Source organism: Oncorhynchus gorbuscha, unplaced genomic scaffold (assembly GCF_021184085.1).
Source record: "Oncorhynchus gorbuscha isolate QuinsamMale2020 ecotype Even-year unplaced genomic scaffold, OgorEven_v1.0 Un_scaffold_295, whole genome shotgun sequence".
Classification (NCBI taxonomy): domain Eukaryota; kingdom Metazoa; phylum Chordata; class Actinopteri; order Salmoniformes; family Salmonidae; genus Oncorhynchus; species Oncorhynchus gorbuscha.
Window position 1 is genome coordinate 1291741 of NW_025745159.1, and position 144179 is coordinate 1435919.

At 48.5% G+C, this 144179-nt stretch overlaps 5 protein-coding genes across 6 annotated transcripts in view; 2 read left to right on the top strand and 3 right to left on the bottom strand.

Moving 5' to 3' along the window:
• The window catches only part of LOC124017627 (vacuolar protein sorting-associated protein 13B-like), a 242195-nt gene extending 223067 nt beyond the window's left edge, over positions 1 to 19128 (top strand). The window contains 5 exon segments of the mRNA XM_046332880.1: positions 521 to 691; positions 2636 to 2812; positions 8303 to 8405; positions 12579 to 12828; positions 18763 to 19128. Of these exon segments, the coding sequence (XP_046188836.1) occupies positions 521 to 691; positions 2636 to 2812; positions 8303 to 8405; positions 12579 to 12828; positions 18763 to 19011 (950 nt within the window). The 3' untranslated portion in view covers positions 19012 to 19128.
• A 5914-nt stretch (positions 19129 to 25042) lies between these two features.
• LOC124017628 (regulator of G-protein signaling 22-like) lies at positions 25043 to 73609 on the bottom strand. The gene is given in 22 exon segments (XM_046332881.1): positions 25043 to 25995; positions 39733 to 39823; positions 40708 to 40953; positions 41675 to 41854; positions 43222 to 43516; positions 43518 to 43588; positions 45092 to 45256; positions 46047 to 46209; positions 49732 to 49904; positions 52026 to 52118; positions 52288 to 52482; positions 60313 to 60414; positions 61047 to 61172; positions 62768 to 62981; positions 64267 to 64428; positions 66514 to 67169; positions 68209 to 68368; positions 72054 to 72139; positions 72480 to 72659; positions 72939 to 73001; positions 73226 to 73254; positions 73588 to 73609. Coding segments are annotated over 22 exon segments (3870 nt in total). The 3' UTR covers positions 25043 to 25597.
• Positions 73610 to 76413: 2804 nt separating this feature from the next.
• Positions 76414 to 82693, bottom strand: LOC124017629 (F-box only protein 43-like). The gene is made up of 5 exons (XM_046332882.1): positions 81742 to 82693; positions 80890 to 81382; positions 79381 to 79483; positions 77555 to 77743; positions 76414 to 76945 (listed from the first exon to the last, which is right to left on the bottom strand). The coding sequence occupies exons 1-5, from the start codon at positions 82691 to 82693 to the stop codon at positions 76697 to 76699; spliced, it is 1986 nt and encodes a 661-aa protein (XP_046188838.1). The 3' UTR covers positions 76414 to 76696.
• Positions 82694 to 84145: 1452 nt separating this feature from the next.
• LOC124017646 (60S ribosomal protein L30-like) lies at positions 84146 to 89696 on the top strand. The gene is made up of 5 exons (XM_046332906.1): positions 84146 to 84327; positions 86012 to 86110; positions 86577 to 86623; positions 89307 to 89437; positions 89583 to 89696. Exons 1-5 carry the CDS (start codon positions 84307 to 84309, stop codon positions 89633 to 89635), a joined length of 351 nt encoding a protein of 116 aa, XP_046188862.1. The 5' UTR covers positions 84146 to 84306; the 3' UTR covers positions 89636 to 89696.
• A 690-nt stretch (positions 89697 to 90386) lies between these two features.
• Positions 90387 to 96292, bottom strand: LOC124017641 (ethylmalonyl-CoA decarboxylase-like). 2 transcript variants are annotated; one of them, XM_046332899.1, is made up of 6 exons: positions 96256 to 96292; positions 95445 to 95817; positions 92339 to 92481; positions 91610 to 91662; positions 91433 to 91513; positions 90387 to 91249 (listed from the first exon to the last, which is right to left on the bottom strand). In XM_046332899.1, exons 2-6 carry the CDS (start codon positions 95755 to 95757, stop codon positions 90835 to 90837), a joined length of 1005 nt encoding a protein of 334 aa, XP_046188855.1. In that variant the 5' UTR covers positions 95758 to 95817; positions 96256 to 96292; the 3' UTR covers positions 90387 to 90834. The 2 variants fall into 2 exon arrangements, with proteins under 2 accessions (XP_046188855.1, XP_046188856.1); XM_046332900.1 differs by lacking the exon at positions 96256 to 96292 and having other exon boundaries at positions 95445 to 95669; positions 95709 to 95812.
• Positions 96293 to 144179: the final 47887 nt, after the last annotated feature.

Here is a 144179-nt window from a genome sequence, read left to right on the forward strand (position 1 = left end):
AATGGTTCCATACCACATCTCTAATGGTACCATACCACATCTCTAATGGTACCATACCACATCTCTAATGGTACCATACCACATTTCTAATGGTACCATACCACATCTCTAATGGTACCATACCACATCTCTAATGGTACCATACCACATCTCTAATGGTACCATACCACATCTCTAATGGTACCATACCACATCTCTAATGGTACCATACCACATCTCTAATGGTACCATACCACATCTCTAATGGTGCCATCCCTAGTGACGAGGCAGCCATTGGTCTGAAATATAAACTCGGGAATGTGCCTTTAAATCCTGTATATTTTAAACAGGTCTGGGAACAGGTTAGTCAGTTAGGTAATTCTCCACAAACAGGTCTGGGAACAGGTTAGTCAGTTAGGTAATTCTCCTGTCAAGAGCACAAACAGGTCTGGGAACAGGTTAGTCAGTTAGGTAATTCTCCTGTCAAGAGCACAAACAGGTCTGGGAACAGGTTAGATAATTCTCCTGTCTCTTCCTGTAGGCACGCTGACTTCCATCACCAACCTGGCGACCAGCCTGGCCAGGAACATGGACCGGCTGTCCCTGGACGAGGAGCACTATACCAGGCAGGAGGAGTGGAGGAGGCAGCTGCCTGAGAGCCTGGGGGACGGACTCAGACAGGGCCTGTCTAGACTGGGCATCAGCCTACTGGGTGGGTAGAGTATACTCAGCCAGACAGTCAGTTAGCCAGTCACTCAGCCAGACAGTCAGTCACTCAGCCAGTCAGTCAGTTAGCCAGTCACTCAGCCAGTCAGTCAGTTAGCCAGTCACTCAGCCAGACAGTCAGTCAGTTAGCCAGCCAGTCAGTCACTCAGCCAGTCAGCCAGCCAGTTAGCCAGCCACTCAGTCAGACAACCAGTCAGTCAGTCAGTTAACCAGTCCGTTAGCCAGTCACTCAGTCAGTCAGTTAGCCAGACAGTCAGTCAGTCAGTCAGTCACTTAGCCAGTCACTCAGCCAGACAGACAGTCAGTTAGCTAGTCACTCAGCCAGTCAGTCAGTTAGCCAGTCACTCAGTCACTCAGCCAGTCAGTCAGTTAGCCAGTCACTCAGTCAGACAGCCAGTCACTCAGTCAGACAGACAGTCAGTTAGCCAGTCAGTCACTCAGCCAGTCACTCAGCCAGTCAGTCAGTGAGTTAGCCAGACAGTCAGTCAGTTAGCCAGTCAGTCACTTAGCTAGTCACTCTTCCAGACAGACAGTCAGTTAGCCAGTCACTCAGTTAGCCAGTCACTCAGCCAGACAGACAGTTGGTACAGTGGAGACAGACAGTCAGTCAGTTAGCCAGTCACTCAGCCAGACAGACAGTAAGTACAGTGGAGACAGACAGTCAGTCAGTTAGCCAGACAGACAGTAGGTACAGTGGAGACAGACAGTCAGTCAGTTAGCCAGACAGACAGTAGGTACAGTGGAGACAGACAGTCAGTCACTCAGCCAGACAGACAGTAGGTACAGTGGAGACAGACAGTCAGTCACTCAGCCAGACAGACAGTAGGTACAGTGGAGACAGACAGTCAGTCACTCAGCCAGACAGACAGTAGGTACAGTGGAGACAGACAGTCAGTCACTCAGCCAGACAGACAGTAGGTACAGTGGAGACAGACAGTCAGTCACTCAGCCAGACAGACAGTAGGTACAGTGGAGACAGACAGTCAGTCACTCAGCCAGACAGACAGTAGGTACAGAGACAGACAGTCAGTCAGTTAGCCAGACAGACAGTAGGTACAGTGGAGACAGACAGTCAGTCACTCAGACAGACAGACAGTCAGCACAGTGGAGACCAGCATGGTCCCAATAAACACCTAGGGGTCTCTCTGTTTCAAAGACAGGAGAGAAACAGCTACTTATGACAGGGGATATCTGACTCCAAGAACCATGCTGTGATTGGTTGGGAGGTTAAATCCCTTAGTGGGACTGCTGTATCCACACTGTCAATCACAAACATTACTGTTATACAATATCCCTTTGATATAGACCAGAACTTCAGGAACCAATAATACTGTAATACATGATACTCTGTTGTACTACATGATACTCTGTTGTAATACATGATACTCTGTTGTACTACATGATACTCTGTTGTACTACATGATACTCTGTTGTACTTCATGATACTCTGTTGTACTACATGATACTCTGTTGTACTACATGATACTCTGTTGTACTACATAATACTCTGTTGTACTACATGATACTCTGTTGTACTACATGACACTCTGTTGTACTACATGATACTTTGTTGTACTACATGATACTCTGTTATGATACGTGATCCTCTGTTCTCTCCAGCAGCGATAGCTGGCATCGTGGACCAGCCCATGTTGTAATACATGCTACTCTGTTCTCTCCAGGAGCGATAGCTGGCATCGTGGACCAGCCCATGTTGTAATACATGCTACTCTGTTCTCTCCAGCAGCGATAACTGGCATCGTGGACCAGCCCATGTTGTAATACATGCTACTCTGTTCTCTCCAGGAGCGATAGCTGGCATCGTGGACCAGCCCATGTTGTAATACATGCTACTCTGTTCTCTCCAGGAGCGATAGCTGGCATCGTGGACCAGCCCATGTTGTAATACATGCTACTCTGTTCTCTCCAGGAGCGATAGCTGGCATCGTGGACCAGCCCATGCAGAACTTCCAGAGGGGTTCAGAGATGCAGAGTTCAGCAGGCAGCAAGGCCAAAGGGGTCATCTCTGGAGTGGGGAAAGGCATCGTGGGGGTCTTTACCAAACCTATAGGGGGCGCAGCAGAGCTGGTCTCGCAGACGGGACACGGTGGGTTCACACACTTCGCCGTGTATGTTATAAAACCATTTTATTTGAGCTTTTATTTTCCCACTGGCAGGTTAACTAAGAATAAATTCTTTATTTTACGTCCCTGAGATCATTTGTTGACACATCACTGTTCAACAGTAGTGGACACACCTCCAGTCCACCCAACACAGTAGTGGACACACCTCCAGTCCACCCAACACAGTAGTGGACACACCTCCAGTCCACCCAACACAGTAGTGGACACACAGTAGTGGACTCCAGTCCACCCAACACAGTAGTGGACACACCTCCAGTCCACCCAACACAGTAGTGGACACACCTCCAGTCCACCCAACACAGTAGTGGACACACCTCCAGTCCACCCAACACAGTAGTGGACACACCTCCAGTCCACCCAACACAGTAGTGGACACACCTCCAGTCCACCCAACACAGTAGTGGACACACCTCCAGTCCACCCAACACAGTAGTGGACACACCTCCAGTCCACCCAACACAGTAGTGGACACACCTCCAGTCCACCCAACACAGTAGTGGACACACCTCCAGTCCACCCAACACAGTTTATTCAGGCCTGACAAAGAGACATTTCTGGTCAAAAACGTAAAAGTTTATTGTATGGGAGCATTTCAACGCTTTTACACTTGACTACAAGTCCCCCCTCCTAGCGGTATTCTAACATACAGATTACTCCCTCCCTGGGGGTCCTAGCGGTATTCTAACATACAGATTACTCCCTCCCTGGGGGTCCTAGCGGTATTCTAACATACAGATTACCCCCTCCCTGGGGGTCCTAGCGGTATTCTAACATACAGATTACTCCCTCCCTGGGGGTCCTAGCGGTATTCTAACATACAGATTACTCCCTCCCTGGGGGTCCTAGCGGTATTCTAACATACAGATTACTTCCTCCCTGGGGGTCCTAGCGGTAATTCTAACATACAGATTACTCCCTTAACAGTACTGTAGGCCTGTTGTAGTGTTCTGTCCTGGGGGTCCTAGCGATATGCTAACATACAGATTACTCCCTCAACAGTACTGTAGGCCTGCTGTAGTGTTCTGTCCTGGGGTCCTAGCGGTATTCTAACATACAGATTACTCCCTTAACAGTACTGTAGGCCTGCTGTAGTGTTCTGTCCTGGGGGTCCTGGCGGTATGCTAACACACAGTAGTAATGCTCCCTCCAAGGAGCCCTAGCGGTCCTACTGTAGCGGTATGCTAACAGGATGTAATACTCAGTCTATGGGGTGGTAGCAGTCCTAGCGTACCGGTATGCTAACAGGATGTAATACTCAGTCTATGGGGTGGTAGCAGTCCTAGCGTACCGGTATGCTAACAGGCTGTAATACCCAGTCTATGGGGTGGTAGCAGTCCTAGCGTACCGGTATGCTAACAGGCTGTAATACCCAGTCTATGGGGTGGTAGCGGTCCTAGCATAGCAGTAGGCTAACAGGATGTAATGCCCAGTCTATGGGGTGGTAGCAGGCCTAGCGGTATGCTAACAGGCTGTAATACCCAGTCTATGGGGTGGTAGCAGGCCTAGCGGTATGCTAACAGGCTGTAATACCCAGTCTGTGGGGTGGTAGCGGTCCTAGCATAGTGGTAGGCTAACAGAATGTAATGCCCAGTCTGTGGGGTGGTAGCGGTCCTAGCATAGTGGTAATGCCCAGTAGGCTAACAGAATGTAATGCCCAGTCTGTGGGGTGGTAGCGGTCCTAGCATAGTGGTAGGCTAACAGAATGTAATGCCCAGTCTGTGGGGTGGTAGCGGTCCTAGCATAGTGGTAGGCTAACAGAATGTAATGCCCAGTCTGTGGGGTGGTAGCGGTCCTAGCATAGTGGTAGGCTAACAGAATGTAATGCCCAGTCTGTGGGGTGGTAGCGGTCCTAGCATAGTGGTAGGCTAACAGAATGTAATGCCCAGTCTGTGGGGTGGTAGCGGTCCTAGCATAGTGGTAGGCTAACAGAATGTAATGCCCAGTCTGTGGGGTGGTAGCGGTCCTAGCATAGTGGTAGGCTAACAGAATGTAATGCCCAGTCTGTGGGGTGGTAGCGGTCCTAGCATAGTGGTAGGCTAACAGAATGTAATGCCCAGTCTGTGGGGTGGTAGCGGTCCTAGCATAGTGGTAGGCTAACAGAATGTAATGCCCAGTCTGTGGGGTGGTAGCGGTCCTAGCATAGTGGTAGGCTAACAGAATGTAATGCCCAGTCTGTGGGGTGGTAGCGGTCCTAGCATAGTGGTAGGCTAACAGAATGTAATGCCCAGTCTGTGGGGTGGTAGCGGTCCTAGCATAGTGGTAGGCTAACAGAATGTAATGCCCAGTCTGTGGGGTGGTAGCGGTCCTAGCATAGTGGTAGGCTAACAGAATGTAATGCCCAGTCTGTGGGTAGGCTAACAGAATGTAATGCCCAGTCTGTCCCTAGCATAGTGGTAGGCTAACAGAATGTAATGCCCAGTCTGTGGGGTGGTAGCGGTCCTAGCATAGTGGTAGGCTAACAGAATGTAATGCCCAGTCTGTGGGGTGGTAGCGGTCCTAGCATAGTGGTAGGCTAACAGAATGTAATGCCCAGTCTGTGGGGTGGTAGCGGTCCTAGCATAGTGGTAGGCTAACAGAATGTAATGCCCAGTCTGTGGGGTGGTAGCGGTCCTAGCATAGTGGTAGGCTAACAGAATGTAATGCCCAGTCTGTGGGATGGTAGCGGTCCTAGCATAGTGGTAGGCTAACAGAATGTAATGCCCAGTCTGTGGGATGGTAGCGGTCCTAGCATAGTGGTAGGCTAACAGAATGTAATGCCCAGTCTGTGGGGTGGTAGCGGTCCTAGCATAGTGGTAGGCTAACAGAATGTAATGCCCAGTCTGTGGGGTGGTAGCGGTCCTAGCATAGTGGTAGGCTAACAGAATGTAATGCCCAGTCTGTGGGGTGGTAGCGGTCCTAGCATAGTGGTAGGCTAACAGAATGTAATGCCCAGTCTGTGGGGTGGTAGCGGTCCTAGCATAGTGGTAGGCTAACAGAATGTAATGCCCAGTCTGTGGGGTGGTAGCGGTCCTAGCATAGTGGTAGGCTAACAGAATGTAATGCCCAGTCTGTGGGGTGGTAGCGGTCCTAGCATAGTGGTAGGCTAACAGAATGTAATGCCCAGTCTGTGGGGTGGTAGCGGTCCTAGCATAGTGGTAGGCTAACAGAATGTAATGCCCAGTCTGTGGGGTGGTAGCGGTCCTAGCATAGTGGTAGGCTAACAGAATGTAATGCCCAGTCTGTGGGATGGTAGCGGTCCTAGCATAGTGGTAGGCTAACAGAATGTAATGCCCAGTCTGTGGGATGGTAGCGGTCTTAGCATAGTGGTAGGCTAACAGAATGTAATGCCCAGTCTGTGGGGTGGTAGCGGTCCTAGCATAGTGGTAGGCTAACAGAATGTAATGCCCAGTCTGTGGGGTGGTAGCGGTCCTAGCATAGTGGTAGGCTAACAGAATGTAATGCCCAGTCTGTGGGGTGGTAGCGGTCCTAGCATAGTGGTAGGCTAACAGAATGTAATGCCCAGTCTGTGGGGTGGTAGCGGTCCTAGCATAGTGGTAGGCTAACAGAATGTAATGCCCAGTCTGTGGGGTGGTAGCGGTCCTAGCATAGTGGTAGGCTAACAGAATGTAATGCCCAGTCTGTGGGGTGGTAGCGGTCCTAGCATAGTGGTAGGCTAACAGAATGTAATGCCCAGTCTGTGGGATGGTAGCGGTCTTAGCTTAAGCATATGCTATCTAGCAGGTGTGGAAGTTCAGTCCTCTTGGCCCTGGAGGGTTTATTAACTGGGCCCTGGAGGGTTTATTAACTGGGCCCTGGAGTGTTTACTAGTTGTGTCCTGGAGGGTTTACTAACTGGGCCCTGGAGGGTTTAATAACTGGGCCCTGGACTTTATTAACTGGGCCCTGGAGGGTTTACTAACTGGGTCCTGGACTTTATTAACTGGGCTGTTTATTAACTGGGCCCTGGAGGGTTAATTAACTGGGCACTGGAGGGATTATTAACTGGGCCCTGGACTTTATTAACTGGGCTGTTTATTAACTGGGCCCTGGACTTTATTAACTGGGCTGCTGCTGAAAGCCCCAATGACTTCACTAAACTTCTGGAGGAGTTTATAGTTTATTAAAGACAGGGGGGGCGAGGGGGAGAGGAAGGGAGGGAAGGAAGGCTGCGAAGAGGAGAGGAGAGGTGAGGGTGAGTTTTTGTGTTAGCCAGTACTAACAACTCAGCGCGACAGAACGTAAATATTAAATTAAGTGAGCAGCTGTGTGTCAGAACCATGGTACCCCGGGGACTGATGCTAATCTAGCTCCCCTAGCTAGCTACACACACACACATAAACACACACACCCACACTCTGTGTGTCAGAACCACGGTACCCCGGGGACTGATGCTAATCTAGCTCCCCTAGCTAGCTACACACACACACATAAACACACACACCCACACTCTGTGTGTCAGAACCATGGTACCCCGGGGACTGATGCTAATCTAGCTCCCCTCGCTAGCTACACACACACACATAAACACACATACCCACGCTCTGTGTGTGTGTGTGTATTTTGGAATATACCCTAGCGCACCACGCATAAACACACAAAAACACAGTGAAAATGTTTTGACACACACACACTGCTAGAGTACACACCCACAACACACAGGGCGGGGGGCATGTTCCACAACACACAGGGGGGGGGGGGGGGGGCAGGTTCCACAACACACAGGGCGTGGGGGGGGGGGGGGGGCAGGTTCCACAACACACAGGGCGAGGGTGGGGGGGGCGGAGGGGTAGGTTCCACAACACACAGGGCGTGGGGGCAGGTTCCACAACACACAGGGCGGGGGGGGGGGTTCCACAACACACAGGGCGTGGGGGGGGTTCCACAACACACAGGGCGAGGGTGGGGGGGCGGAGGGGTAGGTTCCACAACACACAGGGCGTGGGGGGGCAGGTTCCACAACACACAGGGTGGGGGGGGGGCAGGTTCCACAACACACAGGGCGGGGGGGGGGGGTTCCACAACACACAGGGCGTGGGGGGGGCAGGTTCCACAACACACAGGGTGGGGGGGGGGGGGGGGGCAGGTTCCACAACACACAGGGCGTGGGGGGGGGGGCAGGTTCCAGAGCTGTGACATCATCAGCAGTAGAATGTTTTATGTTTTAAAATGCATGATGTCATCAAGTCACTTCACGGCTGACAGGAAGACGAGGCAACAAGCTGCACATGTAGACACACACACACACACGCAGGAACACACACACACAGGAACACACACACAAAGGAACACACACACACACACACAGGAACACACTCATCCTGTGGGTCTTGGAGACTAAGTAGGGGCTAGTCTACTGTACACTGAACCTTTCTGCTTTGATGTGTGTGTGTGGTGTGGTGTGGTGTGGTGTGGTGTGTGTGTGTGGTGTGGTGTGGTGTGGTGTGGTGTGGTGTGTGTGTGTGTTGTCCTGAGCAGGTATCCTTCATGGAGCTGGTCTCTGGCAGCTCCCCAAACAGCTGTACCTCCCAGTAGACCAGAGGTCGGCCCTCGCGCCCAACAGTCACGTCAAATACGTCTGGTAAGAACTGACCTCTATAACACACACACACACACACACACACACACACACACAGCCCCGGTCCCCACCCGCCACTCACACACACACACACACACACACACACACACACACACACACACACACACACACACACACACACACACACACACACACACACACACACACACACACACAGCCCCGGTCCCCGGTCCCCAACAGCCACCCCCACCCCCACACAGCCCCGGTCCCCAACAGCCACTCACCCACACACCCAGCCCCGGTCCCCACCCACACACACACACACACACACACCCACACACACACACACACACACCCCCCCCACACAGCCCCGGTCCCCAACAGCCACCTGTCTGAAAGGAAGGGATCCCTGCTGTTAGTTGGCTTCCCCACCAAGCTGCAGGAACGGAGGAACAAACTGAAGTAGAGAGGAGATTCACAAACTCTTGGAGGAACGTGGATTGGATGTATTAATTATTCATTATTATTAATTAGACAGTTCACATTCATCAACATTACTATTAGTAATGAAACATCCATGTAAATGTCCTGGGAAGGTCAGGGCGAATACACAGCCGCTACGCAAACACAAACACTCACTACAAAACCCCATAGGAATACATTACACCCCATACAATATGATTCTATCAGCAACACCCCATAGGAATACATTACACCCCATAGGAATACATTACACCCCATATAATATGATTCTATCAACAACACCCCATAGGAATACATTACACCCCATAGGAATACATTACACCCAATACAATATGATTCTATCAACAACACCCCATAGGAATACATTACACCCCATAGGAATACATTACACCCCATAGGAATACATTACACCCTATATAATATGATTCTATCAACAACACCCCATAGGAATACATTACACCCAATATAATATGATTCTATCAGCAACACCCCATAGGAATACATTACACCCAATATAATATGATTCTATCAGCAACACCCCATAGGAATACATTACACCCAATATAATATAATTCTATCAACAACACCCCATAGGAATACATTACACCCAATATAATATGATTCTATCAACAACACCCCATAGGAATACATTACACCCCATAGGAATACATTACACCCAATATAATATGATTCTATCAACAACACCCCATAGGAATACATTACACCCCATAGGAATACATTACACCCAATATAATATGATTCTATCAACAACACCCCATAGGAATACATTACACCCCATAGGAATACATTACACCCCATAGGAATACATTACACCCCATAGGAATACATTACACCCCATAGGAATACATTACACCCTATATAATATGATTCTATCAACAACACCCCATAGGAATACATTACACCCCATAGGAATACATTACACCCTATATAATATGATTCTATCAACAACACCCCATAGGAATACATTACACCCAATACAATATGATTCTATCAACAACACCCCATAGGAATACATTACACCCAATATAATATGATTCTATCAACAACACCCCATAGGAATACATTACACCCCATAGGAATACATTACACCCAATACAATATGATTCTATCAACAACACCCCATAGGAATACATTACACCCCATAGGAATACATTACACCCCATAGGAATACATTACACCCAATATAATATGATTCTATCAACAACACCCCATAGGAATACATTACACCCAATACAATATGATTCTATCAACAACACCCCATAGGAATACATTACACCCCATAGGAATACATTACACCCTATATAATATGATTCTATCAACAACACCCCATAGGAATACATTACACCCCATAGGAATACATTACACCCTATATAATATGATTCTATCAACAACACCCCATAGGAATACATTACACCCAATACAATATGATTCTATCAACAACACCCCATAGGAATACATTACACCCAATATAATATGATTCTATCAACAACACCCCATAGGAATACATTACACCCAATACAATATGATTCTATCAACAACACCCCATAGGAATACATTACACCCCATAGGAATACATTACACCCCATAGGAATACATTACACCCCATAGGAATACATTACACCCCATAGGAATACATTACACCCCATAGGAATACATTACACCCCATAGGAATACATTACACCCTATATAATATGATTCTATCAACAACACCCCATAGGAATACATTACACCCCATAGGAATACATTACACCCTATATAATATGATTCTATCAACAACACCCCATAGGAATACATTACACCCAATACAATATGATTCTATCAACAACACCCCATAGGAATACATTACACCCAATATAATATGATTCTATCAACAACACCCCATAGGAATACATTACACCCCATAGGAATACATTACACCCAATACAATATGATTCTATCAACAACACCCCATAGGAATACATTACACCCCATAGGAATACATTACACCCTATATAATATGATTCTATCAACAACACCCCATAGGAATACATTACACCCCATAGGAATACATTACACCCTATATAATATGATTCTATCAACAACACCCCATAGGAATACATTACACCCCATAGGAATACATTACACCCAATACAATATGATTCTATCAACAACACCCCATAGGAATACATTACACCCCATAGGAATACATTACACCCTATATAATATGATTCTATCAACAACACCCCATAGGAATACATTACACCCCATAGGAATACATTACACCCTATATAATATGATTCTATCAACAACACCCCATAGGAATACATTACACCCCATAGGAATACATTACACCCAATATAATATGATTCTATCAACAACACCCCATAGGAATACATTACACCCAATACAATATGATTCTATCAACAACACCCCATAGGAATACATTACACCCAATATAATATGATTCTATCAACAACACCCCATAGGAATACATTACACCCAATATAATATGATTCTATCAACAACACCCCATAGGAATACATTACACCCAATACAATATGATTCTATCAACAACACCCCATAGGAATACATTACACCCTATATAATATGATTCTATCAACAACACCCCATAGGAATAAATTACACCCAATATAATATGATTCTATCAACAACACCCCATAGGAATACATTACACCCAATATAATATGATTCTATCAACAACACCCCATAGGAATACATTACACCCAATATAATATGATTCTATCAACAACACCCCATAGGAATACATTACACCCAATACAATATGATTCTATCAACAACACCCCATAGGAATACATTACACCCCATAGGAATACATTACACCCAATATAATATGATTCTATCAACAACACCCCATAGGAATACATTACACCCAATACAATATGATTCTATCAACAACACCCCATAGGAATACATTACACCCCATAGGAATAAATTACACCCTATATAATATGATTCTATCAACAACACCCCATAGGAATACATTACACCCAATACAATATGATTCTATCAACAACACCCCATAGGAATACATTACACCCAATACAATATGATTCTATCAACAACACCCCATAGGAATACATTACACCCAATATAATATGATTCTATCAACAACACCCCATAGGAATAAATTACACCCCATAGGAATACATTACACCCAATATAATATGATTCTATCAACAACACCCCATAGGAATAAATTACACCCCATAGGAATACATTACACCCCATAGGAATACATTACACCCCATAGGAATACATTACACCCCATAGGAATACATTACACCCCATAGGAATACATTACACCCCATAGGAATACATTACACCCAATATAATATGATTCTATCAACAACACCCCATAGGAATAAATTACACCCCATAGGAATACATTACACCCCATAGGAATACATTACACCCCATAGGAATACATTACACCCCATAGGAATACATTACACCCCATAGGAATACATTACACCCAATATAATATGATTCTATCAACAACACCCCATAGGAATACATTACACCCAATATAATATGATTCTATCAACAACACCCCATAGGAATACATTACACCCCATATAATATGATCTGTTATATCACGCTGGTCACCTATGGTCATGTGGTCTAATGGGATCTTGTATAATTCATCTGTTCGGCTGACCTCTGTCTCCTCTTCCTCCCTCCACTCCCCAGGAAGATGCTCCAGTCCCTGGGTCGTCCAGAGGTTCACATGTCCCTGGAGGTGGTGATCGTGTCCGGGTCGGGTCAGGAGCATGCTGGGTGTCTGCTGCTGACAGGGGAGGTGGTGTTTGTGGTCAGTCTGTCTGAAGACACACAGCAGCAGGCCTTCCCCATCACCGAGGTGGCCTGTCAACAAGACCCCCACCACCTGGGGGCGCTGACCCTCACGCTGCAGCAGCAGAGACTCACCAACGATGTAGAGGTAGGGGGATGGGATGGGAGGGGTGAGGGGGTAGGGGTGAGGGGGGATGAGAGGGGGTAGGAGAGGGTGAGGTAGGGGTGGTGGGATGGTAGGAGTGAAGTGAGGGATGGTAGGGGGAGGTGAGGGATGAGAGGGGGAGGGTGAGGATGGTAGGGGTGAGAGAGGTGAGGGAGGAGAGGGTGAGGGATGGTAGGGGTGAGAGAGGGAGGGTGAGGGATGGTAGGGGTGAGAGAGTTGAGGGAGGGGAGGGTGAGGGATGGTAGGGGTGAGAGAGGTGAGGGAGGGGAGGGTGAGAGAGGGGAGGGTGAGGGAGGGAGGGTTAGGGATGGTAGGGGTGAGGGAGGGGAGGGTGAGGGATGGTAGGGGTGAGGGAGGGGAGGGTGAGGGATGGTAGGGTGAGAGAGGGGAGGGTGAGGGAGGGAGGGTTAGGGATGGTAGGGGTGAGAGAGGTGAGGGAGGGGAGGGTGAGGGATGGTAGGGTGAGGAGGGAGGGTGAGGGATGGTAGGGGTGAGAGAGGGAGGGTGAGGGATGGTAGGGTGAGAGAGGGGAGGGTGAGGGAGGGGAGGGTTAGGGATGGTAGGGGTGAGAGAGGTGAGGGAGGGAGGGTGAGGGATGGTAGGGTGAGAGAGGGGAGGGTGAGGGAGGGGAGGGTTAGGGATGGTAGGGGTGAGAGAGGTGAGGGAGGGGAGGGTGAGGATGGTAGGGTGAGAGAGGGGAGGGTGAGGGAGGGGGGTGAGGATGGTAGGGGTGAGGGAGGGAGGGTGAGGGATGGTAGGGTGAGAGAGGGAGGGTGAGGGAGGGGGAGGGTTAGGGATGGTAGGGGTGAGAGAGGTGAGGGAGGGGAGGGTGAGGGATGGTAGGGTGAGGAGGGAGGGTGAGGGATGGTAGGGTGAGAGAGGGAGGGTGAGGGATGGTAGGGTGAGAGAGGGGAGGGTGAGGGAGGGGAGGGTTAGGGATGGTAGGGGTGAGAGAGGTGAGGGAGGGGAGGGTGAGGGATGGTAGGGTGAGAGAGGGGAGGGTGAGGGAGGGGAGGGTTAGGGATGGTAGGGGTGAGAGAGGTGAGGGAGGGGAGGGTGAGAGAGGGGAGGGTGAGGGAGGGGAGGGTGAGGGATGGTAGGGGTGAGAGAGGGGAGGGTGAGGGAGGGGAGGGTGAGGGATGGTAGGGTGAGAGAGGGAGGGTGAGGAAGGGGAGGTGAGGGATGGTAGGGTGAGAGAGGGGAGGGTGAGGGAGGGGAGGGTGAGGGATGGTAGGGTGAGAGAGGGGAGGGTGAGGAAGGGGAGGGTGAGGGATGGTAGGGTGAGAGAGGGGAGGGTGAGGGAGGGAGGGTGAGGGAGGGGAGGGTGAGGGATGGTAGGGTGAGAGAGGGGAGGGTGAGGAAGGGGAGGGTGAGGGATGGTAGGGTGAGAGAGGGGAGGGTGAGGAAGGGGAGGGTGAGGGATGGTAGGGTGAGAGAGGGGAGGGTGAGGGAGGGGAGGGTGAGGGAGGGGAGGGTGAGGGATGGTAGGGTGAGGGAGGGGAGGGTGAGAGAGGGGAGGGTGAGGGAGGGGAGGGTGAGGGAGGGGAGGGTGAGGGATGGTAGGGGTGAGGGAGGGGAGGGTGAGGGATGGTAGGGTGAGAGAGGGAGGGTGAGGGAGGGGAGGGTTAGGGATGGTAGGGGTGAGAGAGGTGAGGGAGGGGAGGGTGAGGGATGGTAGGGTGAGGGAGGGGAGGGTGAGGGATGGTAGGGGTGAGAGAGGGGAGGGTGAGGGATGGTAGGGTGAGAGAGGGAGGGTGAGGGAGGGGAGGGTTAGGGATGGTAGGGGTGAGAGAGGTGAGGGAGGGAGGGTGAGGGATGGTAGGGTGAGAGAGGGGAGGGTGAGGGAGGGAGGGTTAGGGATGGTAGGGGTGAGAGAGGTGAGGGAGGGGAGGGTGAGAGAGGGAGGGTGAGGGAGGGGGAGGGTTAGGGATGGTAGGGGTGAGGGAGGGAGGGTGAGGGATGGTAGGGGTGAGGAGGGGAGGGTGAGGGATGGTAGGGTGAGAGAGGGAGGGTGAGGGAGGGGAGGGTTAGGGATGGTAGGGGTGAGAGAGGTGAGGGAGGAGAGGGTGAGGGATGGTAGGGGTGAGAGAGGGGAGGGTGAGGGATGGTAGGGGTGAGAGAGTTGAGGGAGGGGAGGGTGAGGGATGGTAGGGGTGAGAGAGGTGAGGGAGGGGAGGGTGAGAGAGGGAGGGTGAGGGAGGGGAGGGTTAGGGATGGTAGGGGTGAGGGAGGGGAGGGTGAGGGATGGTAGGAGTGAAGTGAGGGATGGTAGGGGGAGGTGAGGGATGAGAGGGGAGGGTGAGGGATGGTAGGGGTGAGAGAGGTGAGGGAGGAGAGGGTGAGGGATGGTAGGGGTGAGAGGGGAGGGTGAGGGATGGTAGGGGTGAGAGAGTTGAGGGAGGGGAGGGTGAGGGATGGTAGGGGTGAGAGAGGTGAGGGAGGGGAGGGTGAGAGAGGAGGGTGAGGGAGGGAGGGTTAGGGATGGTAGGGGTGAGGGAGGGGAGGGTGAGGGATGGTAGGGGTGAGGGAGGGGAGGGTGAGGGATGGTAGGGTGAGAGAGGGAGGGTGAGGGAGGGGAGGGTTAGGGATGGTAGGGGTGAGAGAGGTGAGGGAGGGGAGGGTGAGGGATGGTAGGGTGAGGGAGGGGAGGGTGAGGGATGGTAGGGGTGAGAGAGGGAGGGTGAGGGATGGTAGGGTGAGAGAGGGGAGGGTGAGGGAGGGGAGGGTTAGGGATGGTAGGGGTGAGAGAGGTGAGGGAGGGGAGGGTGAGGGATGGTAGGGTGAGAGAGGGAGGGTGAGGGAGGGAGGGTTAGGGATGGTAGGGGTGAGAGAGGTGAGGGAGGGGAGGGTGAGGGATGGTAGGGTGAGAGAGGGGAGGGTGAGGGAGGGGAGGGTGAGGGATGGTAGGGGTGAGGGAGGGGAGGGTGAGGGATGGTAGGGTGAGAGAGGGGAGGGTGAGGGAGGGGAGGGTTAGGGATGGTAGGGGTGAGAGAGGTGAGGGAGGGGAGGGTGAGGGATGGTAGGGTGAGGAGGGAGGGTGAGGGATGGTAGGGGTGAGAGAGGGGAGGGTGAGGGATGGTAGGGTGAGAGAGGGAGGGTGAGGGAGGGGAGGGTTAGGGATGGTAGGGGTGAGAGAGGTGAGGGAGGGAGGGTGAGGGATGGTAGGGTGAGAGAGGGAGGGTGAGGGAGGGGAGGGTTAGGGATGGTAGGGGTGAGAGAGGTGAGGGAGGGGAGGGTGAGAGAGGGGAGGGTGAGGGAGGGGAGGGTGAGGGATGGTAGGGGTGAGAGAGGGGAGGGTGAGGGAGGGAGGGTGAGGGATGGTAGGGTGAGAGAGGGGAGGGTGAGGAAGGGGAGGGTGAGGGATGGTAGGGTGAGAGAGGGGGGTGAGGGAGGGAGGGTGAGGGATGGTAGGGTGAGAGAGGGGAGGGTGAGGAAGGGGAGGGTGAGGGATGGTAGGGTGAGAGAGGGAGGGTGAGGGAGGGGAGGGTGAGGGAGGGGAGGGTGAGGGAGGGGAGGGTGAGGGATGGTAGGGTGAGAGAGGGGAGGGTGAGGAAGGGAGGGTGAGGGATGGTAGGGTGAGAGAGGGGAGGGTGAGGAAGGGGAGGGTGAGGGATGGTAGGGTGAGAGAGGGAGGGTGAGGGAGGGAGGGTGAGGGAGGGGAGGGTGAGGGATGGGAGGGTGAGGGAGGGGAGGGTGAGAGAGGGGAGGGTGAGGGAGGGAGGGTGAGAGAGGGGAGGGTGAGGGAGGGAGGGTGAGGGATGGTAGGGGTGAGGGAGGGGAGGGTGAGGGATGGTAGGGTGAGAGGGGGAGGGTGAGGGAGGGGAGGGTTAGGGATGGTAGGGGTGAGAGAGGTGAGGGAGGGGAGGGTGAGGGATGGTAGGGTGAGGGAGGGAGGGTGAGGGATGGTAGGGGTGAGAGAGGGAGGGTGAGGGATGGTAGGGTGAGAGAGGGAGGGTGAGGGAGGGAGGGTTAGGGATGGTAGGGGTGAGAGAGGTGAGGGAGGGGAGGGTGAGGGATGGTAGGGTGAGAGAGGGGAGGGTGAGGGAGGGGAGGGTTAGGGATGGTAGGGGTGAGAGAGGTGAGGGAGGGAGGGTGAGAGAGGGGAGGGTGAGGGAGGGGAGGGTGAGGGATGGTAGGGGTGAGAGAGGGAGGGTGAGGGAGGGGAGGGTGAGGGATGGTAGGGTGAGAGAGGGGAGGGTGAGGAAGGGGAGGGTGAGGGATGGTAGGGTGAGAGAGGGGAGGGTGAGGGAGGGGAGGGTGAGGGATGGTAGGGTGAGAGAGGGAGGGTGAGGAAGGGGAGGGTGAGGGATGGTAGGGTGAGAGGGGAGGGTGAGGGAGGGGAGGGTGAGGGAGGGGAGGGTGAGGGAGGGGAGGGTGAGGGATGGTAGGGTGAGAGAGGGGGAGGGTGAGGGAGGGGAGGGTGAGGGATGGTAGGGTGAGAGAGGGGAGGGTGAGGAAGGGGAGGGTGAGGGATGGTAGGGTGAGAGAGGGGAGGGTGAGGAAGGGGAGGGTGAGGGATGGTAGGGTGAGAGAGGGGAGGGTGAGGGAGGGGAGGGTGAGGGAGGGGAGGGTGAGGGATGGTAGGGTGAGGGGAGGGAGGGTGAGAGAGGGGAGGGTGAGGGAGGGAGGGTGAGAGAGGGAGGGTGAGGGAGGGGAGGGTGAGGGATGGTAGGGTTAGGGATGGTAGGGGTGAGGAAGGGGAGGGTGAGGGATGGTAGGGGTATATCACCATATGGTCATTCAGCAGACGTGTTTATCCTTGGCCAACGACAGTGAAGGGAGTGGAGGGTAGGGGTAGGGGTGAGAGAGGTGAGAGTGATCACCATATGGTCATTCAGCAGACGTGTTTATCCTTGGCCAACGACAGTGAAGGGAGTGGAGGGTAGGGGTAGGGGTGAGAGAGGTGAGAGTGATCACCATATGGTCATTCAGCAGACGTGTTTATCCTTGGCCAACGACAGTGAACAAAAATATTCAGATTTCAGAACATGCAGGAAACATCACTAAACCTCTTCTTCTCTTTCACTCCCCCCTCCCCTCTCCCTCCCTCCCCTCCCCCCTCTCCCCCCCTCTCCCTCTATCCTCCTCCCTCCTCCTCTATCCTCCCCCCCTCCTCTCCCTCTATCCCCTCCTCTCCCTCTATCCCCCCACTCCTCTCCCTCTACCCCCCCCTCTATCCCCCCTCCTCTCCCTCTATCCCCCCTCCTCTCCCTCTACCCCCCCTCTCCCTCTATCCCCCCCTCCTCTCCCTCTACCCCTCCCCTCTATCCCCCTCCTCTCCCTCTATCCCCCTCCTCTCCCTCCCCCTCTTCCTCTCCTCCTCCTCCTCCCTCCCCCCCCTCCTCTCCCTCTATCCCCCCCTCTCCCTCTACCCCCCCCCTCTCCCTCTATCCCCCTCCTCTCCCCTCTACCCCCCTCTATCCCCCCTCCTCTCCCTCTATCCCCCCTTCTCTCCCTCTATCCCCCTTCCTCTCCCTCCCCCTCTTCCTCTCCTCCTCCTCCTCCCTCCCCCCTCCTCTCCCTCCTCCCCCCTCCTCTCCCTCTACCCCCGCCTCTCCCTCTATCCCCCCCCCTCTCCCTCTACCCCCTCTCCTCTCCCTCTATCCCCCCCCTCCTCTCCCTCCTCTCCCTCTATCCTCCCCCTCCTCTCCCTCTATCCCCCCTCCCCTCCCTCCTCCCCTCCCTCCCTCCCTCCTCCCTCCCCCCTCCCTCCCCCTCCCCTCCCCCTCTCCCCCTCCCCCCTCCCCCCTCCCTCCCTCCCTCCCCTCCCTCCCTCCCTCCCCTCCCTCCCCCTTCCCTCCCCCTCCCTCCCTCCCCCTTCCCCTCCTCCCCTCCCCCTCTCCCCTCCCTCTATCCCCTCCTCCCCCTCCCTCCTCCTCTCCCCCTCCCCCCCCCCTCCTCCTCTCCCTCCCCCAGGGTGACAGTGGGAGGGAGTGGTTGTCAGAGCAGCAGTATGGTCGCCTGGTGGACTATGTGACTCGTGCGTCTGCCTTCCTCTCCCCGTCGGCCTCGTCCCTCCAGCAGGCTCCTCCCATCACCCCGGCCGAGCCTCCGCCCGCCGTCACCAAGACCTACCGTTACCTGGTCAGCCCCGCCCACGCCGCCGTGTTCGTCTCCAAGTTCACCATGGTCAAGAACAAGGCGCTGCGCATCGGCTTCCACTGACACACACACCTTTAGAGAGACACACCTGTACACACACACCTTAACAGAGACCCTGACACACACTCACACACACACCTTAACAGAGACCCTGACACACACTCACACACACACCTTAACAGAGACCCTGACACACACTCACACACACACCTTAACAGAGACCCTGACACACACACCTTTAGAGAGACACACCTGTACACACACACACCTTTAGAGAGACACACCTGTACACACACACACCTTAACAGAGACCCTGACACACACACCTTTAGAGAGACACACCTGTACACACACACACCTTTAGAGAGACACACCTGTACACACACACCTTAACAGAGACCCTGACACACACTCACACACACACCTTAACAGACCCTGACACACACACCTTTAGAGAGACACACTTGTACACACACACACCTTAACAGAGACCCTGACACACACTCACACACACACCTTAACAGAGACCCTGACACACACTCACACACACACCTTAACAGAGACCCTGACACACACACCTTTAGAGAGACACACCTGTACACACACACACCTTTAGAGAGACACAACTGTACACACACACACCTTAACAGAGAACCTGACACACACTCACACACACACCTTAACAGAGACCCTGACACACACACCTTTAGAGAGACACACCTGTACACACACACACCTTTAGAGAGACACACCTGTACACACACACACCTTAACAGAGACCCTGACACACACTCACACACACACCTTAACAGAGACCCTATATAGTGCACTACTATAGACCAGGACCCACCCTAATCCCTATATAGTGCACTACTATAGCCCAGGACCCACCCTAATCCCTATATAGTGCACTACTATAGACCAGGCCCCACCCTAATCCCTATATAGTACACTACTATAGCCCAGGACCCACCCTAATCCCTATATAGTGCACTACTATAGACCAGGACCCACCCTAATCCCTACATAGTGCACTACTATAGCCCAGGCCCCACCCTAATCCCTATATAGTGCACTACTATAGCCCAGGACCCACCCTAATCCCTATATAGTGCACTACTATAGCCTAGGCCCCACCCTAATCCCTACATAGTGCACTACTATAGCCCAGGCCCCACCCTAATCCCTATATAGTGCACTACTATAGCCCAGGCCCCACCCTAATCCCTATATAGTGCACTACTATAGCCCAGGCCCCACCCTAATCCCTATATAGTGCACTACTATAGCCCAGGCCCCACCCTAATCCCTATATAGTGCACTACTATAGACCAGGCCCCACCCTAATCCCTACATAGTGCACTACTATAGACCAGGACCCACCCTAATCCCTATATAGTGCACTACTATAGCCCAGGTCCCTAATCCCTATATAGTGCACTACTATAGCCCAGGGCCCTAATCCCTATATAGTGCACTACTATAGCCCAGGTCCCTAATCCCTATATAGTGCACTACTATAGCCCAGGCCCATGTGTCGGGAATAGGTTGCCATTATGTTGTTTCACTCGTCGTCATATTGTCCTTAACAGAGTGTCTCCGAGCTCTTTATTCCTGAGTAACTGAGCTGTTTAAAGCTCTTAATGCCGAGAGCCTCTCTGACCGGGTCACGGTGCCGGTGGTACCGGTGGCGAACATGTCAGACGAACGCTCAGGAATATAGAAATGGTTCATATCCAAGCTGTCCACCAAAATATGGTTGTGGGATTTGTTGCTTTTCAGTGTATTTTTGTTTTTGTTTTCTAGAAGACGTAACAAGTTACGATGATGTTTCAACATCAAATCCTTTAATTCTGTGTATTTTAAGTTCATTCCCAAGATCATTACCTTGTTATAAATTGTGTTAAAACACATCTTTATGGAATATAAAAACAGTTTTTGTACTCTAATGCTTTTGATGGTCTGGATCACGTGTCCAACCCCATTCCACGGAGGGCAGAGTGTCTCAGGGGTTTCTCCCTCCTCCCCTTTGTACTTGATTGGTGAATTAAAGGTCACTAATTAGTCAAGAACTCACCCTCACCTGGTTGTCTAGGTCTTAATTGGAAAAACCTAAAACCTGCAGACGCCAGGCCCTCCGTGGAACGAGTTGGACCCCCCCTGGTCTACATGGATAATATATTGTATTAAATGACATTCTAATAAAAATATTGAAGTTGTGACGTCACGTCGTTCCCTCGACCAATAATACCTGCTCAGGATATTACATCTACTACGTATTGGTCAGGGTTGGATAGCCAGCCAATAGGAGGGGACATTAGGGCTCAGTATTATCCTGACTAGGAGGAGACATTAGGGCTCAGTATTATCCTGACTAGGAGGAGACATTAGGGCTCAGTATTATCCTGACTAGGAGGAGACATTAGGGCTCAGTGTTATCCTGACTAGGCGACTAGGAGGAGACATTAGGGCTCAGTATTATCCTGACTAGGCCACTAGGAGGAGACATTAGGGCTCAGTATTATCCTGACTAGGAGGAGACATTAGGGCTCAGTGTTATCCTGACTAGGAGGAGACATTAGGGCTCAGTATTATCCTGACAAGGAGGAGACATTAGGGCTCAGTATTATCCTGACTAGGAGGAGACATTAGGGCTCAGTATTATCCTGACTAGGAGGAGACATTAAGGCTCAGTATTATCCTGACTAGGCCACTAGGAGGAGACATTAGGGTTCAGTATTATCCTGACTAGGAGGAGACATTAGGGCTCAGTGTTATCCTGACTAGGCCACTAGGAGGAGACATTAGGGCTCAGTGTTATCCTGACTAGGCCACTAGGAGGAGACATTAGGGCTCAGTATTATCCTGACTAGGAGGAGACATTAGGGCTCAGTATTATCCTGACTGGGAGGAGACATTAGGGCTCAGTATTATCCTGACTAGGCCACTAGGAGGAGACATTAGGGCTCAGTGTTATCCTGACTAGGCCACTAGGAGGAGACATTAGGGCTCAGTATTATCCTGACTAGGAGGAGACATTAGGGCTCAGTATTATCCTGACTAGGAGGAGACATTAGGGCTCAGTATTATCCTGACTGGGATGAGACATTAGGGCTCAGTATTATCCTGACTAGGAGGAGACATTAGGGCTCAGTATTATCCTGACTAGGCCACTAGGAGGAGACATTAGGGCTCAGTATTATCCTGACTAGGCCACTCGGAGGAGACATTAGGGCTTAGGGCTCAGTATTATCCTGACTAGGCCACTAGGAGGAGACATTAGGGCTCAGTGTTATCCTGACTAGGCCACTAGGAGGAGACATTAGGGCTCAGTGTTATCCTGACTAGGCCACTCGGGGTAGACACTGGGCACGTTTGAGTAGATCACGTGTCAAGTCTGATATAACTAATTCGTCACTGCCTTTCAAAGTGTGTTGCATTATGGGGACTTGCGCCTACATTTCGACTGCGTGAACTTCACAACAACCACGTGATCGAAGGTCATGACGTTGACTGCAACATTTCTGCAGTTGCTCCTCACCAACTGCAACTTGCAGACAGCGCCTGCATTGTGGGAGGAGACTATTTGTCAACCAATCATTTGTGATTTTACTGGACCCATGAGAACAGGACCAGAGACGTGACTAAACAGAAAGCCTTTATCTTTATTTAACTAGTTAGTTAAGAACATATTATTATTTTCAATGACGGCCTGGGAACAGTGGGTTAACTGGTCTAGGAACAGTGGGTTAACTGGTCTAGGAACAGTGGGTTAACTGGTCTAGGAACAGTGGGTTAACTGGTCTAGGAACAGTGGGTTAACTGGTCTAGGAACAGTGGGTTAACTGGCCTAGGAACAGTGGGTTAACTGGCCTTGGAACAGGGGGTTAACTGGCCTAGGAACAGTGGGGTTAACTGGTCTAGGAACAGTGGGTTAACTGGTCTAGGAACAGTGGGTTAACTGGCCTAGGAACAGTGGGTTAACTGGTCTAGGAACAGTGGGTTAACTGGTCTAGGAACAGTGGGGTTAACTGGTCTAGGAACAGTGGGTTAACTGGCCTTGGAACAGGGGGTTAACTGGTCTAGGAACAGTGGGTTAACTGGTCTAGGAACAGTGGGTTAACTGGTCTAGGAACAGTGGGTTAACTGGTCTAGGAACAGTGGGTTAACTGGCCTAGGAACAGTGGGTTAACTGGTCTAGGAACAGTGGGTTAACTGGTCTAGGAACAGTGGGTTAACTGGCCTAGGAACAGTGGGTTAACTGGTCTAGGAACAGTGGGTTAACTGGTCTAGGAACAGTGGGTTAACTGGTCTAGGAACAGTGGGTTAACTGGTCTAGGAACAGTGGGTTAACTGGTCTAGGAACAGTGGGTTAACTGGTCTAGGAACAGTGGGTTAACTGGTCTAGGAACAGTGGGTTAACTGGTCTAGGAACAGTGGGTTAACTGGTCTAGGAACAGTGGGTTAACTGGTCTAGGAACAGTGGGTTAACTGGTCTAGGAACAGTGGGTTAACTGGTCTAGGAACAGTGGGTTAACTGGTCTAGGAACAGTGGGTTAACTGGTCTAGGAACAGTGGGTTAACTGGTCTAGGAACAGTGGGTTAACTGGTCTAGGAACAGTGGGTTAACTGGTCTAGGAACAGTGGGTTAACTGGTCTAGGAACAGTGGGTTAACTGGTCTAGGAACAGGGGGTTAACTGGTCTAGGAACAGGAGGTTAACTGGTCTAGGAACAGTGGGTTAACTGGTCTAGGAACAGTGGGTTAACTGGTCTAGGAACAGTGGGTTAACTGGTCTAGGAACAGGGGGTTAACTGGCCTAGGAACAGTGGGGTTAACTGGTCTAGGAACAGTGGGTTAACTGGTCTAGGAACAGTGGGTTAACTGGTCTAGGAACAGTGGGTTAACTGGTCTAGGAACAGTGGGTTAACTGGCCTAGGAACAGTGGGTTAACTGGCCTAGGAACAGTGGGTTAACTGGTCTAGGAACAGTGGGTTAACTGGTCTAGGAACAGTGGGTTAACTGGTCTAGGAACAGTGGGTTAACTGGTCTAGGAACAGTGGGTTAACTGGCCTAGGAACAGTGGGTTAACTGGCCTTGGAACAGGGGTTAACTGGCCTAGGAACAGTGGGGTTAACTGGTCTAGGAACAGTAGGTTAACTGGTCTAGGAACAGTGGGTTAACTGGCCTAGGAACAGTGGGTTAACTGGTCTAGGAACAGTGGGTTAACTGGTCTAGGAACAGTGGGTTAACTGGTCTAGGAACAGTGGGTTAACTGGTCTAGGAACAGTGGGTTAACTGGTCTAGGAACAGTGGGTTCTGTTCTATTCTGACGGGGTTTTTAAAATGTATTTATTTTATTTTTATTTAACCAGGCAAGTCAGTTAAGAACAAATTCTTATTTTTTTCAATGACGGCCTAGGAACAGTGGGTTAACTGCCTTGTTCAGGGGCAGAACAACAGATTTGTACCTTGTCAGCTCGGGGATTTGAACTTGCAACCTTCCGGTTACTAGCCCAACGCTCTAACTACTAGGCTACCCTGCCGCCTCTACACTCTAACCACTAGGCTACCCTGCCGCCCCTACACTCTAACCACTAGGCTACCCTGCCGCCTCTACACTCTAACCACTAGGCTACCTGCCGCCCCTACACTCTAACCACTAGGCTACCCTGCCGCATCTACACTCTAACCACTAGGCTACCTGCCGCCCCTACACTCTAACCACTAGGCTACCCTGCCGCCTCTACACTCTAACCACTAGGCTACCCTTCCGCCTCTACACTCTAACCACTAGGCTACCCTGCCGCCTCTACACTCTAACCACTAGGCTTACCCTGCCGCCTCTACACTCTAACCACTAGGCTACCCTGCCGCCTCTACACTCTAACCACTAGGCTTACCCTGCCGCCTCTACACTCTAACCACTAGGCTACCCTGCCGCCTCTACACTCTAACCACTACCCTGCCACCCCAAATGTGATATTTGAGTCTCACTCTCCCCAGTTCAAAGTACAAATGTAGGCTACACACATTTACAGTGATATGGGCATAGAGACATTTATTTCCACATTACAAACAGATAGAGCTCAGCTGGGCCTGGTGTTGGCTCTGTCCTGGGGGAGACGATAGAGCTCTGCTGGGCCTCGTGTTGGCTCTGTCCTGGGGGAGACGATAGAGCTCTGCTGGGTCTGGTGTTGGCTCTGTCCTGGGGGAGACGATAGAGCTCTGCTGGGCCTGGTGTTGGCTCTGTCCTGGGGGAGACGATAGAGCTCTGCTGGGCCTGGTGTTGGCTCTGTCCTGGGGGAGACGTTAGAGCTCAGCTGGGCCTGGTGTTGGCTCTGTCCTGGGGAGACGATAGAGCTCTGCTGGGCCTGGTGTTGGCTCTGTCCTGGGGGAGACGATAGAGCTCTGCTGGGCCTCGTGTTGGCTCTGTCCTGGGGGAGACGATAGAGCTCTGCTGGGTCTGGTGTTGGCTCTGTCCTGGGGGAGACGATAGAGCTCTGCTGGGCCTGGTGTTGGCTCTGTCCTGGTGTTGGCTCTGTCCTGGGGGAGACGATAGAGCTCTGCTGGGCCTGGTGTTGGCTCTGTCCTGGGGGAGATGATAGAGCTCAGCTGGGCCTGGTGTTGGCTCTGTCCTGGGGGAGACGTTAGAACTCTGCTGGGTTTGTTGGCTCTGTCCTGGGGGAGACGTTAGAACTCTGCTGGGCCTGGTGTTGGCTCTGTCCTGGGGGAGACGTTAGAACTCTGCTGGGTCTGGTGTTGGCTCTGTCCTGGGGGAGACGATAGAGCTCTGCTGGGCCTGGTGTTGGCTCTGTCCTGGGGGAGACGATAGAGCTCTGCTGGGTCTGGTGTTGGCTCTGTCCTGGTGTTGGCTCTGTCCTCTGCAGGGTCTGGTGTTGGCTCTGTCCTGGTGTTGGCTCTGTCCTCTGCAGAGTCTGGTGTTGGCTCTGTCCTGGTGTTGGCTCTGTCCTCTGCTGGGTCTGGTGTTGGCTCTGTCGGGAGTGTCTGCTGCTCTTTGACCTCAGACTGTGGGCAGAGGACGAGTCTGGAGGACAAGAGAGAGGAGGAGAGTAGACTTATTGTTGTAGTCGTTAAGCGCCGTCAGTCTACATCCTACAGGTGTGATTTTACAATGTGAGGACAGACAGCGCTGACTGACTCTTCAATGTGAGGACAGACAGCGCTGACTGACTCTTCAATGTGAGGACAGACAGCGCTGACTGACTCTTCAATGTGAGGACAGACAGTGCTGACTGACTCTTCAATGTGAGGACAGACAGCGCTGACTGACTCTTCCCCTCCTACAGAAACCCTTCTGAACCAGGAGCAGAGCCCTGGCTAGCTTTCCATTGTGAATCACGAGATTTTTCTCAAAGCTCCACATACAGATGGTCCATGTTTCTATGGAGACAGAAGGTCCATGTTTCTATGGAGACAGAAGATCCATGTTTCTATGGAGACAGAAGGTCCATGTTTCTATGGAGACAGAAGGTCCATGTTTCTATGGAGACAGAAGGTCCATGTTTCTACGGAGACAGAAGGTCCACGTTTCTATGTAGACAGAAGGTCCACGTTTCTATGGAGACCGAAGGTCCACGTTTCTATGGAGACAGAAGGTCCATGTTTCTATGTAGACAGAAGGTCCGTGTTTCTATGTAGACAGAAGGTCCGTGTTTCTATGTAGACAGAAGGTCCGTGTTTCTATGGAGACAGAAGGTCCGTGTTTCTATGGAGACAGAAGGTCCCGTTTCTATGTAGACAGAAGGTCCCCGTTTCTATGTAGACAGAAGGTCCACGTTTCTATGTAGACAGAAGGTCCACGTTTCTATGGAGACCGAAGGTCCACGTTTCTATGGAGACAGAAGGTCCGTGTTTCTATGTAGACAGAAGGTCCGTGTTTCTATGTAGACAGAAGGTCCGTGTTTCTATGGAGACAGAAGGTCCGTGTTTCTATGGAGACAGAAGGTCCGTGTTTCTATGGAGACAGAAGGTCCATGTTTCTATGGAGACAGAAGGTCCACGTTTCTATGGAGACAGAAGATCCACGTTTCTATGGAGACAGAAGATCCACGTTTCTATGTAGACAGAAGGTCCACGTTTCTATGTAGACAGAAGGTTCACGTTTCTATGTAGACAGAAGGTCCACGTTTCTATGTAGACAGAAGGTCCACGTTTCTATGTAGACAGAAAGGCCAGGTTTCTATGGAGACAGAAGGTCCACGTTTCTATGTAGACAGAAGGTCCACGTTTCTATGTAGACAGAAGGTCCAGGTTTCTATGGAGACAGAAGGTCCAGGTTTCTATGTAGACAGAAGGTCCACGTTTCTATGTAGACAGAAGGTCCAGGTTTCTATGGAGACAGAAGGTCCAGGTTTCTATGTAGACAGAAGGTCCACGTTTCTATGTAGACAGAAGATCCACGTTTCTATGTAGACAGAAGGTCCACGTTTCTATGTAGACAGAAGGTCCACGTTTCTATGTAGACAAAAGGTCCACGTTTCTATGTAGACAGAAGGTCCACGTTTCTATGTAGACAGAAGGTCCACGTTTCTATGTAGACAGAAGGTCCACGTTTCTATGTAGACAGAAGGTCCATGTTTCTATGTAGACAGAAGGTCCAGGTTTCTATGGAGACAGAAGGTCCAGGTTTCTATGTAGACAGAAGGTCCACGTTTCTATGTAGACAGAAGGTCCACGTTTCTATACTGTCGAGGACCAGACAGAAGGTCCACGTTTCTATGTCGACATGAGGTCCACGTTTCTATGTAGACAGAAGGTCCATGTTTCTATGGAGACATGAGGTCCATGTTTCTATGTAGACAGGTCTGAGATCATTACCACAGCCACAAGGTCTGAGCTCATTACTACAGCCACAAGGTCTGAGATGGATACAGCAAACTACAGCGCATTAACAACTGACACACTGGGGAACCTGTGTAGTGCTGTAGAGACCCATCTGTTAATGGGCCATAGCTGTAATATACTGTAGAGAGGACCAGACTGTAATATACTGTAGAGAGGACCAGACTGTAATATACTGTAGAGGACCAGACTGTAATATACTGTAGAGAGGACCAGACTGTAATATACTGTAGAGAGGACCAGACTGTAATATACTGTAGAGAGGACCAGACTGTAATATACTGTAGAGAGGACCAGACTGTAGAGAGGACCAGACTGTAATATACTGTAGAGAGGACCAGACTGTAATATACTGTAGAGAGGACCAGACTGTAAGAGAGGACCAGACTGTAATATACTGTAGAGAGGACCAGACTGTAATATACTGTAGAGAGGACCAGACTGTAATATACTGTAGAGAGGACCAGACTGTAGAGAGGACCAGACTGTAATATACTGTAGAGAGGACCAGACTGTAATATACTGTAGAGAGGACCAGACTGTAGAGAGGACCAGACTGTAATATACTGTAGAGAGGACCAGACTGTAATATACTGTAGAGAGGACCAGACTGTAGAGAGGACCAGACTGTAATATACTGTAGAGAGGACCAGACTGTAATATACTGTAGAGAGGACCAGACTGTAATATACTGTAGAGAGGACCAGACTGTAATATACTGTAGAGAGGACCAGACTGTAATATACTGTAGAGAGGACCAGACTGTAATATACTGTAGAGAGGACCAGACTGTAATATACTGTAGAGAGGACCAGACTGTAGAGAGGACCAGACTGTAATATACTGTAGAGAGGACCAGACTGTAGAGAGGACCAGACTGTAATATACTGTAGAGAGGACCAGACTGTAATATACTGTAGAGAGGACCAGACTGTAATATACTGTAGAGAGGACCAGACTGTAATATACTGTAGAGAGGACCAGACTGTAATATACTGTAGAGAGGACCAGACTGTAGAGAGGACCAGACTGTAATATACTGTAGAGAGGACCAGACTGTAATATACTGTAGAGAGGACCAGACTGTAGAGAGGACCAGACTGTAATATACTGTAGAGAGGACCAGACTGTAGAGAGGACCAGACTGTAATATACTGTAGAGAGGACCAGACTGTAATATACTGTAGAGAGGACCAGACTGTAATATACTGTAGAGAGGACCAGACTGTAATATACTGTAGAGAGGACCAGACTGTAATATACTGTAGAGAGGACCAGACTGTAAGAGAGGACCAGACTGTAATATACTGTAGAGAGGGACCAGACTGTAATATACTGTAGAGAGGACCAGACTGTAATATACTGTAGAGAGGACCAGACTGTAATATACTGTAGAGAGGACCAGACTGTAATATACTGTAGAGAGGACCAGACTGTAATATACTGTAGAGGGACCAGACTGTAATATACTGTAATATACTGTAGAGAGGACCAGACTGTAATATACTGTAGAGAGGACCAGACTGTAATATACTGTAGAGAGGACCAGACTGTAATATACTGTAGAGAGGACCAGACTGTAATATACTGTAGAGAGGACCAGACTGTAATATACTGTAGAGAGGACCAGACTGTAATATACTGTAGAGAGGACCAGACTGTAATATACTGTAGAGAGGACCAGACTGTAACTGTAGAGAGGACCAGACTGTATACTGTAGAGAGGACCAGACTGTAATACTGTAGAGAGGACCAGACTGTAATATACTGTAGAGAGGACCAGACTGTAATATACTGTAGAGAGGACCAGACTGTAATATACTGTAGAGAGGACCAGACTGTAATATACTGTAGAGAGGACCAGACTGTAATATACTGTAGAGAGGACCAGACTGTAATATACTATACTGTAGAGAGGACCAGACTGCAATATACTGTAGAGAGGACCAGACTGTAATATACTGTAGAGAGGACCAGACTGTAATATACTGTAGAGAGGACCAGACTGTAATATACTGTAGAGAGGACCAGACTGTAATATACTGAGAGGACCAGACTGTAATATACTGTAGAGAGGACCAGACTGTAATATACTGTAGAGAGGACCAGACTGTAATATACTGTAGAGAGGACCAGACTGTAATATACTGTAGAGGACCAGACTGTAATATACTGTAGAGAGGACCAGACTGTAATATACTGTAGAGAGGACCAGACTGTAATATACTGTAGAGAGGACCAGACTGTAATATACTGTAGAGAGGACCAGACTGTAATATACTGTAGAGAGGACCAGACTGTAGAGAGGACCATACTGTATACTGTAGAGAGGACCAGACTGTAATATACTGTAGAGAGGACCAGACTGTAGAGAGGACCAGACTGTAATATACTGTAGAGAGGACCAGACTGTAGAGAGGACCAGACTGTAATATACTGTAGAGAGGACCAGACTGTAATATACTGTAGAGAGGACCAGACTGTAGACTGTAATATACTGTAGAGAGGACCAGACTGTAATATACTGTAGAGAGGACCAGACTGTAATATACTGTAGAGAGGACCAGACTACTGTAGAGAGGACCAGACTGTAGAGAGGACCAGACTGTAATATACTGTAGAGAGGACCAGACTGTAATATACTGTAGACTGTAATATACTGTAGAGAGGACCAGACTGTAATATACTGTAGAGAGGACCAGACTGTAATATACTGTAGAGAGGACCAGACTGTAATATACTGAGAGGACCAGACTGTAATATACTGTAGAGAGGACCAGACTGTAATATACTGTAGAGAGGACCAGACTGTAGAGAGGACCAGACTGTAATATACTGTAGAGAGGACCAGACTGTAATATACTGAGAGGACCAGACTGTAATATACTGTAGAGAGGACCAGACTGTAATATACTGTAGAGGACCAGACTGTAAGAGGACCAGACTGTATATACTGTAGAGAGGACCAGACTGTAATATACTGTAGAGAGGACCAGACTGTAATATACTGTAGAGAGGACCAGACCAGACTGTAATATACTGTAGAGAGGACCAGACTGTAATATACTGTAGAGAGACCAGACTGTAGAGAGGACCAGACTGTAATATACTGTAGAGAGGACCAGACTGTAATATACTGTAGAGAGGACCAGACTGTAATATACTGTAGAGAGGACCAGACTGTAATATACTGTAGAGAGGACCAGAATATACTGTAGATATACTGTAGAGAGGACCAGACTGTAATATACTGTAGAGAGGACCAGACTGTAGAGAGGACCAGACTGTAATATACTGTAGAGAGAGGACCAGACTGTAATATACTGTAGAGAGAGGACCAGACTGTAATATACTGAGAGGACCAGACTGTAATATACTGTAGAGAGGACCAGACTGTAATATACTGTAGAGAGGACCAGACTGTAATATACTGTAGAGAGGGACCAGACTGTAATATACTGTAGAGAGGACCAGACTGTAATATAGAGAGGACTGTAGAGAGGACCAGACTGTAATATACTGTAGAGAGGACCAGACTGTAAGAGGACCAGACTGTAATATACTGTAGAGAGGACCAGACTGTAGAGAGGACCAGACTGTAATATACTGAGAGGACCAGACTGTAATATACTGTAGAGAGGACCAGACTGTAATATACTGTAGAGAGGACCAGACTGTAATATACTGTAGAGAGGACCAGAATATGTAGAGAGACCAGACTGTAGAGAGGACCAGACTGTAATATACTGTAGAGAGGACCAGACTGTAATATACTGTAGAGAGGACCAGACTGAATATACTGTAGAGAGGACCAGACTGTAATATACTGTAGAGAGGACCAGACTGTAATATACTGTAGAGAGGACCAGACTGTAATATACTGTAGAGAGGACCAGACTGTAATATACTGTAGAGAGACCAGACTGTAATATACTGTAGAGAGGACCAGACTGTAATATACTGTAGAGAGGACCAGACTGTAATATACTGTAGAGAGGACCAGACTGTAATATACTGTAGAGAGGACCAGACTGTAGAGAGGACCAGACTGTAATATACTGTAGAGAGGACCAGACTGTAATATACTGTAGAGAGGACCAGACTGTAATATACTGTAGAGAGGACCAGACTGTAATATACTGTAGAGAGGACCAGACTGTAGAGAGGGACCAGACTGTAATATACTGTAGAGAGGACCACTGTAGAGAGGACCAGACTGTAATATACTGTAGAGAGGACCAGACTGTAACATAGAGAGGACCAGACTGTAATATACTGTAGAGAGGACCAGACTGTAATATACTGTAGAGAGGACCAGACTGTAATATACTGTAGAGAGGACCAGACTGTAACATACTGTAGAGAGGACCAGACTGTAATATACTGTAGAGAGACCAGACTGTAGAGAGGACCAGACTGTAATATACTGTAGAGAGGACCAGACTGTAATATACTGTAGAGAGGACCAGACTGTAATATACTGTAGAGAGGACCAGACTGTAATATACTGTAGAGAGGACCAGACTGTAATATACTGTAGAGAGGACCAGACTGTAATATACTGTAGAGAGGACCAGACTGTAATATACTGTAGAGAGGACCAGACTGTAGAGAGGACCAGACTGTAATATACTGTAGAGAGGACCAGACTGTAATATACTGTAGAGAGGACCAGACTGTAATATACTGTAGAGGACCAGACTGTAATATACAGACTGTAGAGAGGACCAGACTGTAATATACTGTAGAGAGGACCAGACTGTAATATACTGTAGAGAGGACCAGACTGTAGAGAGGACTGTAATATAGACTGTAATATAATATACTGTAGAGAGGACCAGACTGTAATATACTGTAGAGAGGACCAGACTGTAATATACTGTAGAGAGGACCAGACTGTAATAGACTGTAATATACTGTAGAGGACCAGACTGTAATATACTGTAGAGGGACCAGACTGTAATATACTGTAGAGAGACTGTAATATACTGTAGACCAGACTGTAATATACTGTAGAGAGGACCAGACTGTAATATACTGTAGAGAGGACCAGACTGTAATATACTGTAGAGAGGACCAGACTGTAATATACTGTAGAGAGGACCAGACTGTAATATACTGTAGAGAGGACCAGACTGTAGAGAGGACCAGACTGTAATATACTGTAGAGAGGACCAGACTGTAATATACTGTAGAGACAGACTGTAATATACTGTAGAGAGGACCAGACTGTAATATACTGAGAGGTACCAGACTGTAATATACTGTAGAGAGGACCAGACTGTAATATACTGTAGAGAGGACCAGACTGTAATATACTGTAGAGAGGACCAGACTGTAATATACTGTAGAGAGGACCAGACTGTAGAGAGGACCAGACTGTAATATACTGTAGAGAGGACCAGACTGTAATATACTGTAGAGAGGACCAGACTGTAGAGAGGACCAGACTGTAATATACTGTAGAGAGGACCAGACTGTAATATACTGTAGAGAGGACCAGACTGTAATATACTGTAGAGAGGACCAGACTGTAGAGAGGACCAGACTGTAATATACTGTAGAGAGGACCAGACTGTAATATACTGTAGAGAGGACCAGACTGTAATATACTGTAGAGAGGACCAGACTGTAATATACTGTAGAGAGGACCAGACTGTAATATACTGTAGAGAGGACCAGACTGTAATATACTGTAGAGAGGACCAGACTGTAACATACTGTAGAGAGACCAGACTGTAGAGAGGACCAGACTGTAATATACTGTAGAGAGGACCAGACTGTAATATACTGTAGAGAGGACCAGACTGTAACATACTGTAGAGAGACCAGACTGTAGAGAGGACCAGACTGTAATATACTGTAGAGAGGACCAGACTGTAGAGAGGACCAGACTGTAATATACTGTAGAGAGGACCAGACTGTAATATACTGTAGAGAGACCAGACTGTAATATACTGAGAGAGGACCATAATATACTGTAGAGAGGACCAGACTGTAATATACTGTAGAGGACCAGACTGTAATATACTGTAGAGAGGACCAGACTGTAATATACTGAGAGAGGACCAGACTGTAGAGAGGACCAGACTGTAATATACTGTAGAGAGGACCAGACTGTAATATACTGTAACAATATACTGTAGAGAGGACCAGACTGTAACCAGACTGTAATATACTGTAGAGAGGACCAGACTGACCAGACTGTAATATACTGTAGAGGACCAGACTGTAATATACTGTAGAGAGGACCAGACTGTAATATACTGTAGAGAGGACCAGACTGTAGAGAGGACCAGACTGTAATATACTGTAGAGGACCAGACTGTAATATACTGTAGAGAGGACCAGACTGTAATATACTGTAGAGGACCAGACTGTAATATACTGTAGAGGGACCAGACTGTAATATACTGTAGACCAGACTGTAATATACTGTAGAGACCAGACTGTAATATACTGTAGACCAGACTGTAATATACTGTAGAGAGGACCAGACTGTAATATACTGTAGAGAGGACCAGACTGTAATATACTGTAGAGAGGACCAGACTGTAATATACTGTAGAGAGGACCAGACTGTAATATACTGTAGAGAGGACCAGACTGTAATATACTGAGAGGACCAGACTGTGTAATATACTGTAGAGAGGACCAGACTGTAATATACTGTAGAGAGGACCAGACTGTAATATACTGTAGAGAGGACCAGACTGTAATATACTGTAGAGAGGACCAGACTGTAATATACTGTAGAGAGGACCAGACTGTAATATACTGTAGAGAGGACCAGACTGTAATATACTGTAGAGGGACCAGACTGTAATATACTGTAGAGAGGACCAGACTGTAATATACTGTAGAGAGGACCAGACTGTAATATACTGTAGAGAGGACCAGACTGTAGAGAGGACCAGACTGTAATATACTGTAGAGGACCAGACTGTAATATACTGTAGAGAGGACCAGACTGTAATATACTGTAGAGAGGACCAGACTGTAGGACCAGACTGTAATATACTGTAGAGAGGACCAGACTGTAATATACTGAGAGGACCAGACTGTAATATACTGTAGAGAGGACCAGACTGTAATATACTGAGGGACCAGACTGTAATATACTGTAGAGAGGACCAGACTGTAATATACTGTAGAGAGGACCAGACTGTAATATACTGTAGTGTAGAGAGGACCAGACTGTAATATACTGTAGAGAGGACCAGACTGTAATATACTGTAGAGAGGACCAGACTGTAATATACTGTATATACTGTAGAGAGGACCAGACTGTAGAGAGAGGGACCAGACTGTAATATACTGTAGAGAGGACCAGACTGTAATATACTGAGAGGACCAGACTGTAATATACTGTAGAGAGGACCAGACTGTAATATACTGTAGAGAGGACCAGACTGTAATATACTGTAGAGGGACCAGACTGTAATATACTGTAGAGGACCAGACTGTAATATACTGTAGAGAGGACCAGACTGTAATATACTGTAGAGAGGACCAGACTGTAATATACTGTAGAGAGGACCAGACTGTAGAGAGGACCAGACTGTAATATACTGTAGAGAGGACCAGACTGTAATATACTGTAGAGAGGACCAGACTGTAATATACTGTAGAGAGGACCAGACTGTAATATACTGTAGAGAGGACCAGACTGTAATATACTGTAGAGAGGACCAGACTGTAATATACTGTAGAGAGGACCAGACTGTAATATACTGTAGAGAGGACCAGACTGTAATATACTGTAGAGAGACCAGACTGTAATATACTGTAGAGGACCAGACTGTAATATACTGTAGAGAGGACCAGACTGTAATATACTGTAGAGAGACTGACCAGACTGTAATATACTGTAGAGAGGACCAGACTGTAGAGAGGACCAGACTGTAATATACTGTAGAGAGGACCAGACTGTAGAGAGGACCAGACTGTAATATACTGTAGAGAGGACCAGACTGTAATATACTGTAGAGAGGACCAGACTGTAATATACTGTAGAGGACCAGACTGTAATATACTGTAGACCAGACTGTAGACCAGACTGTAATATACTGTAGAGAGGACCAGACTGTAATATACTGTGTAGAGAGGACCAGTAATATACTGAGAGGACCAGACTGTAATATACTGTAGAGGGACCAGACTGTAATATACTGTAGAGAGGACCAGACTGTAATATACTGTAGAGAGGACCAGACTGTAGAGAGGACCAGACTGTAATATACTGTAGAGAGGACCAGACTGTAATATACTGTAGAGAGGACCAGACTGTAGAGAGGACCAGACTGTAATATACTGTAGAGAGGACCAGACTGTAGAGAGGACCAGACTGTAATATACTGTAGAGAGGACCAGACTGTAATATACTGTAGAGAGGACCAGACTGTAATATACTGTAGAGAGGACCAGACTGTAATATACTGAGAGGGACCAGACTGTAATATACTGTAGAGAGGACTGTAGAAGGGACAGACTGTAGAGAGGACCAGACTGTAATATACTGTAGAGAGGACCAGACTGTAATATACTGTAGAGAGGACCAGACTGTAATATATACTGTAGAGAGGACCAGACTGTAATATACTGTAATAGGGACCAGACTGTAATATACTGTAGAGAGGACCAGACTGTAATATACTGTAGAGAGGACCAGACTGTAGAAGGACCAGACTGTAATATACTGTAGAGAGGACCAGACTGTAATATACTGTAGAGAGGACCAGACTGTAATATACTGTAGAGAGGACCAGACTGTAATATACTGTAGAGAGGACCAGACTGTAATATACTGTAGAGAGGACCAGACTGTAATATACTGTAGAGAGGACCAGACTGTAATATACTGTAGAGGACCAGACTGTAATATACTGTAGAGAGGACCAGACTGTAATATACTGTAGAGAGGACCAGACTGTAACATACTGTAGAGAGACCAGACTGTAGAGAGGACCAGACTGTAATATACTGTAGAGAGGACCAGACTGTAGAGAGGACCAGACTGTAATATACTGTAGAGAGGACCAGACTGTAACATACTGTAGAGAGGACCAGACTGTAGAGAGGACCAGACTGTAATATACTGTAGAGAGGACCAGACTGTAATATACTGTAGAGAGGACCAGACTGTAATATACTGTAGAGAGGACCAGACTGTAATAGAGGACCAGACTGTAATATACTGTAGAGAGGACCAGACTGTAATATACTGTAGAGAGGACCAGACTGTAAGAGGACCAGACTGTAATATACTGTAGAGAGGACCAGACTGTAATATACTGTAGAGAGGACCAGACTGTAATATACTGTAGAGAGGACCAGACTGTAATATACTGTAGAGAGGACTGACTGTAATATACTGTAGAGAGGACCAGACTGTAATATACTGTAGAGAGGACCAGACTGTAATATACTGTAGAGAGGACCAGACTGTAATATACTGTAGAGAGGACCAGACTGTAATATACTGTAGAGAGGACCAGACTGTAATATACTGTAGAGAGGACCAGACTGTAATATACTGTAGAGAGGACCAGACTGTAATATACTGTAGAGAGGACCAGACTGTAATATACTGTAGAGAGGACCAGACTGTAATATACTGTAGAGAGACCAGACTGTAGAGAGGACCAGACTGTAATATACTGTAGAGAGGACCAGACTGTAATATACTGTAGAGAGGACCAGACTGTAATATACTGTAGAGAGGACCAGACTGTAATATACTGAGAGGACCAGACTGTAATATACTGTAGAGAGGACCAGACTGTAATATACTGTAGAGAGGACCAGACTGTAATATACTGTAGAGAGGACCAGACTGTAATATACTGTAGAGAGGACCAGACTGTAATATACTGTAGAGAGGACCAGACTGTAGAGAGGACCAGACTGTAATATACTGTAGAGAGGACCAGACTGTAGAGAGGACCAGACTGTAGAGAGGACCAGACTGTAATATACTGTAGAGAGGACCAGACTGTAATATACTGTAGAGAGGACCAGACTGTAATATACTGTAGAGAGGACCAGACTGTAATATACTGTAGAGGGACCAGACTGTAATATACTGTAGAGAGGACCAGACTGTAATATACTGTAGAGAGGACCAGACTGTAATATACTGTAGAGAGACCAGACTGGACCAGACTGTAATATACTGTAGAGAGGACCAGACTGTAATATACTGTAGAGAGGACCAGACTGTAATATACTGTAGAGAGGACCAGACCAGACTGTAATATACTGTAGAGAGGACCAGACTGTAATATACTGAGAGGACCAGACTGTAATATACTGTAGAGAGGACCAGACTGTAATATACTGTAGAGACCAGACTGACCAGACTGTAATATACTGTAGAGAGGACCAGACTGTAATATACTGTAGAGAGGACCAGACTGTAATATACTGTAGAGGACCAGACTGTAATATACTGTAGAGAGGACCAGACTGTAATATACTGTAGAGAGGACCAGACTGTAATATACTGTAGAGAGGACCAGACTGTAGAGAGGACCAGACTGTAATATACTGTAGAGAGGACCAGACTGTAATATACTGTAGAGAGGACCAGACTGTAATATACTGTAGAGAGGACCAGACTGTAATATACTGTAGAGGACCAGACTGTAGAGGGACCAGACTGTAATATACTGTAGAGAGGACCAGACTGTAATATACTGTAGAGAGGACCAGACTGAACATACTGTAGAGAGGACCAGACTGTAATATACTGTAGAGAGGACCAGACTGTAATATACTGTAGAGAGGACCAGACTGTAATATACTGTAGAGACCAGACTGGACCAGACTGTAATATACTGTAGAGGAGGACCAGACTGTAATATACTGTAGAGAGGACCAGACTGTAATATACTGTAGAGAGGACCAGACTGTAGAGAGGACCAGACTGTAATATACTGTAGAGAGGACCAGACTGTAATATACTGTAGAGAGGACCAGACTGTAATATACTGTAGAGAGGACCAGACTGTAGAGAGGACCAGACTGTAATATACTGTAGAGAGGACCAGACTGTAATATACTGTAGAGAGGACCAGACTGTAGAGAGGACCAGACTGTAATATACTGTAGAGAGGACCAGACTGTAATATACTGTAGAGAGGACCAGACTGTAGAGAGGACCAGACTGTAATATACTGTAGAGGGACCAGACTGTAATATACTGTAGAGAGGACCAGACTGTAATATACTGTAGAGGACCAGACTGTAATATACTGTAGAGAGGACCAGACTGTAATATACTGTAGAGACCAGACTGAATATACTGTAGAGACCAGACTGACCAGACTGTAATATACTGTAGAGAGGACCAGACTGTAATATACTAGAGAGGACCAGACTGTAATATACTGTAGAGAGGACCAGACTGTAATATACTGTAGAGAGGACCAGACTGTAATATACTGTAGAGGACCAGACTGTAGAGAGGACCAGACTGTAATATACTGTAGAGAGGACCAGACTGTAATATACTGTAGAGAGGACCAGACTGTAATATACTGTAGAGAGGACCAGACTGTAATATACTGTAGAGAGGACCAGACTGTAATATACTGTAGAGGACCAGACTGTAATATACTGTAGAGAGGACCAGACTGTAACATACTGTAGAGAGGACCAGACTGTAATATACTGTAGAGAGGACCAGACTGTAATATACTGTAGAGAGGACCAGACTGTAACATACTGTAGAGAGGACCAGACTGTAACATACTGTAGAGAGGACCAGACTGTAATATACTGTAGAGAGGACCAGACTGTAATATACTGTAGAGAGGACCAGACTGTAATATACTGTAGAGAGGACCAGACTGTAATATACTGTAGAGAGGACCAGACTGTAATATACTGTAGAGACACTGTAGACAGGGACTCCTACCTGTCCCAGTGGAGGAGGTGACTTCCTGTCTCCTCAGCAGCACCTCCTCTCTCTCCAGGGCGACCATGTATTTAGAGTAGGACCAAGACAACTGTTATAGAGACATGTAGTTAGAATAGGACCAAGTCAACTGTTATAGAAGAGACATGTAGTTAGAATAGGACCAAGACAACTGTTATAGAGACATGTAGTTAGAGAATAGGACCAAGACAACTGTTATAGAGACATGTAGTTAGAATAGGACCAAGACAACTGTTATAGAGACATGTAGTTAGAGAAGAGGACCAAGACAACTGTTATAGAGACATGTAGTTAGAGAATAGAACCAAGACAACTGTTATAGAGACATGTAGTTAGAGAATAGAACCAAGACAACTGTTATAGAGACATGTAGTTAGAGAATAGAACCAAGACAACTGTTATAGAAGAGACATGTAGTTAGAATAGGACCAAGACAACTGTTATAGAGACATGTAGTTAGAGTAGGACCAAGACAACTGTTATAGAGACATGTAGTTAGAATAGGACAAAGACAACTGTTATAGAGACATGTAGTTAGAGAAGAGGACCAAGACAACTGTTATAGAGACATGTAGTTAGAGTAGGACCAAGACAACTGTTATAGAGACATGTAGTTAGAAGAGGACCAAGACAACTGTTATAGAGACATGTAGTTAGAATAGGACCAAGACAACTGTTATAGAGACATGTAGTTAGAAGAGGACCAAGACAACTGTTATAGAGACATGTAGTTAGATTAGGACCAAGACAACTGTTATAGAGACATGTAGTTAGAATAGGACCAAGACAACTGTTATAGAGACATGTAGTTAGAGAATAGGACCAAGACAACTGTTATAGAGACATGTAGTTAGAATAGGACCAAGACAACTGTTATAGAGACATGTAGTTAGAATAGGACCAAGACAACTGTTATAGAGACATGTAGTTAGATTAGGACCAAGAGGTGTTTACCTGTTGACTTGGGTAAAGCAGCTCTCTGCTCTCCTGTAGTCCTTTGTGTTTCTCCTCATGCTCCTCTGGAAACCTCTCCACTTCCTCCTGGGCTCTCCTCTCAACTTCCTTTTCCTCCTCTCTCCTCCTGCGACGCTGCAGTTTAGCACTCTGTTTGTTCAGCGGCAACACCTCCTCCTCCTGCACACCGCTGCTGAACGACAGGAACTCTGGCCACAGCTTCAGTAGCTCACTGAACACACACATCTACGAGAGAGAGAGAGAGAGAGAGAGAGAGAGAGAGAGAGAGAGAGAGAGAGAGAGAGAGAGAGAGAGAGAGAGAGAGAGAGAGAGAGAGAGAGAGAGAGAGAGAGAGAGAGAGAGAGAGAGAGAGAGAGAGAGAGAGAGAGAGAGAGAGAGAGAGAGAGAGAGAGAGAGAGAGAGAGAGAGAGAGAGAGAGAGAGAGAGAGAGATAAGAAATAAGGTGAACACACAGGATCCTTGCTATAGTCAGGTATATATATAATATACACTGAGTGAACAAAACATTAGGAACACCTTCATGGAAAGAGAAATGTTTGGTACACCCAGCGTATATTGCTCAGTGAGCCTGTCCTATTCTACCTGAGTAGGTATATCCCCCCCAGTGAGCATGTCTGTCTGTCTGTCTGTCTGTCTGTCTGTCTGTCTGTCTGTCTGTCTGTCTGTCTGTCTGTCTGTCTGTCTGTCTGTCTGTCTGTCTGTCTGTCTGTCTGTCTGTCTGTCTGTCTGTCTGTCTGTCTGTCTGTCTGTCTGTCTGTCTGTCTGTCTGTCTGTCTGTCTGTCTGTCTGTCTGTCTGTCTGTCTGTCTGTCTGTCTGTCTGTCTGTCTGTCTGTCTGTCTGTCTGTCTGTCTGTCTGTCTGTCTGTCTGTCTGTCTGTCTGTCTGTCTGTCTGTCTGTCTGTCTGTCTGTCTGTCTGTCTGTCTGTCTGTCTGTCTGTCTGTGTACCTGAGCCTCTCTGAAGACGTAGGGCCCCATCTCCCTCCTCCTCTCCAGGATGTGTGTTGCCTGCTCTGGGGGGATGTCTATCTGCAGAGCTGGGGGGACGGAGGACTGGATGAAACAGCTGATGATGGTGGACACCTTGTCCTGGACTACAGCCTCCACACAGTGGGAATGACACAGATCCTAATGGGAGAGAGGGAGGGATTAAATGGGGGAGAGGGAGGGATGGTCTACAGCCTCCACACAGTGGGAATGACACAGATCCTAATGGGAGAGGAGGGAGAGAGGGAGGGATGGACTACAGCCTCCACACAGTGGGAATGACACAGATCCTAATGGGAGAGGAGGGAGAGAGGGAGGGATGGACTACAGCCTCCACACAGTGGGAATGACACAGATCCTAATGGGAGAGGAGGGAGAGAGGGAGGGATGGACTACAGCCTCCACACAGTGGGAATGACACAGATCCTAATGGGGGAGGAGGGAGAGAGGGAGGGATGGATGGGGGTGGAGAGGGAGGGATGGCATGGGGGAGGGAGGGATGGATGGGTGTGGAGAGGGAGGGATGGATGGGTGTGGAGAGGGAGGGATGGATGGGGGTGGAGAGGGAGGGATGGCATGGGGGGAGGGAGGGATGGCATGGGGGTGGAGGGATGGATGGGGGTGGAGAGGGAGGGATGGCATGAGGGTGGAGAGGGAGGGATGGATGGGGGGGGAGAGGGAGGGATGGATGGGGGGAGGGAGGGATGGCATGGGGGTGGAGAGGGAGAGATGAAATGGGGGGAAAGGGAGGGATGAAATGGGGGGAGAGGGAGGGATGGATGGGGTGGAGAGGGAGGGATGGCATGGGGGGAGGGATGGCATGGGGGGAGAGGGAGGGATGGGGGGAGGGAGGGATGGCATGGCATGGGGGAGAGTGAGGGATGGCATGGGGGAGAGTGAGGGATGGCATGGGGGGAGGGAGGGATGGCACGGGGGAGGGAGGGAGGGAGGGATGGCACGGGGGGAGGGAGGGATGGCATGGGGGGAGGGATGGCATGGGGGGAGAGGGAGGGATGGCATGGGGGGGAGTGTAGACCCCAGAGATAACAGCACCAGATAACCAGTCTTATACCTCTGGACCTACAGTCAGAACAGAAGGTTTGGTTCAGTCTTACCTTATACCTCTGGACCTACAGCCAGAACAGAAGGTTTGGTTCAGTCTTACCTTATACCTCTGGACCTACAGCCAGAACAGAAGGTTTGGTTCAGTCTTACCTTATACCTCTGGACCTACAGCCAGAACAGAAGGTTTGGTTCAGTCTTACCTTATACCTCTGGACCTACAGCCAGAACAGAAGGTTTGGTTCAGTCTTACCTTATACCTCTGGACCTACAGCCAGAACAGAAGGTTTGGTTCAGTCTTACCTTATACCTCTGGACCTACAGCCAGAACAGAAGGTTTGGTTCAGTCTTACCTTATACCTCTGGACCTACAGCCAGAACAGAAGGTTTGGTTCAGTCTTACCTCTGGACCTCCAGCCAGAACAGAAGGTTTGGTTCAGTCTTACCTTATACCTCTGGACCTCCAGCCAGAACAGGATGTCATTCTCCAGGAAGTCTCCCTTCAGCGAGACGAAGCGCCGGAACTGATGACACGTGACGGGGTTGAGCAGGGCCCTCCGGACAGCCAGGATCTCCCCTGCAGAGGTCATCCACGTCCCCTTGACCTGCTGCAGGAGAGGAGCGGTTAAACACACAAACAAAATGGCTTCCCAAATACAATCTGTACGATAATCTCGATGTGAAAAAAGTTTTCCCAGCGTTGCTCTATGACGTTCAAAAGATTGACAGAGGACCAGAGATCACCTTCCACACCTCTCTCTTGTTCCTGTGTCGCTGGTAGACATGGTCGGACACCCGGTCTTCACCCCGAGGCTGAAAGAGCAGCAGTCAGAAACACAGTACGGCTGGACAGAGACAGAGACTTCAGCATCTCTCTCTGTCTCTCTCTCTCTCTGTCTCTCTCTCTCTGTCTATCTCTCTCTCTCTGTCTCTCTCTCTGTCTATCTCTGTCTCTCTCTCTCTGTCTATCTCTCTCTCTCTGTCTCTCTCTCTCTGTCTATCTCTGTCTCTCTCTCTCTCTGTCTCTCTCTCTCTGTCTATCTCTGTCTCTCTCTCTCTCTCTCTCTCTGTCTCTCTCTCTCTCTCTCTCTCTCTCTCTCTCTCTCTCTCTCTCTCTGTCTCTCTCTCTCTCTCTGTCTCTCTCTCTCTCTCTCTCTCTCTCTCTCTCTCTCTCTCTCTCTCTCTCTCTCTCTCTCTCTCTCTCTGTCTCTCTCTCTCTGTCTCTCTCTCTCTGTCTCTCTCTCTCTGTCTCTCTGTCTCTGTCTCTGTTTCTCTCTGTCTCTGTTTCTCTCTCTCTCTGTCTCTGTCTCTCTGTCTCTGTCTCTCTGTCTCTGTCTCTCTGTCTCTTGATGAGGTAATGTAAAGAGGTTTCACATGGCAGAGATGATGCCTCTACAGTACCTAGCCTGGCTTAGGGCCGTAACTATACTGTACACATAGCATTCAACAGTTAGAAGGCCATATAACATATAGATATGTATCTTGATATCTGGAAGCCAGATCCCCTCTAATCAGGGACTGATTTAGATCAGGAAGCCAGATCCCCTCTAGTCAGGGACTGATTTAGACCTAGAAACCAGTCCCCCTCTAATCAGGGACTGATTTAAACCTAGAAGCCAGTTCCCCTCTAATCAGGGACTGATTTAGACCTAGAAACCAGTCCCCCTCTAATCAGGGACTGATTTAGACTTAGAAGCCAGTTCCCCTCTAATCAGGGACTGATTTAGACCTAGAAGCCAGTCCCCCTCTAGTCATGGACTGATTTAGACCAGGAAGCCAGTTCCCCTCTAATCAGGGACTGATTTAGACCTAGAAGCCAGTCCCCCTCTAATCAGGGACTGATTTAGACCTAGAAACCAGTCCCCCTCTAATCAGGGACTGATTTAGACCAGGAAGCCAGTTCCTCTCTAATCAGGGACTGATTTAGACCTAGAAGCCAGTCCCCCTCTAGTCAGGGACTGATTTAGACCAGGAAGCCAGTTCCCCTCTAATCAGGGACTGATTTAGACCAGGAAGCCAGTCCCCCTCTAATAAGGGACTGATTTAGACCTAGAAACCAGTCCCCCTCTAATCAGGGACTGATTTAGACTTAGAAGCCAGTTCCTCTCTAATCAGGGACTGATTTAGACCTAGAAGCCAGTTCCTCTCTAATCAGGGACTGATTTAGACTTAGAAGCCATTTCCCCTCTAGTCAGGGACTGATTTAGACCTAGAAGCCAGCTCCCCTCTAATCAGGGACTGATTTAGACCAGGAAGCCAGCTCCCCTCTGATACAAGCAGATGGAGAGCTGGCTAGATGAGACCCTGGACTCCTACCCTGACTCTCTGCTGCTGTCTCTCATTGAACTCCGGCGTCGTCAGGAAGACAGGCAGCCATCTTGTTTCTATGTGGCTCCTGATGATGCTCTGAATGTCCACCAGGACAGGAGCACACAGACGGTCATGGAGCAGTCTCCCCCAGCCACCAGCCAGATGCATCACCTAGAGGAGAAACACACACACACACACAGACGGTCATGGAGCAGTCTCCCCCAGCCACCAGCCAGACGCATCACCTAGAGGAGAAACAAACACACACACACACACACACACACACACACACACACACACACACACACACACACACACACACACACACACACACACACACACACACACACACACACACACACACACACACACACACACACACGGTCATGAAGCAGTCTCCCCCAGCCACCAGCCAGACGCATCACCTAGAGGAGAAACACACACACACATACCACACACACACACGGTCATGATGCAGTCTCCCCCAGCCAACAGCCAGACGCATCACCAAGAGGAGAAACACACACACACACACACACACACACACACACACACACACACACACACACACACACACACACACACACACACACACACACACACACACACACACACACACACACACACACACACACACACACACACACACACACACACACACGGCCATGAAGCAGTCTCCCCCAGCCACCAGCCAGACGCATCACCTAGAGGAGAAACACACACACACATACCACACACAGACACCACACACACACACACCACACACACACACGGTCATGAAGCAGTCTCCCCCAGCCACCAGCCAGACGCATCACCTAGAGGAGAAACACACACATACCACACACACACACACACACGGTCATGATGCAGTCTCCCCCAGCCAACAGCCAGACGCATCACCAAGAGGAGAAACACAGACACAAAAGCACACACACCATCACAGAAGAGACTGTGACGTTACCTCCTCCTGTTGTTGTCTGGTGGCAGGACTGTCAGGCCCAAAGAAGTATTTCCTATTGAGGTATTTGTCCTTAATGAGTCTGGACTTGTCCTCTCTCTGGGCCTTGTCTTTATGGGGGATTCTCCTGTAATTCTCTATGTCCTGCCAGCAAGCCAGGTGTATACTGTAGACACACACACACGTCAGAACTATACACATCATTGACAACTGAGCTATAGATCATTAGGATCATTGAGTTAGAGATCATTAGGATCATTGAGGTAGAGATCATTGAGGTAGAGATCATTGGGATAATTGAGGGAAAGCTCATTAGGATCATTGGGGTAGAGATCATTGAGGTAGAGATCATTGGGATCATTGAGGTAGAGATCATTGAGGTAGAGATCATTGAGGTAGAGATCATTGAGGTAGAGATAATTATGATCATTGAGGTAGAGATCATTGAGGTAGAGATCATTAGGATCATTGAGGTAGAGATCATTAGGATCATTAAGGTAGAGATCATTGAGGTAGAGATCATTGAGGTAGAGATCATTGAGGTAGAGATCATTGAGGTATATATCATTAGGATCATTGAGGTATAGGTCATTAGGATCATTGAGGTATAGATCATTAGGATCATTGAGGTATAGATCATTAGGATCATTGAGATTGAGGTATAGATCATTGAGGTATAGATCATTGAGGTATAGATCATTGAGGTAGAGATCATCGAGGTATAGATCATTAGGATCCTTAAGGTATAGATCATTGAGGTGGAGATCAGTGAGGTAGAGATGTAGGATCATTGAGGTAGAGATCATTGAGGTAGAGATATTAGGATCATTGAGGTATAGATCATTAGGATCATTGAGGTAGAGATCATTAGGATCATTGAGGTAGAGATCATTAGGATCATTGAGGTAGAGATCAGTAGGATCATTGAGGTAGAGATCATTGTGGTAGAGATCATTGAGGTATAGGTCATTAGGATCATTGAGGTATAGATCATTGAGGTATAGGTCATTAGGATCATTGAGGTAGAGATCATTGAGGTAGAGATCATTAGGATCATTGAGGTAGAGATCATTAGGATCATTGAGGTAGAGATCATTGAGGTAGAGATCATTGAGGTATAGATCATTAGGATCATTGAGGTATAGGTCATTAGGATCATTGAGGTATAAACCATTAGGATCATTGAGGTATAGATCATTAGGATCATTGAGATTGAGGTATAGATCATTGAGGTAGAGATCATTGAGGTAGAGATCATTAGGATCATTGAGGTATAGATCATTGAGGTATAGATCATTGAGGTAGAGATCATCGAGGTATAGATCATTAGGATCCTTAAGGTATAGATCATTGAGGTGGAGATCAGTGAGGTAGAGATGTAGGATCATTGAGGTAGAGATCATTGAGGTAGAGATATTAGGATCATTGAGGTAGAGATCATTGAGGTAGAGATATTAGGATCATTGAGGTAGAGATCATTGAGGTAGAGATCATTGAGGTATAGATCATTGAGGTAGAGATCATCGAGGTATAGATCATTAGGATCCTTAAGGTATAGATCATTGAGGTGGAGATCAGTGAGGTAGAGATGTAGGATCATTGAGGTAGAGATCATTGAGGTAGAGATATTAGGATCATTGAGGTAGAGATCATTGAGGTAGAGATCATTGAGGTAGAGATCATTGAGGTAGAGATCATTGAGGTAGAGATCATTGAGGTAGAGATCATTGAGGTATAGATCATTGAGGTAGAGATCATTGAAGTAGAGATCATTAGGATCATTGAGGTATAGATCATTGAGGTATAGATCATTGAGGTATAGATCATTGAGGTAGAGATATTAGGATCATTGAGGTAGAGATCATTGAGGTATAGATCATTGAGGTAGAGATATTAGGATCATTGAGGTAGAGATCATTGAAGTAGAGATCATTAGGATCATTGAGGTATAGATCATTGAGGTATAGATCATTGAGGTATAGATCATTGAGGTATAGATCATTGAGGTAGAGATATTAGGATCATTGAGGTATAGATCATTGAAGTAGAGATCATTGAGGTAGAGATCATTGAGGTAGAGATCATTGAGGTAGAGATCATTGAGGTAGAGATATTAGGATCATTGAGGTATAGATCATTGAGGTATAGATCATTGAGGTAGAGATCATTGAGGTATAGATCATTGAGGTATAGATCATTGAGGTATAGATCATTGAGGTAGAGATATTAGGATCATTGAGGTATAGATCATTGAAGTAGAGATCATTGAGGAATAGATCATTGAGGTATAGATCATTGAAGTAGAGATCATTGAGGTATAGATCATTGAGGTAGAGATATTAGGATCATTGAGGTAGAGATCATTGAGGTAGAGATCATTGAGGTATAGATCATTGAGGTAGAGATCATTGAGGTAGAGATCATTGAGGTAGAGATCATTGAGGTAGAGATATTAGGATCATTGAGGTAGAGATCATTGAGGTATAGATCATTGAGGTATAGATCATTGAGGTATAGATCATTGAGGTATAGATCATTGAGGTATAGATCATTGAGGTAGAGATATTAGGATCATTGAGGTATAGATCATTGAAGTAGAGATCATTGAGGAATAGATCATTGAGGTATAGATCATTGAAGTAGAGATCATTGAGGTATAGATAATTGAGGTAGAGATCATTGAGGTAGAGATCATTGAGGAATAGATCATTGAGGTAGAGATCATTGAGGTAGAGAACATTGAGGTAGAGATCATTGAGGTAGAGATCATTGAGGTAGAGATCATTTAGGTATAGATCATTGAGGTATAGATCATTGAGGTATAGATCATTGAGGTAGAGATCATTGAGGTAGAGATATTAGGATCATTGAGGTATAGATCATTGAGGTAGAGATCATTAGGATCATTTAGTTTTTTACTGACATGACCAGGAATAATGATTTGGTCCCTATAGATAAACACAACACTTGTTTGATAGAAGGTGTGTTTATGACAGAAAGGTCACGTCTAACAAGCAGCATGGTGTTGTGGTCACCTGGCCACACATAGCGTATGTCATGTAAAATAAGCCTGCTGCATCTACAGCTAGAGTTTCACCTGGCGGTGTGGTCCTGTAGGAAGGATGTGAAGTTATAGAACTAGAGTTTCACCTGGCGGTGTTGTCCTGCAGGAAGGATGTGAAGTGTATAGATCTAGAGTTTCACCTGGCGGTGTTGTCCTGTAGGGAGGATGTGAAGTGTATAGATCTAGAGTTTCACCTGGTGGTGTGGTCCTGTAGGGAGGATGTGAAGTGTATAGATCTAGAGTTTCACCTGGCGGTGTTGTCCTGTAGGGAGGATGTGAAGTGTATAGATCTAGAGTTTCACCTGGCGGTGTGGTCCTGTAGGGAGGATGTGAAGTGTATAGATCTAGAGTTTCACCTGGCGGTGTTGTCCTGTAGGGAGGATGTGAAGTGTATAGATCTAGAGTTTCACCTGGCGGTGTGGTCCTATAGGAAGGATGTGAAGTTATAGAACTAGAGTTTCACCTGGCGGTGTTGTCCTGTAGGAAGGTTGTGAAGTTATAGAACTAGAGTTTCACCTGGCGGTGTTGTTCTGTAGGAAGGATGTGAAGTGTATAGATCTAGAGTTTCACCTGGCGGTGTTGTCCTGTAGGAAGGATGTGAAGTGTATCGAACTAGAGTTTCACCTGGCGGTGTGGTCCTGTAGGAAGGATGTGAAGTGTTGTAGCTCCGTGCGGTGTCCTAGCAGAGAGCCCAACCTGTACCCTCTGTACCTCTCTGGGACGGCAGACCACATAGCTGGAGACCTGGCGACCTCTAGTGGTGGAGGAGGGGGCCTGCAGGCCTGGGCCACAGCATGCTGAGAGAGAGAATCTCAATTGGACTAAATCCTCCTCACTTCCTTCTGAAGGTTTTGAGAAGGAGGTGGGGAGATAGAATGCGAGGAATCAAGGAAATATAATTGAAATTCCCCCAAATCCTTACTAGAGATATAGGACAATATTTGAAAAGCTTCTCGGAGTAGAAGTGCTTCATCTATGATCAGTTTTGTCTTTCAGATCAACACTTCAGGGGGGACTTGATCCTAGATCAGCACTTCAGGGGGGACTTGATCCTAGATCAACACTTCAGGGGGGACTTGATCCTAGATCAGCACTTCAGGGGGACTTGATCCTAGATCAGCACTTCAGGGGGACTTGATCCTAGATCAGCACTTCAGGGGGACTTGATCCTAGATCAGCACTTCAGGGGGACTTGATCCTAGATCAACACTTCAGGGGGACTTGATCCTAGATCAGCACTTCAGGGGGACTTGATCCTAGATCAACACTTCAGGGGGACTTGATCCTAGATCAGCACTTCAGGGGGACTTGATCCTAGATCAACACTTCAGGGGGACTTGATCCTAGATCAACACTTCAGGGGACTTGATACTAGATCAGCACTTCAGGGGGACTTGATCCTAGATCAGCACTTCAAGGGGACTTGATCCTAGATCAGCACTTCAGGGGGACTTGATCCTAGATCAACACTTCAGGGGGACTTGATCCTAGATCATCACTTCAGGGGACAGGGGGACTTGATTCTAGATCAGCACTTCAGGGGGACTTGATCCTAGATCAGCACTTCAAGGGGGACTTGATCCTAGATCAGCACTTCAGGGGGACTTGATCCTAGATCAGCACTTCAGGGGGACTTGATCCTAGATCAGCACTTCAGGGGGACTTGATCCTAGATCAGCACTTCAGGGGGACTTGATCCTAGATCAGCACTTCAGGGGGGACTTGATCCTAGATCAGCACTTCAGGGGACTTGATCCTAGATCAACACTTCAGGGGACAGGGAGACTTGATCCTAGATCAATACTTCAGGGGGACAGGGGGACTTGATCCTAGATCAGCACTTCAGGGGACAGGGGGACTTGATTCTAGATGGGGGGACTTGATCCTAGATCAGCACTTCAGGGGGACTTGATCCTAGAGCAGCACTTCAGGGTGGACTTGATCCTTGATCAGCACTTCAGGGGGACAGGGGGACTTGATCCTAGATCAGCACTTCAGGGGGACCCTATCCTAGATCAACACTTCAGGGGGACAGGGAGACTTGATCCAAGATCAGCACTTCAGGGGACTTGATCCTAGATCAACACTTCAGGGGGACAGGGGGCGACTTGATCCTAGATCAGCACTTCAGGGGGACTTGATCCTAGATCAACACTTCAGGGGGACTTGATCCTAGATCAGCACTTCAGGGGGACTTGATCCTAGATCAACACTTCAGGGGACTTGGGGGACTTGATCCTAGATCAGCACTTCAGGGGACAGGGGGGACTTGATCCTAGATCAGCACTTCAGGGGGACTTGATCCTAGATCAACACTTCAAGGGGACTGGGGGGGACTTGATCCTAGATCAACACTTCAGGGGGACTTGACCCTAGATCAGCACTTCAGGGGGGACTTGATCCTAGATCAACACTTCAGGGGGAACTTGATCCTAGATCAACACTTCAGGGGGGATTTGATCCTAGATCAGCACTTCAGGGGGGACTTGATCCTAGATCAGCACCTCAGGGGGGACTTGATCCTAGATCAGCACCTCAGGGGGGACTTGATCCTAGATCACCACTTACTCCTCAGACTGTTACATAGATCATGCATTGGAGCGTTGACCTTCAATAGAGCTCACCTGTTCCAGTCTGTGTACAGCCTCCTCGTTGACCTTCAATAGAGCTCACCTGTTCCAGTCTGTGTACAGCCTCCTCGTTGACCTTCAATAGAGCTCACCTGTTCCATTCTGTGTACAGCCTCCTCGTTGACCTTCAATAGAGCTCACCGGTTCCAGTCTGTGTACAGCCTCCTCGTTGACCTTCAATAGAGCTCACCTGTTCCAGTCTGTGTACAGCCTCCTCGTTGACCTTCAATAGAGCTCACCTGTTCCAGTCTGTGTACAGCCTCCTCGTTGACCTTCAATAGAGCTCACCTGTTCCAGTCTGTGTACAGCCTCCTCGTACAGCGTCTTCAGTTCTCCGTACGGCTCTGACTCCACCTGGCGAGTCTCCTCCCGTACAGCCACCTGAGAGAACGCGCATTAACAATGACATCAAATATCCAGACCAAAACACACGTCTTACGAATCTGACTAAGGAGAGATGCACGAACAGGAGAGTCTGTCTGTTTCGGCCGATAAGCTATTTCAACTACAGCGTGTTTTAAAATACATTTTTAAAGAAAAGGGCTCACACCTTCTGGAAGGTGTCTGTGTCCCTGGTGGTGAGCAGCGTCCAGGGCTCCAGGAGGAGAGTCAGAGTGTGTTCCTCCACCCAGTCAAACAGCTCCTCAAACGGGGGAGTGAGACCGGTGTACACCCTCTCTCTGCTCTCCTCCTCCACCCCAATGCTACTACAGGCAGCACTGCACACGTATGTTGAATACAGCAACTGAAGGGGTTAGAATGAGAACCGTAACTAATGGGTCAGACTGTAATCTTCATCATCATCATCATCATCACAACTGGAGGGGTTAGAATGAGAACCGTAACTAATGGGTCAGACTGTCATCTTCATCATCATCACCATCATCACCACCACCATCATCATCATCACCACCATCATCATCATCATCACCACCATCATCATCACTATCATCTTCATCATCATCACCACCACCATCATCATCATCACCACCATCATCATCACTATCATCTTCATCATCATCACTATCATCATCACCATCATCATCATCATCATCACTATCATCATCATCACTATCATCATCATCATCATCACTATCATCATCATCACGATAGTCACTCCATCATCATCTTCACTATCATCATCATCATTATCACATTAAATGTCTTTAATGTAGGGCTCATTAAATGTCTTTAATATAGGGCTCATTAAATGTCTTTAATATAGGGCTCATTAAATGTCTTTAATATAGGGCTCATTAAATGTCTAATATAGGGCTCATTAAATGTCTAATATAGGGCTCATTAAATGTATTTGATGTAGGGCTCATTAAATGCCTTTAATATAGGGCTCATTAAATGTCTAATATAGGGCTCATTAAATGTCTAATATAGGGCTCATTAAATGTCTAATATAGGGCTCATTAAATGTATTTGATGTAGGGCTCATTAAATGTCTTTAATATAGGGCTCATTAAATGTCTTTAATGTAGGGCTCATTAAATGTAATATAATAATAATAATAATATATGCCATTTAGCAGACGCTTTTATCCAAAGCGACTTACAGTCATGTGTGCATACATTCTACGTATGGGTGGTCCCGGGGATCGAACCCACTACCCTGGCGTTACAAGCGCCATGCTCTACCAACTGAGCTACAGAAGGACCACAATATAGGGCTCATGAAATGTCTTTAATATAGGGCTCATGAAATGTCTTTAATATAGGGCTCATTAAATGTCTTTAATGTAGGGCTCATTAAATGTCTTTAATGTAGGGCTCATTAAATGTCTTTAATATAGGGCTCATTAAATGTCTTTAATATAGGGCTCATTAAATGTCTAATATAGGGCTCATTAAATGTCTAATATAGGGCTCATTAAATGTCTAATATAGGGCTCATTAAATGTATTTGATGTAGGGCTCATTAAATGTCTTTAATATAGGGCTCATTAAATGTCTTTAATGTAGGGCTCATTAAATGTCTAATATAGGGCTCATTAAATGCCTTTAATGTAGGGCTCATTAAATGTCTTTAATATAGGGCTCATTAAATGTCTTTAATGTAGGGCTCATTAAATGTCTTTAATGTAGGGCTCATTAAATGTCTTTAATATAGGGCTCATTAAATGTCTTTAATATAGGGCTCATTAAATGTCTAATATAGGGCTCATTAAATGTCTAATATAGGGCTCATTAAATGTATTTGATGTAGGGCTCATTAAATGTCTTTAATATAGGGCTCATTAAATGTCTAATATAGGGCTCATTAAATGTATTTGATGTAGGGCTCATTAAATGTCTTTAATGTAGGGCTCATTAAATGTCTTTAATGTAGGGCTCATTAAATGTCTTTAATGTAGGGCTCATTAAATGTCTAATATAGGGCTCATTAAATGCCTTTAATGTAGGGCTCATTAAATGTCTTTTATATAGGGCTCATTAAATGTCTTTAACGTAGGGCTCATTAAATGTCTTTAACATAGGGCTCATTAAATGTCTTTAATGTAGGGCTCATTAAATGCCTTTAATATAGGGCTCATGAAATGCCTTTAATATAGGGCTCATTAAATGTCTAATATAGGGCTCATTAAATGTCTTTAATATAGAGCTCATTAAATGTCTAATATAGGGCTCATTAAATGTCTTTAATATAGGGCTCATTAAATGTCTAATATAGGGCTCATTAAATGTCTTTAATATAGGGCTCATTAAATGTCTAATATAGGGCTCATTAAATGTATTTGATGTAGGGCTCATTAAATGCCTTTAATATAGGGCTCATTAAATGTCTTTAATATAGGGCTCATTAAATGTCTTTAATATAGGGCTCATTAAATGTCTAATATAGGGCTCATTAAATGTCTAATATAGGGCTCATTAAATGTATTTGATGTAGGGCATATTAAATGCCTTTAATATAGGGCTCATTAAATGTCTAATATAGGGCTCATTAAATGTCTAATATAGGGCTCATTAAATGTCTAATATAGGCCTCATTTAAATGTATTTGATGTAGGGCTCATTAAATGTCTAATATAGGGCTCATTAAATGCCTTTAATGTAGGGCTCATTAAATGTCTTTAATATAGGGCTCATTAAATGTCTTTAATGTAGGGCTCATTAAATGTCTTTAATGTAGGGCTCATTAAATGCCTTTAATATAGGGCTCATGAAATGCCTTTAATATAGGGCTCATTAAATGTCTAATATAGGGCTCATTAAATGTCTTTAATATAGAGCTCATTAAATGTCTAATATAGGGCTCATTAAATGTCTTTAATATAGGGCTCATTAAATGTCTAAAATAGGGCTCATTAAATGCCTTTAATATAGGGCTCATTAAATGTCTAATATAGGGCTCATTAAATGTCTAATATAGGGCTCATTAAATGTCTAATATAGGGCTCATTAAATGTATTTGATGTAGGGCTCATTAAATGTCTTTAATATAGGGCTCATTAAATGTCTAATATAGGGCTCATTAAATGTATTTGATGTAGGGCTCATTAAATGTCTTTAATGTAGGGCTCATTAAATGTCTTTAATGTAGGGCTCATTAAATGTCTTTAATGTAGGGCTCATTAAATGTCTAATATAGGGCTCATTAAATGCCTTTAATGTAGGGCTCATTAAATGTCTTTTATATAGGGCTCATTAAATGTCTTTAATGTAGGGCTCATTAAATGTCTTTAACATAGGGCTCATTAAATGTCTTTAATGTAGGGCTCATTAAATGCCTTTAATATAGGGCTCATGAAATGCCTTTAATATAGGGCTCATTAAATGTCTAATATAGGGCTCATTAAATGTCTTTAATATAGAGCTCATTAAATGTCTAATATAGGGCTCATTAAATGTCTTTAATATAGGGCTCATTAAATGTCTAAAATAGGGCTCATTAAATGCCTTTAATATAGGGCTCATTAAATGTCTAATATAGGGCTCATTAAATGTCTAATATAGGGCTCATTAAATGTCTAATATAGGGCTCATTAAATGTATTTGATGTAGGGCTCATTAAATGTCTTTAATATAGGGCTCATTAAATGTCTAATATAGGGCTCATTAAATGTATTTGATGTAGGGCTCATTAAATGTCTTTAATGTAGGGCTCATTAAATGTCTTTAATGTAGGGCTCATTAAATGTCTTTAATGTAGGGCTCATTAAATGTCTAATATAGGGCTCATTAAATGCCTTTAATGTAGGGCTCATTAAATGTCTTTTATATAGGGCTCATTAAATGTCTTTAATGTAGGGCTCATTAAATGTCTTTAACATAGGGCTCATTAAATGTCTTTAATGTAGGGCTCATTAAATGCCTTTAATATAGGGCTCATGAAATGCCTTTAATATAGGGCTCATTAAATGTCTAATATAGGGCTCATTAAATGTCTTTAATATAGAGCTCATTAAATGTCTAATATAGGGCTCATTAAATGTCTTTAATATAGGGCTCATTAAATGTCTAATATAGGGCTCATTAAATGTCTAATATAGGGCTCATTAAATGTCTAATATAGGGCTCATTAAATGTATTTGATGTAGGGCTCATTAAATGTCTTTAATATAGGGCTCATTAAATGTCTTTAATGTAGGGCTCATTAAATGTCTAATATAGGGCTCATTAAATGCCTTTAATGTAGGGCTCATTAAATGTCTTTAATATAGGGCTCATTAAATGTCTTTAATGTAGGGCTCATTAAATGTCTTTAATATAGGGCTCATTAAATGTATTTAATATAGGGCTCATTAAATGTCTAATATAGGGCTCATTAAATGTCTAATATAGGGCTCATTAAATGTATTTGATGTAGGGCTCATTAAATGTCTTTAATATAGGGCTCATTAAATGTATTTGATGTAGGGCTCATTAAATGTATTTGATGTAGGGCTCATTAAATGTCTTTAATGTAGGGCTCATTAAATGTCTTTAATGTAGGGCTCATTAAATGTCTTTAATGTAGGGCTCATTAAATGTCTTTAATGTAGGGCTCATTAAATGTCTAATATAGGGCTCATTAAATGCCTTTAATGTAGGGCTCATTAAATGTCTTTTATATAGGGCTCATTAAATGTATTTAATGTAGGGCTCATTAAATGTCTTTAACATAGGGCTCATTAAATGTCTTTAATGTAGGGCTCATTAAATGCCTTTAATATAGGGCTCATGAAATGTCTTTAATATAGGGCTCATTAAATGTCTTTAATGTAGGGCTCATTAAATGCCTTTAATATAGGGCTCATGAAATGCCTTTAATATAGGGCTCATTAAATGTCTAATATAGGGCTCAATAAATGTCTTTAATATAGAGCTCATTAAATGTCTAATATAGGGCTCATTAAATGTCTTTAATATAGGGCTCATTAAATGCCTTTAATGTAGGGCTCATTAAATGTCTTTTATATAGGGCTCATTAAATGTATTTAATGTAGGGCTCATTAAATGTCTTTAACATAGGGCTCATTAAATGTCTTTAATGTAGGGCTCATTAAATGCCTTTAATATAGGGCTCATGAAATGTCTTTAATATAGGGCTCATTAAATGTCTTTAATGTAGGGCTCATTAAATGCCTTTAATATAGGGCTCATGAAATGCCTTTAATATAGGGCTCATTAAATGTCTAATATAGGGCTCAATAAATGTCTTTAATATAGAGCTCATTAAATGTCTAATATAGGGCTCATTAAATGTCTTTAATATAGGGCTCATTAAATGCCTTTAATATAGGGCTCATGAAATGTCTTTAATATAGGGCTCATGAAATGTCTTTAATGTAGGGCTCATTAAATGTCTTTTATATAGGGCTCATTAAATGTCTTTAATGTAGGGCTCATTAAATGTCTTTAACATAGGGCTCATTAAATGTCTTTAACATAGGGCTCATTAAATGTCTTTAATGTAGGGCTCATTAAATGCCTTTAATATAGGGCTCATGAAATGCCTTTAATATAGGGCTCATGAAATGCCTTTAATATAGGGCTCATTAAATGTCTAATATAGGGCTCATTAAATGTCTTTAATATAGAGCTCATTAAATGACTAATATAGGGCTCATTAAATGTCTTTAACATAGGGCTCATTAAATGTCTAATATAGGGCTCATTAAATGTCTTTAATATAGGGCTCATTAAATGTCTAAAATAGGGCTCATTAAATGTCTTTAACATAGGGCTCATTAAATGTCTTTGATATAGGGCTCATTAAATGTCTTTAATGTAGGGCTCATTAAATGCCTTTAATATAGGGCTCATGAAATGCCTTTAATATAGGGCTCATTAAATGTCTAATATAGGGCTCATTAAATGTCTTTAATATAGAGCTCATTAAATGACTAATATAGGGCTCATTAAATGTCTTTAATATAGGGCTCATTAAATGTCTAAAATAGGGCTCATTAAATGTCTTTAATATAGGACTCATTAAATGTCTTTGATATAGGGCTCATTAAATGCCTTTAATATAGGGCTCATTAAATGTCTAATATAGGGCTCATTAAATGCCTTTAATATAGGGCTCATTAAATGTCTTTAATATAGGGCTCATTAAATGTCTAATATAGGGCTCATTAAATGTCTAATATAGGGCTCATTAAATGTCTAATATAGGGCTCATTAAATGTATTTGATGTAGGGCTCATTAAATGTCTTTAATATAGGGCTCATTAAATGTCTTTAATGTAGGGCTCATTAAATGTCTAATATAGGGCTCATTAAATGCCTTTAATGTAGGGCTCATTAAATGTCTTTAATATAGGGCTCATTAAATGTCTTTAATGTAGGGCTCATTAAATGTCTTTAATATAGGGCTCATTAAATGTATTTAATATAGGGCTCATTAAATGTCTAATATAGGGCTCATTAAATGTCTAATACAGGGCTCATTAAATGTATTTGATGTAGGGCTCATTAAATGTCTTTAATATAGGGCTCATTAAATGTATTTGATGTAGGGCTCATTAAATGTATTTGATGTAGGGCTCATTAAATGTCTTTAATGTAGGGCTCATTAAATGTCTTTAATGTAGGGCTCATTAAATGTCTAATATAGGGCTCATTAAATGCCTTTAATGTAGGGCTCATTAAATGTCTTTTATATAGGGCTCATTAAATGTATTTAATGTAGGGCTCATTAAATGTCTTTAACATAGGGCTCATTAAATGTCTTTAATGTAGGGCTCATTAAATGTCTAATATAGGGCTCAATAAATGTCTTTAATATAGAGCTCATTAAATGTCTAATATAGGGCTCATTAAATGTCTTTAATATAGGGCTCATTAAATGCCTTTAATATAGGGCTCATGAAATGTCTTTAATATAGGGCTCATGAAATGTCTTTAATATAGGGCTCATTAAATGTCTTTAATGTAGGGCTCATTAAATGTCTTTTATATAGGGCTCATTAAATGTCTTTAATGTAGGGCTCATTAAATGTCTTTAACATAGGGCTTATTAAATGTCTTTAACATAGGGCTCATTAAATGTCTTTAATGTAGGGCTCATTAAATGCCTTTAATATAGGGCTCATGAAATGCCTTTAATATAGGGCTCATGAAATGCCTTTAATATAGGGCTCATTAAATGTCTAATATAGGGCTCATTAAATGTCTTTAATATAGAGCTCATTAAATGACTAATATAGGGCTCATTAAATGTCTTTAACATAGGGCTCATTAAATGTCTAATATAGGGCTCATTAAATGTCTTTAATATAGGGCTCATTAAATGTCTAAAATAGGGCTCATTAAATGTTTTTAACATAGGGCTCATTAAATGTCTTTGATATAGGGCTCATTAAATGACTTTAATGTAGGGCTCATTAAATGCCTTTAATATAGGGCTCATGAAATGCCTTTAATATAGGGCTCATTAAATGTCTAATATAGGGCTCATTAAATGTCTTTAATATAGAGCTCATTAAATGACTAATATAGGGCTCATTAAATGTCTTTAATATAGGGCTCATTAAATGTCTAAAATAGGGCTCATTAAATGTCTTTAATATAGGGCTCATTAAATGTCTTTGATATAGGGCTCATTAAATGCCTTTAATATAGGGCTCATTAAATGTCTAATATAGGGCTCATTAAATGTCTTTAATATAGGGCTCATTAAATGTCTAAAATAGGGCTCATTAAATGTCTTTAATGTAAGGCTCACTAAATGTCTAAAATAGGGCTCATTAAATGTCTAATATAGGGCTCACTAAATGCCTTTAATGTAGGGCTCATTAAATGCCTTTAATATAGGGCTCATTAAATGTCTAATATAGGGCTCATTAAATGTCTTTAATATAGGGCTCATTAAATGTCTAAAATAGGGCTCATTAAATGTCTAATATAGGGCTCACTAAATGCCTTTAATGTAGGGCTCATTAAATGTCTTTAATGTAGGGCTCATTCAAATTAGGGAAGGGGCTTGGTCATTTGGCCCATGCTTTGGCTGAGAGTATCCATTGATTGGGGTGGAGACTTCGCCTGTATCGTTAATATATTCTATCCTACATCTCCCACCAGAACCTAATCCAGCATCAGACGCAAATACCCCCCTTTCCCCAGGGATCCAATCTTACATGAGCCTGTCTCTGTACCCTGTAGGGATCCAGTCCATCTTGGTAGAAGAGCTGGTGGTACTGCTGCAGATCACTCCAGCAGTGGACGGCATTCTCCCACAGCTGACAAGATACACGAAGACCTATTTATTGATGTTGTACAATACAGCTACAACAGCACTATGGGAGACAGAGAGAGAGAGAGAGAGGCAGAGAGAGAGAGAGAGAGAGAGAGAGAGAGAGAGAGAGAGAGAGAGAGAGAGAGAGAGAGAGAGAGAGAGAGAGAGAGAGAGAGACAGAGAGACAGAGAGAGACGGAGAGACGGAGAGACGGAGAGAGAGAGAGAGAGAGAGAGAGAGAGAGAGAGACACAGACAGAGACACAGACAGAGACAGAGAGAGAGACAGAGAGAGAGACAGAGAGAGAGAGAGACAGAGACAGAGAGAGACAGAGACAGAGAGAGACAGAGAGAGAGAGAGACAGAGAGAGACAGAGAGAGAGAGAGACAGAGAGAGACAGAGAGAGAGAGAGACAGAGAGAGACAGAGAGAGAGAGAGACAGAGAGAGACGGAGAGACAGACAGACAGACAGACAGACAGACAGACAGACCGACAGACAGACAGACAGACAGACAGACAGACAGACAGACAGACAGACAGACAGACAGACAGACAGACAGACAGACAGACAGACAGACAGACAGACAGACAGACAGACAGACAGACAGACAGACAGACAGACAGAGCTGTCTATACCGGGTTTCCAGAGCGTTCACAGTAGCGTGTGAAGTAGAACCCGGCCTGTGAGTCCACACATAGAGCCTGTAACATCCTCTCCATCCTCCAGGGCGCTACAACAGGACTGCTGCTGGCATAACCTGTCTGACACCACACAGAAAAATACGACATTACTAACCTGTCTGACACCACACAGAATAATATGACTTTACTAACCTGTCTGACACCACACACACAGAATAATACGACATTACTAACCTGTCTGACACCACACAGAATAATACGACATTATTAACCTGTCTGACACCACACAGAAAAATACGACATTACTAACCTGTCTGACACCACACACACAGAATAATATGACTTTACTAACCTGTCTGACACCACACAGAATAATATGACTTTACTAACCTGTCTGACACCACACAGAATAATATGACTTTACTAACCTGTCTGACACCACACAGAATAATATGACTTTACTAACCTGTCTGACACCACACAGAATAATACGACATTACTAACCTGTCTGACACCACACACACAGAATAATATGACTTTACTAACCTGTCTGACACCACACAGAATAATACGACATTACTAACCTGTCTGACACCACACACACAGAATAATACGACTTTACTAACCTGTCTGACACCACACACACAGAATAATACGACATTACTAACCTGTCTGACACCACACACACAGAATAATATGACTTTACTAACCTGTCTGACACCACACAGAATAATATGACATTACTAACCTGTCTGACACCACACAGAATAATACGACATTACTAACCTGTCTGACACCACACAGAATAATATGACTTTACTAACCTGTCTGACACCACACAGAATAATATGACATTACTAACCTGTCTGACACCACACAGAATAATATGACTTTACTAACCTGTCTGACACCACACAGAATAATATGACGTTACTAACCTGTCTGACACCACACACACAGAATAATATGACTTTACTAACCTGTCTGACACCACACAGAATAATATGACTTTACTAACCTGTCTGACACCACACAGAATAATATGACTTTACTAACCTGTCTGACACCACACAGAATAATATGACTTTACTAACCTGTCTGACACCACACAGAATAATATGACTTTACTAACCTGTCTGACACCACACAGAATAATATGACTTTACTAACCTGTCTGACACCACACACAGAATAATATGACTTTACTAACCTGTCTGACACCACACAGAATAATATGACTTTACTAACCTGTCTGACACCACACAGAATAATATGACTTTACTAACCTGTCTGACACCACACACACAGAATAATATGACTTTACTAACCTGTCTGACACCACACACACAGAATAATATGACTTTACTAACCTGTCTGACACCACACAGAATAATATGACTTTACTAACCTGTCTGACACCACACAGAATAATGTGACTTTACTAACCTGTCTGACACCACACAGAATAATATGACTTTACTAACCTGTCTGACACCACACAGAAAAATACGACTTTACTAACCTGTCTGACACCACACAGAATAATATGACATTACTAACCTGTCTGACACCACACACACAGAATAATATGACTTTACTAACCTGTCTGACACCACACAGAATAATATGACTGTATTCAACTTATATAGCGCTTCTCATAAAATAAAGACATTTCAAAGCTCTTATCTCAACTCTCTGTCGGTCACACCTAGTACCTGTGTGTGAGCTGGTGTGGGGGTCCTGCCTCTGGGTAGAGAGGTGTCTGGGCGGATGGTAGGTCGAGGGATAGAGGTGTGAGGCCGGAGGGGGTGGAGGTTGATGTAACGAGGGTTAGGGTTCACACCAGAGGGAGGGTGTAGCTGTCCGTTCCTCCGCAGTGACAGTCTGAGAGGATCTACTGCTCTCCGGCTCATCCTGAACCTGGGACCCCTGGAACACAACATGAACCTGGGACCCCTGGGACACAACATGAACCTGGGACCCCTGGAACACAACCACAACATGAACCTGGGACCCCTGGAACACAACATGAACCTGGGACCCCTGGGACACAACATGAACCTGGGACCCCTGGAACACAACCACAACATGAACCTGGGACCCCTGGAACACAACATGAACCTGGGACCCCTGGGACACAACATGAACCTGGGACCCCTGGAACACAACCACAACATGAACCTGGGACCCCTGGAACACAACCACAACATGAACCTGGGACCCCTGGGACACAACATGAACCTGGGACCCCTGGAACACAACCACAACATGAACCTGGGACCCCTGGAACACAACCACAACATGAACCTGGGACCCCTGGAACACAACATGAACCTGGGACCCCTGGGACACAACATGAACCTGGGACCCCTGGAACACAACCACAACATGGACCTGGGACCCCTGGAACACAACATGAACCTGGGACCCCTGGAACACAACCACAACATGAACCTGGGACCCCTGGAACACAACATGGACCTGGGACCCCTGGGACACAACATGAACCTGGGACCCCTGGGACACAACATGGACCTGGGACCCCTGGAACACACAGTTATATAGGATGGTGTGTATAGACAGTATAGACAGTAGTTATAGAGGATGGTGTGTATAGACAGTATTTATAGAGGATGGTGTGTATAGACAGTAGTTATAGAGGATGGTGTTTTAACAGTAGTTATATAGGATGGTGTGTATAGACAGTAGTTATATAGAATGGTGTGTATAGACAGTATTTATAGAGGATGGTGTGTATAGACAGTAGTTATATAGCATGGTGTGTATAGACAGTAGTTATATAGGATAGTGTGTATAGACAGTAGTTATAGAGGATGGTGTGTATAGACAGTAGTTATATAGGATGGTGTGTATAGACAGTAGTTATATAGAATGGTGTGTATAGACAGTATAGACAGTAGTTATAGAGGATGGTGTTTTAACAGTAGTTATATAGGATGTTGTTTTGACAGTAGTTATAGAGGATGGTGTTTTAACAGTAGTTATATAGGATGGTGTGTATAGACAGTAGTTATATAGGATGGGCCTTGACTAGAATACAGTTTATACATACGAAGTGGGTAAAACAGTATATAAACATGACCACAATGTTAAATCGAGGAGCTCTGGAGTAGTTTAAAAGACATGGACCGTCTGGGGGTCCCAGAGGAGAGGTTTAAAAAACCCTGGTGTGGATGTCAGTCTGTCTCCTCACCAGTAGCAGAGCAGTGCCTCAGTGACGTGGGGCTGAACTCTCTGCAGTCTGTCCTCTCTCCAGCAGGGGGAGGTAGAGAGACCCAGTCTGGTCAACAGCTCACCATTCAGACTGCTCTGGCCACCGGTCAGCAGGTAGCAGCTTCGCATCTGGACCAAATGCCTGAAACAATCAATCAATCAATCAATCAATCATTGAAGATGGTTCTGTCCACGTCATTGGTTAAGAGGAAGGCTCATTGTCATCTCAGGTTCTATACTTCAATGAAGGGTTAGGATTAGGATTAGGGTTAGGATTAGGGTTAGGGTTAGGATTAGGGTTAGGATTAGGGTTAGGATTAGGGTTAGGATTAGGATTAGGGTTAGGATTAGGGTTAGGGTTAGGGTTAGGGTTAGGATTAGGATTAGGGTTAGGGTTAGGGTTAGGGTTAGGATTAGGGTTAGGGTTAGGGTTAGGATTAGGGTTAGGGTTAGGGTTAGGGTTAGGATTAGGGTTAGGGTTAGGGTTAGGGTTAGGATTAGGATTAGGGTTAGGGTTAGGGTTAGGGTTAGGATTAGGGTTAGGGTTAGGGTTAGGATTAGGGTTAGGGTTAGGATTAGGGTTAGGGTTAGGATTAGGGTTGAAGTTATAGTTCAGGTTAAGAGTCAGAGTTAAGGTTACGGTTAAGGGTTGGGGTCAGGGTTCAGGTGAAGGTTAGGAGTTATGGGTTAAGGGTTGGGGTCAGGGTTCAGGTGAAGGTTAGGAGTTATGGGTTAAGGGTTGGGGTTAGGGGTTGGGGTTAAGGGTTGGGGTCAGGGTTCAGGTGAAGGTTAGGAGTTATGGGTTAAGGGTTGGGGTTAGGATTGGGGTCAGGGTTCAGGTGAAGGTTAGGAGTTATGGGTTAAGGGTTGGGGTCAGGTTTGGGGTCCGGGTTATGGTGAAGGTTAGGAGATATGGGGTCAGGGTTGGGGTCAGGGTTAAGGTGAATGTTAGGAGTTATGGGTTAAGGGTTGGGGTCAGGGTTGGGGTCAGGGTTGGGGTCAGGGTTAAGGTGAAGGTTAGGAGTTATGGGTTAAGGGTTGGGGTCAGGGTCAGGGTTGGGGTTGGGGTCAGGGTTGGGGTCAGGGTTGGGGTTGGGGTCAGGGTTAAGGTGAAGGTTAGGAGTTACGGGTTAAAGGCCCAGTGCAGTCAAAACTATGATTTCCCTGTGTTTTATACATATTTTCACACTATGAGCTTTGAAATGTCAGCCTGTTTTGGTGGGATGGCGTTTTGGCCTTCCATGGTGACATCACCGTGTGCCGAATTAGTTAATAGACCAATAAGAAAGAGAGTTCCAAACCTCTCTGCCAATAAGAGAAAATGTTCTGCTTTCCCCTCCCCACTCAGGCCACTCCCAGACAATCCGAGCAACATTTTGACTTGAGAAATTGCCTTTTGCTAAGAAGATATATTTGTTTCATTTTGACCTTTTTAATTGAAAACAATCACAGGAAGGTACTTCATTGTTACCCAGAGATGATTTGATTTTGAGATAAAAACTGATGCATTGGACCTTTAAGGAAGTACTGAATGTGTATATGAAGTACTGACTGTGTTTATGAAGTACTGAATGTGTATATGAAGTACTGAATGTGTTTATGAAGTACTGAATGTGTATATGAAGTACTGAATGTGTATATGAAGTACTGAATGTGTTTATGAAGTACTGAATGTGTTTATGAAGTACTGAATGTGTTTATGAAGTACTGAATGTGTATAGGAAGTACTGACTGTGTTTATGAAGTACTGAATGTGTGTATGAAGTACTGAATGTGTTTATGAAGTACTGAATGTGTTTATGAAGTACTGAATGTGTTTATGAAGTACTGAATGTGTATAGGAAGTACTGAATGTGTTTATGAAGTACTGAATGTGTATATGAAGTACTGAATGTGTTTATGAAGTACTGAATGTGTATAGGAAGTACTGACTGTGTTTATGAAGTACTGAATGTGTATATGAAGTACTGAATGTGTTTATGAAGTACTGAATGTGTATAGGAAGTACTGACTGTGTTTATGAAGTACTGAATGTGTATATGAAGTACTGAATGTGTATACGAAGTACTGAATGTGTTTATGAAGTACTGAATGTGTTTATGAAGTACTGAATGTGTATATAAAGTACTGAATGTGTATATGAAGTACTGAATGCGTATATGAAGTACTGAATGTGTATATGAAGTACTGAATGTGTATATGAAGTACTGAATGTGTGTATGAATACCTGATTCTCCTCCTGTCGTCCTGTAGGGTCTTCAGTCTCTCTATATCCATCCACAGACGCAAAAGCTTCTCTCCTAGTGTTCCCTTTAAGAAGTCCTTAAAGTCACCAAGGCCCTGTCTATCACCATGGATACTAGCAGTGACATCATAGAACTCAAGGTCATGGAACTCAAGGTCACCCTCCTCCTGCTGCTCCTTCAGTCTGCTGTGGCTGGTGGCTGGACCTCCCTCAAAGGGGCTCTCAGTGTGGGGACCAACCGTCTCATCATCAGTGGTAGAACAGACGGGACTCTGGGGCTTGGGGTCCCCATTAACCTCATCTGTAGTTCCTGCCTCTATCTCTGTCTTTGCCTCTGTCTCTGTGAGGTAGACTTTCATCTCCTGCTCTGCGCTGTGGTCTCCCCGTCTCTTGTCCCAGTCTAGAAGTGAAGAGCAGAGAGGACAGTCCGGGAGTGAATAGCAGAGAGGAAAGGAGACGAGGAGTGAGGAGGACAGGGCATAGGACTCCGAGTCAGGGATGCAGGAGAAGCAGGCTGAGGCCGGACCCCTCTGTCCCTCCCGGCCCAGGGAGCACACCGGGGTTCTCACAGACTGGGTACAGACAGGCAGCTGCTTGTCCTTGTCCTTAGCCATTGTCAACATGTCTGTTACTGAGACCTGCAGACACACAAACAAACCCAGTGTGACTACAGTACAGCTCCCGCTCAGCCCAGTCAAAACTGTTCGCTGCCCTGGCCCCCCAATGGTGGAACAAACTCCCTCACGACGCCAGGACAGCGGAGTCAATCACCACCTTCCGGAGACACCTGAAACCCCACCTCTTTAAGGAATACCTAGGATAGGTTAAGTAATCCCTCTCACCCCACCCCCCTAAGTTTTAGATGCACTATTGTTAAGTGACTGTCCCACTGGATGTCATAAGGTGAATGCACCAATTTGTAAGTCGCTCTGGATAAGAGCGTCTGCTAAATGACTTAAATGTAAATGTAAAAGTGTTGCCTGGGGTGACAGAGACAGAGAAATACCTGGATCATACACAGTATATAAAGTAAACTACTGTTTTACCAACACCACAAAACAAGTGTTTATTTATGACAAATAATTACCTCCATTGTACTGAACCATATTGACATCATACTGAGATATATCATCTCCGCTGTACTGAACCATATTGACATCATACTGAGATATATCATCTCCGCTGTACTGAACCATATTGACATCATGCTGAGATATATCATCTCCGTTGTACTGAACCATATTGACATCATACTGAGATATATCATCTCCGTTGTACTGAACCATATTGACATCATGCTGAGATATATCATCTCCGCTGTACTGAACCATATTGACATCATACTGAGATATATCATCTCCGTTGTACTGAACCATAATGAGATATATCATCTCCGCTGTACTGAACCATACTGACATCATACTGAGATATATCATCTCCGCTGTACTGAACCATACTGACATCATACTGAGATATATCATCTCCGCTGTACTGAACCATACTGACATCATACTGAGATATATCATCTCCGCTGTACTGAACCATACTGACATCATAATGAGATATATCATCTCCGCTGTACTGAACCATACTGAGATATATCATCTCCGCTGTACTGAACCATACTGACATCATACTGAGATATACCATCTATGTGAATAAGCAGGATCTGCTGACCTGTCCCAGTGACACATAGAGGACCTTCATCAGGGTCTCTCTGTCATCGGGCCCAGGGGAAGGACAGACAGGCTCTGTGGTGACAGGGGGCTGGACTGAGGTACCATCCCTCGTCTGGTTCCAGCCCTGTGGGCCCCACTGAGAGAGCAGCTTCGCTAACCTTAGGAAACACCGTCAAGCATCAAACACACATCAATCAATCAAAACGTTATTTATAAAAGCCTTAAAAACAACATTTGTCACAAAGTGCAGGAATGGAGGGTCAGACAAAGCTATGACAGGAATATAATGGAATGGAATATAATGGAATGGAATATAATGGAATGGAATGGAATATAATGGAATGGAATGGAATATAATGGAATATAATGGAATATAATGGAATGGAATGGAATATAATGGAATGGAATGGAATGGAATATAATGGAATGGAATATAATGAATGGAATGGAATATAATGGAATGGAATGGAATATAATGGAATGGAATATAATGGAATGGAATGGAATATAATGGAATGGAATGGAATATAATGGAATGGAATGGAATATAATGGAATGGAATATAATGGAATGGAATATAATGGAATATAATGGAATGGAATGGAATGGAATATAATGGAATGGAATATAATGGAATGGAATATAATGGAATGGAATATAATGGAATGGAATGGAATATAATGGAATGGAATGGAATGGAATATAATGGAATGGAATGGAATATAATGGAATGGAATGGAATATAATGGAATGGAATGGAATGGAATGGAATGGAATGGAATATAATGGAATGGAATGGAATGGAATATAATGGAATATAATGGAATGGAATGGAATGGAATATAATGGAATGGAATGGAATATAATGGAATGGAATGGAATATAATGGAATGGAATGGAATATAATGGAATGGAATGGAATATAATGGAATGGAATGGAATGGAATATAATGGAATGGAATATAATGGAATGGAATGGAATATAATGGAATGGAATGGAATGGAATATAATGGAATGGAATATAATAGAATGGAATATAATAGAATGGAATATAATAGAATGGAATGGAATATAATGGAATGGAATATAATGGAATGGAATATAATGGAATGGAATATAATGGAATGGAATGGAATATAATGGAATGGAATATAATGGAATGGAATGGAATAGAATATAATGGAATGGAATGGAATGGAATATAATAGAATGGAATATAATAGAATGGAATGGAATGGAATATAATGGAATGGAATATAATGGAATGGAATATAATGGAATGGAATATAATGGAATGGAATGGAATATAATGGAATGGAATATAATGGAATGGAATATAATGGAATGGAATGGAATATAATGGAATGGAATGGAATATAATGGAATGGAATATAATGGAATGGAATATAATAGAATGGAATGGAATGGAATATAATGGAATGGAATGGAATATAATAGAATGGAATGGAATATAATGGAATGGAATAGAATATAATGGAATGGAATAGAATAGAAAGGAATGGAATTGAATGGAATGGAATATAATGGAATGGAATAGAATCAACAACAAGTGGGACACAATCATGAAGTGGAACGACATTTTTTGGATATTTTAAACTTTTTTAACAAATCAAAAACGGAAAAATTGGGCGTGCAAAATTATTCAGCCCCTTTACTTTCAGTGCAGCAAACTCTCTCCAGAAGTTCAGTGAGGATCTCTGAATGATCCAATGTTGACCTAAATGACTAATGATGATAAATACAATCCACCTGTGTGTAATCAAGTCTCCGTATAAATGCACCTGCACTGTGATAGTCTCAGAGGTCCGTTAAAAGCGCAGAGAGCATCATGAAGAACAAGGAACACACCAGGCAGGTCTGAGATACTGTTGTGAAAAAGTTTAAAGCCGGATTTGGATACAAAAAGATTTCCCAAGCTTTAAACATCCCAAGGGGCACTGTGCAAGCGATAATATTGAAATGGAAGGAGTATCAGACCACTGCAAATCTACCAAGACCTGGCCGTCCCTCTAAACTTTCAGCTCATACAAGGAGAAGACTGATCAGAGATGCAGCCAAGAGGCCCATGATCACTCTGGATGAACTGCAGAGATCTACAGCTGAAGTGGGAGACTCTGTCCATAGGACAACAATCAGTCGTATATTGCACAAATCTGGCCTTTATGGAAGAGTGGCAAGAAGAAAGCCATTTCTTAAAGATATCCATAAAAAGTGTTGTTTAAAGTTTGCCACAAGCCACCTGGGAGACACACCAAACATGTGGAAGAAGGTGCTCTGGTCAGATGAAACCAAAATTGAACTTTTTGGCAACAATGCAAAATGCTATGTTTGGCGTAAAAGCAACACTGCGTATCACCCTGAACACACCATCCCCACTGTCAAACATGGTGGTGGCAGCATCATGGTTTTGGCCTGCTTTTCTTCAGCAGGGACAGGGAAGATGGTTAAAATTGATGGGAAGATGGATGGAGCCAAATACAGGACCATTCTGGAAGAAAACATGATGGAGTCTGCAAAAGACCTGAGATTGGGACAGAGATTTGTCTTCCAACAAGACAATGATCCAAAACATAAAGCAAAATCTACAATGGAATGGTTCAAAAATAAACATATCCAGGTGTTAGAATGGCCAAGTCAAAGTCCAGACCTGAATCAAATGGAGAATCTGTGGAAAGAACTGAAAACTGCTGTTCACAAATGCTCTACATCCAACCTCACTGAGCTCGAGCTGTTTTGCAAGGAGGAATGGGAAAAAATGTCAGTCTCTCGATGTGCAAAACTGATAGAGACATACCCCAAGCGACTTACAGCTGTAATCGCAGCAAAAGGTGGCGCTACAAAGTATTAACTTAAGGGGGCTGAATCATTTTGCACGCCCAATTTTTCAGTTTTTGATTTGTAAAAAAAGTTTGAAATATCCAATAAATGTCGTTCCACTTCATGATTGTGTCCCACTTGTTGTCGATTCTTCACAAAAAAATACAGTTTTATATAGGTCTACTTCCACCCAACCTATAGGTCTACTTCCACCCAACCTATAGGTCTACTTCTACCCAACCTATAGGTCTACTTCTGACTCAACCTATAGGTCTACTTCCACCCAACCTATAGGTCTACTTCTCCCCAACCTATAGGTCTACTTCCACCCAACATATAGGTCTACTTCTACCCAACCTATAGGTCTACTTCCACCCAACCTATAGGTCTACTTCCACCCAACCTATAGGTCTACTTCTACCCAACCTATAGGTCTACTTCTACCCAACCTATAGGTCTACTTCCACCCAACCTATAGGTCTACTTCTACCTATAGGTCTACTTCCACCCAACCTATAGGTCTACTTCCACCCAACCTATAGGTCTACTTCCACCCAACCTATAGGTCTACTTCCACCCAACCTATAGGTCTACTTCCACCCAACCTATAGGTCTACTTCTACCCAACCTATAGGTCTACTTCTACCCAACCTATAGGTCTACTTCCACCCAACCTATAGGTCTACTTCTACCTATAGGTCTACTTCCACCCAACCTATAGGTCTACTTCCACCCAACCTATAGGTCTACTTCCACCCAACCTATAGGTCTACTTCCACCCAACCTATAGGTCTACTTCCACCCAACCTATAGGTCTACTTCTACCCAACCTATAGGTCTACTTCTACCCAACCTATAGGTCTACTTCCACCCAACCTATAGGTCTACTTCTACCTATAGGTCTACTTCCACCCAACCTATAGGTCTACTTCTACCTATAGGTCTACTTCCACCCAACCTATAGGTCTACTTCTGACCCCCAGTAATAAAACATTGGGGATTACCTGTACTCGAAGTAGCAGTCACTTTCAATAAACAAGGGTAGTCTTTCTTTTAGGATCCACTCCACTCCCTGTTCTCTGTCCAAGCACTGTTCAGACAATGATTATTATTCTCATTTAGATGATGTCACACACACAGGTGTCTGATTTCATAAAACTCCATAGCATTAAATCAACCAACTAATCTGATGAGAAACTTGAAAATACTTTATTTTTTCAAAGCAATCCTCTTTAGTTTGATGAGAACTTATGAGTGCAATGTAGTGGTTGGCAAATCAAAATCAAAGTTGATTTGTCAATTGAACAATATACAATAGGTGTTAAAACAGTACAGTGAAATACTCACCTGAAAGCCCCCCCCCCCCCCCACAATGCAGTATTCTATATCAAGATGACATTCTATAAAGGAACAGGAGAATGTGGACTGACCAGAACAGTGTAGTGGTTGTCCACCACTGGTCTAGCAGTCAGCTCTGTTGGGTCAGTGAGAGGTTGTGATTTAAAGTACTGCAGGGCTGACCTGATCCTCCTAGACAGAGCCACCGCTGCATCACTGACCACCTCAAACACACCAGTCTCCTGGTTGTACTGTACACACTCAGGGAACGACTGGGTCGGAAGGAAACCAGGACATTTGGGACATTATTTTCTCAGAATCTGACAGAATAGATGCAGAGAAAGAGTAGCTCATGTAATTAGTAAAGTATCTTAAAATCTGATCAACCGTTTGAGGAAAGCTGAAATCAAGCAAATCCACATTTATAACCATTTCCAACCACGTTGTGCTTGACAAAAGTTCTGGCATTCATCCCACAGTGAAAATAACACTTTTTGTTACTGAATAAATTAAATAATATGGCAAAAGTAGAACGTTGACCGGATGTTTACAGGTAGACTGAGGAAGTCGTTAAAGAAGTGCACCAGAACATCATCAGAAGACAGACAGTCCTCCTGTGGACATCGAACAGAAGACATGGGTTAATTAGTTTTCAATGTGTTGATATGGGGGGGGGGGGCTACAGCGTTCACTTTAAATCCCTTACCAGAATCATAAAGTCATATTAAAAGTTGTTCAACTAACAGTACAGTAGTCTATAATGTGACATGTTGAAACGATTTGAAAAAGGTATTCGTTTTTTAAAATATATATATATTTTTATAAATTGGTTACTCACGAAATTATCGATGGTAAGGTAAGGTGGATCTATGGAAGAAATTTTTAAATTAAATTTAAGACAACTGATGCCACCTTCAGATAAACTGGGAACTCGGAAATCCCCGAATTCCAAAGCGTCTAAGACAACCGAAAACTCAGGAAACGAGCTCAAATCATGACGTCGGGGATCTTGAACTCGGCGCTCTAGAAAGAGACCCGACTTGAAAGACCGTTCAAAACGATTTTCCCCAGTCGCCAAAGCGTTCACCCCCAGTTCTTAGTTGTCTTGAACGCATTGAAAGTTCCTAGTTGTTTTTAACGTTGAAAGTTCTCTCACCGCAGAGTTTTAATTCAGTTTTTTCTAGAATTCCCGGAACTCACCTGTTGTAATCTTCCCCAACATACTTCAGTTGTCCTTAGTTATAATTCACCCCAGAAACCTCAGCCAGGGGTCTCTATATCTAACCCTGAACACCTCTGACCCGCCGTCACCAGACCGTTCAGTGTGTAATTACCGACAGAGGGGTTGCTATGGAAGTGAACTCAATCACATTGCAGAAGAGGGGAGCAGTAGTCGTGACGCTGAGGAAACAATAACTGGAGTGCCAGCTTTTAAAACTACTAATTATATTGCATTTTATTCAGTCGTCTCATTGTAAAGTATAGATGATTAAACATAGCACGCTACTATGCACACCGACATGTATTCTATTTCAGAGAGGAAATAGACCGTAGTACTTTCCCAGTGAGTGCGACAGTCAAGTGAACGACAACCAGTAGAGGGCGGCATAACCGCAAAAATAAATATTTCGACACAGCGGTGTTGTACAAAACACATTGTCAAATCAAATCAAAGTTTATTTGCCGAATACAACAGGTGTTACTCACAGGCTCTAACCAATAGTGCAAAAAAGGTATTAGGTGAACAATAGATAAAGAAATAAAACTATAGTAAAAAGACAGGCTTTATACAGTAGAGAGGCTACATACAGTAGAGGGGCTACATACGGTAGAGAGGCTACATACGGTAGAGAGGCTATATACGGTAGAGGGGCTACAAACGGTAGAGGGGCTACATACAGTAGAGAGGCTACACACAGTAGAGGGGCTACACACAGTAGAGAGGCTACATACAGTAGAGGGGCTACATACAGTAGAGGGGCTACATACAGTAGAGGGGCTACATACAGTAGAGGGGCTACATACAGTAGAGGGGCTACATACAGTAGAGGGGCTACATACAGTAGAGGGGCTACATACAGTAGAGGGGCTACATACAGTAGAGGGGCTACATACAGTAGAGAGGCTACATACAGTAGAGGGGCTACAAGTAGAGGGGCTACATACGGTATAGGGGCTATATACAGTAGAGGGGCTACATACAGTAGAGGGGCTACATACAGTAGAGAGGCTACATACAGACACCGGTTAGTCGGGCTGATTGAGGTAGTATGTAGATATGGTTAAAGTGACAGTGCGTATATAACGAACAGAGAGTAGCAGCAGCATCAGAATGGTTGGTGGCACACAGTGCAGATAGCCCGGTTAGCCAATGTGTGGGAGCACCGGGTGGTCGGGCCAATTGAGGTAGTATGTACATGAATGTATAGTTAAAGTGACTATGCATATATGATAAACAGAGAGTAGCGACGTTGGGGGGGGGGGGGGGGGGGGGCACACAATGCAAATAGTCCAGGTAGCCATTTGATTACCCATTGAGGAGTCTTATGTCTTGGGGGTAAAAACTGTTGAGAAGCCTTTTTGTCCTAGACTTGGCACTTTGGAAACCGCTTGCCATGCGGTAGTATAAAGAAACGTTCTATGACTGGGGTGGCTGGGCTCTATGACAATTTGAGGGGCCTTCCTCCGACACCTCCTGGTATAGAGGTCCTGGATGGCAGGAAGCTTTGCCCCAGTGATGTACTGGGCCGTACACACTACCCTCTGTAGCGCCTTGCGGTTGGAGGCCGAGCAGTTGCCATACCAGGTAGTGATGCAACCGGTCACGATGCTCTCGATGGTGCAGCTGTAGAACCTTTGAGGATCTCAGGACCCATGTCAAATCTTTTCAGTCTCCTGAGGGGAAATAGGTTTTGTCGTGCCCTCTTCACGACTGTCTTCGTGTGTTTGGACCATTCTAGTTTGTTGGTGATGTGGACACCAAGGAACTTGAAGCTCTCAACCTGCTCCACTACAGCCCTGTCGATGAGAATGGGGACGTGCTCGGTGCTCCTTTTCCTGTAGTCCAGTACAGGAGGGGGCTGAGAACACACCCCTGAGGGGCCCCAGTGTTGAGGATCAGCGTGGCGGATGTGTTGTTTACCTACCCTTACGACCTAGGGGCGGCCCGTCAGGAAGTCCAGGATCCAGTTGCAGAGGGAGGTGTTTAGTCCCAGGATCCTTAGCTTATTAATGAGCTTTGAGGGCACTATGGTGTTGAATGCTGAGCTGTAGTCAATGAGCAGCATTCTCACATAGGTGTTCCTTTTGTTCAGGTGGGAAAGGGCAGTGTGGAGTGATATAGAGATTGCATCATCTGTGGATCTGCTTGGGCGGTAGCAAATTGGAGTAGGTCTAGAGTTTCTGGGAGGATGCTGTTGATGTGAGCCAAGACCAGCCTTTCAAAGCACTTCATGGCTACAGATGTGAGTGCTTACGGGTCTGTAGTCATCTAGGCAGGTTACATTAGTGTTCTTGGGCACAGGGACTATAGTGGTCTGCTTGAAGCGTGTTGGTATTACAGACTCAATCAGGGACATGTTGAAAATGTCAGCGAAGACACCTGCCAGTTGGTCAGCACACGTCCTGGTAATCCGTCTGGCCCAGCAGCCTTGTGAATGTTGACCTGTTTAAAAGGTCTTACTCACGTCGGCTACGGAGAGCGTGATCACACAGTCGTCCGGAACAGCTGGTGCTCTCATGCATGCCTCAGTGTTGCTTGCCTCGAAGCAGAGCATAGAAGTGATTTAGCTCGCCTGGTTTAGGCTCGTGTCACTGGGCAGCTCGCGGCTGGGTTTCCCTTTGTGGTCCGCAAGCCCTGCCACACAAGACGAGCGTCGGAGCCGGTGTAGTACGATTTGTCCCTGTTCAAAGAGCTCATGCGAGGATCAAACTGGGATCCATTCTGCAGGGGGATGGAGGCCTTCAGTGCATTCGGGAAAGTATTCAGACCCCTAGACGTTTATTCCATTACAGCGTCAAGTAAAATATGTAAAAAGTACAACTTTATTAAAAATAAATGTGCAAATGTAGACAATGTACAGAAACATTCATATAAAACCAATTCAGTCGAGACGAGAAAACAACATTCAGTCAATGGAGGAGCCCAGCATTCAGCAGCCATTTCATCTCTGATTGGTTCTCCTATCTCGGCTCCTCTCCGACCCATAATTAAAAACATATCCGAGCTAAACAAATGTTTTAAAAGAGGGGACAGGAAGTACAAAGAATTGCAAAACAACATAAATGTTTTTCTTTTAAAACCACACATTCACAGTCTCCTGACATTGCGTTTGCTCCGAGCGCTCCCGGGAAGAACGTCCGTCCTGCTCCGTCTCTTGGCCGACAGGCTAGCGCATTCTCTGGATCCGTGGAAGGCACAAAGGCAGCCGGTACAGAACCGGAATCCACAGTCAACGCTGCTACACACGGCCTCCATCTTCACCGAGTGACACCGAGCAGGGTGCCGGCACCGAGGGCAGGGCTTCAGACATTCGTCAGTGAAGAGGGTTTTGGCCACCTAGGAGGACAGAAAACACAATATAAAACAGAGATTAGAGCTAGTGTCCTTGTCTACAGGGAGGGATCCACTACCTAACAGAGCTAGTGTCCTTGTCTACAGGGAAGGATCCACTACAACAGAGCTAGTGTCCTTGTCTACAGGGAGGGATCCACTACAACAGAGCTAGTGTCCTTGTCTACAGGGAAGGATCCACTACCTAACAGAGCTAGTGTCCTTGTCTACAGGGAGGGATCCACAACCTAACAGAGCTAGTGTCCTTGTCTACAGGGAGGGATCCACTACAACAGAGCTAGTGTCCTTGTCTACAGGGAAGGATCCATTACAACAGAGCTAGTGTCCTTGTCTACAGGGAGGGATCCACAACCTAACAGAGCTAGTGTCCTTGTCTACAGGGAGGGATCCACTACCTAACAGAGCTAGTGTCCTTGTCTACAGGGAAGGATCCACATTTGGCTGATTTGATAAACTTACAGCAACGAGACATCATTAAAATAGCAACGTTAGTTGGATGTGCGTTTTAATTAATAACGGCCATAAACTAATGTCTTATTTTTTATGAAATATACCTGAAACTTAGGGCCACATAACATGACACAGGGGACTCACCTGTATGAACAGGTCCTGCTTGCTGGCTGAGTTGTGCTGGACGGGGGTTGAAGTGCCCGTTCCTGACTGGGGGGTACCACGGATGCTGGTACTGGGGGTCCTGGACTGGGCCTGGACTGACTTCAGGACAGACCGGCTCGGCAGGGTCAACCTGGTCTCTGCATCAGGGACATGGACTGCACTGCCAAGCTGCACACACACACACACACACACACACACACACACACACACACACACACACACACACACACACACACACACACACACACACACACACACACACACACACACGGAATGAACAGTGTTGGTGAAAGTAACCCTGTATTCATAAAGAGAATCAGTAGGAGTGGTGATCTAGGATCAGTTTGTCCTTTAGACCCTACTGAATAAGACAACACGGACCTGATCCTAGACCCGACACGGACCTGATCCTAGACCCTACTGGCAACACGGACCTGATCCTAGACCCTACTGGCAACACGGACCTGATCCTAGACCCTACTGGCAACACGGACCTGATCCTAGACCCTACTGGCAACACGGACCTGATCCTAGACCCTACTGGCAACACGGACCTGATCCTAGACCCTACTGGCAACACGGACCTGATCCTAGACCCTACTGGCAACACGGACCTGATCCTAGACCCTACTGGCAACACGGACCTGATCCTAGACCCTACTGGCAACACGGACCTGATCCTAGACCCTACTGGCAACACGGACCTGATCCTAGACCCTACTGGCAACACGGACCTGATCCTAGACCCTACTGGCAACACGGACCTGATCCTAGACCCTACTGGCAACACGGACCTGATCCTAGACCCTACTGGCAACACGGACCTGATCCTAGACCCTACTGGCAACACGGACCTGATCCTAGACCCTACTGGCAACACGGACCTGATCCTAGACCCTACTGGCAACACGGACCTGATCCTAGACCCTACTGGCAACACGGACCTGATCCTAGACCCTACTGGCAACACGGACCTGATCCTAGACCCTACTGGCAACACGGACCTGATCCTAGACCCTACTGGCAACACGGACCTGATCCTAGACCCTACTGGCAACACGGACCTGATCCTAGACCCTACTGGCAACACGGACCTGATCCTAGACCCTACTGGCAACACGGACCTGATCCTAGACCCTACTGGCAACACGGACCTGATCCTAGACCCTACTGGCAACACGGACCTGATCCTAGACCCTACTGGCAACACGGACCTGATCCTAGACCCTACTGGCAACACGGACCTGATCCTAGACCCTACTGGCAACACGGACCTGATCCCAGAACCTACTGGCAACACGGACCTGATCCCAGAACCTACGCGGACCTGATCCATAAGACTATATGGACAGATGGGACCTGATCCTAGATCCTAATGAATAAGACTACATGGACCTGATCCTAGATCCTAATGAATACGACTACATGGACCTGATCCTAGATCCTAATGAATAAGACTATATGGACAGATGGGACCTGATCCTAGATCCTAATGAATAAGACTACATAGACAGATGGGACCTGATCCTAGATTCTAATGAATAAGACTACATAGACAGATGGGACCTGATCCTAGATTCTAATGAATAAGACTACATAGACAGATGGGACCTGATCCTAGATTCTAATGAATAAGACTACATAGACAGATGGGACCTGATCCTAGATCCTAATGAATAAGACTACATGGGCAGATGGGACCTGATCCTAGATCAGCACTCCTACTGAGACGCTAATAATAGTGGCCCCAGACAAAGTGCTTTTCTAGATCGATGCTGACACACGGTTACAGGAGACAACCTCACCTCCAGAGAGGCCTTGACGTCCGTCAGGTAGCGTCTCCTCCTGCGGCTGGACATCTTGTTCTGAACTATGATCTCATCCCAGCTCCGGGACACCTGACCGACCCTGTAGACCAGGAGAACACACGCAACAATGTGATGACAATGACGTGGTAATAGAATGTTCTAGCAAGCGTTTTGATTACACACACACACACACACACACACACACACACACACACAGAGAGTATTCATATAGCCCTGGTCTTATTCCACATGTTTTGATTACACACACACACACACACACACACACACACACACACACACACACACACACACACACACACACACACACACACACACACACACACACACACACACACACACACACACACACACCTTTCAGAGAGTATTCATATAGCCCTGGTCTTATTCCACATGTTTTGTTGTGGTCACAGCGCTGAATTCCAAAATGGTTTTGTTTCTCACCCATTTGCACACAAAACACCCCTCAACAAAATGACAAAGTTGAAAACATGTTTTGAATCCGTCCACACATTTTATCAAAATGAAATACAGAAATCTTATTTAGTTAAATATTTCAGAGCCCTTTTGTTATGACACTGGTGCATCCCCGACCTTCTTCGATCATCCGCGAGACATCGCTACAACCCGATTGGTGTCCACCTGTATTCAATTCAATAGTTTGGACATTGATTTAGAGAGAAACACACCCGTCTATATGAGGGTCCCAGAGTTGACAGGTTGTATCTGAACTACCCAGACTGTCTAGAGCTGGCCGTCCCGACCAAACTGAGCTACCCAGACTCTGTCTAGAGCTGGCCTTCCCGACCAAACTGAGCTACCCAGACTCTGTCTAGAGCTGGCCTTCCCGACCAAACTGAGCTACCCAGACTGTCTAGAGCTGGCCGTCTGACCAAACTGAGCTACCCAGACTGTCTAGAGCTGGCCGTCTGACCAAACTGAGCTACCCAGACTGTCTAGAGCTGGCCTTCCCGACCAAACTGAGCTACCCAGACTCTGTCTAGAGCTGGCCTTCCCGACCAAACTGAGCTACCCAGACTCTGTCTAGAGCTGGCCTTCCCGACCAAACTGAGCTACCCAGACTGTCTAGAGCTGGCCGTCTGACCAAACTGAGCTACCCAGACTGTCTAGAGCTGGCCGTCTGACCAAACTGAGCTACCCAGACTGTCTAGAGCTGGCCGTCTGACCAAACTGAGCTACCCAGACTGTCTAGAGCTGGCCGTCTGACCAAACTGAGCTACCCAGACTGTCTAGAGCTGGCCGTCTGACCAAACTGTGCTACCCAGACTGTCTAGAGCTGGCCGTCCGACCAAAATTCTCAATAAATTTGCTACAATTTCTATAAAAAAAAACATCATTATGGTGTATTGTAAGGGAACAAAAACATACATTTAATCCATTTTTTAATTCAGGCTGTAACAAGAACAAAATGTGGAATAAGTGAAGGGGTATGAGGACTTTCTGGAGGTACTGTATTAAAATCCTCACCTATAGACATCTTCAGAGGACAGCTGATTGAGGATCTTAGCCAGGATGTGTCTGAGATTCTTCTTCTTCAGCTCGGTAAGGATGTCTACCTTCCCCAGGCCCATCTTCCTGCCGATCAGCCCAGCCAGGGGCATGGTGGTCCTGGAGGCCTCCTTCTCAGAGACCCTCAGCAGTTCCTCCAGACTGGTGCGCTCCAACAACATCCTGGATGACAGGGCCCGGACCATCTGCAGGGCCGGTGTGAAGGACAGGTCCTCTAGCTTAGCGGCGGTGGTTGTTGTTGTTGTTTTCGGCGGCGTCACATCCGGGAAGACGTCACTGTCGTCGTCCTCCTTGAAGAAACTGAGCTCCAGATGGTCCTGGGATACGAGGTTCTTCTTCTCTCTGCGATGAGTTCTGTGGGCTGCCAGGTTCCTCACGTCCCGGTCCCCCTCAGACTGGGAACCCCCCCTCTCGGAGAGTGGAGAGGCGACGCTGGCGCTCCAGTCTGGACCTGATGATCATAATTTTTGATGATCATAAATAACTTCACAAAAAAAAAAACAGAAGCAAACAAACTGAATTACACCAAGTAGAACTAAAATTATTAAATATTACAATTATTAGCTACAAAAACACCATAAACATACAACACTGAAACCTTCTACAGCAATGTTTCACAACTCAACCTTCTCAACCCCCCCCCCCCAAACAGCACACATTTGTATATACTGTTGAGGGTACTCAAGGATTGGTGATGAGAAACACTGTTCTAGGGCGTTCAATGAAAGTCAAAAAGCTATCTAGCCTACCTCCTCTTCATCATCATCATCTCAGTCAGCCTGCTGGGGGTCTCCTTGCACCTGGAGCTACCCGACGACAACAGCAGCAGCTCCTGGAAAGAACCATCATTGTCTACCTCCTGGGATTTATCCAGAGCCAAGGAGCTGAAGCCACTGTCCTCAGACATAGAGCGGTCGTAGAGTTTACGAGTAGGGGTGGAGGAAGGGGTGTCAAAGTGATATTTAGGAGTAGGGGTGCTCAGGACACTCAGGCTGTCCGAGAGGTTAGCCGCTACGTCGTTGTTGACCGGAGTCTGGAAGTTGTCTTTGGCCGAGGGCGTTAATCTGCTATAGCGTGGGGTCTCCAGCATCTCCGTGGTAAGGTCTGAGGGACCGACGCTCTCTTCCAGGTCTACATCTGAGAGCGACGTAGCAGACGCCTTTCTCTCAAAGACGTTGGTCATGTTGCATTCACCATCTTCGAGCGTCGACGTTTTTACAAGAGAGAAGAGGAGGCGCAGTTTCCTGCCGGACAGAAGCGCGTCTTCTGGTTTTAAAGCGCTCGAAGCCAAAGCTCCGATAGTAAAGGCATCCGGCGAGTCAAAGACCACATTTGAGCCGTGTTCGGTTCTCCCGTTGGATGACCAGTCAGTCCTTTTAGTGCGTGGCGTTTCTGTATCGTCTGCGGTTTTGGACACGAGGAGACGTCTTCTCAGCAACGGCTCTCTCCTGGATACTTTGGGAGTTTCGCACCAGCCGTTCCTCAGCGGCTGCTCCTTCAGGATGTCTCTCTGCGGACTTCCGACGCCCGCTTGTCGTCTGTTCTTTCTGGGTGACAGAGGTTCGCCCATTCGTGAAACGTTCTCTTTAGGCGTTTCGTGAAAACCGTCGGAAGATAAAAAACACTTTGAGAGGTCAAAGGTCTCTCCGCTCTCAATCTTAGAGCTGTAGCCGCTGTCCAGGTATCCGCTGTCATGACAAGCTCCATATTGCAGGTCTTTGAGGTTGTGGAAAGTGCCATCTGGTCTGAGACAGTGCTCCATACTGCCTTTCAGATGTAGAAACACAAATATTTCACCGGGTGACTGACGGGTCTGGTGTTTCAAACTGATCTGTGAGAAGACATTGGAAAAACAGTGCAGTTAGACAAAAAAAGGTCACTTTTGTTGTAAACAAGCTAACTAGCTAACGTTAGCTCTAAGTCAATTAATGTAGCTAGCTAGTTAGCTCAAATTAAACAAACATGTAAACTGTACTCAATTTTGGTAAATACAAATATATCTAGCTGACTTCAGCTATCATTTATTTTTAAATCAAATTAAAAAGTGGTCAATAGTTAACAGGTTATGAGAGTAGTTACTTTTAACTTTCCAAGTGGATAAAAACAAACAACCAGAAGCTAACTAGCAGTCGACGACTGTGACAACAACTCCGTAGTTGTTATGTTGTTGTTGATAAACGGCATTTAAATCCCGTTTTGGGGGTTTTAAACTGTTCCGGGTCGATATCTCCATGGCTCCCAGTCGCCCGCTCAAAACTGAACTGCGACCGCCAAAAAACACCCTCTACTGAGGCTGGGGACACTGGCTCCTTCCCTCCCTCTTCCCTCTCCTTCCCTCTCCTTCCCTCTCCTTCCCTCTCCTTCCCCTCCTTCCCCTCCTTCCCTCTCCTTCCCCTCCTTCCCTCTCCTTCCCTCTCCTTCCCCTCCTTCCCTCTCCTTCCCCTCCTTCCCTCTCCTTCCCTCTCCTTCCCCTCCTTCCCTCTCCTTCCCTCCTCCTTCCCCTCCTTCCCTCTCCTTCCCCCTTCCCCTCCTTCCCTCTCCTTCCCTCTCCTTCCCCTCCTTCCCTTCCTTCCCTCTCCTTCCCCTCCTTCCCTTCCTTCCCTCTCCTTCCCCTCCTTCCCTCTCCTTCCCTCTCCCTAGAGACCCATTAACTGACTGGCTGACTGGCTGGCTGGCTGGCTAGCTAAAAGACTGGTTGGTTGACTGGCGTCAAAAACAAAAATGTTAAAAAGCAGTTGCAATTTCAGAATGTCATTGCAATGTAGAGTCCATTGTTTGTTCTATTATTACTAGTTAGCTTTGCTTGTTAAACAATTGGATTACTAGCTTAAAGTTAATATGCTAAATGTTAGCAACTCACCTTGAAATACATACTAAAATGTAATATATATATATATATACATACACAAGCCTGAGACAGACGTTAACGTTACGTAGACAACTAGTTAACGTTACTTACCTAGTTATTGTTTCAGAAAGAAAGTTAATCCTTTTTGTCGAAGTGTTGTTTACTAAACTTCTAGCCAAAAGGCAAAATGTCGGACATTGCAACGAGCTATATCGTGTTGTACCCGTTTACAGACGACAGTCTCCTCCTATAATGAACTGTGTGTTCAGAGGACTGAGATGTTTTCAAATCTGGTGCGTCTCTCACTCCACATCTCGCTCCACTTCTCGCGATACTTTGCATTCCCAAACACACGCACTGTCGTCTGGGAGGAAATTCTCCTTCCTTCATTCAACTACCGGGACAAGTGTAGATTGCTTTTGCGTTTAGCGAAACTCTCCGGTTGATGTCAAACACAAGATTGTAATCACTCGTTCTTGCATGTGATACCCTCGTTTAGGTTGGCTAGTAACATCTAAACTGCAGACATGGTGGCCACTAAGAAAACTGTGAGTTTGAGATTGGAAAAATCGTTCATTTATTATAGAAATGTTTGCGCGCATCCTTTAAATTTAATCGGTGATGGGGGTAAATGTTATTTTCAAATCATTTATCCCAGTGTTGAGTGACCAAGCAGGGTCCGCTTTCGGGTTAGCGAAGGAACTTTAGGCTTACGAGTGTCTACGATGCATCTTTCCTAGGTCGGTAGATGTAACATGCGTTTCCCGAAACACCGCGACAACGTTCGGTAGGTGCGTCGTTGCGGCATGTGTAATAAAGGCAGCGTTCATCTCGGGTAAGCTTTCTCCGTTCAAATACATTTGACCAAATAGTAAAAATGAAACCCCATTGAAATGAACATTAAATTGATTTCAGGGAAATATGTAGGCCTGTGTAGCATATACCGTATTCACTTTAATGCAGTCATCGCGGTTTTCATGTTAAGCATATTTTCTAACCTTGCTTGTAACAATTATTAAGAGATTGGCAACTGTGTATTTGTAGTCAACTTCGTTGTGAATTTATCGGTGGTCACACAAGAGACAGATCCACATCTGGATTCTATGTTTAGCGACATCTTCTGTGTATAAAGTGACGCAGTAGGGGGGAACGCAGGCAACGACGCACTTAGCTTTTTCTACGAGTGGTCTGCGGCAGTCGATAAATAACTCGCGTTTAAGTACAACGTTAGTAGTGCTGGTTTTAGGGAAACGGCTCGGAGGTTTTAACATTGCTCATACGAAGGTTCTAACGATGAAGTTAGTCGTAAGATGCTTTTGTGAAACCGGGCCCTCGCCTGGTCTATATTGACATGCCATGATGGATGTGAAATGACTAGCAGGTTAGTGGTGGTGCGCGCTAATATCGTTTCAATCAGTGACGTCACTCGCTTTGAAGTAGTTGTAGCTCAAGGGAAACAAGAGCTGCAGCTTTTGTGGCGCGATGGGTAACGATGCATCGAGAGTGACTGTGGTTGATGTGTGCAGAGGATCCCTGGTTGGTGCGAGGAGAGGGACGGAAGCTATACTGTTACACATGGACTGCCTTGTGTTCTGACGCCTTTATGCATTCCTGGGCTAAAAGCAGCCCGACTGTCAGAAGGCCGACTTCCCCGACCGTCAGAAGGCCCACTTCCCCGACCGTCAGAAGGCCCACTTCCCCGACCGTCAGAAGGCCCACTTCCCCGACCGTCAGAAGGCCCACTTCCCCGACCGTCAGAAGGCCCACTTCCCCGACCGTCAGAAGGCCCACTTCCCCGACCGTCAGAAGGCCCACTTCCCCGACCGTCAGAAGGCCCACTTCCCGACCGTCAGAAGGCCCACTTCCCCACCGACCGTCAGAAGGCCCACTTCCCACTTCCCCCGACCGTCAGAAGGCCCACTTCCCGACCGTCAGAAGGCCCACTTCCCGACCGTCAGAAGGCCCACTTCCCCGACCGTCAGAAGGCCCACTTCCCGACCGTCAGAAGGCCCACTTCCCCCGACCCACTTCCCGACCGTCAGAAGGCCCACTTCCCCACCGACCGTCAGAAGGCCCACTTCCCCGACCGTCAGAAGGCCCACTTCCCCGACCGTCAGAAGGCCAACTGTCAGAAGGCCCACTGACCGTCAGAAGGCCAACTGTCAGGAGGCCAACTGTCAGAAGGCCAACTTCCCACTGACAGTTGGTCTCTAAATCAGTTTCTCTCCCCAGAAAAAGTCCCTGGAGTCCATCAACTCTCGTCTTCAGCTGGTGATGAAGAGTGGGAAATACGTACTGGGCTACAAACAGACTCAGAGGATGATCCGCCAGGGCAAACCTGCTCTCAGCCAAGCTGGTCATCCTGGCCAACAACACACCTGCTCTCAGGTAACTACAGGGCAAAGCCAAGCTGGTCATTCTGGCCAACAACACACCTGCTCTCAGGTAACTACAGGGCAAAGCCAAGCTGGTCATTCTGGCCAACAACACACCTGCTCTCAGGTAACTACAGGGCAAAGCAAAGCTGGTCATTCTGGCCAACAACACACCTGCTCTCAGGTAACTACAGGGCAAAGCCAAGCTGGTCATTCTGGCCAACAACACACCTGCTCTCAGGTAACTACAGGGCAAAGCCAAGCTGGTCATCCTGGCCAACAACACACCTGCTCTCAGGTAACTACAGGGCAAAGCCAAGCTGGTCATTCTGGCCAACAACACACCTGCTCTCAGGTAACTACAGGGCAAAGCCAAGCTGGTCATCCTGGCCAACAACACACCTGCTCTCAGGTAACTACAGGGCAAAGCCAAGCTGGTCATCCTGGCCAACAACACACCTGCTCTCAGGTAACTACAGGGCAAAGCCACGTGTGACCAGGCCCAACCGACCACGTGTGACCAGGTGTAACCAGGCCCAACCGACCACGTGTGACCAGGCCCAACCGACCACGTGTAACCAGGCGCCACGTGTGACCAGGCCCACCGACCACGTGTAACCACGCCCAACCAGGCCCAACCACGTGTAACCACGCCCAACCGACCACGTGTAACCACGCCCAACCGACCACGTGTAACCACGCCCAACCGACCACGTGTAACCAGGTCCAACCCAGGCCCAACCGACCACGTGTAACCACGCCCAACCGACCACGTGTAACCAGGCCACAACCAGGCCCAACCGACCACGTGTAACCACGCCCAACCGACCACGTGTAACCACGCCCAACCGACCACGTGTAACCAGGCCCAACCGACCACGTGTAACCAGGTGTAACCGACCACGTGTACCAGGCCCAACCGACCACGACCACGTGTGACCAGGCCCAACCCAGGCCCAACCGACCACGTGTACCACGTGTGTGACCAGGCCCAACCGACCACGTGTGACCAGGCCCAACCGACCACGTGTGACCAGGCCCAACCGACCACGTGTGACCAGGCCCAACCGACCACGTGTGACCAGGCCCAACCGACCACGTGTGACCAGGCCCAACCGACCACGTGTGACCAGGCCCAACCGACCACGTGTGACCAGGCCCAACCGACCACGTGTGACCAGGCCCAACCGACCACGTGTGACCAGGCCCAACCGACCACGTGTGACCAGGCCCAACCGACCACGTGTGACCACGCCCAACCGACCACGTGTAACCACGCCCAACCGACCACGTGTAACCACGCCCAACCGACCACGTGTAACCACGCCCAACCGACCACGTGTAACCAGGCCCAACCGACCACGTGTAACCAGGCCCAACCGACCACGTGTAACCAGGCCCAACCGACCACGTGTAACCAGGCCCAACCGACCACGTGTAACCACGCCCAACCGACCACGTGTAACCACGCCCAACCGACCACGTGTAACTAACCACGCCCAACCGACCACGTGTAACTAACCACGCCCAACCGACCACGTGTAACCAGGCCCAACCGACCACGTGTAACCAGGCCCAACCGACCACGTGTAACCACGCCCAACCGACCACGTGTAACCAGGTCCAACCGACCACGTGTAACCACGCCCAACCGACCACGTGTAACCAGGCACAACCGACCACGTGTAACCACGCCCAACCGACCACGTGTAACCAGGCCCAACCGACCACGTGTAACCAGGCCCAACCCCAACCGACCACGTGTAACCAGGCCCAACCCCAACCGACCACGTGTAACCACGCCCAACCGACCACGTGTAACCACGCCCAACCGACCACGTGTAACCACGCGGTCCCATTGTTTCAGCACGACGATGAATGGCGGCCCCATGTCGCAAGAAATCTGTACACAATTCCCGGAAGGCTGGAAATGTCCGTTCTTCTTCCATGGCCTGCGGCCCACGCTCCTCCACTCTGGTTCTTCTTCCATGGCCTGCGTACGGTCCTCCACTCTGGTTCTTCTTCCATGGCCTGCGTCGCTCCTCCACTCTGGTTCTTCTTCTCTGGTTCTTCCATGCCCAACCGCCTGCCAGGTAACGCTCCTCCACTCTGGTTCTTCTTCCATGGCCTGCGTACGGTCCTCCACTCTGGTTCTTCTTCTCTGGTTCTTCCATGGCCTGCGTACGCTCCTCCACTCTGGTTCTTCTTCCATGGCCTGCGTACGGTCCTCCACTCTGGTTCTTCTTCTCTGGTTCTTCCATGGCCTGCGTACGCTCCTCCACTCTGGTTCTTCTTCCATGGCCTGCGTACGGTCCTCCACTCTGGTTCTTCTTCCATGGCCTGCGTACGCTCCTCCACTCTGGTTCTTCTTCTCTGGTTCTTCCATGGCCTGCGTACGCTCCTCCACTCTGGTTCTTCTTCCATGGCCTGCGTACGCTCCTCCACTCTGGTTCTTCTTCTGGTTCTTCTTCCATGGCCTGCGTACGCTCCTCCGCTCCTCCACTCTGGTTCTTCTTCTCTGGTTCTTCTTCCATGGCCTGCGTACGGTCCTCCACTCTGGTTCTTCTTCTCTGGTTCTTCTTCCATGGCCTGCATACGGTCCTCCACTCTGGATCGACTGTGTCCCAGTTCCCGCCAAAATATCGAGCAACTTCAACACAGCCATTTGAATTAAGAGTGGGGACAAAATTCCACAGGCCACAAACAACAGCCTGATTAACTCTTTATGTGAAGGAGATATGTCACACGGCATGAGGTAAATGGTTTGTCACATCAGATACGGACTGGTTTTCTGATCCACGCCCTTACCTTTTTGTTGATAAGGTGTCTGTGACCAATCGATTCATATCTCTGTATTCACAGTTGTGTGAAATCTATAGATTAGGGCCTGATGAATTTATTTCAATTGACTGATTATTTGAAATCGGGTGTGCTACTACTTGGCTGGCGCAGAAACCTCTTTCCCTCAGGGAAGATTACGCAGTCCTGCTCAGCACTGATATTGAACTAAAGTGAACCCACCCTAAAAGTGACTGGGCTCAGCACTGATATTGAACTAAAGTGAACCCACCCTAAAAGTAACTGGGCTCAGCACTGATATTGAACTAAAGTGAACCCACCCTAAACGTGATTTGAACTCTTCTCCCGGTTAGGAAATCAGAGATTGAGTACTATGCGATGCTGGCTAAGACTGGGGTCCACCACTACAGTGGGAACAACATAGAGCTTGGCACGGCCTGTGGGAAGTACTTCAGAGTCTGTACCCTGGCCATCATTGACCCTGGTGAGTTTGTTTTAAATCTTCCATGAAAATGGGACAAATGTAACAACGTTGTCACGTGTGTGTGTGTGTGTGTGTGTGTGAACTGTTATTCTCTCGCGACTGGTTTCTTGAACGTAACTTGTAATTATTTTCTAATCATCCACAGGGGATTCTGACATCATCAGGAGTATGCCTGACCAGCCACAGGGGGAGAAGTAGTCTAGTCACTTCCGTTTCTCTATAGATGTATTTTGGTATAAATAAATCGACTTCAAGATGACCCAGTTGTTGTTGTCATATGTTTAGTCATTGACATGTGATTGTATTACAATGGAAGACATCGTGGAAGAGACTAAGAAATGTGGGCACTTGTGTTGTTTTTTTTTTCTACATCAAGCTTGTATTGTAATGAAGAGGGTCGCCCCCCTGGCGTTGGGTCGCCCCCTGGCGTTGGGTCGCCCCCCTGGCGTTGGGTCGCCCCCCTGGAGTTGGGTCGCCCCCCTGGAGTTGGGTCGCCCCCCTGGCGTTGGGTCGCCCCCCTGGCGTTGGGTCGCCCCCTGGCATGGGCCCTGGCGTTGGGCATTGGGCCCTGGCCCCCTGGCGTTGGGTCGCCCCCTGGCGCCGGAGTTCGGAGTCGCCCCCTGGAGTTGGGTCGTTGGGTCGCCCCCTGGCGTTGGGTCGCCCCCGCTGGGTGGGCGTTGGGTCGCCCCCGCCCTGGAGTTGGGTCGCCCCCCCTGCGTTGGGTCGCCCCCTGGCGTTGGGTCGCCCCCCTGGCGTTGGGTCACCCCGGTGTTAATGGACTGTAGTAGAGCCACAAAGGTCAAAAGGCACAATACCATCTTCACATCACCACAACTACTGTATCAGACTCTCCATATAATTGTCCCCTTTTAAAAGGACATGGGCCCATATAATTGTCCCCTTTAAAAGGACATGGTGCCCATATAATTGTCCCTTTTATAAGGGACATGGGCCCATATAATTGTCCCCTTTTAAAAGGACATGGGCCCATATAATTGTCCCAACAGTCGACAACAATTCCTTCACTGAAATAATTGATTGTTAGTGGTCACTCACAACACAGCAATATAAATCTGTCATTGGGTCAAACTCCCAGAGCACAATCCAGGGATGTATTCATTCTGTCTAATGGGTTCAAAACATTTCCCAACTAAAACTATTGTACAAGTAGGATTCGTTTGCTTTTGTTTTTAAGAGACCCTTTTTTTTTTAACAACAATTGTCAGAATGAATACACTAGTTCAGTGTGTTCTGGTTGAGTTCAGACCCTCCTACAGCCCATCCTCGTGTTCCAGTTCAGCCTCAGTGTGGGTTGGTTCACGACTTCCACTCCAGACGTTCTAGGTTTCTCCAGAACATTAGGACGAGACTACAATGTAATCGCAAGATTAGTTAATTCACTTGTGTTTGGCCTTAGTGGCCAGAGCCTGTAGGTTAGCCGGTCCTCCCCACACTCTCCCGAACACGTCCCTCTCAGTCCTCAGGGCCACCTCCAGGGGGAGCTCTCTCCCAGACACCACCACGCTCTTTATGGCTCTGATGACCGGGGCTGGACCCGTGGTGTAGCATTCCAACCACTGCTCTGCCTCCAGGAGGGCGTTGGCTCCAGACCCAGCCAGGGAACCTTCCAGGACCCCGTCCGCAAGCCCAATCTGAAGCCCCATCTCTGGGTCTATTTTCAAAGCGCCACCCAGCATCTTCAGGGCGTTCTGGCCGCCTACGATGCGTACCAATCTAGCTGCACCGCCCCAACCAGGGACCAGACCCATGTGTTTATGAACAAATTGGATCACACTGCCCGGCGCCATCAACCTAGCAGGGAGAGACCGGGACGTTGGTTTTTAGAGATTGGAAACTTGGTGGATTAGTTTTTTAAAATATTTCTAGAAAAGGCCTTTTTATTGTGAACTCTACTTTTCTCCACTATCTGGATGTAGGTCAAAGGTTAATAAACACAATGGTGATATCTATGGACAATGAGTCACGTTACTGTACCTAAAGTCACAGGCAGTAGTGAGTTCAGCTCCTCCCCCCAGTGCGTTCCCCTCCACCAGAGCTACAGACAACAGGGGTAGCCTTCAACAGAGAACACGTGGGTTAGTGTGGCACAGAGCATCTGGAGTGACACGCCGATCTTAGAACCATCTACCACAGAGGCTAGTGAGTAACTACCTCAGTAGTCTGGTCAGGGCATTCTGCATGAACGTACACATCTTCATCCCATCCTGAAAGACAAGACGCATCGTTAGTAGACCAGGAGGTCCAACTCATCCCATGGAGGGCCTGGTAGTGTCTGCTGGTTTTGGGGGAGTTTTCTCTTTCAATTAAGATCTAGACAACCAGGTGAGGGGACTTCCTGACTAATTAGTGACCTTAATTCATCAACCAAGGAAGGAAAGAAGCACACTCAGACACTTGGCCCTCCGTGGAATGAGTTTGACACGTGGTTTAGGAAGGGTTGGATATATCTCTGACAACATTGAGGACTGACCTGAGGGGTTGGATTGAGGACTGACCTCTCTGACAACATTGAGGACTGACCTGAGGGTTGGATATATCTCTGATAACATTGAGGACTGACCTGAGGGTTGGATATATCTCTGACAACATTGAGGACTGACCTGAGGGTTGGATATATCTCTGACAACATTGAGGACTGACCTGAGGGTTGGATATATCTCTGACAACATTGAGGACTGACCTGAGGGTTGGATATATCTCTGATAACATTGAGGACTGACCTGAGGGTTGGATATATCTCTGACAACATTGAGGACTGACCTGAGGGTTGGATATATCTCTGATAACATTGAGGACTGACCTGAGGGTTGGATATATCTCTGATAACATTGAGGACTGACCTGAGGATTGGATATATCTCTGACAACATTGAGGACTGACCTGAGGGTTGGATATAGCCCTGACTGCGTTGAGGTCTGACCCAGAGCAGAATGTCCCAGCAGCCCCCTGGATGATGAGACCTTTGCCCTCCGTCCACTCCTCTAGCTGGGACACCCTCTCCTCCAGCTCCACCATCATAGAACCTGGAGAAAACAACAGGGTAGTGTTCAGTAGGGATAAAACGTTTTGAACCTGAGTGAAACACGGAGGTACAACCTGAACATGTTCAATATGACCTTTATTTTATTTTTAAACAGATGAAACAACATCTCATGGAAAGACGGCGACTGTTTTGTTTTATTGTTAAATGGTTTGTTAAAGTCCTTGTCCATCAGTGTATCAGTGTTCTGTTACTTGTCATGTTTTGTCTTTTTCTTTTGCTGCTAATGGAGATCCAAAATAAACACGTTTTTTATTGGTCATCTGTTGCTAAACGTTTTGCTACAGTGTGCCCTACTCAACACAACCCAGTTCATCTGTTGCTAAACGTTTTGCTACAGTGTGCCCTACTCAACACAACCCAGTTCATCTGTTGCTAAACGTTTTGCTACAGTGTGCCCTACTCAACACAACCCAGTTCATCTGTTGCTAAACGTTTTGCTACAGTGTGCCCTACTCAACACAACCCAGTTCATCTGATGCTAAACGTTTTGCTACAGTGTGCCCTACTCAACACAACCCAGTTCATCTGTTGCTAAACGTTTTGCTACAGTGTGCCCTACTCAACACAACCCAGTTCATCTGTTGCTAAACGTTTTGCTACAGTGTGCCCTACTCAACACAACCCAGTTCATCTGTTGCTAAACGTTTTGCTACAGTGTGCCCTACTCAACACAACCCAGTTCATCTGTTGCTAAACGTTTTGCTACAGTGTGCCCTACTCAACACAACCCAGTTCATCTGTTGCTAAACGTTTTGCTACAGTGTGCCCTACTCAACACAACCCAGTTCATCGATGCTAAACGTTTTGCTACAGTGTGCCCTACTCAACACAACCCAGTTCATCTGTTGCTAAACGTTTTGCTACAGTGTGCCCTACTCAACACAACCCAGTTCATCTGTGCTAAACGTTTTGCTACAGTGTGCCCTACTCAACACAACCCAGTTCATCTGTTGCTAAACGTTTGCTACAGTGTGCCCTACTCAACACAACCCAGTTCATCGATGCTAAACGTTTTGCTACAGTGTGCCCTACTCAACACAACCCAGTTCATCTGTTGCTAAACGTTTTGCTACAGTGTGCCCTACTCAACACAACCCAGTTCATCTGTTGCTAAACGTTTTGCTACAGTGTGCCCTACTCAACACAACCCAGTTCATCTGTTGCTAAACGTTTTGCTACAGTGTGCCCTACTCAACACAACCCAGTTCATCTGTTGCTAAACGTTTTGCTACAGTGTGCCCTACTCAACACAACCCAGTTCATCTGTTGCTAAACGTTTTGCTACAGTGTGCCCTACTCAACACAACCCAGTTCATCTGTTGCTAAACGTTTTGCTACAGTGTGCCCTACTCAACACAACCCAGTTCATCTGTTGCTAAACATTTTGCTACAGTGTGCCCTACTCAACACAACCCAGTTCATCTGTTGCTAAACGTTTTGCTACAGTGTGCCCTACTCAACACAACCCAGTTCATCTGTTGCTAAACGTTTTGCTACAGTGTGCCCTACTCAACACAACCCAGTTCATCTGTTGCTAAACGTTTTGCTACAGTGTGCCCTACTCAACACAACCCAGTTCATCTGTTGCTAAACGTTTTGCTACAGTGTGCCCTACTCAACACAACCCAGTTCATCTGTTGCTAAACGTTTTGCTACAGTGTGCCCTACTCAACACAACCCAGTTCATCGATGCTAAACGTTTTGCTACAGTGTGCCCTACTCAACACAACCCAGTTCATCTGTTGCTAAACGTTTTGCTACAGTGTGCCCTACTCAACACAACCCAGTTCATCTGTTGCTAAACGTTTTGCTACAGTGTGCCCTACTCAACACAACACAGTTCATCTGTTGCTAAACGTTTTGCTACAGTGTGCCCTACTCAACACAACCCAGTTCATCTGTTGCTAAACGTTTTGCTACAGTGTGCCCTACTCAACACAACCCAGTTCATCTGTTGCTAAACGTTTTGCTACAGTGTGCCCTACTCAACACAACCCAGTTCATCTGTTGCTAAACGTTTTGCTACAGTGTGCCCTACTCAACACAACCCAGTTCATCGATGCTAAACGTTTTGCTACAGTGTGCCCTACTCAACACAACCCAGTTCATCTGTTGCTAAACGTTTTGCTACAGTGTGCCCTACTCAACACAACCCAGTTCATCTGTTGCTAAACGTTTTGCTACAGTGTGCCCTACTCAACACAACACAGTTCATCTGTTGCTAAACGTTTTGCTACAGTGTGCCCTACTCAACACAACCCAGTTCATCTGTTGCTAAACGTTTTGCTACAGTGTGCCCTGCCCTTCTCAACACAACCCAGTTCATCTGTTGCTAAACGTTTTGCTACAGTGTGCCCTACTCAACACAACCCAGTTCATCTGTTGCTAAACGTTTTGCTACAGTGTGCCCTACTCAACACAACCCAGTTCATCTGTTGCTAAACGTTTTGCTACAGTGTGCCCTACTCAACACAACCCAGTTCATCTGTTGCTAAACGTTTTGCTACAGTGTGCCCTACTCAACACAACACAGTTCATCTGTTGCTAAACGTTTTGCTACAGTGTGCCCTACTCAACACAACCCAGTTCATCGAGCACCAGCCCCCTTAGTTCCACTGTCATTCTCAGGAGAAACAAAGAGTCCGAAATAGGGGTTCTGTAGCTCAGTTGGTAGAGCATGGCGCTTGAAACGCCAGGGTAGTGGGTTCGATCCCCGGGACCACCCATACGTAGAATGTATGCACACATGACTGTAAGTCGCTTTGGATAAAAGCGTCTGCTAAATGGCATATATTATTATTATATATTAAATATCAACTGAAATATATTTCGCTCCGTTTGGTGAAGAGAGAACCGGAGTGATATTTAGTCTGAATTGCAGGTTAGCAAAGAGCAACACTCTGATCAATTAATAAAATATAACATTAGGCAGTGCTTCCATACCAGAGAAAGCGTTCATGCGGGCAGGGTTGTTGACGGTCAGTACCGCGATGCCCGACTCCTGTTTGACAAGGTCTATAGATCCCCCAGGGAAAGCTTGGAGTTTCTCTCTGATCTCCTTCTCCTGGAACCCCTCGGCATCGGTGTGAACTGATCCACTGCCCCTGAGGAGGTGCTGCCCCCAGGCACCAGGCCGACTGCCCCTGAGGAGGTGCTGCCCCCAGGCACCAAGCCGAATGCCCCTGAGGAGGTGCTGCCCCCAGGCACCAAGCCGACTTCCCCCGAGGAGGTGCTGCCTGGCTGCAGACAGAACCATGCTGCTACCAGGGAAAGGTAGGAGAGAAGGATGGAGGGATAGAAACAGACAGGAGAGGGACTGAGGAAGAGGAGGAGAGAGAAAAACAAAAAGGAGAGGAAGAGCAAGAGAGGGTAACAGAGAGGAATCAGCACTGTTATTGAACTGTAAAACAGTTGGCCAGAGTTGGTTGCTAGGCCGTATGTGTGCAGTTACCAGTCCATAATAGTCCTCTGTCTGTGCTAACTGAGGCAGATAGACAGTAGCTCAGGTCCCAACTAAGAGATCTACGCATGCGCATCTGACCCATGCAGAGGCACCTTATTGTTGTTGCCTTCGTGCGATGGGCAGGAGCTAGCTGCCTAACCATATCCTTCAGTTATATCCTCTTTATAAAAATGTGGATTTCTAAAAGCGTAGACTTTAACATCCCCAAAAGCACTGTGGAAAAACATCCCTAACAACCTGATAATTAGGTGATATAACATAAGAAGCGACATCTTAAAATATTTCACAAACCTGTGCTGTCTGATTGCTCAATGTTGTGGTGTAACATTGAAACCTCTCCCCCCCGGAAACATGAACCAGTGAACAAGGAACCTGGCCAGCTGCACTTCACTGGATCCGACACACGAGGGCAAGCGAACACTCCCGTCATTCAGAATGATTGATTCTATCTAGCTTTACCAAAGAGAATTGTGGTATACACTCATTTTTCGGTTCACCGTTCTGTCGAGTAATTATATATGTCGTTCAAAAATGATTCAAACATGCCGTGCTATCAGTTCACCCCCTTTTTTCTCGGCATTTATTTTTATTTAACCTTTATTTAATTAGGCAAGTCAGTTAAGAACAACATTTTATTTACAATGACAGCCTACCAACAGCCAGAAGGCCTTCTGTGGGGACATGGGCTGACAAAAATTAAATAAATAAAAAATACATTTTTAAAAATCCCCACCTTTCCTCTCTCCCTCCTCCTGATATCCCCACCTTTCCTCTCTCCCTCCTCCTGATATCACCTCCTTTCCTCTCTCCCTCCTCCTGATATCACCTCCTTTCCTCTCTCCCTCCTCCTGATATCCACACCTTTCCTCTCTCCCTCCTCCTGATATCCCCACCTCTCTACCTCCTCCTAATATCACCTCCTCTCCTCTCTCCCTCCTCCTGATATCCCCACCTTTCCTCTCTCCCTCCTCCTGATATCCCACCTTTCCTCTCAACCTCCTGATATCCCCACCTCTCCCATCCCTCCTCCTGATATCCCCACCTCTCTCCCTCCTCCTGATATCCCCTCCTTTCCTCTCTCCCTCCTCCTGATATCACCTCCTTTCCTCTCTCCCTCCTCCTGATATCACCTCCTTTCCTCTCTCCCTCCTCCTGATATCCACACCTTTCCTCTCTCCCTCCTCCTGATATCCCACCTTTCCTCTCAACCTCCTGATATCCCCACCTCTCCCCTCCCTCCTCCTGATATCCCCACCTCTCTCCCTCCTCCTGATATCCCCACCTCTCTCCCTCCTCCTGATATCCCCACCTTTCCTCTCTCCCTCCTCCTGATATCACCACCTTTCCTCTCTCCCTCCTCCTGATATCACCACCTTTCCTCTATCCCTCCTCCTGATATCCACACCTTTCCTCTCTCCCTCCTCCTGATATCCCCACCTTTCTCCCTCCTCCTGATATCACCTCCTTTCCTCTCTCCCTCCTCCTGATATCCCCACCTTTCCTCTCTCCCTCCTCCTGATATCCCATCCTTTCCGCTCTACCTCCTCCTGATATCCCCACCTTTCCCCTCTCCCTCCTCCTTTCCTCTCTCCCTCCTCCTGATATCCCCACCTTTCCTCTCTCCCTCCTCCTGATATCACCTCCTTTCCTATCTCCCTCCTCCTGATATCCACACCTTTCCTCTCTCCTTCCTCCTGATATCACCTCCTTTCCTCTCTCCTCCTCCTGATATCCCCACCTTTCCTCTCTCCCTCCTCCTGATATCCCCACCTTTCCTCTCTCCCTCCTCCTGATATCCCCACCTTTCCTCTCTCCCTCCTCCTGATATCACCTCCTTTCCCCTCTCCCCTCCCTCCTCCTAATATCCCCACTTCTCTCCCTCCTCCTGATATCCCCACCTTTCCCTCTCCCTCCTCCTGATATCCCCACCTCTCTACCTCCTCCTGATATCATCTCCTTTCCTCTCTCCCTCCTCCTGATATCACCTCCTTTCCTCTCTCTCTCCTCCTGATATCCCCACCTCTCTCCCTCCTCCTGATATCCCCACCTTTCCTCTCTCCCTCCTGATATCCACACCTTTCCTCTCTCCCTCCTCCTCCTGATATCCCCACCTTTCCTCTCTCCCTCCTCCTGATATCACCTCCTTTCCTCTCTCCCTCCTCCTGATATCCACACCTTTCCTCTCTCCTTCCTCCTGATATCACCTCCTTTCCTCTCTCCCTCCTCCTGATATCCCCTCCTTTCCTCTCTCCCTCCTCCTGATATCCCCACCTCTCTCCCTCCTCCTGATATCCCCACCTCTCTCCCTCCTCCTGATATCCCCACCTTTCCTCTCTCCCTCCTCCTGATATCACCACCTTTCCTCTCTCCCTCCTCCTGATATCACCACCTTTCCTCTATCCCTCCTCCTGATATCCACACCTTTCCTCTCTCCCTCCTCCTGATATCCCCACCTTTCTCCCTCCTCCTGATATCACCTCCTTTCCTCTCTCCCTCCTCCTGATATCCCCACCTTTCCTCTCTCCCTCCTCCTGATATCCCATCCTTTCCGCTCTACCTCCTCCTGATATCCCCACCTTTCCCCTCTCCCTCCTCCTTTCCTCTCTCCCTCCTCCTGATATCCCCACCTTTCCTCTCTCCCTCCTCCTGATATCACCTCCTTTCCTCTCTCCCTCCTCCTGATATCACCTCCTTTCCTCTCTCCCTCCTCCTGATATCCACACCTTTCCTCTCTCCCTCCTCCTGATATCCCCACCTCTCTACCTCCTCCTAATATCACCTCCTCTCCTCTCTCCCTCCTCCTGATATCCCCACCTTTCCTCTCTCCCTCCTCCTGATATCCCACCTTTCCTCTCAACCTCCTGATATCCCCACCTCTCCCATCCCTCCTCCTGATATCCCCACCTCTCTCCCTCCTCCTGATATCCCCTCCTTTCCTCTCTCCCTCCTCCTGATATCACCTCCTTTCCTCTCTCCCTCCTCCTGATATCACCTCCTTTCCTCTCTCCCTCCTCCTGATATCCACACCTTTCCTCTCTCCCTCCTCCTGATATCCCACCTTTCCTCTCAACCTCCTGATATCCCCACCTCTCCCCTCCCTCCTCCTGATATCCCCACCTCTCTCCCTCCTCCTGATATCCCCACCTCTCTCCCTCCTCCTGATATCCCCACCTTTCCTCTCTCCCTCCTCCTGATATCACCACCTTTCCTCTCTCCCTCCTCCTGATATCACCACCTTTCCTCTATCCCTCCTCCTGATATCCACACCTTTCCTCTCTCCTCCTCCTGATATCCCCACCTTTCTCCCTCCTCCTGATATCACCTCCTTTCCTCTCTCCCTCCTCCTGATATCCCCACCTTTCCTCTCTCCCTCCTCCTGATATCCCATCCTTTCCGCTCTACCTCCTCCTGATATCCCCACCTTTCCCCTCTCCCTCCTCCTTTCCTCTCTCCCTCCTCCTGATATCCCCACCTTTCCTCTCTCCCTCCTCCTGATATCACCTCCTTTCCTATCTCCCTCCTCCTGATATCCACACCTTTCCTCTCTCCTTCCTCCTGATATCACCTCCTTTCCTCTCTCCCTCCTCCTGATATCCCCACCTTTCCTCTCTCCCTCCTCCTGATATCCCCACCTTTCCTCTCTCCCTCCTCCTGATATCCCCACCTTTCCTCTCTCCCTCCTCCTGATATCACCTCCTTTCCCCTCTCCCCTCCCTCCTCCTGATATCCCCACTTCTCTCCCTCCTCCTGATATCCCCACCTTTCCCCTCTCCCTCCTCCTGATATCCCCACCTCTCTACCTCCTCCTGATATCATCTCCTTTCCTCTCTCCCTCCTCCTGATATCACCTCTTTCCTCTCTCTCTCCTCCTGATATCCCCACCTCTCTCCCTCCTCCTGATATCCCCACCTTTCCTCTCTCCCTCCTGATATCCACACCTTTCCTCTCTCCCTCCTCCTGATATCCCCACCTTTCCTCTCTCCCTCCTCCTGATATCACCTCCTTTCCTCTCTCCCTCCTCCTGATATCCACACCTTTCCTCTCTCCTTCCTCCTGATATCACCTCCTTTCCTCTCTCCCTCCTCCTGATATCCCCTCCTTTCCTCTCTCCCTCCTCCTGATATCCCCACCTCTCTCCCTCCTCCTGATATCCCCACCTCTCTCCCTCCTCCTGATATCCCCACCTTTCCTCTCTCCCTCCTCCTGATATCACCACCTTTCCTCTCTCCCTCCTCCTGATATCACCACCTTTCCTCTATCCCTCCTCCTGATATCCACACCTTTCCTCTCTCCCTCCTCCTGATATCCCCACCTTTCTCCCTCCTCCTGATATCACCTCCTTTCCTCTCTCCCTCCTCCTGATATCCCCACCTTTCCTCTCTCCCTCCTCCTGATATCCCATCCTTTCCGCTCTACCTCCTCCTGATATCCCCACCTTTCCCCTCTCCCTCCTCCTTTCCTCTCTCCCTCCTCCTGATATCCCCACCTTTCCTCTCTCCCTCCTCCTGATATCACCTCCTTTCCTATCTCCCTCCTCCTGATATCCACACCTTTCCTCTCTCCTTCCTCCTGATATCACCTCCTTTCCTCTCTCCCTCCTCCTGATATCCCCACCTTTCCTCTCTCCCTCCTCCTGATATCCCCACCTTTCCTCTCTCCCTCCTCCTGATATCCCCACCTTTCCTCTCTCCCTCCTCCTGATATCACCTCCTTTCCCCTCTCCCCTCCCTCCTCCTGATATCCCCACTTCTCTCCCTCCTCCTGATATCCCCACCTTTCCCCTCTCCCTCCTCCTGATATCCCCACCTCTCTACCTCCTCCTGATATCATCTCCTTTCCTCTCTCCCTCCTCCTGATATCACCTCCTTTCCTCTCTCTCTCCTCCTGATATCCCCACCTCTCTCCCTCCTCCTGATATCCCCACCTTTCCTCTCTCCCTCCTGATATCCACACCTTTCCTCTCTCCCTCCTCCTGATATCCCCACCTTTCCTCTCTCCCTCCTCCTGATATCACCTCCTTTCCTCTCTCCCTCCTCCTGATATCCACACCTTTCCTCTCTCCTTCCTCCTGATATCACCTCCTTTCCTCTCTCCCTCCTCCTGATATCCCCACCTTTCCTCTCTCCCTCCTCCTGATATCCCCACCTTTCCTCTCTCCCTCCTCCTGATATCCCCACCTCTCTACCTCCTCCTGATATCCCCTCCTTTCCTCTCTCCTCCTCCTGATATCACCTCCTTTCCTCTCTCCCTCCTCCTGATATCCCCACCTTTCCTCTCTCCCTCCTCCTGATATCACCTCCTTTCCTCTCTCCCTCCTCCTGATATCACCTCCTTTCCTCTCTACCTCCTCCTGATATCACCTCCTTTCCTCTCTCCCTCCTCCTGATATCCCCACATTTCCTCTCTCCCTCCTCCTGATATCACCTATTTTCCTCTCTCCCTCCTCCTGATATCACCTCCTTTCCTCTCTCCCTCCTCCTGATATCACCTCCTTTCCTCTCTCCCTCCTCCTGATATCCACACCTTTCCTCTCTCCCTCCTCCTGATATCCCACCTTTCCTCTCTCCCTCCTCCCGATATCACCTACTTTCCTCTCTACCTCCTCCTGATATCACCTCCTTTCCTCTCTCCTTCCTCCTGATATCACCTCCTTTCCTCTCTCCCTCCTCCTGATATCCCCACCTTTCCTCTCTCCCTCCTCCTGATATCCCCACCTTTCCTCTCTCCCTCCTCCTGATATCCCCACCTTTCCTCTCTCCCTCCTCCTGATATCCCCACCTTTCCTCTCTCCCTCCTCCTGATATCCCCACCTTTCCTCTCTCCCTCCTCCTGATATCCCCACCTCTCTCCCTCCTCCTGATATCCCCACCTTTCCTCTCTCCCTCCTCCTGATATCACCTCCTTTCCTCTCTCCCTCCTCCTGATATCCCCACCTTTTCCCTCTCCCTCCTCCTGATATCCCCACCTCTCTCCCTCCTCCTGATATCCCCACCTCTCTCCCTCCTCCTGATATCCCCACCTTTCCTCTCTCCCTCCTCCTGATATCACCTCCTTTCCTCTCTCCCTCCTCCTGATATCCCCACCTCTCTCCTTCCTCCTGATATCACCTCCTTTCCTCTCTCCCTCCTGATATCCCCACCTTTCCTCTCTCCCTCCTCCTGATATCCCCACCTTTCCTCTCTCCCTCCTCCTGATATCCCCACCTCTCTCCCTCCTCCTGATATCCCCACCTTTCCTCTCTCCCTCCTCCTGATATCCCCAACTCTCTCCCTCCTCCTGATATCCCCACCTTTCCTCTCTCCCTCCTCCTGATATCCCCACCTCTCTACCTCCTCCTGATATCCCCACCTCTCTCCCTCCTCCAGATATCCCCTCCTTTCCTCTCTCCCTCCTCCTGATATCACCACCTTTCCTCTCTCCTTCCTCCTGATATCACCTCCTTTCCTCTCTCCTTCCTCCTGATATCCCCTCCTTTCCTCTCTCCCTCCTCCTGATATCACCACCTTTCCTCTCTCCTTCCTCCTGATATCACCTCCTTTCCTCTCTCCTTCCTCCTGATATCACATCCTTTCCTCTCTCCCTCCTCCTGATATCCCCACCTTTCCTCTCTCCCTCCTCCTGATATCACCTCCTTTCCTCTCTCCCTCCTCCTGATATCCCCACCTTTTCCCTCTCCCTCCTCCTGATATCCCCACCTCTCTCCCTCCTCCTGATATCACCTCCTTTCCTCTCTCCCTCCTCCTGATATCCCCACCTTTTCCCTCTCCCTCCTCCTGATATCCCCACCTCTCTCCCTCCTCCTGATATCCCCACCTCTCTCCCTCCTCCTGATATCCCCACCTTTCCTCTCTCTCTCCTCCTGATATCACCTCCTTTCCTCTCTCCCTCCTCCTGATATCCCCACCTCTCTCCTTCCTCCTGATATCACCTCCTTTCCTCTCTCCCTCCTGATATCCCCACCTTTCCTCTCTCCCTCCTCCTGATATCCCCACCTTTCCTCTCTCCCTCCTCCTGATATCCCCACCTCTCTCCCTCCTCCTGATATCCCCACCTTTCCTCTCTCCCTCCTCCTGATATCACCTCCTTTCCTCTCTCCCTCCTCCTGATATCCCCACCTTTTCCCTCTCCCTCCTCCTGATATCCCCACCTCTCTCCCTCCTCCTGATATCCCCACCTTTCCTCTCTCCCTCCTCCTGATATCACCTCCTTTCCTCTCTCCCTCCTCCTGATATCCCCACCTTTTCCCTCTCCCTCCTCCTGATATCCCCACCTCTCTCCCTCCTCCTGATATCACCTCCTTTCCTCTCTCCCTCCTCCTGATATCCCCACCTCTCTCCCTCCTCCTGATATCCCCACCTCTCTCCCTCCTCCTGATATCCCCACCTTTCCTCTCTCCCTCCTCCTGATATCCCCACCTCTCTCCCTCCTCCTGATATCCCCACCTTTCCTCTCTCCCTCCTCCTGATATCCCCACCTCTCTACCTCCTCCTGATATCCCCACCTCTCCCCTCCTCCAGATATCCCCTCCTTTCCTCTCTCCCCTCCTCCTGATATCACCACCTTTCCTCTCTCCTTCCTCCTGATATCACCTCCTTTCCTCTCTCCTTCCTCCTGATATCCCCTCCTTTCCTCTCTCCCTCCTCCTGATATCACCACCTTTCCTCTCTCCTTCCTCCTGATATATCACCTCCTTTCCTCTCTCCTTCCTCCTGATATCACCTCCTTTCCTCTCTCCCTCCTCCTGATATCCCCACCTTTCCTCTCTCCCTCCTCCTGATATCACCTCCTTTCCTCTCTCCCTCCTCCTGATATCCCCACCTTTTCCCTCTCCCTCCTCCTGATATCCCCACCTCTCTCCCTCCTCCTGATATCCCCACCTTTCCCCTCTCCCTCCTCCTGATATCCCCACCTCTCTCCCTTCCTCCTGATATCCACACCTTTCCTCTCTCCCTCCTCCTGATATCCCCACCTCTCTCCCTCCTCCTGATATCCCCACCTTTCCTCTCTCCCTCCTCCTGATATCACCTCCTTTCCTCTCTCCCTCCTCCTGATATCCCCACCTCTCTCCTTCCTCCTGATATCACCTCCTTTCCTCTCTCCCTCCTCCTGATATCACCTCCTTTCCTCTCTCCCTCCTCCTGATATCCCCACCTTTTCCCTCTCCTCCTGATATCCCCACCTCTCTCCCTCCTCCTGATATCCCCACCTTTCCTCTCTCCCTCCTCCTGATATCCCCACCTCTCTCCCTCCTCCTGATATCCCCACCTTTCCTTTCTCCCTCCTCCTGATATCCCCACCTCTCTACCTCCTCCTGATATCCCCACCTCTCTCCCTCCTCCTGATATCCCCTCCTTTCCTCTCTCCCTCCTCCTGATATCACCACCTTTCCTCTCTCCTTCCTCCTGATATCACCTCCTTTCCTCTCTCCCTCCTCCTGATATCCCCACCTTTCCTCTCTCCCTCCTCCTGATATCCCCACCTTTCCTCTCTCCCTCCTCCTGATATCCCCACCTTTCCTCTCTCCCTCCTCCTGATATCACCTCCTTTCCCCTCTCCCCTCCCTCCTCCTGATATCCCCACTTCTCTCCCTCCTCCTGATATCCCCACCTTTCCTCTCTCTCTCCTCCTGATATCCCCACCTCTCTACCTCCTCCTGATATCCCCACCTTTCCCTCTCCCTCCTCCTGATATCCCCACCTCTCTACCTCCTCCTGATATCATCTCCTTTCCTCTCTCCCTCCTCCTGATATCACCTCCTTTCCTCTCTCTCTCCTCCTGATATCCCCACCTCTCTCCCTCCTCCTGATATCCCCACCTTTCCTCTCTCCCTCCTGATATCCACACCTTTCCTCTCTCCCTCCTCCTGATATCCCCACCTTTCCTCTCTCCCTCCTCCTGATATCACCTCCTTTCCTCTCTCCCTCCTCCTGATATCCACACCTTTCCTCTCTCCTTCCTCCTGATATCACCTCCTTTCCTCTCTCCCTCCTCCTGATATCCCCACCTTTCCTCTCTCCCTCCTCCTGATATCCCCACCTTTCCTCTCTCCCTCCTCCTGATATCCCCACCTCTCTACCTCCTCCTGATATCCCCTCCTTTCTCTCTCCCTCCTCCTGATATCACCTCCTTTCCTCTCTCCCTCCTCCTGATATCCCCACCTTTCCTCTCTCCCTCCTCCTGATATCACCTCCTTTCCTCTCTCCCTCCTCCTGATATCACCTCCTTTCCTCTCTACCTCCTCCTGATATCACCTCCTTTCCTCTCTCCCTCCTCCTGATATCCCCACATTTCCTCTCTCCCTCCTCCTGATATCACCTATTTTCCTCTCTCCCTCCTCCTGATATCACCTCCTTTCCTCTCTCCCTCCTCCTGATATCACCTCCTTTCCTCTCTCCCTCCTCCTGATATCCACACCTTTCCTCTCTCCCTCCTCCTGATATCCCACCTTTCCTCTCTCCCTCCTCCCGATATCACCTACTTTCCTCTCTACCTCCTCCTGATATCACCTCCTTTCCTCTCCTTCCTCCTGATATCACCTCCTTTCCTCTCTCCCTCCTCCTGATATCCCCACCTTTCCTCTCTCCCTCCTCCTGATATCCCCACCTTTCCTCTCTCCTCCTCCTGATATCCCCACCTTTCCTCTCTCCCTCCTCCTGATATCCCCACCTTTCCTCTCTCCCTCCTCCTGATATCCCCACCTTTCCTCTCTCCCTCCTCCTGATATCCCCACCTCTCTCCCTCCTCCTGATATCCCCACCTTTCCTCTCTCCCTCCTCCTGATATCACCTCCTTTCCTCTCTCCCTCCTCCTGATATCCCCACCTTTTCCCTCTCCCTCCTCCTGATATCCCCACCTCTCTCCCTCCTCCTGATATCCCCACCTCTCTCCCTCCTCCTGATATCCCCACCTCTCTCCCTCCTCCTGATATCCCCACCTTTCCTCTCTCCCTCCTCCTGATATCACCTCCTTTCCTCTCTCCCTCCTCCTGATATCCCCACCTCTCTCCTTCCTCCTGATATCACCTCCTTTCCTCTCTCCCTCCTGATATCCCCACCTTTCCTCTCCCCTCCTCCTGATATCCCCACCTTTCCTCTCTCCCTCCTCCTGATATCCCCACCTCTCTCCTCCTCCTGATATCCCCACCTTTCCTCTCTCCCTCCTCCTGATATCACCTCCTTTCCTCTCTCCCTCCTCCTGATATCCCCACCTTTCCCTCTCTCCCTCCTCCTGATATCCCCACCTCTCTCCCTCCTCCTGATATCCCCACCTCTCTCCCTCCTCCTGATATCCCCACCTCTCTACCTCCTCCTGATATCCCCTCCTTTCCTCTCTCCCTCCTCCTGATATCACCTCCTTTCCTCTCTCCCTCCTCCTGATATCCCCACCTTTCCTCTCTCCCTCCTCCTGATATCACCTCCTTTCCTCTCTCCCTCCTCCTGATATCACCTCCTTTCCTCTCTACCTCCTCCTGATATCACCTCCTTTCCTCTCTCCCTCCTCCTGATATCCCCACATTTCCTCTCTCCCTCCTCCTGATATCACCTATTTTCCTCTCTCCCTCCTCCTGATATCACCTCCTTTCCTCTCTCCCTCCTCCTGATATCACCTCCTTTCCTCTCTCCCTCCTCCTGATATCCACACCTTTCCTCTCTCCCTCCTCCTGATATCCCACCTTTCCTCTCTCCCTCCTCCCGATATCACCTACTTTCCTCTCTACCTCCTCCTGATATCACCTCCTTTCCTCTCTCCTTCCTCCTGATATCACCTCCTTTCCTCTCTCCCTCCTCCTGATATCCCCACCTTTCCTCTCTCCCTCCTCCTGATATCCCCACCTTTCCTCTCTCCCTCCTCCTGATATCCCCACCTTTCCTCTCTCCCTCCTCCTGATATCCCCACCTTTCCTCTCTCCCTCCTCCTGATATCCCCACCTTTCCTCTCTCCCTCCTCCTGATATCCCCACCTCTCTCCCTCCTCCTGATATCCCCACCTTTCCTCTCTCCCTCCTCCTGATATCACCTCCTTTCCTCTCTCCCTCCTCCTGATATCCCCACCTTTTCCCTCTCCCTCCTCCTGATATCCCCACCTCTCTCCCTCCTCCTGATATCCCCACCTCTCTCCCTCCTCCTGATATCCCCACCTCTCCCCTCCTCCTGATATCCCCACCTTTCCTCTCTCCCTCCTCCTGATATCACCTCCTTTCCTCTCTCCCTCCTCCTGATATCCCCACCTCTCTCCTTCCTCCTGATATCACCTCCTTTCCTCTCTCCCTCCTGATATCCCCACCTTTCCTCTCTCCCTCCTCCTGATATCCCCACCTTTCCTCTCTCCCTCCTCCTGATATCCCCACCTCTCTCTCCTCCTCCTGATATCCCCACCTTTCCTCTCTCCCTCCTCCTGATATCACCTCCTTTCCTCTCTCCCTCCTCCTGATATCCCCACCTTTCCCTCTCCCTCCTCCTGATATCCCCACCTCTCTCCCTCCTCCTGATATCCCCACCTCTCTCCCTCCTCCTCCTGATATCCCCACCTTTCCTCTCTCCCTCCTCCTGATATCCCCAACTCTCTCCCTCCTCCTGATATCCCCACCTTTCCTCTCTCCCTCCTCCTGATATCCCCACCTCTCTACCTCCTCCTGATATCCCCACCTCTCTCCCTCCTCCAGATATCCCCTCCTTTCCTCTCTCCCTCCTCCTGATATCACCACCTTTCCTCTCTCCTTCCTCCTGATATCCCCTCCTTTCCTCTCTCCCTCCTCCTGATATCACCACCTTTCCTCTCTCCTTCCTCCTGATATCACCTCCTTTCCTCTCTCCTTCCTCCTGATATCACCTCCTTTCCTCTCTCCCTCCTCCTGATATCCCCACCTTTCCTCTCTCCCTCCTCCTGATATCACCTCCTTTCCTCTCTCCCTCCTCCTGATATCCCCACCTTTTCCCTCTCCCTCCTCCTGATATCCCCACCTCTCTCCCTCCTCCTGATATCACCTCCTTTCCTCTCTCCCTCCTCCTGATATCCCCACCTTTTCCCTCTCCCTCCTCCTGATATCCCCACCTCTCTCCCTCCTCCTGATATCCCCACCTCTCTCCCTCCTCCTGATATCCCCACCTTTCCTCTCTCTCTCCTCCTGATATCACCTCCTTTCCTCTCTCCCTCCTCCTGATATCCCCACCTCTCTCCTTCCTCCTGATATCACCTCCTTTCCTCTCTCCCTCCTGATATCCCCACCTTTCCTCTCTCCCTCCTCCTGATATCCCCACCTTTCCTCTCTCCCTCCTCCTGATATCCCCACCTCTCTCCCTCCTCCTGATATCCCCACCTTTCCTCTCTCCCTCCTCCTGATATCACCTCCTTTCCTCTCTCCCTCCTCCTGATATCCCCACCTTTTCCCTCTCCCTCCTCCTGATATCCCCACCTCTCTCCCTCCTCCTGATATCCCCACCTCTCTCCCTCCTCCTGATATCCCCACCTTTCCTCTCTCCCTCCTCCTGATATCCCCACCTCTCTCCCTCCTCCTGATATCCCCACCTTTCCTCTCTCCCTCCTCCTGATATCACCACCTTTCCTCTCTCCCTCCTCCTGATATCCCCACCTCTCTCCCTCCTCCTGATATCCCCACCTCTCTCCCTCCTCCTGATATCCCCACCTCTCTCCCTCCTCCTGATATCCCCACCTTTCCTCTCTCCCTCCTCCTGATATCCCCACCTTTCCCCTCTCCCTCCTCCTTTCCTCTCTCCCTCCTCCTGATATCCCCACCTCTCTCCCTCCTCCTGATATCCCCACCTCTCTCCCTCCTCCTGATATCCCCACCTTTCCTCTCTCCCTCCTCCTGATATCCCCACCTCTCTCCCTCCTCCTGATATCCCCACCTTTCCTCTCTCCCTCCTCCTGATATCCCCACCTCTCTACCTCCTCCTGATATCCCCACCTCTCTCCCTCCTCCAGATATCCCCTCCTTTCCTCTCTCCCTCCTCCTGATATCACCACCTTTCCTCTCTCCTTCCTCCTGATATCACCTCCTTTCCTCTCTCCTTCCTCCTGATATCCCCTCCTTTCCTCTCTCCCTCCTCCTGATATCACCACCTTTCCTCTCTCCTTCCTCCTGATATCACCTCCTTTCCTCTCTCCTTCCTCCTGATATCACCTCCTTTCCTCTCTCCCTCCTCCTGATATCCCCACCTTTCCTCTCTCCCTCCTCCTGATATCACCTCCTTTCCTCTCTCCCTCCTCCTGATATCCCCACCTTTTCCCTCTCCCTCCTCCTGATATCCCCACCTCTCTCCCTCCTCCTGATATCCCCACCTTTCCCCTCTCCCTCCTCCTGATATCCCCACCTCTCTCCCTCCTCCTGATATCCACACCTTTCCTCTCTCCCTCCTCCTGATATCCCCACCTCTCTCCCTCCTCCTGATATCCCCACCTTTCCTCTCTCCCTCCTCCTGATATCACCTCCTTTCCTCTCTCCCTCCTCCTGATATCCCCACCTCTCTCCTTCCTCCTGATATCACCTCCTTTCCTCTCTCCCTCCTCCTGATATCACCTCCTTTCCTCTCTCCCTCCTCCTGATATCCCCACCTTTTCCCTCTCCCTCCTCCTGATATCCCCACCTCTCTCCCTCCTCCTGATATCCCCTCCTTTCCTCTCTCCCTCCTCCTGATATCCCCACCTTTCCTCTCTCCCTCCTCCTGATATCCCCACCTTTCCTCTCTCCCTCCTCCTGATATCCCCTCCTTTCCTCTCTCCCTCCTCCTGATATCACCACCTTTCCTCTCTCCTTCCTCCTGATATCACCTCCTTTCCTCTCTCCTTCCTCCTGATATCACCTCCTTTCCTCTCTCCCTCCTCCTGATATCCCCACCTTTCCTCTCTCCCTCCTCCTGATATCACCACCTTTCCTCTCTCCTTCCTCCTGATATCCCCACCTCTCTCCCTCCTCCTGATATCCCCTCCTTTCCTCTCTCCCTCCTCCTGATATCACCTCCTTTCCTCTCTCCCTCCTCCTGATATCCCCTCCTTTCCTCTCTCCCTCCTCCTGATATCACCACCTTTCCTCTCTCCTTCCTCCTGATATCCCCACCTCTCTCCCTCCTCCTGATATCCACACCTTTCCTCTCTCCTTCCTCCTGATATCCACACCTTTCCTCTCTCCTTCCTCCTGATATCCTCACCTTTCCTCTCTCCCTCCTCCTGATATCCACACCTTTCCTCTCTCCTTCCTCCTGATATCCACACCTTTCCTCTCTCCCTCCTCCTGATATCCCCACCTTTCCTCTCTCCCTCCTCCTGATATCCACACCTTTCCTCTCTCCTTCCTCCTGATATCCTCACCTTTCCTCTCTCCCTCCTCCTGATATCCCCACCTTTCCTCTCTCCCTCCTCCTGATATCCCCACCTCTCTCCCTCCTCCTGATATCCCCACCTTTCTTCTCTCCCTCCTCCTGATATCACCTCCTTTCCTCTCTCCCTCCTGATATCCCCACCTCTCTCCCTCCTCCTGATATCCCCACCTTTCTTCTCTCCCTCCTCCTGATATCACCTCCTTTCCTCTCTCCCTCCTCCTGATATCCCCACCTCTCTCCCTCCTCCTGATATCCCCACCTCTCTCCCTCCTCCTAATATCACCTCCTCTCCTCTCTCCCTCCTCCTGATATCCCCTCCTTTCCTCTCTCCCTCCTCCTGATATCCCCACCTCTCTCCCTCCTCCTGATATCCACACCTTTCCTCTCTCCCTCCTCCTGATATCCCACCTTTCCTCTCAACCTCCTGATATCCCCACCTCTCCCATCCCTCCTCCTGATATCCCCACCTCTCTCCCTCCTCCTGATATCCCCTCCTTTCCTCTCTCCCTCCTCCTGATATCACCTCCTTTCCTCTCTCCCTCCTCCTGATATCACCTCCTTTCCTCTCTCCCTCCTCCTGATATCCACACCTTTCCTCTCTCCCTCCTCCTGATATCACCACCTCTCTCCCTCCTCCTGATATCCACACCTCTCTCCCTCCTCCTAATATCACCTCCTCTCCTCTCTCCCTCCTCCTGATATCCCCTCCTTTCCTCTCTCCCTCCTCCTGATATCCCCACCTCTCTCCCTCCTCCTGATATCCACACCTTTCCTCTCTCCCTCCTCCTGATATCCCACCTCTCCTCTCAACCTCCTGATATCCCCACCTCTCCCCTCCCTCCTCCTGATATCCCCACCTCTCTCCCTCCTCCTGATATCACCACCTTTCCTCTCTCCCTCCTCCTGATATCACCACCTTTCCTCTCTCCCTCCTCCTGATATCACCACCTTTCCTCTCTCCCTCCTCCTGATATCCACACCTTTCCTCTCTCCCTCCTCCTGATATCCCCACCTTTCTCCCTCCTCCTGATATCACCTCCTTTCCTCTCTCCCTCCTCCTGATATCCCCACCTTTCCTCTCTCCCTCCTCCTGATATCCCATCCTTTCCGCTCTACCTCCTCCTGATATCCCCACCTTTCCCCTCTCCCTCCTCCTTTCCTCTCTCCCTCCTCCTGATATCCCCACCTTTCCTCTCTCCCTCCTCCTGATATCACCTCCTTTCCTATCTCCCTCCTCCTGATATCCACACCTTTCCTCTCTCCTTCCTCCTGATATCACCTCCTTTCCTCTCTCCCTCCTCCTGATATCCCCACCTTTCCTCTCTCCCTCCTCCTGATATCCCCACCTTTCCTCTCTCCCTCCTCCTGATATCCCCACCTTTCCTCTCTCCCTCCTCCTGATATCACCTCCTTTCCCCTCTCCCCTCCCTCCTCCTGATATCCCCACTTCTCTCCCTCCTCCTGATATCCCCACCTTTCCCCTCTCCCTCCTCCTGATATCCCCACCTCTCTACCTCCTCCTGATATCATCTCCTTTCCTCTCTCCCTCCTCCTGATATCCCCACCTCTCTACCTCCTCCTGATATCCCCACCTTTCCCCTCTCCCTCCTCCTGATATCCCCACCTCTCTACCTCCTCCTGATATCATCTCCTTTCCTCTCTCCCTCCTCCTGATATCACCTCCTTTCCTCTCTCTCTCTCCTGATATCCCCACCTCTCTCCCTCCTCCTGATATCCCCACCTTTCCTCTCTCCCTCCTGATATCCACACCTTTCCTCTCTCCCTCCTCCTGATATCCCCACCTTTCCTCTCTCCCTCCTCCTGATATCACCTCCTTTCCTCTCTCCCTCCTCCTGATATCCACACCTTTCCTCTCTCCTTCCTCCTGATATCACCTCCTTTCCTCTCTCCCTCCTCCTGATATCCCCACCTTTCCTCTCTCCCTCCTCCTGATATCCCCACCTTTCCTCTCTCCCTCCTCCTGATATCCCCACCTCTCTACCTCCTCCTGATATCCCCTCCTTTCCTCTCTCCTCCTCCTGATATCACCTCCTTTCCTCTCTCCCTCCTCCTGATATCCCCACCTTTCCTCTCTCCCTCCTCCTGATATCACCTCCTTTCCTCTCTCCCTCCTCCTGATATCACCTCCTTTCCTCTCTACATCCTCCTGATATCACCTCCTTTCCTCTCTCCCTCCTCCTGATATCCCCACATTTCCTCTCTCCCTCCTCCTGATATCACCTATTTTCCTCTCTCCCTCCTCCTGATATCACCTCCTTTCCTCTCTCCCTCCTCCTGATATCACCTCCTTTCCTCTCTCCCTCCTCCTGATATCCACACCTTTCCTCTCTCCCTCCTCCTGATATCCCACCTTTCCTCTCTCCCTCCTCCCGATATCACCTACTTTCCTCTCTACCTCCTCCTGATATCACCTCCTTTCCTCTCTCCTTCCTCCTGATATCACCTCCTTTCCTCTCTCCCTCCTCCTGATATCCCCACCTTTCCTCTCTCCCTCCTCCTGATATCCCCACCTTTCCTCTCTCCCTCCTCCTGATATCCCCACCTTTCCTCTCTCCCTCCTCCTGATATCCCCACCTTTCCTCTCTCCCTCCTCCTGATATCCCCACCTTTCCTCTCTCCCTCCTCCTGATATCCCCACCTCTCTCCCTCCTCCTGATATCCCCACCTTTCCTCTCTCCCTCCTCCTGATATCACCTCCTTTCCTCTCTCCCTCCTCCTGATATCCCCACCTCTCTCCCTCCTCCTGATATCCCCACCTTTCCTCTCTCCCTCCTCCTGATATCACCTCCTTTCCTCTCTCCCTCCTCCTGATATCTCCACCTCTCTCCTTCCTCCTGATATCACCTCCTTTCCTCTCTCCCTCCTGATATCCCCACCTTTCCTCTCTCCCTCCTCCTGATATCCCCACCTTTCCTCTCTCCCTCCTCCTGATATCCCCACCTCTCTCCCTCCTCCTGATATCCCCACCTTTCCTCTCTCCCTCCTCCTGATATCACCTCCTTTCCTCTCTCCCTCCTCCTGATATCCCCACCTTTTCCCTCTCCCTCCTCCTGATATCCCCACCTCTCTCCCTCCTCCTGATATCCCCACCTCTCTCCCTCCTCCTGATATCCCCACCTTTCCTCTCTCCCTCCTCCTGATATCCCCAACTCTCTCCCTCCTCCTGATATCCCCACCTTTCCTCTCTCCCTCCTCCTGATATCCCCACCTCTCTACCTCCTCCTGATATCCCCACCTCTCTCCCTCCTCCAGATATCCCCTCCTTTCCTCTCTCCCTCCTCCTGATATCACCACCTTTCCTCTCTCCTTCCTCCTGATATCACCTCCTTTCCTCTCTCCTTCCTCCTGATATCCCCTCCTTTCCTCTCTCCCTCCTCCTGATATCACCACCTTTCCTCTCTCCTTCCTCCTGATATCACCTCCTTTCCTCTCTCCTTCCTCCTGATATCACATCCTTTCCTCTCTCCCTCCTCCTGATATCCCCACCTTTCCTCTCTCCCTCCTCCTGATATCACCTCCTTTCCTCTCTCCCTCCTCCTGATATCCCCACCTTTCCCTCTCCCTCCTCCTGATATCCCCACCTCTCTCCCTCCTCCTGATATCACCTCCTTTCCTCTCTCCCTCCTCCTGATATCCCCACCTTTCCCTCTCCCTCCTCCTGATATCCCCACCTCTCTCCCTCCTCCTGATATCCCCACCTCTCTCCCTCCTCCTGATATCCCCACCTTTCCTCTCTCTCTCCTCCTGATATCACCTCCTTTCCTCTCTCCCTCCTCCTGATATCCCCACCTCTCTCCTTCCTCCTGATATCACCTCCTTTCCTCTCTCCCTCCTGATATCCCCACCTTTCCTCTCTCCCTCCTCCTGATATCCCCACCTTTCCTCTCTCCCTCCTCCTGATATCCCCACCTCTCTCCCTCCTCCTGATATCCCCACCTTTCCTCTCTCCCTCCTCCTGATATCACCTCCTTTCCTCTCTCCCTCCTCCTGATATCCCCACCTTTTCCCTCTCCCTCCTCCTGATATCCCCACCCTCTCCCTCCCTCCTCCTGATATCCCCACCTCTCTCCCTCCTCCTGATATCCCCACCTCTCTCCCTCCTCCTGATATCCCCACCTTTCCTCTCTCCCTCCTCCTGATATCCCCACCTCTCTACCTCCTCCTGATATCCCCACCTCTCTCCCTCCTCCAGATATCCCCACCTTTCCTCTCTCCCTCCTCCTGATATCACCACCTTTCCTCTCTCCTTCCTCCTGATATCACCTCCTTTCCTCTCCCTCCTCCTGATATCCCCTCCTTTCCTCTCTCCCTCCTCCTGATATCACCACCTTTCCTCTCTCCTTCCTCCTGATATCCCCACCTTTCCTCTCTCCTTCCTCCTGATATCACCTCCTTTCCTCTCTCCCTCCTCCTGATATCCCCACCTTTTCCCTCTCCCTCCTCCTGATATCCCCACCTCTCTCCCTCCTCCTGATATCCCCACCTTTCCCTCTCCCTCCTCCTGATATCCCCACCTCTCTCCTTCCTCCTGATATCCACACCTTTCCTCTCTCCCTCCTCCTGATATCCCCACCTCTCTCCCTCCTCCTGATATCCCCACCTTTCCTCTCTCCCTCCTCCTGATATCACCTCCTTTCCTCTCTCCCTCCTCCTGATATCCCCACCTCTCTCCTTCCTCCTGATATCACCTCCTTTCCTCTCTCCCTCCTCCTGATATCACCTCCTTTCCTCTCTCCCTCCTCCTGATATCCCCACCTTTTCCCTCTCCCTCCTCCTGATATCCCCACCTCTCTCCCTCCTCCTGATATCCCCACCTTTCCTCTCTCCCTCCTCCTGATATCCCCACCTCTCTCCCTCCTCCTGATATCCCCACCTTTCCTCTCCCTCCTCCTGATATCCCCACCTCTCTACCTCCTCCTGATATCCCCACCTCTCTCCCTCCTCCTGATATCCCCACCTTTCCTCTCTCCTCCTCCTGATATCACCACCTTTCCTCTCTCCTCCTCCTGATATCACCTCCTTTCCCCTCTCCCTCCTCCTGATATCCCCACCTTTCCTCTCTCCCTCCTCCTGATATCCCCACCTTTCCTCTCTCCCTCCTCCTGATATCCCCACCTTTCCTCTCTCCCTCCTCCTGATATCACCACCTTTCCCCTCTCCCCTCCTCCTCCTGATATCCCCACTTCTCTCCCTCCTCCTGATATCCCCACCTTTCCCCTCTCCCTCCTCCTGATATCCCCACCTCTCTCCTCCTCCTGATATCATCTCCTTTCCTCTCTCCCTCCTCCTGATATCCCCACCTCTCTACCTCCTCCTGATATCCCCACCTTTCCCTCTCCCTCCTCCTGATATCCCCACCTCTCTACCTCCTCCTGATATCATCTCCTTTCCTCTCTCCCTCCTCCTGATATCACCTCCTTTCCTCTCTCTCTCCTCCTGATATCCCCACCTTTCCTCTCTCCCTCCTCCTGATATCCCCACCTTTCCTCTCTCCCCCTCCTGATATCCACACCTTTCCTCTCTCCCTCCTCCTGATATCCCCACCTTTCCTCTCTCCTTCCTCCTGATATCACCTCCTTTCCTCTCTCCTCCTCCTGATATCCACACCTTTCCTCTCTCCTTCCTCCTGATATCACCTCCTTTCCTCTCTCCCTCCTCCTGATATCCCCACCTTTCCTCTCTCCCTCCTCCTGATATCCCCACCTTTCCTCTCTCCCTCCTCCTGATATCCCCACCTCTCTACCTCCTCCTGATATCCCCTCCTTTCCTCTCTCCCTCCTCCTGATATCACCTCCTTTCCTCTCTCCCTCCTCCTGATATCCCCACCTTTCCTCTCTCCCTCCTCCTGATATCACCTCCTTTCCTCTCTCCTCCTCCTGATATCACCTCCTTTCCTCTCTACCTCCTCCTGATATCACCTCCTTTCCTCTCTCCCTCCTCCTGATATCCCCACATTTCCTCTCTCCCTCCTCCTGATATCACCTATTTTCCTCTCTCCCTCCTCCTGATATCACCTCCTTTCCTCTCTCCCTCCTCCTGATATCACCTCCTTTCCTCTCTCCCTCCTCCTGATATCCACACCTTTCCTCTCTCCCTCCTCCTGATATCCCACCTTTCCTCTCTCCCTCCTCCCGATATCACCTCCTTTCCTCTCTACCTCCTCCTGATATCACCTCCTTTCCTCTCTCCTTCCTCCTGATATCACCTCCTTTCCTCTCTCCCTCCTCCTGATATCCCCACCTTTCCTCTCTCCCTCCTCCTGATATCCCCACCTTTCCTCTCTCCCTCCTCCTGATATCCCCACCTTTCCTCTCTCCCTCCTCCTGATATCCCCACCTTTCCTCTCTCCCTCCTCCTGATATCCCCACCTTTCCTCTCTCCCTCCTCCTGATATCCCCACCTCTCTCCCTCCTCCTGATATCCCCACCTTTCCTCTCTCCCCTCCTCCTGATATCACCTCCTTTCCTCTCTCCCTCCTCCTGATATCCCCACCTTTTCCCCCTCTCCCTCCTCCTGATATCCCCACCTCTCTCCCCTCCTCCTGATATCCCCACCTCTCTCCCTCCTCCTGATATCCCCACCTTTCCTCTCTCCCTCCTCCTGATATCACCTCCTTTCCTCTCTCCCTCCTCCTGATATCCCCACCTCTCTCCTTCCTCCTGATATCACCTCCTTTCCTCTCTCCCTCCTGATATCCCCACCTTTCCTCTCTCCCTCCTCCTGATATCCCCACCTTTCCTCTCTCCCTCCTCCTGATATCCCCACCTCTCTCCCTCCTCCTGATATCCCCACCTTTCCTCTCTCCCTCCTCCTGATATCACCTCCTTTCCTCTCTCCCTCCTCCTGATATCCCCACCTTTTCCTCTCCCTCCTCCTGATATCCCCACCTCTCTCCCTCCTCCTGATATCCCCACCTTTCCTCTCTCCTCCTCCTGATATCCCCACCTCTCCCTCCTCCTGATATCCCCACCTTTCCTCTCCCCTCCTCCTGATATCCCCACCTCTCTCTCCCTCCTCCTGATATCCCCACCTTTCCTCTCTCCCTCCTCCTGATATCCCCACCTTTCCTCTCTCCCTCCTCCTGATATCCCCACCTCTCTCCTTCCTCCTGATATCCCTCCTCCTCTCCCCTCCTCCTGATATCACCTCCTTTCCTCTCTCCCTCCTCCTGATATCCCCACCTTTCCCTCTCCCTCCTCCTGATATCCCCCTTCCTCTCTCCCTCCTCCTGATATCCCCACCTTTCCTCTCTCCCTCCTCCTGATATCCCACCTCTCCTCCTCCTCCTGATATCCCCACCTTTCCTTTCTCCCTCCTCCTGATATCCCCACCTCTCTACCTCCTCCTGATATCCCCACCTCTCTCCTCCTCCTGATATCCCCTCCTTTCCTCTCTCCCTCCTCCTGATATCCCACCTTTCCTCTCTCCTTCCTCCTGATATCACCTCCTTTCCTCTCTCCCTCCTCCTGATATCCCCACCTTTCCTCTCTCCCTCCTCCTGATATCCCCACCTTTCCTCTCTCCCTCCTCCTGATATCCCCACCTTTCCTCTCTCCCTCCTCCTGATATCACCTCCTTTCCCCTCTCCCCTCCCTCCTCCTGATATCCCCACTTCTCTCCCTCCTCCTGATATCCCCACCTTTCCCCTCTCCCTCCTCCTGATATCCCCACCTCTCTACCTCCTCCTGATATCATCTCCTTTCCTCTCTCCCTCCTCCTGATATCCCCACCTCTCTACCTCCTCCTGATATCCCCACCTTTCCCCTCTCCCTCCTCCTGATATCCCCACCTCTCTACCTCCTCCTGATATCATCTCCTTTCCTCTCTCCCTCCTCCTGATATCACCTCCTTTCCTCTCTCTCTCCTCCTGATATCCCCACCTCTCTCCCTCCTCCTGATATCCCCACCTTTCCTCTCTCCCTCCTGATATCCACACCTTTCCTCTCTCCCTCCTCCTGATATCCCCACCTTTCCTCTCCCCTCCTCCTGATATCACCTCCTTTCCCTCTCCCTCCTCCTGATATCCACACCTTTCCTCTCTCCTTCCTCCTGATATCACCTCCTTTCCTCTCTCCCTCCTCCTGATATCCCCACCTTTCCTCTCTCCCTCCTCCTGATATCCCCACCTTTCCTCTCTCCCTCCTCCTGATATCCCCACCTCTCTACCTCCTCCTGATATCCCCTCCTTTCCTCTCTCCCTCCTCCTGATATCACCTCCTTTCCTCTCTCCCTCCTCCTGATATCCCCACCTTTCCTCTCTCCCTCCTCCTGATATCACCTCCTTTCCTCTCTCCCTCCTCCTGATATCACCTCCTTTCCTCTCTACCTCCTCCTGATATCACCTCCTTTCCTCTCTCCCTCCTCCTGATATCCCCACATTTCCTCTCTCCCTCCTCCTGATATCACCTATTTTCCTCTCTCCCTCCTCCTGATATCACCTCCTTTCCTCTCTCCCTCCTCCTGATATCACCTCCTTTCCTCTCTCCCTCCTCCTGATATCCACACCTTTCCTCTCTCCCTCCTCCTGATATCCCACCTTTCCTCTCTCCCTCCTCCCGATATCACCTACTTTCCTCTCTACCTCCTCCTGATATCACCTCCTTTCCTCTCTCCTTCCTCCTGATATCACCTCCTTTCCTCTCTCCCTCCTCCTGATATCCCCACCTTTCCTCTCTCCCTCCTCCTGATATCCCCACCTTTCCTCTCTCCCTCCTCCTGATATCCCCACCTTTCCTCTCTCCCTCCTCCTGATATCCCCACCTTTCCTCTCTCCCTCCTCCTGATATCCCCACCTTTCCTCTCTCCCTCCTCCTGATATCCCCACCTCTCTCCCTCCTCCTGATATCCCCACCTTTCCTCTCTCCCTCCTCCTGATATCACCTCCTTTCCTCTCTCCCTCCTCCTGATATCCCCACCTTTTCCCTCTCCCTCCTCCTGATATCCCCACCTCTCTCCCTCCTCCTGATATCCCCACCTTTCCTCTCCCTCCTCCTGATATCCCCACCTTTCCTCTCTCCCTCCTCCTGATATCACCTCCTTTCCTCTCTCCCTCCTCCTGATATCCCCACCTCCTCCTTCCTCCTGATATCACCTCCTTTCCTCTCTCCTCCTGATATCCCCACCTTTCCTCTCTCCCTCCTCCTGATATCCCCACCTTTCCTCTCTCCCTCCTCCTGATATCCCCACCTCCTCTCCCTCCTCCTGATATCCCCACCTTTCCTCTCTCCCCTCCTCCTGATATCACCTCCTTTCCTCTCTCCCTCCTCCTGATATCCCCACCTTTTCCCTCTCCCTCCTCCTGATATCCCCACCTCTCTCCCTCCTCCTGATATCCCCACCTTTCCTCTCTCCCTCCTCCCCAACTGATATCCCCACCTTTCCTCTCTCCCTCCTCCTGATATCCCCACCTCTCTACCTCCTCCTGATATCCCCACCTCTCTCCTCCTCCAGATATCCCCACCTTTTCTCCTCTCTCCCTCCTCCTGATATCCCCACCTTTCCTCTCTCCTCCTCCTGATATCACCTCCTTTCCTCTCTCCCTCCTCCTGATATCCCCTCCTTTCCTCTCTCCCTCCTCCTGATATCACCACCTTTCCTCTCTCCTTCCTCCTGATATCCCCCTTTCCTCTCTCCTTCCTCCTGATATCACCTCCTTTCTCCCTCCTCCTGATATCCCCACCTTTCCTCTCTCCCTCCTCCTGATATCCCCCTTTTCCTCTCCCTCCTCCTGATATCCCCACCTCCTCTCCCTCCTCCTGATATCACCTCCTTTCCTCTCTCCCTCCTCCTGATATCCCCACCTTTTCCCTCTCCCTCCTCCTGATATCCCCACCTCTCTCCCTCCTCCTGATATCCCCACCTCTCTCCCTCCTCCTGATATCCCCACCTTTCCTCTCTCTCTCCTCCTGATATCCCCTCCTTTCCTCTCTCCCTCCTCCTGATATCCCCACCTCTCTCCTTCCTCCTGATATCACCTCCTTTCCTCTCTCCCTCCTGATATCCCCACCTTTCCTCTCTCCCTCCTCCTGATATCCCCACCTTTCCTCTCTCTCCTCCTGATATCCCCACCTCTCTCCCTCCTCCTGATATCCCCACCTTTCCTCTCTCCTCCTCCTGATATCACCTCCTTTCCTCTCCCTCCTCCTGATATCCCCACCTCCTCCCTCCTCCTGATATCCCCACCTCTCTCCTCCTCCTGATATCCCCTCCTTTCCTCTCTCCCTCCTCCTGATATCACCACCTTTCCTCTCTCCCTCCTCCTGATATCACCTCCTTTCCTCTCTCCTTCCTCCTGATATCCCCACCTTTCCTCTCTCCCTCCTCCTGATATCCCCACCTTTCCTCTCCTTCCTCCTGATATCACCTCCTTTCCTCTCTCCTTCCTCCTGATATCCCCACCTTTTCCCTCTCCCTCCTCCTGATATCCCCACCTCTCTCCTCCTCCTGATATCCCCACCTTTCCTCTCTCCCTCCTCCTGATATCACCACCTTTCCTCTCTCCCTCCTCCTGATATCCCCACCTTTCCTCTCTCCCTCCTCCTGATATCCCCCTTTCCTCTCTCCCTCCTCCCGATATCCCCACCTTTCCTCTCTACCTCCTCCTGATATCCCCTCCTTCTCTCTCCTCCTCCTGATATCACCTCCTTTCCTCTCTCCCTCCTCCTGATATCCCCACCTTTCCTCTCTCCCTCCTCCTGATATCCCCACCTTTCCTCTCCCTCCTCCTGATATCCCCACCTTTCTCTCTCCTCCCTGATATCCCCACCTTTCCTCTCTCCCTCCTCCTGATATCCCCACCTTTCCTCTCTCCCTCCTCCTGATATCCCCACCTCTCTCCCTCCTCCTGATATCCCCACCTTTCCTCTCTCCCTCCTCCTGATATCACCTCCTTTCCTCTCTCCCTCCTCCTGATATCCCCACCTTTTCCCTCTCCCTCCTCCTGATATCCCCACCTCTCTCCCTCCTCCTGATATCCCCACCTCTCTCCCTCCTCCTGATATCCCCACCTTTCCTCTCTCCTCCTCCTCCTGATATCCCTCCTTTCCTCTCCCTCCTCCTGATATCCCCACCTCTCCTTCCTCCTGATATCACCTCTTTCCTCTCTCCCTCCTGATATCCCCACCTTTCCTCTCTCCTCCTCCTGATATCCCCACCTTTCCTCTCTCCCTCCTCCTGATATCCCCACCTCTCTCCCTCCTCCTGATATCCCCACCTTTCCTCTCTCCTCCTCCTGATATCACCTCCTTTCCTCTCTCCCTCCTCCTGATATCCCCACCTTTTCCCTCTCCCTCCTCCTGATATCCCCACCTCTCTCCTCCTCCTGATATCCCCACCTTTCCTCTCTCCCTCCTCCTGATATCCCCAACTCTCTCCCCTCCTCCTGATATCCCCACCTTTCCTCTCTCCCTCCTCCTGATATCCCCACCTCTCTCCCTCCTCCTGATATCCCCACCTTTCCTCTCTCCCTCCTCCTGATATCACCTCCTTTCCTCTCTCCCTCCTCCTGATATCCCCACCTCTCTCCTTCCTCCTGATATCACCTCCTTTCCTCTCTCCCTCCTCCTGATATCACCTCCTTTCCTCTCTCCCTCCTCCTGATATCCCCACCTTTTCCCTCTCCCTCCTCCTGATATCCCCACCTCTCTCCCTCCTCCTGATATCCCCACCTTTCCTCTCTCCCTCCTCCTGATATCCCCACCTCTCTCCCTCCTCCTGATATCCCCACCTTTCCTTTCTCCCTCCTCCTGATATCCCCACCTCTCTACCTCCTCCTGATATCCCCACCTCTCTCCCTCCTCCTGATATCCCCTCCTTTCCTCTCTCCCTCCTCCTGATATCACCACCTTTCCTCTCTCCTTCCTCCTGATATCACCTCCTTTCCTCTCTCCCTCCTCCTGATATCCCCACCTTTCCTCTCCCCTCCTCCTGATATCCCCACCTTTCCTCTCTCCCTCCTCCTGATATCCCCACCTTTCCTCTCTCCCTCCTCCTGATATCACCTCCTTTCCCCTCTCCCCTCCCTCCTCCTGATATCCCCACTTCTCTCCCTCCTCCTGATATCCCCACCTTTCCCTCTCCCTCCTCCTGATATCCCCACCTCTCTACCTCCTCCTGATATCATCTCCTTTCCTCTCTCCCTCCTCCTGATATCCCCACCTCTCTACCTCCTCCTGATATCCCCACCTTTCCCCTCTCCCTCCTCCTGATATCCCCACCTCTCTACCTCCTCCTGATATCATCTCCTTTCCTCTCTCCCTCCTCCTGATATCACCTCCTTTCCTCTCTCTCTCTCCTCCTGATATCCCCACCTCTCTCCCTCCTCCTGATATCCCCACCTTTCCTCTCTCCCTCCTGATATCCACACCTTTCCTCTCTCCCTCCTCCTGATATCCCCACCTTTCCTCTCTCCCTCCTCCTGATATCACCTCCTTTCCTCTCTCCCTCCTCCTGATATCCACACCTTTCCTCTCTCCTTCCTCCTGATATCACCTCCTTTCCTCTCTCCCTCCTCCTGATATCCCCACCTTTCCTCTCTCCCTCCTCCTGATATCCCCACCTTTCCTCTCTCCCTCCTCCTGATATCCCCACCTCTCTACCTCCTCCTGATATCCCCTCCTTTCCTCTCTCCCCTCCTCCTGATATCACCTCCTTTCCTCTCCCCTCCTCCTGATATCCCCACCTTTCCTCTCTCCCTCCTCCTGATATCACCTCCTTTCCTCTCTCCCTCCTCCTGATATCACCTCCTTTCCTCTCTACCTCCTCCTGATATCACCTCCTTTCCTCTCTCCCTCCTCCTGATATCCCCACATTTCCTCTCTCCCTCCTCCTGATATCACCTATTTTCCTCTCTCCCTCCTCCTGATATCACCTCCTTTCCTCTCTCCCTCCTCCTGATATCACCTCCTTTCCTCTCTCCCTCCTCCTGATATCCACACCTTTCCTCTCTCCCTCCTCCTGATATCCCACCTTTCCTCTCTCCCTCCTCCCGATATCACCTACTTTCCTCTCTACCTCCTCCTGATATCACCTCCTTTCCTCTCTCCTTCCTCCTGATATCACCTCCTTTCCTCTCTCCCTCCTCCTGATATCCCCACCTTTCCTCTCTCCCTCCTCCTGATATCCCCACCTTTCCTCTCTCCCTCCTCCTGATATCCCCACCTTTCCTCTCTCCCTCCTCCTGATATCCCCACCTTTCCTCTCTCCCTCCTCCTGATATCCCCACCTTTCCTCTCTCCCTCCTCCTGATATCCCCACCTCTCTCCTCCTCCTGATATCCCCACCTTTCCTCTCTCCCTCCTCCTGATATCACCTCCTTTCCTCTCTCCCTCCTCCTGATATCCCCACCTTTTCCCTCTCCCTCCTCCTGATATCCCCACCTCTCTCCCTCCTCCTGATATCCCCACCTCTCTCCCTCCTCCTGATATCCCCACCTTTCCTCTCTCCCTCCTCCTGATATCACCTCCTTTCCTCTCTCCCTCCTCCTGATATCCCCACCTCTCTCCTTCCTCCTGATATCACCTCCTTTCCTCTCTCCCTCCTGATATCCCCACCTTTCCTCTCTCCCTCCTCCTGATATCCCCACCTTTCCTCTCTCCCTCCTCCTGATATCCCCACCTCTCTCCCTCCTCCTGATATCCCCACCTTTCCTCTCTCCCTCCTCCTGATATCACCTCCTTTCCTCTCTCCTCCTCCTGATATCCCCACCTTTTCCCTCTCCCTCCTGATATCCCCACCTCTCTCCCTCCTCCTGATATCCCCACCTTTCCTCTCTCCCTCCTCCTGATATCCCCAACTCTCTCCCTCCTCCTGATATCCCCACCTTTCCTCTCTCCCTCCTCCTGATATCCCCACCTCTCTACCTCCTCCTGATATCCCCACCTCTCTCCCTCCTCCAGATATCCCCTCCTTTCCTCTCTCCCTCCTCCTGATATCACCACCTTTCCTCTCTCCTTCCTCCTGATATCACCTCCTTTCCTCTCTCCTTCCTCCTGATATCCCCTCCTTTCCTCTCTCCCTCCTCCTGATATCACCACCTTTCCTCTCTCCTTCCTCCTGATATCACCTCCTTTCCTCTCTCCTTCCTCCTGATATCACCTCCTTTCCTCTCTCCCTCCTCCTGATATCCCCACCTTTCCTCTCTCCCTCCTCCTGATATCACCTCCTTTCCTCTCTCCCTCCTCCTGATATCCCCACCTTTTCCCTCTCCCTCCTCCTGATATCCCCACCTTTCTCTCCCTCCTCCTGATATCCCCACCTTTCCTCTCTCCCTCCTCCTGATATCCCCTCCTCTCTCCCTCCTCCTGATATCCCCACCTTTTCCCCCTCCTCCTCCCCCATATCCCCACCACCTCTCCCTCCCCTCCTGATATCCCCACCTTTCCTCTCTCTCCCTCCTCCTGATATCACCTCCTTTCCTCTCTCCTCCTCTTGATATCCCCACCTTTCTCTCTCCTCCTCCTGATATCCCCACCTTTCCTCTCCCTCCTCCTGATATCCCCACCTCTCTCCCTCCTCCTGATATCCCCACCTTTCCTCTCTCCCTCCTCCTGATATCCCCACCTCTCTCCTCCTCCTGATATCCCCACCTTTCCTCTCTCCTCCTGATATCCCCACCTCTCTCCCTCCTCCAGATATCCCCACCTTTCCTCTCTCCCTCCTCCTGATATCACCACCTTTCCTCTCTCCCTCCTCCTGATATCCCCCTTTCCTCTCTCCTTCCTCCTGATATCCCTCCTTTCCTCTCTCCTCCTCCTGATATCACCTCCTTTCCTCTCTCCCTCCTCCTGATATCCCCACCTTTCCTCTCTCCCTCCTCCTGATATCCCCACCTTTCCCTCCCTCCTCCTGATATCCCCACCTTTCCTCTCTCCCTCCTCCTGATATCCCCACCTTCCTCTCTCCCTCCTCCTGATATCCCCACCTTTCCTCTCTCCCTCCTCCTGATATCCCCACCTCTCTCTCCTCCTCCTGATATCCCCACCTCTCTCCCTCCTCCTGATATCCCCTCCTTTCCTCTCTCCCTCCTCCTGATATCACCACCTTTCCTCTCTCCTCCTCCTGATATCACCTCCTTTCCTCTCTCCTTCCTCCTGATATCACCTCCTTTCCTCTCTCCCTCCTCCTGATATCCCCTCCTTTCCTCTCTCCCTCCTCCTGATATCACCACCTTTCCTCTCCCTTCCTCCTGATATCCCCACCTCTCTCCCTCCTCCTGATATCCCCTCCTTTCCTCTCTCCCTCCTCCTGATATCACCTCCTTTCCTCTCTCCCTCCTCCTGATATCCCCTCCTTTCCTCTCTCCCTCCTCCTGATATCACCACCTTTCCTCTCTCCTTCCTCCTGATATCCCCACCTCTCTCCCTCCTCCTGATATCCCACCTTTCCTCTCTCCTTCCTCCTGATATCCACACCTTTCCTCTCTCCTTCCTCCTGATATCCTCACCTTTCCTCTCTCCCTCCTCCTGATATCCACACCTTTCCTCTCTCCTTCCTCCTGATATCCACACCTTTCCTCTCTCCCTCCTCCTGATATCCCCACCTTTCCTCTCTCCCTCCTCCTGATATCCACACCTTTCCTCTCTCCTTCCTCCTGATATCCTCACCTTTCCTCTCTCCCTCCTCCTGATATCCCCACCTTTCCTCTCTCCCTCCTCCTGATATCCCACCCTCTCTCCCTCCTCCTGATATCCCCACCTTTCTTCTCTCCCTCCTCCTGATATCACACCTTTCCTCTCTCCCTCCTGATATCCCCACCTTTCTCCCTCCTCCTGATATCCCCACCTTTCTCTCCCTCCTCCTGATATCCCCACCTTTCCTCTCTCTCTCCTCCTGATATCCCCACCTTTCCTCTCTCCTCTCCTCCTGATATCCCCACCTTCCTCTCCCTCCTCCTGATATCCCCACCTTTCTTCTCTCCCTCCTCCTGATATCCCCACCTCTCTCCCTCCTCCTGATATCCCCACCTTTCCTCTCTCCTCCTCCTGATATCCCCACCTTTCCTCTCTCTCCTCCTGATATCCCCACCTTTTCCCTCTCCTCCTCCTGATATCCCCACCTCCTCTCTCCCTCCTCCTGATATCCCCACCTCTCTCCCTCCTCCTGATATCCCCACCTTTCCTCTCCCCTCCTCCCTGATATCCCCACCTTTCCTCTCTCCCTCCTCCTGATATCCCCACCTTTCCTCTCTCCCTCCTCCTGATATCACCTCCTTTCCTCTCTCCCTCCTCCTGATATCCCCTCCTTTCCTCTCTCCCTCCTCCTGATATCCCTCCTTTCCTCTCTCCCTCCTCCTGATATCCACACCTTTCCTCTCTCCCTCCTCCTGATATCCCCACCTTTCCTCTCTCCCTCCTCCTGATATCCCCACCTTTCCTCTCTCCCTCCTCCTGATATCCACACCTTTCCTCTCTCCCTCCTCCTGATATCCCCACCTTTCCTCTCTCCCTCCTCCTGATATCCCCACCTTTCCTCTCTCCCTCCTCCTGATATCCCCACCTCTCTACCTCCTCCTGATATCCCCACCTCTCTCCCTCCTCCTGATATCACCTCCTTTCCTCTCTCCCTCCTCCTGATATCACCTCCTTTCCTCTCTCCCTCCTCCTGATATCTCCTTAGTTTAGCAGATTAGATGTTTGATATAAAACACACACCAACCATAATTCTGCCATAGCTCTCCACACAGTGTGTAAGATCACATGGCAGTAGGAACAGAGCTTCCCTCTGCCTGCCTCCATTCATTCCCCTGTTATAAACAAAGCATTCTGTCTGAGGAACACATTCAGCTTGCAGGTCCTTATTCAGTCAGGAGAGGAGGCTTTTGTAATAACACATAGTTGCCCCCCCCCCAGCAGAGAGGTTGGATTCAGAACTCAGATTACAGTAAATCAACTTCTCTCAAGTGATATGGGATTGGTCCCATATCAACCCAAACCCAATCTGACTGATCCCGAGAGAAGGCCAGGCTTATTCTACAATCACACATACTGATAGTGCTTCTGAAGTACAGCTCTTTCATCTATGGTTCGGCCGATATCTGTAGAATGCCCTGTTTGTTTTTTCGTCGCTCTGGGCTCTGGTCAAACTGTGTCCCGAAGGGCCCTGATCAAACTGTGTCCCAATGGGCCCTGTTCAAACTGTGTCCCGAAGGGCCCTGGTCAAACTGTGTCCCAATAGGCTCTGGTCAAACTGTGTCCCGAAGGGCCCTGATCAAACTGTGTCCCAATGGGCGCTGTTCAAACTGTGTCCCGAAGGGCCCTGGTCAAACTGTGTCCCGAAGGGCCCTGGTCAAACTGTGTCCCGAAGGGCCCTGGTCAAACTGTGTCCCGAAGGGCCCGGTCAAACTGTGTCCCGTAGGGCCCTGGTCAAACTGTGTCCCGAAGGGCCCTGGTCAAACTGTGTCCCGAAGGGCCCTGGTCAAACTGTGTCCCGAAGGGCCCTGGTCAAACTGTGTCCCGTAGGGCTCTGGTCAAACTGTGTCCCGAAGAGCCCTGGTCAAACTGTGTCCCGAAGGGCCCTGGTCAAACTGTGTCCCGAAGGGCCCTGGTCAAACTGTGTCCCGAAGGGCCCTGGTCAAACTGTGTCCCGAAGGGCCCTGGTCAAACTGTGTCCCGAAGGGCCCTGGTCAAACTGTGTCCCGAAGGGCTCTGGTCAAACTGTGTCCCGAAGGGCCCTGTTCAAACTGTGTCCCGAAGGGCCCTGGTCAAAGGTGGTGCATTAAATAGGACATACTGCATTCCAATGGGCCCTGTGATGTCACCTCTCCAGGGTAGTTACATGTGTGATGTCATCTCTCCAGGGTAGTTACATGTGTGATGTCATCTCTCCAGGGTAGTTACATGTGTGATGTTATCTCTCCACGGTAGTTACATGTGTGATGTCATCTCTCCAGGGTAGTTACATGTGTGATGTCATCTCTCCAGGGTAGTTACATGTGTGATGTCACCTCTCCAGGGTATTTACACGTGTGATGTCATCTCTCCAGGGTAGTCACATGTGTCTAACTCAGGTGATGTTTATACTGTATCTAACTCAGGTGATGTTTATACTGTATCTAACTCAGGTGATGTTTATACTGTATCTAACTCAGGTGATGTTTATACTGTATCTAACTCAGGTGATGTTTATACTGTATCTATCTCAGGTGATGTTTATACTGTATCTAACTCAGGTGATGTTTATACTGTATCTAACTCAGGTGATGTTTATACTGTATCTAACAGGTGATGTTTATACTGTATCTAACTCAGGTGATGTTTATACTGTATCTAACAGGTGATGTTTATACTGTATCTAACTCAGGTGATGTTTATACTGTATCTAACTCAGGTGATGTTTATACTGTATCTAACTCAGGTGATGTTTATACTGTATCTAACTCAGGTGATGTTTATACTGTATCTAACTCAGGTGATGTTTATTCTGTATCTAACTCAGGTGATGTTTATACTGTATCTAACTCAGGTGATGTTTATACTGTATCTAACTCAGGTGATGTTTATACTGTATCTAACTCAGGTGATGTTTATACTGTATCTAACTCAGGTGATGTTTATACTGTATCTAACTCAGGTGATGTTTATACTGTATCTAACTCAGGTGATGTTTATACTGTATCTAACAGGTGATGTTTATACTGTATCTAACAGGTGATGTTTATTCTGTATCTAACAGGTGATGTTTATACTGTATCTAACTCAGGTGATGTTTATTCTGTATCTAACTCAGGTGATGTTTATACTGTATCTAACTCAGGTGATGTTTATTCTGTATCTAACTCAGGTGATGTTTATACTGTGTCTAACTCAGGTGATGTTTATACTGTGTCTAACTAGGTGATGTTTACTGTTCTAACTCAGGTGATGTTTATTCTGATCTAAAGGTGATGTTTATACTGTGTCTAACTCAGGTGATGTTTAACGACTGTGCCAACTAGTTAGACTGTTCTGTAAGACATAAAGAGAGGGAGACGAGGAGCCACTGAGCTGAACGACCTGATAGCCAATAGCAGCCCTGTAACGGTAAGGAGCCACTGAGCTGAACGACCTGATAGCCAATAGCAGCCCTGTAACGGTAAGGAGCCACTGAGCTGAACGACCTGATAGCCAATAGCAGCCCTGTAACGGTAAGGAGCCACTGAGCTGAACGACCTGATAGCCAATAGCAGCCCTGTTACGGTAAGAAGGTAAGAATAGCAAGACAAACATACAGACATATTGTAGATGTATGACTCTGGTCACATAAGGGATGACTGTCTCTACTGGTAGGATAGTATCGTCATGGAGACCACAAGTTATAAGTCCATAGACTGATGGGGAGAGAGGGAGACGGGACGCCCCCAGGTGGTGAAGGTAGGCAACAACACCTCCACTACGCTAATCCTCAACACCGGGGGCCCCACAAGGGTGCGTGCTCAGCCCCCCCCCGCCCCCTGTACTCTCTGTTCACCCATGACTGGTTTGCAGATGACACAACAGTGTCTGATTACCAACAACGACGAGACGGCCTACAGGGAGGAGGAGAGGGCCCTGGAGGGAGTGGTGCTAGAAAAATAACCTCTCCCTCAACGTCAACACAACTACAGGATGCAGCAGAGAGAGCACGCCCCCGTCCACATCACTGACAACCTGATATGGTCCACCCACACAGACAGTGTGGTGAAGAAGTCGCAACAGAGCCTCTTCAACCTCAGGAGGCTGAAGAAATTTGTCTTGGTCCCTAAGACCCTCACAAACTTCTACAGATGCACCATTGAGAGTGAATACCAGACCTGTGAATACCAGACCTGTGAATATCAGATCTGTGAATACCAGACCTGTGAATACCAGACCTGTGAATATCAGATCTGTGAATACCAGACCTGTGAATACCAGACCTGTGAATACCAGACCTGTGAATACCAGACCTGTGAATATCAGACCTGTGAATATCAGATCTGTGAATACCAGACCTGTGAATACCAGACCTGTGAATACCAGACCTGTGAATACCAGACCTGTGAATACCAGACCTGTGAATACCAGACCTGTGCATATCAGACCTGTGAATATCAGACCTGTGAATACCAGACCTGTGAATACCAGACCTGTGAATATCGGTTTCAGACTGTGAATACCAGGCAGATGGCAGACAACGTATATCAGTATATCTCAGTGTCTGCCATCTTCCCGGTACAGTTGAAACTGGGATTCATCTGTGAAGAGCACACTTCTCCACCGTACCAGTGGCCATCGAAGGTGAGCATTTGCCCACTGAAGTCGGTTACGACACCAAGCTGCAGTCAGGTCAAGACCCTGGTGAGGACGACGAGCCTGCAGATGAGCTTCCCTGAGACATGCATTGCGTTGTGTGGGCTAGCAATTAGCTGATGTCATCGTGTGCCCCATGGTGGGGTTATGGTATGGGGCAGGCATAAGCTACGGACAATGAACACAATTGCATTTTATCAATGGCAATTTGAATGCACAGAGATACCGTGACGATATCCTGAGGCCCATTGTCGTGCCATTCATCCGCCACCATCACCTCATGTTTAATTCCAGACTCTGGGACTCTGCCCTACCCCAGTCGTTCCAGACTCTGCCCTACCCCAGTCGTTCCAGACTCTGGGACTCTGCCCTATCCCAGTCGTTCCAGACTCTGGGACTCTGCCCTACCCCAGTCATTCCAGACTCTGGGACTCTGCCCTATCCCAGTCGTTCCAGACTCTGGGACTCTGCCCTACCCCAGTCATTCCAGACTCTGGGACTCTGCCCTATCCCAGTCGTTCCAGACTCTGGGACTCTGCCCTTCCAGACTCCCTGCCCTAGTCATTCCAGACTCTGGGACTCTGCCCTACCCCAGTCATTACAGACTCTGAGACTCTGCCCTACCCCAGTCATTCCAGACTCTGGGACTCTGCCCTATCCTAATCAGTCCAGACTCTGGGACTCTGCCCTATCCCAGTCATTCCAGACTCTGGGACTCTGCCCTATCCCAGTCATTCCAGACTCTGGGACTCTGGTCTATCCCAGTCATTCCAGACTCTGGGACTCTGCCCTATCCTAATCAGTCCAGACTCTGGGACTCTGCCCTATCTTAATCAGTCCAGACTCTGGGACTCTGCCCTATCCCAGTCATTCCAGACTCTGGGACTCTGCCCTATCCCAGTCATTCCAGACTCTGGGACTCTGCCCTATCCCAGTCATTCCAGACTCTGGGACTCTGCCCTATCCCAGTCATTCCAGACTCTGGGACTCTGGTCTAACTCCTACTGTACGGTACAGGAAATCACCAGGGTCAACAACCACCTGGATACTGAGTGACAGGACAGCCTTGTGGTCTCCTCGGGCAGGCAGTGGCAATTTAGTTCAACCAATTGGCATGGAGTGAGTGATGACACTATGTCGTCTGCTTGTCTGATAGGTCAGTTCTATACATATTGTATGTACAGCACATCTCCATATATGGATGTTAATAATGAACCAAGCCTTTTGATCAAAGAGGGACAGGTTGAATGGGTTTCGGCTTGATCATCTATCCCGCTGAGGAGGATGTTACCATGCAGTTTACGTTAGAGGATGGAGTACGTCTGAAATTACAGTCAGGCTAATGGAGAGAGGAGCGCGTGGCTCTGAGAGAGAGAGAGAGAGAGAGAGAGAAACACAGAGAGAGAGGGAGGGAGGGAGGGGGATGGAGGGAGGGAGGGAGGGGGATGGAGGGAGGAGCGCGTGGCTCTGAGAGGCTGAGAGAGAAACACAGAGGGAGGGAGGGAGGAGCGCGTGGCTCTGAGAGGCTGAGAGCGAAACACAGAGGGAGGGAGGGAGGAGCGCGTGGCTCTGAGAGGCTGAGAGAGAAACACAGAGGGAGGGAGGGAGGAGCGTGTGGCTCTGAGAGGCTGAGAGAGAAACACAGAAGGAGGGAGGGAGGGAGGAGCGCGTGGCTCTGAGAGGCTGAGAGAGAAACACAGAGGGAGGGAGGGAGGGAGGGAGGAGCGCGTGGCTCTGAGAGGCTGAGAGAGAAACACAGAGGGAGGGAGGGAGGAGCGCGTGGCTCTGAGAAGCTGAGAGAGAAACACAGAGGGAGGGAGGGAGGGATGGAGGGAGGGATGGAGGGAGACGGAAGAGGACAGGCCACTAAGTGATGCATCACCAGGTTGATACTCAGCTGTCTGCTGCAACACAGGAAGTCTGGGAATGTGCTCGAGTCAGCATGGTACTAAAACCTTCCTGAGATAAGACCCAGGACACACACACACACACACACACACACACACACACACACACACACACACACACACACACACACACACACACACACACACACACACACACACACACACACACACACACACACACACACACACACACACACACACACACACAGTTGAGTTGAATATCAACGTGTCTTTTCAGTAGAATGTCTATTTCAGGATGGATGGCAGGTTGGCAGATGCCACAGCCCTCAGTGGAACCCAAACCGCTGGGGCCCTAGGACTCCTAGAGAGAAGGGTCGGAGGTCAGGGTTCGGATGTCGGAGGGAGGTGGGACACACACACACACACATGCGCTCGGGAACTTGTGGAGAGGACCTGTGGACCAGAGAACAGCTGTTTGAGAGGAAGGGAGTGCACTAAACACCATAAAGATGCTGTCACAGCTGCTACAGTACAAGGTGTGTCTGTTCTTCGTGTGTGTGTGTGTGTGTGTGTGTGTGTGTGTGTGTGTGTGTGTGTGTGTGTGTGTGTGTGTGTGTGTGTGTGTGTGTGTGTGTGTGTGTGTGTGTGTGTGTGTGTGTGTGTGTGTGTGTGTGTCCGCTCTGTGTGTTGAGGAGACTGTTGTCTGACTGGTAGTGTATGGAGCTCAGTGAGATTAGGAGACTGACTGTTGTCTGATTTGTAGTGTATGGAGCTCAGTGAGATTAGGAGACTGACTGTTGTCTGATTTGTAGTGTATGGAGCTCAGTGAGATTAGGAGACTGACTGTTGTCTGACTGGTAGTGTATGGAGCTCAGTGAGATTAGGATCTCTGACTGTCTGTCTGATTTGTGACTGTATGGAGCTCAGTGAGATTAGGAGACTGACTGTTGTCTGACTGGTAGTGTATGGAGCTCATGTGAGATTGGTGAGACTGACTGTCTGTCTGATTTGTAGTGTATGGGCTCAGTGAGATTAGGGAGACTGACCCATGTCTGTCTGACTGGTAGTGTATGGAGCTAATGAACCTGCCCTACCATCTCTCTACCATGTCTATCTATATGTGACTGTCACTATGCAGAATGAAGATAGACAGCCCATGTCTGTCTGTCTGCCTGGTGGAGCTCTCCCCTGGGCCCATGTCTGTCTGTCTGCCTGGTGGAGCTCTCCCCTGGGCCCATGTCTGTCTGCCTGGTGCAGCTCTCCCCTGGGCCCATGTCTGTCTGCCTGGTGGAGCTCTCCCCTGGGCCCATGTCTGTCTGTCTGCCTGGTGGAGCTCTCCCCTGGGCCCATGTCTGTCTGCGTGGTGGAGCTCTCTCCTGGGCCCATGTCTGTCTGCGTGGTGGAGCTCTCCCCTGGGCCCATGTCTGTCTGCCTGGTGGAGCTCTCCCCTGGGCCCATGTCTGTCTGCCTGGTGGAGCTCTCCCCTGGGCCCATGTCTGTCTGCCTGGTGGAGCTCTCCCCTGGGCCCATGTCTGTCTGCCTGGTGGAGCTCTCCCCTGGGCCCATGTCTGTCTGTCACTATGCAGAATGAAGTCCAGGTTTGTTTACTGTTTTTACAGACTGACTGGGTGCTTAGGCGAACACGTGAGTCCCCTCCCTCCCACGTCCCACCCAGACCCAGACTTAGAAACAGCAACACATCCCAGGGAAGGAGAGGTCAGGACTGGGCTTCTATCACCAGACCCAGAAACAGCAACACATCCCAGGGAAGGAGAGGTCAGGACTGGGCTTCTATCACCAGACCCAGAAACAGCAACACATCCCAGGGAAGGAGAGGTCAGGACTGGGCTTCTATCACCAGACCCAGTGGAGGGGTAGGATTTCAGGCACCAAGACATCGTGGCTAAACGCATGCTATTTCTATCAGCGCAGGGTGCCAAGTTTAGATAGCCTGGGCTCAGGTGTCTGTCCACCACCTGGGTTCAACTACTATTTAAAATAATTTCATTCAGCTTGCCTGGCTTAACGGACCGATAGGAAAAGGTCCCAAAACGATGAACCCCACACAGCTGGCACTCTAGGAAGGATAGAGAAAACACTCAAAAGGTATTTGAACCCAGGTCTGGCCCCCCCTCCCAGGGAGCCAGGTCTGGTCCCCCCAGGTCTGGCCCGACAGCCGACCCGGCTTGCTGCCGTCGATACTAAAACTTCCTGGGACATGTATTATAATGTGACAGGCTGATAGACTGGTTGAAGGAGGAGGGAGGGAGGGAGGGAATAGGGAATAGGGAATCTAGGGCTGCGTCCCAAATGGGTCCCTATTTCCTATATAGTGCACTACTTGGCTCCCTATTTCCTATATAGTGCACTACTTTTGACCAGGGCCCTGGAGTCCAAAGTCTTGTTTCAAAGTAGTGCACTTCATAGGGAATAAGGTATATGCTATTTGTGACGTAAATCAGCCCAGAATGATGGATCAGCCAGCAACTGTGGGATAGTTGTCATCGCCATGGTAATCGCTCAAACAGGAAGGAAGCAGATGATTGGCTGGGTGTCAAAGTGGATCAAATCAAATCTATATTGGTCACATATTTATCAGATGTTATGGTGGGTGGAGTAGTCTAAATACCTGACGATACAAAACATATTTATCAGATGTTATGGTGGGTGGAGTAGACTAAATACCCTGACGATACAAAACATATTTATCAGATGTTATGGTGGGTGGAGTAGACTAAATACCCTGACAATACAAAACATATTTATCAGATGTTATGGTGGGTGGAGTAGACTAAATACCCTGACAATACAAAACATATTTATCAGATGTTATGGTGGGTGGAGTAGACTAAATACCCTGACGATACAAAACACGCAAATCCCCCCCAATTTTCTTTTAAAAACAGGATTTTCAAATATGAGAAGAATAAACATTATTATTATTATTATTTTACTATAAATTGTAATCCAGACATATTAAGAAGTAGACAGTAAATATGTAGCTACATTTATTACACAAATTAAAAACAGCAAAGGCATCACCCCACATCGATTCCACATTCTGTAGTGTTAGTCAATAGGGCCGGGTAGGTAACCATCGGTTACAGAGACCACGAGGTCACGAGGTCACCACCACATCGATTCAACAGACTGTAGTATTAGTCAATAGGGCCGGGTAGGTAACCATCGGTTACAGAGACCACGAGGTCACGAGGTCACCACCACATCGGTTCAACAGACTGTGGGCCGAGTAGGTAACCATCGGTTACAGAGACCACGAGGTCACGAGGTCACCACCACATCGATTCAACAGACTGTAGTTTTAGTCAATAGGGCCGGGTAGGTAACCATCGGTTACAGAGACCACGAGGTCACGAGGTCACCACCACATCGATTCAACAGACTGTGGGCCGGGTAGGTAACCATCGGTTACAGAGACCACGAGGTCACGAGGTCACCACCACATCGATTCAACAGACTGTAGTATTAGTCAATAGGGCCGGGTAGGTAACCATCGGTTACAGAGACCACGAGGTCACGAGGTCACCACCACATCGATTCAACAGACTGTGGGCCGGGTAGGTAACCATCGGTTACAGAGACCACGAGGTCACGAGGTCACCACCACATCGATTCAACAGACTGTAGTTTTAGGGCCGGGTAGGTAACCATCGGTTACAGAGACCACGAGATCACGAGGTCACCACCACATCGACTCAACAGACTGTAGTATTAGTCAATAGGGCCGGGTAGGTAACCATCGGTTACAGACCACGAGGTCACGAGGTCACCACCACATCGGTTCAACAGAAGGTGGGCCGGGTAGGTAACCATCGGTTACAGAGACCACGAGGTCACGAGGTCACCACCACATCGACTCAACAGACTGTGGGCCGGGTAGGTAACCATCGGTTACAGAGACCACGAGGTCACGAGGTCACCACCACATTGATTCAACAGACTGTAGTTTTAGGGCCGGGTAGGTAACCATCGGTTACAGAGACCACCAGTAGAAAGGGTTTGTTGTCCATTTCATCATGTTAAACAAACAGGAAGCGCTAACACACAAGGAGCTAGTCAGCTATCCTGCCCGACAACAGCCGGCGATGTCCAATCAAATAAAAGACAGAGAGAGAGAAGAGAAGCTGTAGAAGACACCTTTGGTAAATATGAAGAAACAGTTTAATGTAATCCCATCTGATATCAGAAAGGTAAAGAAGAACATTTATTCTGTAATACTGTCATCATTATGCAACATGTCAAGTTAAAAAGAGTACGTGAAATGAATGCCGTTGAATATATTAGCCTCCTAAACGGCACCCTATTCCCTATTTACTGCACTACTTTTGACCAAAAAGCACCCTATGGCACTATGGGCTCTGGTCTAAAATAGTGCGCACTATATAGGGAATAGGGTGCCATTTGGGATGCACATTAAGCCACAGAGGTACAGTCAGCATTGGGGATCCTGGAGTTGCTATAGTAGAATACATGAAACGCCTCGTCCACTAGTCGATGAGATTACATTCTGAAGATGATTGGTCCACAGCTGAAGCTCTTGGATCGTCTGATTGGTTGTAGAAATAACAGTCTTGGTACGTATAGAGGCGATGGAGGAAAAGGCGGTTTGAGTCCGGTTCTATCTCAGTTCAGCGTCACGTTCTTCACAACCATATTGGAGGAGAAGGTCGTCGTCCCCACCCCACCACCCGACTCGGACCTTCGATGTGAAGGAATCAAGGAAGGAATCAAGGAAGGAATCAAGGAAGGAAATGTCAGAGTACGTATAGTAACGAAAGGCATCTTATTGGTTGAGACACAGGGTCAGCTAAGGGGTCAGATGATGACTGTCTCTGTGTGATAGGCTGAGTAGGAGAATGATGTGTGTTTGTGGGCGGAGCCGGAAGAGGGCTGGTTTATAGGGGTGGAGGAGGAGGAGGAGGAAGAGGTGGAGGGGGAACAACTAGCCCAGCGTGACGGGGGGCGGCGGTTGGCTGGACAGGCCGGACGAGAGAAATTCTTCTGGACTGATGAGGAGCTGGAAGATACTTTACACTCCTGAGGGAAGAGAGACAGAGAGAGAGAGAGAGAGAGAGAGAGAGAGAGAGAGAGAGAGAGAGAGAGAGAGAGAGAGAGAGAGAGAGAGAGAGAGAGGGAGAGAGACAGAGAGAGAGGGAAAGACAGAGCGAGAGAGACAGAGAGAGAGGGAAAGACAGAGCGAGAGAGACAGAGGGAGAGACAGAAGGGGACAGACAAAAAGAGAGAGAGAAGGGGGGAGAGAGAGAGAGAGGGAGACAGAGAGGGAGACAGAGAGGGAGAGAGTGAGAGACAGAGGGAAAGACAGAGAGTGAGACAGAGACAGAGGGAGAGGGGGAGAGAGAGACAGAGAGGGAGAGAGGGAGAGGGAGACAGAGAGGGAGAGAGGGAGAGACAGAGAGGGAGAGAGGGAGAGAGAGAGAGGGGGAAAGACAGAAAGAGAGAGGGAGAGAGAGAGGGGGAGAAAGAGAGAGAGGGAGAGACAGAGAGAGGGGGAGAGTATGAAAGAGAGAGGAGAGAGAGAGAGGGGGAGAAAGAGAGAGGGGATAGAGAGCGAGAGAGAGGGGGAAAGACAGAAAGAGAGAGGGAGAGAGAGGGGGAGAAAGAGAGAGAGACAGAGAGAGGGGAGAGTATGAAAGAGAGAGGGAGAGAGAGAGAGGGGAGAAAGAGAGAGAGGGATAGAGGGGGAGAAAGAGAGAGAGAGATATGGAGAGAAAGAGAGAGAGGGGGAGACAGAGAGAGAGAATTAACAAACATTCCTCACTCCAATCAGCCATAAAAACATTATTTGAGCAGGAACAGGCGGCTACATTTCTCCAGGTCATCTGCAGCCCTCGGCCATCGACTCTATTTCACTTCAGAACAACATTTGAGTTGGAATACTTTCCATATGATCTCCTACCTTCCTCCTCTGTAGCCCCCTTGAGGACCTAACTCTACTTCTTGGCTACTGTCTGTTGGATAGAGACGGGATACTGAGAAAGTGATACTTAAAAAAAAACAATAATAATAATGATGTAACCTTTATATATCTAGGGCAAGTCAGTTTAAGAATTAAATCTTTATTTACAACGACGGCCTTCACCGGGGCCAAAACCCGGACGACTCTGGGCCAATTGTGCTCCGCCCTACGGGACTCCCAATCACAGCCGGTTGTGATACAGCCTGGCATTCGAACCAGGGTCTGTAGTGATCCCTCTAGCACTGAGATGCAGTGTCTTAGACCACTGAACCAGGGTCTGTAGTGACGCCTCTAGCACTGAGATGCAGTGCCTTAGACCACTGAACCAGGGTCTGTTGTGACCCCTGAACCCCTGAGCCTTAGACCCCTGAACCAGGGTCTGTTGTGACCCCTCTAGCACTGAGATGCAGTGACCTCTGAACCAGGGTCTGTTGTGACCCCTGACCCACTCCGGGAGCCCAGCATTTAATGCAAGGTGTCTTTTTGAAAAACATTTTCCCAGATGCATCGCAGGGAGATCACATACAGAACATGGTAAACACTGAGATCACATACAGTACATGGTAAACACTGAGATCACATACAGTACATGGTAAACACTGAGATCACATACAGAACATGGTAAACACTGAGATCACATACAGAACATGGTAAACACTGAGATCACATACAGAACATGGTAAACACTGAGATGCATCGCAGGGAGATCACATACAGTACATGGTAAACACTGAGATCACATACAGTACATGGTAAACACTGAGATCACATACAGTACATGGTAAACACTGAGATCACATACAGAACATGGTAAACACTGAGATGCATCGCAGGGAGATCACATACAGTACATGGTAAACACTGAGATCACATACACTATAGTCCCCCCCCCTGACCTTAACCAGGGCATTCTGTGTTATAGTCCCCCCCCCTGACCTTAACCAGGGCATTCTATGTTATAGTCCCCCCCCCCTGACCTTAACCAGGGCATTCTATGTTATAGTCCCCCCCCGACCTTAACCAGGGCATTCTATGTTATAGTCCCCCCCGACCTTAACCAGGGCATTCTATGTTATAGTCCCCCCCCCCCCCCGACCTTAACCAGGGCATTCTATGTTATAGTCCCCCCTGACCTTAGAGAGACGGTTTATTGCTCTATTTGGTTAGGTGTGATGTGGGGGGGCATTCTATGTTATAGTCCCCCCCCCCTGACCTTAGAGAGACGGTTTATTTCTCTATTTGGTCGGGGTGTGATGTGGGGGGGGGGATTCTATGTTTATTTATTTCTATGTTTTGGCCGGGTCTGGTTCTCAATCAGGGACAGTTGTCTATCGTTGTCTCTGATTGGGAACCATACTTAGGTGTAACAGTATAACTTTAGACCGTCCCCTCGCCCATACCCGGGCGCGAACCAGGGACCCTCTGCACACATCAACAACAGTCACCCCTCGAAGCATCGTTACCCATCGCTCCTTGCAGAGCAAGGGGAACTACTACTTCAAGGTCTCAGAGCGAGTGACGTCACCGATTGAAACGCTATTTAGCGCGCACCGCTAACTAAGCTAGCCGTTTCACATCCGTTACATCAGCACCAACCGCTAACTAAGCTAGCCGTTTCACATCCGTTACACCAGCACCACCGCTAACTAAGCTAGCCGTTTCACATCCGTTACAGCAGCACCACCGCTAACTAAGCTAGCCGTTTCACATCCGTTACACCAGCACCACCGCTAACCGAGCTAGCCGTTTCACATCCGTTACACCAGCACCACCGCTAACTAAGCTAGCCGTTTCACATCCGTTACACCAGCACCACCGCTAACTAAGCTAGCCGTTTCACATCTGTTACATCAGCACCACCACTAACTAAGCTAGCCGTTTCACATCTGTTACATCAGCACCACCGCTAACTAAGCTAGCCGTTTCACATATGTTACATCAGCACCACCGCTAACTAAACTAGCCGTTTCACATCTGTAACACCAGCACCAACCGCTAACTAAGCTAGCCGTTTCACATCTGTAACACCAGCACCAACCGCTAACTAAGCTAGCCGTTTCACATCCGTTACACCAGCACCACCGCTAACTAAGCTAGCCGTTTCACATCCATTACACCAGCACCACCACTAACTAAGCTAGCCGTTTCACATCCGTTACACCAGCACCACCGCTAACTAAGCTAGCCGTTTCACATCCATTACACCAGCACCACCGCTAACTAAGCTAGCCGTTTCACATCTGTTACATCAGCACCACCGCTAACTAAACTAGCCGTTTCACATCTGTAACACTAGCACCAACCGCTAACTAAGCTAGCCGTTTCACATCTGTAACACCAGCACCAACCGCTAACTAAGCTAGCCGTTTCACATCCGTTACACCAGCACCACCGCTAACTAAGCTAGCCGTTTCACATCCATTACACCAGCACCACCACTAACTAAGCTAGCCGTTTCACATCCATTACACCAGCACCACCGCTAACTAAGCTAGCCGTTTCACATCCGTTACACCAGCACCACCGCTAACTAAGCTAGCCGTTTCACATCCGTTACACCAGCACCACCGCTAACTAAGCTAGCCGTTTCACATCCGTTACATGGGCAGCCTGTTTTCCACCTCCTTTCAGATTGGGAATCATACTTAGGTAGCCCTCCCCCCTCTCCTTTCAGATTGGGAATCATACTTAGGTAGCCCTCCCCCCTCTCCTTTCAGATTGGGAATTATACTTAGGTAGCCCTCCCCCTCTCCTTTCACATTGGGAATCATACTTAGGTAGCCCTCCCCCTCTCCTTTCAGATTGGGAATCATACTAAGGTAGCCCTCCCCACCTCTCCTTTCAGATTGGGAATCATACTTAGGTAGCCCTCCCCCCTCTCCTTTCAGATTGGGAATCATAGTTAGGTGGCCCTCCCCTCTCCTTTCAGATTGGGAATCATACTTAGGTAGCCCTCCCCCTCTCCTTTCAGATTGGGAATCATACTTAGGTAGCCCTCCCCCTCTCCTTTCAGATTGGGGATCATACTTAGGTAGCCCTCCCCTCTCCTTTCAGATTGGGAATCATACTAAGGTAGCCCTCCCCACCTCTCCTTTCAGATTGGGAATCATACTTAGGTAGCCCTCCCCCTCTCCTTTCAGATTGGGAATCATACTTAGGTAGCCCTCCCCCCCTCTCCTTTCAGATTGGGAATTATACTTAGGTAGCCCTCCCCTCTCCTTTCAGATTGGGAATTATACTTAGGTAGCCCTCCCCCTCTCCTTTCAGATTGGGAATCATACTTAGGTAGCCCTCCCCCTCTCCTTTCAGATTGGGAATCATACTTAGGTAGCCCTCCCCCCTCTCCTTTCAGATTGGGGATCATACTTAGGTGGCCCTCCCCCTCTCCTTTCAGATTGGGAATCATACTAAGGTAGCCCTCCCCACCTCTCCTTTCAGATTGGGAATCATACTAAGGTAGCCCTCCCCCTCTCCTTTCAGATTGGGAATCATACTTAGGTAGCCCTCCCCTCTCCTTTCAGATTGGGAATTATACTTAGGTAGCCCTCCCCCTCTCCTTTCAGATTGGGAATCATACTTAGGTAGCCCTCCCCTCTCCTTTCAGATTGGGAATCATACTTAGGTAGCCCTCCCCCCTCTCCTTTCAGATTGGGGATCATACTTAGGTGGCCCTCCCCCTCTCCTTTCAGATTGGGAATCATACTAAGGTAGCCCTCCCCACCTCTCCTTTCAGTGTGGGAATCATACTTAGGTAGCCCTCCCTCCTCTCCTTTCATATTGGGAATCATACTTAGGTAGCCCTCCCCCCTCTCCTTTCAGATTGGGAATCATACTTAGGTAGCCCTCCCCACCTCTCCTTTCACATTGGGAATCATACTAAGGTAGCCCTCCCCACCTCTCCTTTCAGATTGTGAATCATACTTAGGTAGCCCTCCCCCTCTCCTTTCAGATTGGGAATCATACTTAGGTGGCCCTCCCCCTCTCCTTTCAGATTGGGAATCATACTAAGGTAGCCCTCCCCACCTCTCCTTTCAGTGTGGGAATCATACTTAGGTAGCCCCCCCCTCTCCTTTCAGATTGAGAATCATACTTAGGTAGCCCTTCCCACCTCTCCTTTCAGATTGGGAATCATACTTAGGTAGCCCTCCCCACCTCTCCTTTCAGATTGGGAATCATACTAAGGTAGCCCTCCCCACCTCTCCTTTCAGATTGGGAATCATACTTAGGTAGCCCTCCCCCTCTCCTTTCAGATTGGGAATTATACTTAGGTAGCCCTCCCCCTCTCCTTTCAGATTGGGAATCATACTTAGGTAGCCCTCCCCTCTCCTTTCAGATTGGGAATCATACTTAGGTAGCCCTCCCCCTCTCCTTTCAGATTGGGAATCATACTAAGGTAGCCCTCCCCCTCTCCTTTCAGTTTGGGAATCATACTTAGGTAGCCCTCCCCCCTCGCCTTTCATATCCCTGGAAGCGTCACGGTTGTTTTTTCGTTTGTTGTTTTGTTGTTGACATTTTGAAATTAAAAAAAAGGAAAAATGTCCGCTCACCCCACGCTTCACTTTGGTCTACTTCTTCCGACGGCCGTGACAACTATAGTGCACCTTGTCTTGAAACCCGGCCCTAAGATAGTTAACCTTTTAGTGCAGGGTGGGGCTAAATCAGGGTCACACAGAAAGAGAGAGAGATTCTCGGTTGTCTTAAAAACAAAAACCTACTTTGAAAACAGAAGGATCCCCCCTCATACACATGGTTATGGGTTTAAAGACCCTCATACACGTGGTTATGGGTTTAAATAAAGAAGACACCGCTATCGTGTCCGATTGCATCCCAATATTACACTTTATATAACAATTATATTTAAAATTGAGCTTTTATTGTCATGACGTAACAATGTACATATTGTCAAAGCTTAACGTTGGATATTTACATTAAGATAATAAGAATCAAAATGTCAACAACAACAACAACAACCAAGGGTCAAAACAACAACACATTCAACAATAACAACAAGGATACAGTAGAGGACATGTACAGTAGAGGACATGTACAGGTTGATACAGTAGAGGACATGTGCAGGTTGATATAGTAGAGGACATGTGCAGGTTGATACAGTAGAGGACATGTGCAGGTTGATACAGTAGAGGACATGTGCAGGTTGATATAGTAGAGGACATGTGCAGGTTGATACAGTAGAGGACATGTGCAGGTTGATATAGTAGAGGACATGTGCAGGTTGATACAGTAGAGGACATGTGCAGGTTGATACAGTAGAGGACATGTGCAGGTTGATATAGTAGAGGACATGTGCAGGTTGATATAGTAGAGGACATGTGCAGGTTGATATAGTAGAGGACATGTGCAGGTTGATACAGTAGAGGACATGTGCAGGTTGATACAGTAGAGGACATGTGCAGGTTGATACAGTAGAGGACATGTGCAGGTTGATATAGTAGAGGACATGTGCAGGTTGATATAGTAGAGGACATGTGCAGGTTGATACAGTAGAGGACATGTGCAGGTTGATACAGTAGAGGACATGTGCAGGTTGATACAGTAGAGGACATGTGCAGGTTGATACAGTAGAGGACATGTGCAGGTTGATACAGTAGAGGACATGTGCAGGTTGATACAGTAGAGGACATGTGCAGGTTGATACAGTAGAGGACATGTGCAGGTTGATACAGTAGAGGACATGTGCAGGTTGATACAGTAGAGGACATGTGCAGGTTGATACAGTAGAGGACATGTG

Bases quoted from the DNA above. Each gene is read 5' to 3' on its own strand.
- LOC124017641 (XM_046332899.1), bottom strand. From the start codon at position 95,757: ATGGTTCTGTCTGCAGCCAGGCAGCACCTCCTCGGGGGAAGTCGGCTT. The intron at 91,514-91,609 runs GTAGTTACTCAC...TCTCTGTTGAAG, and splicing joins GCCCTGACCAGACTACTGAG to GCTACCCCTGTTGTCTGTAG. The intron at 91,250-91,432 runs GTACAGTAACGT...TCTCCCTGCTAG, and splicing joins ACTACTGCCTGTGACTTTAG to GTTGATGGCGCCGGGCAGTG.
- LOC124017629 (XM_046332882.1), bottom strand. From the start codon at position 82,693: ATGGAGCACTGTCTCAGACCAGATGGCACTTTCCACAACCTCAAAGAC. The intron at 81,383-81,741 runs GTAGCTCCAGGT...TATGATCATCAG, and splicing joins GCTGCTGCTGTTGTCGTCGG to GTCCAGACTGGAGCGCCAGC. The intron at 76,946-77,554 runs GTGAGTCCCCTG...CTGTCCTCCTAG, and splicing joins AGCAGGACCTGTTCATACAG to GTGGCCAAAACCCTCTTCAC.
- LOC124017646 (XM_046332906.1), top strand. From the start codon at position 84,307: ATGGTGGCCACTAAGAAAACT. The intron at 86,111-86,576 runs GGCAAACCTGCT...AGGTAACTACAG, and splicing joins CTCAGAGGATGATCCGCCAG to GGCAAAGCCAAGCTGGTCAT. The intron at 86,624-89,306 runs GTAACTACAGGG...TCTCCCGGTTAG, and splicing joins AACAACACACCTGCTCTCAG to GAAATCAGAGATTGAGTACT.